Source organism: Callospermophilus lateralis, chromosome 6 (genome assembly GCF_048772815.1).
Source record: "Callospermophilus lateralis isolate mCalLat2 chromosome 6, mCalLat2.hap1, whole genome shotgun sequence".
Classification (NCBI taxonomy): Eukaryota; Metazoa; Chordata; class Mammalia; order Rodentia; family Sciuridae; genus Callospermophilus; species Callospermophilus lateralis.
This window is the reverse complement of record NC_135310.1, coordinates 34,435,758-34,557,653: the sequence shown is the minus strand read 5'-3', so window position 1 is coordinate 34,557,653 and position 121,896 is coordinate 34,435,758. Positions and strand designations below refer to the sequence as shown.

The 121,896-nt window shown below is 36.8% G+C and overlaps 1 protein-coding gene across 1 annotated transcript; it reads left to right on the top strand.

Moving 5' to 3' along the window:
* The first annotated feature begins 21,120 nt into the window (after positions 1-21,120).
* On the top strand, positions 21,121-88,621 carry Enpp1 (ectonucleotide pyrophosphatase/phosphodiesterase 1). Its single transcript, XM_076859729.2, has 25 exons — positions 21,121-21,366; positions 50,170-50,242; positions 52,553-52,669; positions 53,446-53,571; positions 54,760-54,820; positions 56,970-57,067; positions 59,104-59,183; positions 59,312-59,431; positions 60,847-60,956; positions 62,138-62,203; positions 62,723-62,795; positions 65,194-65,302; positions 66,552-66,683; positions 68,867-68,898; positions 69,760-69,887; positions 70,922-70,991; positions 71,758-71,845; positions 72,932-73,101; positions 73,980-74,031; positions 75,642-75,796; positions 77,231-77,360; positions 78,332-78,412; positions 79,604-79,736; positions 82,873-83,035; positions 84,256-88,621. Exons 1-25 carry the CDS (start codon positions 21,121-21,123, stop codon positions 84,424-84,426), a joined length of 2,784 nt encoding a protein of 927 aa, XP_076715844.2. The 3' UTR covers positions 84,427-88,621.
* The last annotated feature ends 33,275 nt before the right edge of the window (positions 88,622-121,896 follow it).

Below are 121,896 nucleotides of genomic sequence, written 5' to 3'. Positions count from 1 at the left end.
TCCCGTGGAAATACCCTCCTCTGTACCCATATTTGCTTAGCATAGCATGTTTGGCAACACAAAATGACAATTCTTATACAATGTAAAATTGTTCTCTTTTTGGTTCCCATTTTTCTTGGACAATGCACTGTGTCAGAGATTGATTATCTAGATGTGTTAGTAACCATTCTTTAACTTGTACTCAACTAGGGTCGTTTTGACCCATTTCCTCATCTGCTTATGATCTCATGATGTTTGTTTATGGTTTTGAATCATAGAAACAGCCACTTATGATTAATATGGTTTTGGACTATAAAAGGTGTACTCAAACCCCAGGGAGGGATTGAAGGGTATAGACTTGCAGGCTTCCCCTTGGCCCACCAGCTGGTAGATCTGAATCACCAGCTGGTGAATAAAGATGGTTCTGTTTCCTACTTTAAGATCAATTCGGTGATTTATTGCAGTCTTGGCATAATTAAATGTTCCTGGGTTCAATACCTGCTACTAAAAAAAAAAAAAAAAGAAAGAAAGAAAGAAAAAAGAAGAAAAGAAAGAAAGAAAGAAATTCACTAGTATAGAGAAAAAGATGTGCCTTATACAAAGAATGTCAATCCTATTTTCTGAGAACTATAAGTGAACACTGCAACAGGGTACCCCTTTTCATCCATCTGTTTGACAAGAAAACCTGAACAGTGAAATGTGATATTTAAAAGCATGAACCCTGGAGTTTGAAACCTGCTGAGCTGACCAGTTACATCACTTGGGCAAATTTGTTGATCTAAGTTTTTCTCAATTTTCTCACTTATAAAATGGTGATGATAATAATAGTACTGTATTTATCAGATTTTTATAAGGAGGAAGTGATTTATTGGGTGTAACTAGGATACAGCAGACACTAACATGAAATTACTATTTCATTGCATCATGAAGTTGGGAGATGGGACAGAGCCCTGTTGCATTATTTGTGAGACAGTAAATTCATTCATCCCATAGAGAGGATCATTTGCGAGGATTTTAGAAATTAAAAAAAAAAAAAACTGATGATGCAGTAAATCCACTTGTAAATATAGATTTGACAAATGTAGCCAAACCTGCTTTTGTGGGAAACAGTGTAGCGAAGGTATTCATTGAACTGTTGTTGTGCCAAGATTAGAAACAACTCACCTAATTCCATGCAAAGGAATTGGCTTAAAATGTGACTCATTGGTACAATGAAATTTATGAAACCATTTTAGTCTCTATATGAGTAAATATAGAGGATGATCCCTGTCATGTGCACAGGGATAAGAGTAGCTCGGATCTCTAGCTATTGCTGATGTAAATTCTAGTGAAGTATTTCCAAGCAGAGTCTAATCACATAGCTCAGTACGTAGTGTATTACAAATGCCCAATGAGTGGTAGCTGGTATCATTTTATTATTTATTTTCTTAATATGGTAGAGATTCTGTGAAGAATCATTGCTTCAAGCCTTTGCCCATAAAAGCAACTCCATGTCACAGCTGCTCACCAGACAGGTCTATCACCAGCAGCTGTTCCCCAGCCAACCTCAGTCATGGCTTACTGCCCAAGAGAGCATGCTTGAGAGAATCCTTACAGTCTTTTTTGTCTCTGCTTGTGATTACTTTACTGTGTTCACAGGACAGCAACTACTGCCATTCATCTCATGTGGCAGCCTTGGCTCTGAGCTAGGGAACAAATTGCTTCCTTGTGATACAGTGATAATGGCCTAATACTGTGAACTACATTCTGTTTTGAACCATGCATAATAGTTTATTAAAATACAATTTTGATGCACTTGACAATTTGTGACCTATAAGATCAACTGTCTCCATTATGAATAAAGTGTAATAATAACTGAAATGATTTTTATGTTGTATTTCCTTTCAGTTTGCCAAGCACTCATTCCCATGAAATTTATTTGCAAGTTTAACTTCATGTGATTGAGAAGAAAAAGCATCATAACCAATGATAGGGCATTGTTAAGGATAGTGTCCCAGAACTCAAATAAACACAAAAAGTATCTTTACTGATTTTATTTTCCTCAACATCATTCTGTGATTACCTTTCTTTTATAATAGTCTTTCAAACGTATAACTTCTTACTGTGACTCTCCTTGTTTTTAATATCCACATTTGAAAGTAGACTCATATACAAAATCCATTTTCTATTAAAATAGATTTAAATTTATCTTCAAATATATGTGTGAAATACACACATGATTTAATTATAGAGACAGTTCCCAGTGTACTGTGGTTCAACTTATGACTTTTTATTTTGTGATGCTCTGAAAGAAATATGTATTCAGTAGAAATTGTACCTAAATAGTTTCTGTCTCTCACTGTCAGTGCTGTGTTCAATGAATTACATGGAATAGTCAACACTTTATTATAATTAGGTTTTGTGTTAAGTATTTTGCCCAATTACAGGCTAATAACCTAAGATTGGGGGCATGGGTAAGGTAGGCAGGGCTAACCTGTTTGGCAGATTAGGTGTACTAAATACATTTTTAAATTATGATTTTTCAACTTACAATGGTTTGAGCAGGAGGCATTCCCAATATAAGTCAAGGAGCATCTGTATTTGAAAGTAGATTACAAGCTATTTTCTGAAGTCTATTTCCAAATGTATATTTTATCTAATTTACCATTTCTCTTTCTATTAATGTGTGTGCTTGAATTACTTTTCAAAGATTTATTATCATTTTCAGCGCTTTGAAGTTTGTTTATGATGACTTCAAACCATCTTTTCGATGCTTCCGGGATTTTGAATTGTTCTCAAGTATAAAAGGAAATGCACAGTTGTGGTGGCTTAAGCACTAAAGTGGGAATAGCCTCCAGTGTATGACTCATGGTTGATCTGTCCTATTTTCCCTATAGGCAGGTCTTACACAACCAACAAAAGCCATAGTTCAAAATCATGGACTGTGGTCTTCTTTCTCCCTGCTCTAGTTAAGCCCTACTTGATCACTCATGTCTTGGTTTAAGCATCATTCCTCTAACCACATCCTACCCTTGCCACAGATTGAACTGGATACTCCAGTAATGTGTTTTCCCAGTCCCATGCACTTTTTCACCACAGTGTTTATTCAATTTAAAGAATTACATTATTCTGCATTTAATTTTAAATCTCTCTCTTCACTGCCCTCTAACTTCCTTGTGGAGGCTGATAGTACCTTACTCTTACTTACATCCCATGCCTATGATAGTTCTTGGCTCATAATAAAGACACAAAAAGTATTTAGAAAATAAATGAATTTAAAAATGAATAAATAAGAAGATAAAAAATAAATGTGTGTCTGAGTCTCCAGCATCATAACCAGTACATAGTGACACTAAATAAAATGACAGTCAATGTTTTTATTAGTTTTCATTCCAGATCAGATCAATTCGTTGGATGTTTAAGTTTGTTGAAGATGTAGTTATGATTTTATAAGTTGAAAGTTGCATATTTCTTCAAATATGTTGTTTCATATAGACAAATATTTCCCTCTTGTTATATGTTACACACATAGAGATAGTATATGTTTATATGCATGTGTGAATATGTGTTAATGAAAACAGGAAAAATATATGGAATGATGTTCATACATTTTCTCGTGCATTTTTAAAATTACACACTTCCTTGATTTTCTTTAATTTTATTAAATGGTTCAATATTAAGTATAAGTTTTTCAGTGCTTTTTGAAATAAGAAATATATTACCAGGAATAAGGAAATTTAATTATTCATACATTTTTCAAACTGTAATTTTCATTTCAATTTGATATTTTGATAAATTTTTTACAGTTTTAAGACTTCCATTTTTTATTTTGAAAAATTATGAAAATCTAAATTATATGGGAGACTTCTGGCTATTTAAAGCTTTTCTGTTTTAATAAAATTAATTTTAATTTTGACCTTTAATTTTTTTTAGCACACTCAAGATTATCTGATTTTAGATTCCCATGAAAAGTTTAAAACTTGGAAATAATGATCATTCCATTCGTCTTGTATTTTATTTATTTTTTAAGTGCATTTATTTATGGCTCATCATTAATGATGATATTTTGAAAACTTTTTTCCTCATTGAGATAATTTTCACAATAGAATATTTACATATGACAACACAGCAAAACTCCAGTAAGTCTTTCCCTTGGAACTAGAGTACCACAACTCATCCTGACTTTTTCATAAGCTTATCAAAGTTTCCAAAAATTGTATTTATCTTATCTTGAGTTGGGTTTTTTTCAAGGGACAGATAGGCTGGGAGTGCACTCAGTCACCTTATTCATTCCGAACCAGGGTACCAGCTGCACAACCTGGCCCCTCCTTCTCCCTGTAATGTGCTTTGGCTGTACCCAGCTGTTCACACGCAGCTGCTGGAAGGAGCCTGCGAGTCTTTGTGTACCTGTCTCCTTGGTCCTGGAGTAGCTTCTTCCCTCTTGTTCTTGGTCTTACTCTGATGGTCTTTTAAGGTTTGCTTAGACATCATGGCCTTCAGGAAATCTTCCACCACTATTATTCTAGTCAAGATTTTTGTTATGTAGGGAAAGAAACCCCTTAAAATTAGATCGTGGCGAAAGGGAGAGACATTATTTTAAGAAAAAGAAGCAGATAAAATCCAAAGACAGCCAGCAAGATAGACCTGAACCACACCAGTCCTGGGCAGTTCTTCAGTGTTCCTTCTATCTCTGCTTCTCAGCAAATGCCTGTCCCATGCCTCCCTTCCCATGCCAGATTCTTCTGCTGACTCAACCCAGCAAGGTCTTCCTCTGGTCTACTTTTCTACATCATGACCTTCCAGCTACTTCTGTACAAACTTCTCAATTGACAGAAAACCTTGCAGCCCCAGCCAGAGAAATCTTAGTCACAACTGAGTCAGTGGATTGGCCAGACCTGTGAGACGGCTCTCTCTGCCCAAGTCAATCATGACCATAGGAAGAGGGCTACCACCCAGTATATGGGGACTGCCCCTGCTAGTGGCTGCCAGGGGAATAGTTTTCTAAAGTGTACTACAGGAGGCATAAGTAGTGATAGTCATGAGGACCATGGCCCTCACTTTGAGTTTGGCACCTTCTGTATGGACACCAAACATGCAACCCCTTTGCGGCTCTTAACACACTAAAGTGAAATTAACTGTCAACATGTACATCTGTCTCCCCAGACTAAAATGTTTCTTGTGAGGATGAGTCATCCCCACCACCCACACACACATTTATCCCCAGTGTTTCTGATACAGGTCCTAGTATATGTAAGTGATAATAAATAAATGTGTATTCAAAGAGCTGGTATACTGATATGGAGGCCTCCATATTATTTTGGTAATTATATGCTAATCAATTAAATATATTAACATGATTATTTCTTGTCTTTCTGTTCTGGAATCCTAGAACCAAAGCCCTTTTTTTTTTCTTCTACAAAATAAAACTTCATCCAGGCACATTAGCGCATACTTGTAATCCCAGCAACTTGGGAGGCTGAGATAGGAGAATTACAAGTTCAAGGCTAGCTTCAACAATTTAATAAGATCCTCAACAACTTAGTGAGACTGTTTCAATAAAAAATGAAAAAGGCCTGGGGATTTAGCTCAGTGGTTAAAGGTCACTGGGATTCAATCCCTAGGGCCAGTACTGTACCAAACAAACCAAACAAAACCAAAACCAACTTCAGTTTTCTATTGATGAAAGCTGTGTGAAATCAGACAGAGGATCTGGCCCTCTAACTGCTTCTTAAACAGACTTTCAAACAATTTTCTTGTTTTTGGAGTCCTGCCTTCACCTCCTCTAATGGAAATACCTAGTACATCTTGGTCTGCATATAAATCTGGTTACATCTTAACTTTCTTCAATTTTGGGTTAGGGTTAATCTTTCTGGGATCTGCTAAAGCAATTACCAAGTATCCATCTGTTTTTCCATCTAATTGATATTCTGGGCCTTTCCTCTCCAACTCCTTTGTCTGTGTGTATTTATGCTTTAAAAAGAAAAATCTGTTGTTTAAGTGTGGTTTTGTAAGAAAAGGAAAGTAAATGTAAATGTTGGACCCATCACCTTTTCCCCAAAGTGGCTGTCGACTTTATATCATTTTTAAATTTTTGAAAATCAACTTTAGTGAGACAAATTTTATACACAATCTTTGTTTAAAATTTTACATCTACTGTTGAGTGAGTATTGATATGTATGCAGTGAACATTCTTGATTCTCACTAGAGCCACTAATTCTCCCAACCCATCTAATTTCCGTTCTGCCTGTCCTTTGACGTCATTGTGGCCTCTTTTCTTTCCTCCCAGTTTATCATGTACATCATGTCTTGACATTATGACTTGTGCAGTAGTTGTGGTTCCAACTGGGTCCTGAAAATGGTATGCTGAAGTGCCAAGGCCAGGTACGCTGGAATATGACCTTAGTTAAAAGTCAGGTCTTTGCCAGCATGAACAACTAATGAGGCCATGCCGCATTTGACTGGGTTCTAATTCAATGACTGCAGTCTTTATTAAAGGAGGGAGATTTGGACACAGATACAGACACAGAGGGGATACACACAGAGGGAAGGTGATACAAAGACACAAAGGGAAGCCATGTGAAGATGGAGGCAGGGATTATGCAACTGCAAAACAAGGAATATCAAGGATTGCTTGAAACTACAGATAAAACATTTCTGTCCTTATGACTCTGCTATCCCACTCCTTGGTGTTTATCCTAAAGAATTAAAGTCATCATACTATAGCAATACATATATATATATATATATATATATATATATCTCCATGTTGACAGGAGCACAATTTACAATAACCAAATTATGGAGCCAACCTAGGTGTCCATCATTGGATAAATGGATAAAGAAAATATTATATACATAATATATATGAGTTTTTTCAATCACAAAGTAAAAGCAAATTATGTGATTTGCAGAAAAATAGAAAAATGGCAGAAACTGGAGAAACTTATGTGAAGCAAAGTGAGTCAAACTCAGAAGGTCAAAGGTAAAAAATATTTTCTCTTGTAGGTGGAAGCTAGAGAGAGAAAAGGAGAAGTATGAGGTCAGGGGGAATCACATGACAATCAAAGGGAGATCAGTAGAGTAGAGGAAAAGGACCAGGGTAAGGGAGGGAAGAAAGGGGAAATACTGGGGAATGAAAATTATATGGTTATGTTGTGAGCATGAATAAATGTGTAACCATAAATCCCACCATTAGCTACAACTATAATGCACTAATAAAAATATGGAAGAAATAAAACATTTCTACTCCCCCGCAAAGTCCCCTTGTGGCCATTTACAGTCTATTCTCTCACTCCTTCCACTGTAGCCCTGCAAACACTGAACTGTTTTCTGTCACTGTAGTTTTGCTTTTGTAGAATTTCATGTCAAATTGCTTACAATATTCCTTTACCCTTTAACTGTTAGTGTCTCTGCCACTTTTTCATGCACAATACTGGGAACTTATAACTTCTTTCTCACCCCCCCCCCCAAGTCTGAGTAAAGATTTATAATTTTTAGTATAATTTTTATTAGGCTTTTCAATAAACATCTTTTGATGTCATTGATTTTCTTCACTTTTTTCTATATTCAGTTTTATTATTATTTTTTCTTTTCCTTATTATTTTTTCTTTCTTCTTATAAAATTTGCTCATCTTCTCATAAACAGCTCATCTGAGACTTTTTTTCTATATGTATTAACATTATGTTTTCCTATAAATATTAGTTTAGCTGCATATTGTAAATTTTGAAAGGCTGTGTTTTCTTTTTAGTATGTTAAAAATATTTTCCATTTGGCCTGTGATATCTTCTTTGACCCAGGAATTATTTATAAATATGCTATTTGATTTCTAAGTATCTGAGATTTTTTTTTTCATTTTTAGCTTAAGTCTGTTGTACTCAGAAAATATAGTTTGAGTTCAATGCTCTTAAGTTTAAATATCGTACCTGTATTTGATTATGTTGCCACGTGCATCTGCAAAGAATGTGTATTTGGTTCATTATTTGTTGTTGGGTGAAATTTTCAATATCTGACAACTCTATCATTATTTGATTCCTCCATAGCTGGATGTTCAGTTCGTCTGGTGCTGGGGATGGAGACTGGGGCCTTCCAGATGCTAGGCAAGCGCTCTACTGAGCTACATCTCCAGCCCTCAATTCTTCTATATCTTTGCTGATTTTCTCTTTCTGCTACTTAAACAGGACTAGGGAAATCTTCAAATTTTGTTGTTAATTTGTTTATTTTCCCTTTCAATTTTATAGTGCTTTGCTTCAGGTCCTCTGTTACTTGTTATATTCACATTTAGGATTATGTTTCCATGATGAACTCTCTCCTTTATTATAATGAAATGTCCTTCAACTTTGATAACTTTCTTTGGTTCTAAAAACTACTTTTTTATTTTATCATAGCACAATCATTTTCTTTTGATTAATATTTACATGATACACCCTTTTTTCATCTTTTCTGTCTTTACATTTAAGGTAGAATCTTGTTCCTAGTGTATAGTCGAGCCTTGACTTTTCATTCAATCAAAAAATCTCTCCTTTTAATTGGGATGGTTCTAATCCATGTGTTAAATTAAATCTATCATTAATTTAAATTAATTAAGCTTAAATCTATGATGCTATTATTTATGTTCTATTTGCTTCATCTGGTTTTTTGTTTAATGTTTTTCCTGTTTTCCTTCTTCATTTTGATTAATTTAGATGTTATGATTCCATTTTATGTCCATTAATGGCCTATATCAGCTCTCCTTTGTTTCACTAGTATTTATTTAATGTGTCACAACCTATTCTCCCGTAATTCCATGTGGCTTCACGTAGTCTATAAACTTGACAACAGCACATTTCCATTTCACGTTCCCATCTGTGTGCTCAGGCCGTGTCTTTTGCTCCTCGGTGTGCTACAAATCTCATGGTAAATTGTCACTAGCTCTGCTTAAATTGATTACATTTTAAAGAGATTGGAAATGAGATGAATGTCTATAAATATCCAACATTTCAATTTTTTTCTGTGAAGACCTAAACTTCAGTCGGGTATGATTTTCCTTCTGTCTGAAAAATATCCTGTAATATATGCTGCAGTGTGACTCTTCTGGGGATAGGTTTTCTCCGTGAGTCTTGATTTTTGCCTCTTTTTGTCAAAGGCATTTTTTCTGGGTAAAGAACTCTAGTTTGACAGGTCTTTTTCTGTGCTTCAGAAACTTCTGCACTGTCATCAGTTAACATGCATTCTGAAGAGATGTCTGCTGTAATTCTTATCCTTTCTCCTCTCTGTAGATTATGTATCATTTTCCCCCTCTGGCTGTTTTAAAGATTTTTTCTTTAATACTAATATTTTTGGCAGTTTGATTATAATATGCATTGATTTTTTTTTCTTTCTTTTGCTGTCTATTCTGCAGGCATTTGTTAAAATTATGGAACCTGGGATGGTACTTTTCTTTAAAAGTAGAAACTTTTGTTTCTTCAATTTTTAAAATCCTCCCCCCCTTCTCTGGAATTCTCCTATGTGTATGCCAATTACATGTGGTCCCTATGTGTATGCCAATTACATCAGGTCCCTGATGCTCTGTTAATTTCTTTTTAAAATTCATTTGTTCCCCTCTATATGCTTATTTTGGATAATTTCTATTGCTCTGTCCTTGATTGGACTGCTTTTTAAATCTTCCATTTCTAATGTATTTTTAAGTCTACCTAGTCTGTTTTTCTTTTTAGATATTTATTTTTCATCTGAGAAATTACATTTAATTACATTTGGGTCTTTGGGACACATTCTACTTTTCTCTTCATCATGTTGATGTTTTCCTCTAGAATTTTGAATATATGAAGAACATGTACTTTCTTTTGAGGCTGGGGAACTCAGGGCTCTACCACTGAGTTATACCCCCAGCTTTTATGGAGAACATTTATAACAACATGTCTGAAATGCTTATCTGCAGTTCTATCATTCCCATATTTTTCCTGGGTCTATTCCTTTGACTCTTAATTCTTTTATTGTTAGGGCATTGCTTTGAATATTGTCTTAGCCATGGTTTTCTCTTTCTGCTAAAGTGATATTTAAAAAAAAAATTGTGCTTATTTTAGAGTTAAAATTTTTTAAAATGTCATGAAATGGTAATAAAGTTCTTTACATATTAAGAAAGATTGTACAAAGCCCAAACCAGAAGATTTTACAGCTGAATTTTATCAAACATTTGAAGAACTAATTCTATTTCTTCAAGTATTTTTAAAAATGGAAGAGAAAGGAATTCTTCCAAATACCTTCTATGAGGCCAGCCAGCAATACCCTGATACCCAAATCATGAGGATGCAAAAAACAAAACAATGACAACAAAAAAACACAGGTCAATATTCTTGATGAACATAGATGCAAAAATATTCAGCAAAATAATAATAAACCAAATCCAGTGACATGTTTAAAAGATTTTTCATTATCATGTGGGATTTATCTCAGGGATGCAAGGATAGTTCAACATACCCAAATCAATAAATGCGATATGTCACATTAACAGAATAAAGGGCAAAACCCATATGGTTGTTTCAATATATGAATACAAGGCATTGAATAAAATTCAATATTGTTTCATTATAAAAATGCTGAATAAATTAGGTGTAGAAGGGATGTACCCCAAATTTTAAAAGCCATTTATAAAAAGTCAACAGCTAATACACTGAATGGAGAGAAGTTAAATGCTTTCTTTCTATAAGATCTGAAACAATACAAGGATGCCCTCTTTCACCACTTTTATTCAACATAGTGGTGGGATTCCTAGGCAGAGCAATCAGACAAGAAAGAAAGGATTGTGTCCAAATTGGAAAAGTGGAAGTCAAATTGTCACTGTTTGCTGCTGATGTGATCTAATGTACAGAAAATTCCTAAAACTGCACTAAAAATCTATTAGGAGTAATAAATTAATTAAAGAAATTTGCAAGATACAAAGTCAACATACAAAAATAAGCAGCATTTCAATATATCAATAACAAATTAATGAAATAGAAACCAAGAAAACAAGTCCATTTATAACAGCTACAAAGAAACCATAGTAAATTCAGCCACAGTGAAAGATGTCTAAAATGAAAACTATGAAACATGGATGAAATTACTGAGACACATAACCATACTACCTACAGTGACCTATAGATTCCATGCAATCCCTATCAAAGTACCAATGATATGCTTCACAGAACTAGAAAAAGAAATCCTAAAGTTTATATGGAAGCACACCAAAAAAAAAAAAAAAAAAGCCAAAGATACTTTTAAAAAAAGAACAAAGCAGGAGGCACTATACCACCTAACCTCAAATTATACTACAATACTATAGTAATCAAAACAGTATGGTATTGGTGTAAAACAAGATAGATAGGCCAAGGGAACACAATAGTGAGCTTAGAAATAAACCTACACATGCAATCAACTAAGTTTTTTTTTGGTTTGCTTGTCTTTGTTGTTGTTGTTTTTGTATTTCTGCCCTTCAAGGGCTCATCTTCAAGCAGAGGGAGGGCCAACTCAGCTTTGACAAGGTGGTAAAATCATGCATTGTAGGCAGGGCAGTCTTCTTTAATAATTTTGAAAAATGTGTTCTTTTTAGATATACATGACAGTAAAGTATATTTTGACAAATTACACACATGGGATATAAATTTCCTTTGTTTTCAATCAATGCTGAGGGGAATATTGGATAATCAAATGCAGAAGAACAAAACCAGATCCTTATTTTTCACAGTGACAGAAATAAAATGTGTTAAATAATAATAAAAAAAGGCCTAAAACTACCAGAAGTAAATAGGGGGCATGTTTGAGGACACTGGAAATGGCAAGGATATTTTGGACAAGACCCCAAAATCACAGGAAATAAAAGCAAACATAGACAAAAAGTGATTATACCAAACTAAAAATCTTCTGTACAGCAAAGGAAACAATGAACAGAATGAAGAGCTGTTCTATCTGACAAGCAGCTGAAATCCACAATATACAAAGAACTCAAAAAACTCAAAGCAAATAAATAAATAAGCAGTAGACCTAAACTGACAGTCAAATGAACAACCGATATATAAAAAGTGTCAACATCAATAATCATCAGGGAAATACAAATCAAAACCACAATAAACTTCACCCCAATGGCTACTATTAAAAAAAAAAAAAAACTAAACATAACAACTGCTTGTGAGGATGAGGAGAAAAGGGACCCCTGGCAGACTGTTGGCGAGAATGTAAATTAACAAAATCATTATAGAAAACAGTAAAGAGGCTCCTCAAAAAAAATTAAAACTAGAACTATGAAGTGATCCAGCAATCTCACCCCTAGGTATACATCCAAGGGAAATGAGGTCAGTGTGTGCAATAGACATTTGCACACCCATGTTTTTTTGCAGCACTATGCGCAACAACCAAGGTAACGGATGAATGGGTGGAGAAAACATGGTATGTATATACAAAGGTACCACTCTTCCATCATAAAACTGAATGAAGTTCTGTCTTTGTGACAACAGGGATGGAAATGGAGATTATTATGTTAAGTGAAATCAGTCACAGAAGAACAAGTACAGCATGATGTCACTCATATAAAATCTAAAGAAGTTGGTCTGTAAATTGAGAGTAGAATAGAGGTTACTTGAGGCTGGGGAGAGCAGGGAAGAGGGACAGGGGGGAGTGAGTAAAGATTGACCAGTGAGTACTAAGTTACAGTTAAATGAGGGCAAGAAGTTCTGGCTGCACATTCTGGTGGATATAGATAACAGTAATAAGTATACATTTTAAAAAGCTAGAAGAAAGGATATAAAAAGTTTTGTCACAAATGTTTGAGTAGATAAATTTTTTTAACCCAATTTAAACATTACAAAATGTGTGTTTGAAACAAAGCATCATGATAACTCTATGAATATGCATAATTTTAATTTTTATGGATCAGTTAAAAATAAATTTTAATTTAAAAAGGAAAGATAATATTTATCTTTCACATTCACTCATTCTGTCAAAAATTATGTATTTGAATGGGTCAAGAGCTGAGGTAATTTTTGATAATCACTCATATTTTCTTAGTATGCATTTATGGCTTTTTGCATATTTTTACCTTTTAGAAGTTTATTTTGGAATGGAATGTGAGAATGCCCATCATTTGGTTTCTCATGGCTTAAAGTATAGAGATGGATAGAGGTTTTAGTTGTTGTTGATTTCTTTTCTTTTGTTTTCCCTATTCTCCATACCTTAAGAAAGAACAAATCTGTTGTTTTCTGGTCAGATCTCAGCATCTAATGCTCTACATTATGTAACCAGGACGGAGGAAGAGTATATTCTTATTCTTTGGGTCTCACAGCTACAATGTTATTCCCTGAATTCTGAGGTTTCAGACTATACTACAACTAAGGAATCTTTGTAGCAAATATTGTCTCAACTCTGTGAGAGGGCAATGTGTGTTAGTTTTCTGTTACTGTGGCAAAATACCTGAGACAGGCAACTTCAAAGACCAAAGATTTACTTCAGCTAGTGGTTTCAATCCACAGTCAGTTTGGTCCATTGCTTTTGGTCCCATGGTGAGGCAGAAGGTAACCGCTGGGAGCTCATGGTGGAGGAAGTTGCTCCCTCATAGTGACATGGAAGCAGAGGGGTTGGGGTATTGCTCCAAATATCTAACTTCCTTACATTAGGTCCCACATCCTAAAGGTTCCACTACCTCCCAACAGTGCCACAGGACGGAGATGGAGCCTTCAGCACAAGGGCCTTTGAAGGACAGTTAAGAGTCTAACTTTACAAAGTCCATCCTGATTGGACTTCAAGGAGGAGCCCACGGCTGAAAAGTCCACGTACTTGCCTGAGGCGTGGCCTTCTCTTTCCCAAGATCATGGCTAACCAGCTTTGATGAATTATGTTAGTAGAAAAAAAAAATGGATATGTCCCATATTGCTAAATTTTTAAAATGTCAAGATCTTTCATTTTTACATATTTTATGTTGTTCTACATCTGCAGGGGCAGAACTGGGTAATATTTTTTTAAAAAACAAGTATAACTTTTGATCTGATCCCTGAACAGTCAGAATTATCCACTTACTCAGAGGATGGGGAAGGAGATAATGTAGACTATTTATGCTAAATATAGAAGGATGAAAAGTTGTTATTGTTAGCTTTTGTCTATAAAAATAGAATTTTTATTACTTAGCAAAGCAATAAATCAGGCCAGATGTTAAGAGAGAAAATGATTGCTAAATTTCTTAAGTTCCCACAAACATAGTAAGGGTGAGGCCATGGGAATGAAGAAGTCAGGAGATGATGTCCTGAAGTCCCTGCTACCCTAGGATGAGAGAAAGTTGACTCTGGTGACTCGGTGGAGCACAGAAAGGAGAAACGTGAATAGAGTTAAGGGAAGCCCTCAGCTCATCACCTTTATGGTGACTTTTCCTGTGGAGAGATGAAATCCCAGATTTGGAGTTCAGGTGAATAGAAAGCCTGAGGGGAGTGTTCACCTCGTTTCCTGATTGGACTTCATGGAGGAGCCCATGGCTGAAATTCCCCCTCCAACGTGAAGGGACTACTTCCAAGTGAAAAGGGGCTGCACTGTGTCACTAGGCTGGATCTAAGGCAGCCAGCACACTGAAGCTTTCATCAACCCATCTGAGAGAAGACAGCAATCCAGAAGTTTTCATGTTTGGGGGGACTTTCGAAGGCACAGAGTGGACAGTTGGTGCAATAGCACTGTGAGCCTCACTTTATCTTTAAGTGGCTCTAACTCAGGGAACCAAATCAATGAGCTTAGAACAGTTGGATAGAGGATGTGGGTTTACTCAGAAACGTCTTCAGCTCTACCATGAACTGCAAAAGAGTTTGGTTAGCTATAAAGGATTCCTGAGCCTTGGTGTAGAGCTAAGAAAACCAGTCAGAAGTTTACCAGAAGCACATCAAAAGATGCTAGTGAAAGTTGCTCAATAACCGTAACTGATCAGATTCTGACCACATAGCTCAGCAAGGACTTAAGGAAGAACTCAAAGAGGATTGAGCTAATAGAAGACACATCTCACACTGCTGGAAGGACCCTCTCCAAACCCTGCTGGTGAGCATCCAGACGTATTGGAGGCGTATTGGAGGCAGGAGAGCAAACAGGAAGAATAAGCATATCTGTTCCTCAACACTGAGTCACCCCAAAGAACTGAAGGGATTGGGATAATGTGATCTAGCACTCCAAACCCCTGTCTCGATCCTTTTTTTCCCTTGTTTCAGGTTGGAGTAAGAGGACAGCCGTATCATTTATATATAAGTGATCCTAAACCTTTGCATACTTCCTAAAATTCTAAGGGACTTTCAAATAATGGGAACAATGCATATAATAAGCAAAAACATTGGTCCTTAAAGGCAATTTGTTGTCTTGGATGAAACTGCCTGTGGAGATTTCATAATGCTTACAAAATTCCAACAATAAATAATAAGACTAAGAAGATGTAGTGTACATTTGTTTTATAAATTGTTATCCAGCAAGAAATCCTCATTTCTCTAGAACAACACACTAATCAGACACTTGGGAACCAATTTCTTCTTAATTGACTCAAACCCTAACTCCACTTAGCATATATTTGGATCTTTATATAGTACCCTAATTACTAAGTTACCCTAATGAGATAAAAAGGATTGAGATAATGTGATTTAGCTGTAATAGAGTAGACACTGGCATAGTCAGGAAATTCCTAGCCTAGAGTTAAAATGAAGACCAAAGGAAAAGTTCATTACTTTGCAGACTTACCTGGTACACTCTCAGAGTTTGCAAACTGAAAACCTAAAGATCAATTGGTTCTGCGGGTGAATTTTATTGGCCTCCAGGTGTTTAAAAAAATATTAATTCAGTAGATAATACTTAAAAATTCAAATAAATATAAAAATTTCCAACATTTATTTAAAACTCTATGCTGGATTTCCAGTTACAGAAACATGAAGAGATTGGCAAATTCTGTCCACAAAATCCAAGTCTAAATTTGGAAAATACTCTTAATAATAATTTCCTCACTTGTTATGGTTTAGATGTTGGGTGTCCTCCAGAAGTGCATGTGTGAGATGATGCAAGAAGTTTAGAGCTGAAATGATTGGGAGTCCTAACTTAATCAGGACATTAATCTACTTGACTGCATTAACTGGGTGGTGACTGTAGGCAGGTAGGGTGTGGCTAGAGGAAGTGGGTCCCTGGAGCATGTCTTTTAGGTATTTATTTTGTTCCTGAAGAGTGGTGCTGTCTTTCTCTGCTTTCTTGTGGCAATGTGCTGAGCCACTTTCCTCTTCCACACTCTTCTGTCATAATGTTCTGCTACAGTCACAGAACAATAATAAATTACAAAAACACCCCTCTAATATATAATGTACATATTAGTGAGAAATTTATAGAGGTCAATATTTGCTTTTAATAAATTCAAAGGAATCTAACAAACCAAACCAAATAAACCTTTTAGAACTAATAAGCAAATTTAGCAAAGTCACAGGATACTAATTATACTGCTGTAGTCTGATAATGAACAAACTGAATATGAAATTAAGAAAATAACTGCATTGTAAAATACTTAGAAATAAACTTGACAAAAGAAACCAAGACCCAGGCAGAAAGAAATATAATACACTGCTGAGAAAAACTAAAAGTAATATAAATAAATAAATGGAGGATTTTTTCATGCCATATTCATCGGTTGGAAAACTGAATATTGTTGACAATTCTCAATTTGATTTATAGATTAAACAAAATCCTTTCTAAATTTGCAGCCTACTTAAAAATAATAATTGATGATGTGTTCTTATGCTTTGCTGATGGCAATGTACAATGATACAGTCATTTTGGTAACATGAAACAAGCTGGAAACAATTCAAATATCCAGCAAATGGTAAAAAGATAAACAAAATGTGATACTTCCATACAATGTAATGCTATTCAGCAATAAAAAGGAACTACTGATACATGCATGAGCATGGATGGACTTCTAAACATTATGCTAAATGAAAGAATAAAATATAGCTTATTGTATGATCATTTGTATAAATAACTCAGAAAAGACAAAGCTATTAAATAGAAAATGGAGCAGTCTATGCTTGGGGTTAAAGTGGGAGTAGTTTTTAACTGCAAATATATGTGATGACACGTTACCAAACTGGATTGTGCTAATAGTTTGCTTAACTGCATAAATTACTAAAAAAAAAAAAATCATTGACCTATATGCTAACAAAGGGCAAATTTCATGATATGCATTTTTTTTCAAATTTTTTTTAGTTGTAAGTGGACTCGATATCTTTATTAATTTATTTTATTTGGTGCTGAGAATCAAACCCAGTGCCTCACCCATGAGAGGGTCGTGCTCTACAACTAAGTTACAGCCCCAGTCCTATGCTATGCAATTTGTACTTTAATAAGTCTGTTAAATTCAGATTATCTGACAATCCTAGATTTTGTTTGAAATGGAGTTATAAGAGAAAATGGGGAAGGGCACAGTGGCCAAGATTGTGTTCAATCCCAAAGTGAAGATTTGAGTAGCAGCCGCCTTTCAATAGTATTAGTTTGCATCCAGAATGACTCCCCAAATCTTAGTCACCTGCTGATGGCCTTATCAGGAGGTGGTGGAAATTTTAGAAGGCAGGGGATAATTGCAGGAAGTAGCTCTCTGACAGGGTGCCCTTGAAGGGTATATTAAAGGGTATATTGAACCCCTTGTCCACCCCTCTGCTTTCTGGTTGCCAAAACATGAGCAGCTTTGCTATACCACATCATTCCCTGCCATGATGTTCTGCCTCACACAAACCTAAGGGCAATGAGCCAACTGGTCACAGACCAAAATCTCTGAAACGATGACCAGAAATAAATCTTTCCTCCTTTAAGTTGATTTTATCAGGTATTTTGTCACAATGATGGAAAGTTAACAAACAGAGTAGTATTTTAGATTTCTCCACATTTCTATTACTTCTATTATATCTTACATGTCTGGGTCCACTTTGCTTATTTTGTTACCTGACTGATTCCTGATAAGCAAGTGTCCTCCATCTCAGAGAAGCAAGGATGCCTTTCTGCCCCTCTGGTAGATTCCTGTCCAATGGCAGCTCTCTCATTAGGAATTATATGTAAAACAGGCATAATTTATATAAAATTAAAGTCTAAATTTTCTCTCCTGGCATAGTGATTGGGTGATTAAAATATGGAAAAATATATTGGAATTTTTATATAAAGTTGGGGAAATGTAAAACATTTTATTGGCATAATTTTGTAATATTATTTATAAGATCATTGTATAAGTGAGGACTAAGGATCAGAGACTTCTTGTAATCTGTTCAAGGTCACATAGTTATACAATCTTCTTGCTAAAAAGGGCACATATATTTGTGCTTACAAAAGAGACAGAAAAATTAGAATGTCATACAAAATCTTAAAAATAAATCAATGCTGTGGAAAAACTTTTTCTTTTTTCTGGATCTCCTGAAGCTTAAAGAGCTATGTGGTTTTCTCTTTTAAGACTTGGCTAGATGTCTTTGGTCTTATACCAGTGAAGTGGAGAAAGCTGCAGAAACTCTGAAGCAGCTGCTAAAGTAATCACGGCATATTTCATTTTTTGAAAGCTAAGAGTTTCTCAACTTTGAGAAGGCAATGTTCAAACATAGATAAATTGGTCTTGTTTGGTATTTGGCTTTATCTACAGCTTTACAGTTTCAGATACCAGAGAAGAAATGTTTACATGTTATGTCAAGGAATATTATAAAAGTTTAATGTATCATCTCTCCTCTTGTACTAGATCAGAGTGCTCAGTCACTAATGCAGAGTGATTTAGGATTAAAGATGAAACATTCATTGTTCACCTTTGCCACTACCAAGAGAAATTGTGTTGCTGTTTTATGTTCCCAGACCTACCTTGTTGTACTTTGGAATATGAAGCTGTCCCTCTGACCATTTAGAATAAACAAGACTGAGGCAAGACTTTATCAAAGGCATTTCAATGTCTATAGCTAAACAATATGAGTGGCCTACTAGGCCTCTCTTATTCCTCTATTTTTAGAATTTTAACTGGGCTTTTATAATTACCCATAAAAATCCCAACTGGTGTAGGTAAGGAAGGAGCTTGAGGCAGAAGCTTAAGGCAGAAGCCACATCCTGGTGGCTTGCCTGCTAGGTCCACCCTACAGATGTGTTAGATTTTGTTTGGCCTTTAAAGTGTTTAAAGAAAAATTTTTTCTGAAACTTGTAGAAAATATTTTGCAATCTGAAGAATTCACAAAAACATCTCAATTTCCTGTTTCTTTTGAAAAATCTGATTGTTTACCCGGGGTGCACAATCCGACCCTGAGTAAAAGCTGCACTTTTTATTACTATAGGGCAACTGATTCACCTTTTGCCAATCTGCAGGGGGCTGCCTCACTCATTTATGGTTCCTGCTGGTGCCTAGATGTTTGAGATATTTGTGACCCTGCAGATGCATTGACTTTTCCAATGGACCGAAGTCTTTAAAGTCATTTGTTGTTTTGAGTTGCAGACAACACACTTATTCCATTTGTTTTGTCAGGTTCAAAGCCACTTTGGAAAGTCTCTGTTGAGTTGCTTTTAGAAGTTCTGACACTCATTTGATCAATCTCAGTGAAGCAAATCTTTGAATCTGACTTCAGGAAACAGTCAAAGCAAGATTTGAAGCCAAGTTTGTGGTAAGAAATAATGTGTGACTATGAAATAGTGAAAACCTGTTTCTGTTGGGTGGTTTGTAAGCTGACTCAAAGGTAACAACAATAAAATAAAAGTTCAAAAATGATTTGAGGGATGGCTTTTACATCTTTCAATGTCAATTACCTTTTCTATTAATTGTTCATAATATCCTATGTGTGGCTCTATAATTCATACATGACTTAGGTTTTGATTTTTTTTTTGGGGGGGTACATGTTGGCCCCACTTTCTCCTCTTCACCAGACTGAAACCATTTAAGGGAAAAATATATTTTTATTCATTTTTAAATATGCTATGCATATTTGGAGGTGGCAGATTGAAGAGTTCATTATTGAAGGAATGAATGAAGTGCATCCCAAGTTGACTATTTTAAAGGGGAAAAAATCCACTTTATACCTGCTAAACATTCATTCTGTTTTTAAAACATTTGCATATATTCCCGTCAGTGAAATGAATAAAAATTTAATTGTTTGGGGGTTGTAGGACTTTCCTCAGTCACTGAAGTCAGTTGAGAGTCACTTTTCCTTTGACAGGAGACTTCCCTGCACACTGTGGTTTTTGCTGACAACCAAGGAAACGTGCAAGTGGTAGAATCAAAGATGAAACAAAACACATCTAGAATTACAGCCGCTGCTTCATGGTCTAGTTAAAACATAAAGCTTTCAGTATTTCAGACTGCTTTAGAATTGTTAATATTGCTAACCAAGTAACAGTGTCACTCTCAGGAGAGCACATCGCTGACATTTTGAAACCTTCCATACAGAAAGCCAAAAGGAACTAGTGAGTGAATATATTAAAACAGAAGCAGCAACAAAGCTCTAGAAACCACATAAAATCATGGAAAACTAAACATCCCGTGTGTATATATATATATAATATATATATGTGTGTGTATGTGTAAACCCGTTTATTTTAAGGTTGAATCTCCTCTCTTGGAGTAGTGTAGCCTAGGAGGTAGGTAGCAGGGCTTTGGGAGAACTCTTGTATTTTTCCCACGTGGGAGAACAAGAAAGTCACCCCACCCCCGCCCCCGCCCCTACCGGTTCATTTGCATTTCTCTCCAGAAACACACAGGTCTGTCCCGAGACTCACTCCCCTGCCTTTGAGAAGCTGGGAGCGCCTGGGCCATGCATCCTTCTCCTCCTCCTCCTTGCTCTATTTTGGGACCCCATGATCTCATGCCCTCTGCAGACCACACTCTGCAATTCCAGTCCAGCCCGCGCTGCGGGGCCACGCAGGGCGATTCCTGCAAGTGTTCGCGGTGGCCGGGGCGCGGGGAGGGGAAGGCTTTGGGGAGAAGTTAAAGACACGCCCACGTGAAGGACTCAAAATAACCTACACGCAGAGTGCCCGAAATCAGACAGGAAGCCAAATAATCCGGGGCGTTGAGTCGCTTTCCCTTCACTTCGGGCGCTGGGCGGAGGGACAGCCGCCAAGGGTCTGACGGTGGGGCGGCGCGGCGGGCTGGGGCGGGGCCGGCGCGGAGTCTATTAAAGGGCACTGGGAACAGCGGGGCCGGAGCGCCCGGGGCCACGATGGAGCGCGACGGCTGCGCTGGGGGCGGGAACCGCGGTGGCGGCGGCGAGGGCGGGCGCGGTCCCCGGGAAGGCCCAGCAGGGAACGGCCGCGACTCGAGCCGCGGCCGCGCCACCGATGCGCCCGGAGACCCGCGGGCGGCCGCGTCCTTGCTGGCCCCTATGGACCTGGGGGAGGAACCGCTGGAAAAGACGGCGCGCGCCCGCACCGCCAAGGACCCCAACACCTATAAAGTGCTCTCGCTGGTAGGTCGGCGACCCGGCCTGGCGCCCAGGAGGGCGGGAGGTGGGGCGCGCAGAGCTCCTTCTCTCGCTGCGCGGTCAGCACCCGGCCCCGGAGAGAGGCAGCCTCTGGGGCGCTTCGCTTCGCCTGCACACCCACCTTTGCAGCTGTGCCAAGTCTCAGCACCGCTTTCCCTTCTTTTGGCGCCAGCGATATGTTTCACTCCGGATGCTCGGGAGGGCCTCTGTATGAATCCAGAGTGTTCAAACCGGTCCTCTTTAGCGATATCACTTTCTTCCCAAGAAGAGCACAGGGTTTTTCGAGGAGGGAAAATGAGCAACCTGAAAGTTGTCGGTCTTAGGAAGGTGCAGCAATGTTAAACCTCTTCTGGTGGCTCTGGCTCGGGATGCAGTACTGTAGTGATGATTTAGAGTAACTGATTCCAGTTGAAAAGAGTCAACAGAGCTCTTTTCTGAGTTTTATCAGGAACTTTAGAAAACACTTTTCGTTCGGCGGTTTTGGTATTTCTTGCAGCTGCTCAGGAATGCCATCAATGTTAACATTAAGTGACTGATTCTTTGCCCACTCTAACCACAGGCTGCGCGATCTGGGTTGCTAATGTATAACTACCTATGGTCCCTTCGCTATTTTGTCTTGACAGTTGCAGGATCCACAGTTAATTTTCTTGAAGTGTGTGGTTGTTTTTCATTCTAAGTCTTTGGTGGCCAGAGCTAATCTTGGGTCAGAAGACCTGGGTTTCATGGCCATTGTTAGTTCCTGGGGCCTTCCATAATTCTTCCCTACCTCACTTTTTTTTTTTTTTTCCTGTGTTAAAATGAGGTCGTGGAATCTCTTGGACATTACATAGATTTTTGTGAGGATCAAATGGAGCAATGTGTGTGATAAATAAGATCAAAACCAAAAGAAGATATATGCGTTTTTATTTTATTAAGTGGAAACCACAGGCTTCTGTGTATAGAGTACTAAAATGTATTGTCACACATGATGATTGAACATAATTTGTTGTAAGACGTCTTTTCTGGTGTTTGAAGTCTCCTTTTTGTAGTCATTTCCAATGATATTTTAGGTCTCATGGTGACATTACAGTACTTTGAGCCAAAATTCCTAGACTTAAGAGATGTTGTCATATCCTTAGTACTTAAAAATAAGCCTAAGGTTCAAAGAATAAGTGTCCCAAACCACATGATATTTGCATCTCAAGATATATTTTTGTATCAGATGTCATTGTTATAACATATGGTATTGAAGAGAACTTGTTTGAGTCTAGTGGATTTTTTTATTTTTTATTTTTAATGAAGACCTTCAGCTTTTACAACATGATCATTTAAATTATTTAGTATTACTACCTTCAGGTGGTTTTAGCATACTATGAGGCAGTCAATAATTATACATCGAATTTTATGCAAGTCAAATGTAAAACCATTTCTACATGCCTGTAAGTCTTGAAAGTTTTCCCAATTGCTAAATCTTTATATCTTCCCTGCTCATTTACCTACTCTCTACCCATTGAGAATCCACAATGGGTATCCACAAAGGTCCACCTTTGGAACAAAGGTTTTAGTCTTTGACACCTGCACTCAGCTGGTCAAACAGCATCCCATGTGTTTTTATGATGCACCTTTGCATGGTTGACATGGAAGTGTCCTGGTACTTATTTCCTCATATAGGACTACTAGGAATATTTTTTGTATCCCACTAGGTGGGGCCTTTTTCTGTAACCTATATTTAATTCTTATTCCAGATCTTTTGCTGGAATCCTGAGAGACATTAAAATACAAGTAATTACTAAACTCATTGAAACTTTTTTAAGCTGAATGTGAATCCTCTTCCCCATTCTTCTTTCCCTACCTAACTTCAGTACCCTCCTACCTCCAAATCTTTCCTCCAAAGGAATTTGACAGCTATTATCAAAAAGCACTGTGACACATCTTCTAGAAAAAAAAAACTACAGTTAGAGAATTTCTCTTTTTTTTTCTTTCTTTTCTCAGATTAAGCATTAGCACACTTTTCATAAAGCTGAAGAAATAGGTTGGACTGTTGCACCCTGGCGTTGGGATTAAGAGAGGTCATCCACTCTACAGCTACTCTGCTTTAATCCAGCAGAATAAGCATGAGAGTTGCTTTGCAAATAGATAATTAATCAGTGGTAATGACTTTTGCACCTTTCTGAAATTTTCTCAGTAAACTGAAAGGATGAGGGTATGTAAGAATATATAAAGAAGGGAATATCTTGTCCTACTCTTGCTTCTCCCTGTGTGGTGTTTGATCCTAGGAAAAGACAAGCAAGCTCTATTCTAGAGGCTTTTGGCCCTGGGTCCTGGAAATGCTTCTGCCTAGGCACTGAGCCAGATTGAGGAAAGCAGAAAGAGGAAAAAACAAGTATTAGTTTCTATATGCCTCAGTAGATATGTGTGTCAGTCAGCTTTCTGTCACTGTAATGAAATACTGAGGTAATTAAGATACACAGAAAAAAAAAGTTTATTCAGTTTACAGTTCTGGAGGTTCCAGTCCAAGATCAAGATGCCATTGCTGTGGGTCTCTGGTGAGGGAACTGATGGTGTTGGCATGAAGCACATGATAGAGCAAACCACTTTCATCATGAGCCAGGAAGCAGAGAAAGCATGAGAACTGTGTTCCACAATCCCTGCATAAGGCACCCCCACCCCCATGATCTAACACCTTCAATAAGGCCCTGCCCCTCAAATGTTCTACTACCTCCCAATAGGGCCACCCTGGGGACCAAGACTTTAAGCTCATGGGCCTTTGGGGGACTTGCAACATTCAAACTATAGCAATATTTTAAATACTAGATGTTTTTCCTTGGTTCCAAATCAAGTTTTGAAGTATAGACTTCTATTCAGTTTGGACTTGGAGATTCATTTGAAATATCCTTGTTCCCTGCATGATTTTAAAGGGACAGGAAACTTTAACTGCATTGCAATGCATTTTTTCCAGTTAGCTCTTCTGAAACATTGTTTTGTTATGTTATGATCTTCTGCTGTACTTATGTAAACATATGTCCGTGTGTGTCAAAGACTTCATGTACAGGTAGTGATCAATGAAGACTACTTTCACCTTTCCTTTGAAGAGTTTCTTTTAAGAGGTGGAGTTGGCCTTGGTTATCTGAGATTCGGGTGTGAAGGTTAATAATTCCCTCAGCTTCCTTCCCTTTGCCTTGTGATCTGTTATCACTAGAATACAATGTTAATAATACTCACGATAACTCTCTGCTCTTAATTAGATTCAAAATTGACATGGCTCTTTGGTTAAGGAAGATTTAATAATAGTATTCATGATAACTCTCGGCTCTTAATTAGATTCAGAATTGACATTGCCCTTTGGTTAATGAAATTTAATATCTGTCAACTACAGTTAAGCATTTTATTTTAAAATGGCCAGAGCACCTTGGAGGTCAGAGCTGTCTGCTCTTTGCCCTTTATGGTATTTATTTCACGCGTTCTAATAAAATGCACCAAAGATTTCTAGGAACTCAGCTAGACTGTTGTTTTTACTTCTGGTTCTAAGATAGTACCTGTGTCATTTGCTGCTAAGTCAAATATCTGGAGAAATGCAACTTAAAGGGGAAAGATTTTTTGGGTTCAGTTTCAGAAGTTTCAGTCCAGGGTTGACTGGCTCCATTGCTTTGAGCCCTTGATAAGGCAGAACATCATGGTGGAAGTGCATGGTGGAGAAAAGCTATTATCTTATGGCAGCCAGGAAAAGGAGAGAGAGAGGGAGAAAGAGAGACAGATAGACAGACAGACAAAAGAAGGGGCCAGGGACAAGCTATAGACCTCAAGGGCATGCCCCTGTGACCTGCTTCTTCTAATCATGTCCCACTTGTCTATGGCTTTTGCTACCTCCCACTAGTCCATTCAAATTAATTTACCAAATGGATTAATCCACTGATAAAAGATAAGATCTGGATCAGAGCCCTCATTATCCAATCATTCTCTGAAAGCCCCACCTCTGAACATTGCTTCACTGGGGACCAAGCCTTTAACATATGAGCTTTTGGAGGACATTTCAAATTCAAACCATAACAATACCTAATGTGGTTCAGTGTCAGTGTTTGGTTGGTTGAATAATCGCTACATTTTTAAATAGAGGGAGTGACACTTCAACTTGTAAAAGGGCAAGATGGGAAGACCAAATATATAACATGGCCTCAAAGATTCCACAAATTCAGAAATCCAAATATACATGATCTGGGTATAGATTCTCAGGTAAGATCAGAGTGGGAGTAACAATTTATTTGGGCAGAGGGAAATGAAACAAGTAATGAATGAACAAGAGTTCCTGACGGAGGCCACATGTCTAAGAAGATACCAGACAGGGCCTCAGTGATCATTTAGATTCAGAATTAGAAGTCTAGCTGGTGGAAATTTTTTTTCAGGTAGAAATAACCCAAATGAGGATGCACTAGATATTCAAGTAAGGCCATTGTATAGGTAAAATAAATCTGCCTTACCTATGCCAAGGCCTCTTTTGTTTTGGTGACTTTGCTGGCATATCCACATTCAGTCTTTATAACTCTTATGGGCCACTGTTGCCTCCAGCATTGCTGTCTATTACTTCTTTTCTTCTGCATTGAGTCATGCTCTGTGATTTCTCTCACACCCGTTTGTTTGTATCTCAGCTCTTTCTGCTCCATGTAGTCTCTTTCTACGGCACGCACAGCCCTGCTTTGAATACCTGCCTCATTTCCCTTCTGTGCTGCTTGTAAGTTAATTCTCAGTTTTGCCATCTCCTATCCCCATCATATACCAATCAGGCCTTTGAAGAGAATCCCTGATGGCCATGTGAGAGACATGCATTATGCATTCAGTATAAGAACAACTGAGGCTATTTACCTTTGTAGAATATTTGCAGAAATTTTTATCAGCTTCTCATGTTTCTCCTTCTAACACTTTTCTCTTAGTTTTCAGCAGCTAAGGTAAATAAAATAGTTTATATTCAATTTTGTTTTGTAATACCATTGTAATTTTTAATATTAATGAATGTATTGCAACTGTAATGGGCATGTATTATGAGCTCTTTGAACAAGGCAGAGAACTTACTCATGATTCACAACTTTTTTGTTGTTGTTAGAGGGAGAGGTATTTCAAGTTCCAGACAACTTGGAAACAAATGAGCTTTTGGAACTTAACTTATAATTAGTGTTATGGTTTGGAAGTGAGTGTCCATGAAAAGCTCACATGTGAGACAGGGCAAGAAGGTTCAGAGAAGAAATGATTGGATTACAAGAGCCTTAACCCAATCACTGAATGAATCGTCTGATGGACTTTAGTGGTAACTGAAAGGGCAGGTGGGGCATTGGGGGTATGGCTTTGGGTCATATGTATACCTGTGGAGTAGAGTGTCTCTCTCTGCTTTCTGATCACCATGTGAGTTGTTTCCCTCTGCCACACTCATCCTCCATGTTGTTCAGCCTCACTTCAAGCCCCAAGGAATGGAGTCAGCTCCCTATGGTCTGAGACCTCAAAAACTGTGAGCCCCCAAATAAACTTTTCCTCCACTGAAGTTGTTTTTGTTGGATTCTTAATCACAGCAGTGAAAAAGCTGACTAAAACAATTAGTGATCTGCCTTTGGTTAAAATAAACTTGCCTCTATCAACCATGAAATATACCCCAAATAACACAAAATACACAAGAAACCTTTTTAGTAAATGAACTCATGGCACAACATGGATTACTGTTTTCAGCATAAATCTTGTGCAACAAGAACAGATATGCAGAATGCTGACCTAACATGAAAATCCTTTGGCATTAAATAAAAATTGGATTATGTGTTAACCAAGGAAGGAAAGTGCAGTAATACATTTAAGAAGGTCTTTTAAAAGAGTAGCCAGAATTTCAGCTAAATATTAACCGGGGCACACTACTTCCTGGATATTTTAGTTACCTGAGGCTTCATTACAACAGTTAAGATATTGTCTATAATATATGTCAGTATTTTCTCTTTTACTTTTAGTTTTTAGAAGAAGAGCTGTTGGAGATATAAGTGGTTAAAAGTTTAGATGATGATAATTAAACTTTGCAAATTTTAACAGGTGTTTTCCCATATATTTTTAATTGATCTACAGCACATCAACAGCTCTGAAATAGGAAAGTACGGTGACATTCAATTCTATTTTTGCAGATCAGGAAACAGGTTTAGAGGAGTTCAATCAGGTTTCTCCAACAGTGTTCATAGAAACCACCTGGGGAATGCCTTAAAGACATGAATTCCGGGATTCTAATACCAGAGATAAGGATTTGGAATGGATTCAAGGAGTCTGCATTGTTTTTCAACATTTTTTCAGATGTAGGTGGTTTATTTACTTCACTTTTAGAAACAGATCAAATGCTGAGGCAAAAGCCATACCATTAAGTAATAGACCATGATAAGTGAAAGGCCTTTTTTTTTTTTTCTTTCTTCTTCTTCTTCTTCTTCTTCTTTTTTTTTATTGAAAGGTCTTTTAAATGACAGATTTTTATTGTGGCCTAATGGCTGATGTCATCCATTCGTTTGCCTTGTCCATGATGATTGTTACATCTTGATGCACCAGGCTTTGTCTGTCATTGGGTGTCATCTCCCCACACTTCAATATAAGCAATATCTGATTAGAACCTCAGTGATTTCTAGTGTGATGCCATAGATTGTTATATAATGAGATATATTTCTTTTGGTAATTCAGCAACTAAATTTCCCTGAAAAAATTCAGTGACAAAATTAGTGTGCTTTTCATTAGCATAAAATCAGGCAATAATAAGGTTTTCATGGTCTTCCAATATTGCAAATTTTTGGTAAATTGCTTTCTTAATTTGAATTTCCTTCTTGATACATTTTTTAATGTACCGGAATAGGAAAATAGAGAGTCATCAAAGAAAACCGTTTTTGCAAGGATGAATTTTCACAAGCATATCTCATTGATAATTTTCTCACCATATCTTATGACTTCACATAGATCTATCTGGCAAACATTCCATTCAGATGTGATTAGGGATCTTTAAAGATCATTCTGTTGTGCTTTTTAGGAGAATATTCATGAGAAAAATAGCTTGTTCCTAAAACTGGGTTCTTTCCCTTCTAAGGCTTCTTGGCACTAGCATGTTTGTAGGGTCTTAATGGGTCATCTGAGGCCTACGATCTCTTCTGGAAAGAGAAAAGAGAAACTCCAGAAGTTTTTATGGAGCTTTTATGTAGCAAAATAAATAACAACTATTGTGAGTTTTTTTTTTTCCCCAAATGGAGTTTAGAAGACTCATATGGCATATTTGCCACATATATTGCTGTTTTCTGGAGGCCAAACCATCTTGTGATGAGGTTAAAAGCCAAGCTGGATGCTTTTTTCCCTGGGAACACCCTTGTTATTTAGAAAGCATTACTGACAAACTATTGTTACTGCTAGTTGGGTATTTGGCAGACATTTTATTCAAAATGAATGTCATTAAGTTTGTCAATTCAAGGAAAACAAATGAAGGGGATATATATTGCCTCAATAAAATTGAGCTTTTGGACAAAATTAGAATTTTGAATAACTTTCATATTTGATTCATATGTGATTCAGACATATATTTCCTGAATATCAACTTAACAGCTTCCCAATCCTTAAAGATCTTTTGAGGTTATGGATGAAGATAGTGAGGGATGCTATTTTTCATATTGTTCAATGATGTATGTCAGCATTTCAAAAAAACGGCAGAACTTAGTAAATCAATATTTTTCAAAGAACCAGTGGATGATGTTCCAAAATTATGCATTGATAAAAGTTCCAAAGTACAAGGTAGACTAATGGATTTTCATGTAACAATATGAAAAGTTGTCAGTGTCTAACCAAGTTTCATGTTATGATTTAAAGAATTGCCACTTGTAGAATTTTGGTGTGGTTTTAAAGAAAAGTGTCCCTAGTCCTCTGAAAAGCCTTCTTAGGGTTGTTAGCTATTTGTAGGAACATAGATCCTGAGACCAGAAGTTTTGAGAATATATCTGCTTTAAGGGAAAGTATATGTTTAATAATATTTTAAGAACTAGAAGAGGGAAATGGGAGATTAAGACATATAAAAATGATCAAACAGGTATAACAGTTGTATCTTTATGTAAATTCCTTTATAGATTTCAAAATCCTTCTGCTTCTCCTGCCTTATTGAGTCCAATTATCCTCTTGTTAGAGATAATTTTGGGGTTTCTGATCACATTAGTAAGAATTCTGTTAATCTTATATCTGTAGTTTATTGGTAAATAACTTTGGAGTTGGAATTGTGATAAAATCCTGATACTCTCTAATTAGCTGTTTGAATGCAGACATATATTTCCTGAATATCAACTTCTACAACAGTAAAATAAAACTACACCAGAGTGTTGTTAGGAGAATATATGTGCAAAGTGGCACATAGTGTGCCCCTCATGGTAGGTTTTCTTGTCATTGATAAGCTTCAGAGTGACCATGAATTTTAAATTTTTCTTTACTCAGAAGGCCCTTGACAACTTTGCTACCTGGTGTGTGCTCTCCTAATCCATCTGCATCATTTTCCTGCAACTTGTAAGAAATGAAGAATTTTGGGCCCCATCCCAGACCTCCTGAGCCAGAATCTGCATTTCCCAGGGATTTGTCTGCACATTAAAGTTTGGGGTGTCACAGCTCTCCATAATTATGAGACCTAATTATTGGAATTTCTGTAGCTATGAGTTATAATAATCAATGCTTGCTCTGCCTTTGACTTTATACAAGATGCTGTGATTGAAAACACAAAGCAAGACAGAAAAATTTAGTTCCTCCCTCCATGACCTCAACTATGATGGCATTGGGTTGAAGTGGCACTACTGCTGATTGCATTTGGTCCCTCTCCTTCCTTGGACCCCATTGCTTCTGTGTGTCCAGAACACTGCACACCATCTCCTACTTCCCTTTGCACATGCAGTTTCCATCTTTCAGGAATCTACCCATGCTCTCATTTGTTGCTTGTTCTTTAATTGCTTTTTCCTTACTCTGTACTGGCTTGTCCTTTAATTGCTCTTTATTGCTCTCAGCTGGGCCAATTTTCTATCTTTGCAATCATATGATAATAGTCTGGTGTTTTTCCAGCTTAGCCATCCATCTACCAGGATCTCATGTAGATTTCTTTTTACAACATACCATCAATAGAACTCTTCACTTCAAAGTTTCCATTGCAGTACCTTCTTGACAATCCATAAAACCAAAACAAAGGAATCTTGTACTGGGGCTTTTCAGGTGATGTCAAATCAGGCTAAATGTCCTTGGCACAAGTTTATTCCATAATACTTCATCATACAATGCACTGGCTTCCTATAAATCACCACCTAACATCATCTAGATCAGAGTCTCGGGAGACTAGGACACAGGTGAATGGAATGTGCATGTGCTCAGGTGGGAAGGATATGGGCCAGAGTATTAAGAACAGATCATATTGGTCCTGTCTATTTTTGGATTACCCAGGGAAATAAATACAAAACAACTCTACTTATCTATGGTTCATTTATATACCACATCCAATCAGCTTAAAGGAAGTTAATGTGCAGAATGTCAACACTTGGAAACTTCTTTGCCATCTCTTGGAAACTTTGAAAAAGGGAGTGTTGATTTTTCAGGAATGATTCAAGCAAAGGTCTTGGGAGACAGGTATCCTGTGGAGGGTAAACTTGGAGTAATAAGAATTGTTTGGTATGTGACCTTTGAACAGTTTCTTTATTTGGCTGACTTTCAGTTTTCTTAATCATAATATAAAGGGTTAGGTGGGCTTCTTCTAGATCTAAAATCTTTGTCTAGAGAGTTAGAGTATTTTCTCCTGTTGTAAAAATGCTTCATATCACAGAAAATGCAAAAAGGTGTAAAGGAGAAAATAAACATTGCTTTCATTCTATGTGCAAGCTATTAATATTTTGTTCCTCCCCCAAGGATTCTATGTGTGATGAGGACCACAGACAAGTCAAGATGACTCCTGGCACTTTGCCAAGAGGAGTGGTTTGAGAAGTAGATTCCTTAATGACTGACTGCTGTGTCTAGATTAAGTCAATTAAGTTAAGCTGTGTGTAATCATTAAGATGATGAGGATTCCTTAATGACCAATTGATGTATCTGGATGTTAATTGAAACAAGCTGTGTATAATCAGTTAAGTATATATACCTCTGCTGTCCTGCAATAAAGCGGCTCCCGCTGTATCAACCTTCACAAGTTCCTTGTCACTCGAGGCCCCCCGCCCCCCGTTATTTTGCCCAGCCAGCCGGGCTGTGGCATATGTGTACATATCATTTTTTTTTTTAACAAAAATGAGATCAAATTGTATGAACTGTTCTCTTTCCTTTTTAAAAATTTATAGTCTATGTGATATTTTAACATTGCTAGACAGTCTTTTTTTTTTTTTTTTTTTTGGTGGCACTGGGGATTGAATTAGGGCCTTATGTGAGTGCTGTACCACTGAGCTACATCTCCAACCCTTTATAAAATTTTATTTTAATGCAGGATCTTACTAAGTCACAGGCTGGCCTCCAACTTCACTATCCTCCTGCCTCAGCCTCCTGAGTGGCTGGGTTTGTAGATGTATACCACTGCACCCAGATATTAGTTGTATTTTTAATGTATCTTTGATAAGTAGGATTTTGGGTCTTTTATTTTACTATCCTTAGCTCAGTGGCAATCTTTGTAACTGTCCCTGCTTGTATTTTACATGCAATTAGTCCTCAGAATTTTATTTTTTCATTTTTTTCTGTTTTAATCATTTTTTTAGCTCTACTTCCATTTCCCATGACTCCTTCTATGGTTATATTATTAATTATCCTAAAATAATGACTGCTTTGCAGTATATTTCTTTTCAGAATTTTCTAGAGACTGCTACATCACATGTGGTAAAATTTGTATTCCTCAGCCCAGCATTTAAATTTTTTAAGACATTTTATTTAGAGACAGCCTCTCTACATTGTCTTAAATTTAAATTTTTAAATTTTAAATTTTATTTAGAGACAGGGTCTCACTGAATTGCTTAGGGCTTCGCTAAGCTGCTGAGGCTGGCTTTCAACTAGCAATCCTCTTGCCTTAGCCTCAGGGGCTGATGGGATTAAAGGCAAGCACCTTGTTAACCCAGCCTCATTTTTAGCATTATTTCTCATTGTTTGAGTAAGAGTGGATCTTGTTTACCAAGGGCTTATTAACAACAGTTATCCATTTGTAGTAGCACTTCTGGATTTTGGCACATACATGCGCAGCCATTTATTTAATATTTGTCAATCATTTAGAGTAGACCCTTGTCTCTAGTAACTGCTAGTAAGTTTGAGAAGTACATACACACCTTCGCCTTTGTTGAGTTTACCATTTATCAGGTCCTGTGCTAGGTACTTTATCTCCTCTAATTGGCACAGTTCTGTGAGTGAAGAGGAACAAAACTGTTGGCTGATGAGGGTGTCTGGTCTGGCACCTGCACCTCAGTGGGACACAGTGTCCTGCACATTAGGTGAGACATGTTTTATACCCACAGCTTGGATTGAGGAGTTTGAAGGGCTCAGGTATTTTTTGGTCTTAAAGTTCCTTATCAATTTAGAGTCAAAATCAAGCTCAAGATACATGTCTCTTTCTCAAATCTTCCAGCTCTGCTGATCTATACCTTCCATTACAGTCAGCTCAGAGTAGGACTGTTCTTCACACACACCTTATACAGGTTATTTCTATTCTCTATCCCAGGTGTGATTTTTTTCACTTCTGTTTTCTCACCCAGCACCAGGCACCCCCAAATTCCACTTCAGTGTATTCTTTTGCATGAAACATTCTTTAGCTGCTCTTCCATCCATCTCCCTTGACCCTGAACCGCTCAGTTGCTGCATAATCCTGTAGAAGTCACAGTCCTTATTTAAGCATAAGAAGTCATAGCCCCTTGTTTAAGAGGCAGACTATGGAGCCAGAGTTCTGGGGTATAAATTCTGTCTCTGCCAATAACTGCTGTGTATCCTTTAATTTGGGGCAAGTCCTTAAACTTTCCCGTGTCTTAGTTTTCTCCCCTGTACAAAGGAGATAATAATAGTAACTACCTCCACATCTGATGGAGTCTAGGCTAGATTATAGATTGTAATTTATTGGACACATATTTAGAATTCCTATTGTGTGAGTGGTCTGGTGCAAGAGGCTGGGCCACATGGTCAATAACAGCCCACCCCTAGGGGACCAGGTACTTATCAAATAATTACATAAAATATCTCAAGTTGCAACCATGGCAAATCCCACCCAGGAGCCATATATTGAGCTGTGAAAGAACAGTGATGGGAAACTGGCCAATCAGGGGGGTCAGAGGAGGGGGCCTCTAGGAAGTGCCTATCTTGCAGAAAAGGATTGGGAGGGGTGGTAGTAACAGGGGCAAAGGTCCTGGAAGAGGAGGGAACATGATATATCCTAGAACTTAGAGAAGGCCACCATGGTTGGCATGCAGAGCTTGTGGTATACTATGGGACAGTAGGCTGGAACTGTCATTAGGGGCCAGGCAGGGCTTTGCAGACCATCTGAGGGTTTTTTATTTTTTTTAGAGCAATTAGAAATCACTGAAGTCCTTTTTCTGTTCGCCTGTTTTGTTTGGTTTGATTTTTGTTCTTAGCAACAAGATGTAATTTACATTTTAGAAAGGTCATTTTAGTTTTCATGGTAGGAACAAATTAAAGGGAGGGCAGAGGGTGGATGTAGAAAGACCGACACTTTTTTTTTTTTTTAAACTCAACTACTCTTTCCTTCCACTAGTCACATATTGTAGCTACTTATATTAAAATTTAAATAAAGTAATCTTAAATAAAATAAAAAAAATTCATTTCCTCAGTCATAGGAGCCACACTCCAAGTGCTCAGCAGTGACATGTGGCTAGTTTCTACCATATGGGTGACCATGGATATGTGGGACATTTTTATCATCTTAAAAACTTCAGTTGGATATCAGGTAAAGAATGAGGTATCATGGTTTTTGTTTTTAAACTTTTATAATTCTTCAGCTCATAGTGGTAAAAAAGCAGGTAGCACTTGCTCAAGAAACATTTATTAAAAGAACAAAATTAAAGGATTAAGTGTGAATGTCCTTAGCATCATAATTTCAAGATTCCTTATCCAAATGAATGAGTATAATTAAATTGGCTTAACTATAAATGAATACATTAAAAGATGCTATATTTCTAAAATTATGTTCCCTCTCAAATTATAAACCCATGTATCCATTATCAATTTTTAAATTATGTCTTTAAGTTGCCGCCATAATTGCAATTAAATAACCATTGGGCCTATCAAGAAAGTGAGTGATGGTTTATTTCCCTGTTAAGCTATTTCCTGTCCTAGGAATAAGTACTAAAATCCTCTATGTAGTTATTTTTTTTTCTTCTTAATTTCTACTGAGACCGTTTTTAAAGGATAAGCACAAGGTACTGTAGTTTGAAATTTTTTTTTTCAGAAAAAAATAACAAACATAAAACACACTTAAATGCACATGATGTTCTTTGCACTTTTTGTTTTTCATCTGTGACTGCAACCTGAATGTGTAGGTATGACACCTGCCTAGGTGAGAGGTCAGTGCTTCAATTGAGACCCATAAAGCTTTCCCTCTTAGTCCATCTATCTTATCCTCTGCCTGAGGTTAGGAAGGGCTCTTCTGTAGGATGAAAAAACAAACTTGTTTTCTTCCTTTTCCTATTTTTACGAACTTTAAAAGTTCTTTTCTAAAATCATTTAATGCTCTTTTTATTTAATGAGTCAGATCTTTCTTGATGGTGTCTTCGAAAGTGACAAGGTATTTTTAGGATGGGGGGACAGTATTTTTTATTGTTTGACATTCAGCTGAGCAAGATCTAACAATCTAAGATCTAAGCAAGATCTATTTCAATAACATTTGCATTTAGAAGATTTGAGAACCACATAAAACAGGTGAATTCCTAAAATGGAGGGTTCTTTGCCCACACTAAGTTTAGCTACAATTGTCTCCTGGGCTGTGTTTATTGATCTGTCTTGGCCTAATTATTTTTAGCTGTGTTCATCAGGTCTAATCAGAGAAACAAAGGCCACGTCTGATAATTTAATCGAAAGAATTTAAAATCGGAAGCAAATTACAGCACAACTAGTAAAGCTGAATGATGGGGCACCAAGACAACCCAGAGGCTGCTGCAGCCTGGGAACAGAGGACAAAGGGCAAAGGTGGTGAAACCAGGCCTTGGGAGCTAGGGCTGTGATGGAGAACTGGGACCCTGAGAGAGGTTGTCACCACGGGGTCACACTTGAGAAAAGGAAAAGAGAATGTCCTTGATTCTCACTTCTTCCTGCCCTCCAGTCTTCTGTCCTTGTTTCCAACTGGATTATTCTGGCCTAAGGACTGGGGTCAGGAGTCTGGGAAATGAATTCAGCCAAGGACCTTTCTCTAAGCTAGAAGATCACGAAAAAGCCAGAGTTCCCCATTTGGGTTTCTTGGAAAACAGACTTGGGGACAGACTCAGAGATGGAGACTAGTGTACCTGGCATTTCCCTAGAGCATCTCTTGAGGTCAGCACCTGTGGGAGGGAAGGCAAGGAAATAAGAAAGTGAAGGGGAGTTGACATGCTCAGTGGAATCCCATGGATGCCACGTCAGTGGAGGACTTGCCCACCTTGTGGCCCATACTTTGTTTTGGTACCAGGGATTGAACTAGGGGTGCCTAACCACTGAGCCAAATCCCCAGCCCTTTTTAAATATTTTTTGTTTTGAGATAGGATCTCACTAAGTTGCTTAGGGACTCACTAAGTTGCAGAGGCTGACTTTAAACTTGCCATCCACCTGCCTCAGCCTCCTGAGGCCCTGGGATTATAGGTGTGTGCCATGGCGCCTGGACCTATGGCCCATTTTTTTTTAATATTTATTTTTTAGTTGTAGTTGGACACAGTATCTTTATTTAGTTATTTTTATGTGGTGCTGAGGATTGAACCCAGGGCCTCCCACATGTGCTAGGTTTGCGCTCCACCCCTAAGCCACAACCCCAGCACCCCCATAGCTCATTCTTAAATTAACCTGAGTTTTTTGTAGTTGTCCAAGAGGGAGAAGCTGCCCCAGGAAGAAGGTGTGGCTTTGGGCAAATGGCTCTTTTCATCTGAGGTGATTCCTCTGTGGTGTAATCCCAAACCCTGGGGAGCAGTTCCCTCATCCTTGAAGGGTTGTCCAGACAGCTAGCCAGAGTATTCAGCACATTCAGGGAATAGATGTGAAAGCAATGTCTATGCCTTTTTGAGTTCTTGAAAAATAAAAAATTCACACATTGCTGCAGGGTATAAAGTGAACATTCAACTTGCCTTTTTCCCTTAGCAATAGCCTGTATTGCTGATGTAGTCCACATCCCAACCTAGAGATCTACCTAAAAAATTTTAAAGTAACTTATTGGCAAATTAAAAAAATGTTTATAAAGTAGCATTACATGCAGAAGGATGAAACACAATTGTATATGGAGTTGTTTCTTGATAATGTACATGTATGGGCTTTAACATTTTTTTTAAATAAATTGGAAAATTTCTGGAAGAATAATGTAAATTCATGCCTATTTCTTTTCTCCCAATAAACACTGTATTTTGAACAATTATAAATTAACAGAAAAGTTGTGAAGCTAGGACAGAGTTCACCTCCACATCATATGTGGTTTCCTCTCCTAATATCTCAAAAATTGGATGGTACATTTACTATACCTAAAGAACCAATATCGATGTATTCGTATTAATAAAGTCCATACTTTATTTGGATAACCTTGTTTTTTTTTTCCCCCACTAGTGTTCTTTTTTGTTTGTTCTTCCAGTATCCCATCCAGGAACACCATATTACATTTAGTTTTTGTGTCTCCTTAGGCTCTTTTTAACTAAATTTCTCAGACTTTCCTTGTTTTTGATGACTTTGACAGTTTTGAAAGAATGAGTCATGTATTTTGTGGGATATCCCTCTATTTGGATTTGTCTGATTTTTTCCTCATGATTAGACTTGGATGCTGTAGTTTGGGGAGGCAGCCCACAGAGGCAGAGGTAAAGTGCCATTCTCAACATATTTTATTAAGAGTCTTTGTTATTAATATGACTTATCCTTGATGATGTTGACCTTAATTTCCTGGCTAAAGTAGTCTTTTTCAAGTGTCTCCACAGCAAAGTTACTTTATTTGTCCCTTTCTATACTGTTCCTTTGGAAGGAAGTCACTATGCCCATCCCTCACTCCAGGGATGGACACTTATGTTCCTTCCACCTTTGTGTTGGTCGAATATTTACATAAGTATTTGGACTTCTCCTATATAGGAGATTTGCCTATTCTTTCCCATGCACTTACTTTTCAGTCATTTAAAATATAAATGTGAATTCATAGATATTTACTTTATATTTTGGGTTATATCCCAATACTCTTGTTATTTATTGTTTTGTTCAAATTGTCCTAAGCCATTGGGAATTGGCTTCTCTGTCACTTTGCCATATGCCTATCATTTGTGTGTGTGTGTGTGTGTGTGTGTGTGTGTCTGCATATTTAGTAGCTCCAAACTTTCTGGCACTGCAAGGTGTTTAAGATTTTTCAGCTCATTTTGTCCTGTTGTTTATTTCTTGCAGGTTGCTCAGCAACATAAAACTAGTGTGTATAGTCCACGTTTCCACTTGCAAATTAAGAGTGGACTTTCATAAACCTCTCTGCTTCCACTCTGCATTTACCAAAGAGGAGGGATGAGAGGTACATGCTATAGCACCTACATCCCATAGTGCTCTGCCTGTGCAGTAGTGGTCAGGTGTTTCCTTCCCCACTGAAGTGATGACAACCCAGGCCATTACCTTTCAATGAAGCACACTTATAGCAGAGCCAACTCAGATTTCTTGATTAATCATTTTACCTTGCAAACGATTTAAGCATAAAATCTGGGAGAAGGAGGCAGGCAGTGTGCCTCAGGTGGCCAGGAAACCATTTTCGTTTGTACTACAAACTTGAAAATTTATCTCTGTTCAGCCTCTGGTCCTCAGTTTGATGGGCTAAAAATCTCTCATGGTTTTTGGTGTGTCAGGAATTTGGAGTAGGTGTGGCAGGGCAGATGCAGTTTATGGTGTTCATGCAGTTCATGCAGCTGCAGTCTGCTGGTGATTGAAATTAGAATGTCAGGGCAGAGCATCTAGGGGCTGGCTGGGTGACTCATTCTGTCTCTTCATGTGGTCTCAGGGCCTCCCCTGTGGTCCCTGTGCCTGGGACAGCTTGATCTTTCTCACTGCATGGTGGAGAATAATTACTCTATTGTTTTGAGTGGGGGCTAAATGCTAAAGGAATTTAGAGCAAGTATTCCAGGAATAGATCTAAGCAAGTATTCCAGGACACATCTACATAATTTTAAACTAGTTGGGTGGTATTTTATATTGTATGGATTTATAATGATGTATTCAGGTGCTGGAGAAAAAAAAATAGAATGTCTGTTTTCCCTCTGCTTTCATGCTACCTTAGTCAACACGGCAGACTTCTGTGACCCCAAAAGGTATGAACCTTTCTCCCCACCCGCCAGCAATGATTCTGCAGCTGTGGTCACCAGCCAAGTCCTCTAATGCATTTATGACACTGTCTACCTAGAGATGGCATGAGATCCCACAGGTTGGGAGTTCAGTCTCCAAGACTGACCCCACCCCAGATACCAGTTGCAAGCCCCACATTGATTTTAACCTGTGCTTCTGACTGTCTTGTTAAAAAATGGGGTTCCCATAACATCCTCTTTGGGTTCAGTCAATGGGCTTGAGCAGCCACAAAACTCATGTTGCTGGGTGCAGTGGCGCATGCCTGTAATCCCAGCAGCTTGGGAGGCTGAGACAGGAGGATGGTGAGTTCAAAGCTAGCCTCAGCGATTTAGTGAGGCTCTAAGCAACTCAGTGAGACCCTGTCTCTAAATTAAATGCAAAAAGGGGTGGGAATGTGGCTCAATGGTTAAGCGCCCCTGGGTTTAATCCCTGGTACCAAACCCCCAAAAAATAAAAACTCAGGTTGACATTTATGACTTATTATACAACATATTGCAAAGGATACAGATAAAGAGATACATAGAGCAAGGTACAGGAGAAGGGTTATGGAGCTTCTATGTCCTTTGGGGACATAGGACTTCATTCCATAGACATGATGGAAGCATGGACAACCATGTTGAACTGTGATCAGACAGAAAAGGAATCATATGATGCCGATAAACTAAATGGGAAATATAATAAGGCCTGTGCACTTCCACATCCTTGGTCTCTGTGCAATATTCCTCCCTCCAGGGTTTGGGGCATTTGGAATGAGGAGCATCTTATGACTATCAGACAAGATGGGTCACAGAATTTGTTTCTGGCCAAGATACTGAAAAGCAGGAAAAGGTTAGAGTTTCCGTGACCCCCTTGGGAGGGAACAGTGAGCCTAGAAACCATGAATGAAAAATCAAAACGTCTATGATATTACATACTCTGTTTACTCTGTTGCTTATTAATAGAAATTTAGAATAGTCACAGGTTTTTGCCATTGTAAACAATGCTACAATAAATATCTTTTTATGCATATCTTTGTGTTATTTATGTGGAACATATTAACAGATACATTAATAGAATTAGGATGACAGGTATAGAAGATATGCAGTTTGAATTTAGATAGATTCATCTAAGTGTCCTTTTTGAAAGCAATATTTAGACGTCTGTGAAGACAGTGTGTAAGGGCCGATTTCTTCCCACTTCCTCACCGACTCTTGTAATTATGAATCTTTTTAACATTTGTCAGTTTCATTGGAGAGGAAAAACACTCATTGGTTTTTGAATTTTAGTGAAAGTGATCTTTAAATACTGTTGTTGGCTATTTTTATCCCTTTACATTGCTGGTTTATTACTTTTGATATTTAAAAAAATTTGGAGTGTGTTTTTCTACTTTTTTATAGCTTTATTATCCACCAGAGAAAGTATCTTTTTGTTGTATGTTGAAAATGTTTCATCATAGGTTCTCCTGCTTTAATTATGTTTGTGCTGGATATTCCATTTTAGTTTACAGAAATTCATAGTTTTTGTGGACTCGAGTATATCAAATTTTCCTTATAATTTCTGGATTTTTGTTGCCATGCCATTAAATGTGTCTAACACCTGAAAATTATAGAAATATTTTCCCATCTTCTTTCTAGTGATTTCATTTTATACCTTTAATTATTTACTCTGTCATCTCTGTCGTTTTATTTTCTTATTCAGGCAAGAGATAGAAATCCTGTTGACTGGACACTTTCCTCAAGATCCCTTTTCTCCATAGATTACTTTTCTGAAGAAGCTGAAGTAAGTTAGATGAATACATGAAGAAAGACCACAAAAATTATTTTGCTCTTCTAACGTTCTATTCAAGACAGAAGACAGTTAAATAAGCCATCAGACCAAGAGCAGAAGTGTTGATAGTTAATAATTCTATGATGACGCAGGTCCATTAGCCATTTGTGGACGTAAATTGAAGTTCCCGTGTGGGGATTAGATTCTGTATCTGAAGAGCTGTCCTCTGGCCTTTTGAAGTGTGGTGCTGCTTTGCACTTGAGGTGTTTTGAGTCACTGGCCTTATTGATGACATGCTTGTTTCTCCATATTCTGTGAGGGTGTACACATCACAGAGTGAAGGTCAGCAGACCAACATCAAAGCTCAGCAGAGCCATTACTGTACACGACCAGATGGATGTTTTCTTCTTTGACCTTTAACTTCAAAGAGAAATGGTCTGTGAAAGTACTTGGTGAGATCCTGGAGAAGCTCACTTGGAGATCTTTGCTCACTGAGGCAGAAGTAATAACTATTGGTCATTCCTTTCTTTGAAATGCTTGGTACTTATTGAAACAAAAATAAATTAGCATGATGAGACAATAACTGCCTGAGATAAACCATTTCCCTTGGAGGTCTCTAGGAAAGATTTCTAGTATGAAGGGCATGGTGCAGGTGAGTTCCCAGCCCCTCTCGACCTTGTCTGGGGAATCGTGGCCCCAGGGCTGGTGTTTCAGCCTTTTCTCAGGACAGGCCTCCTAGTTTATTCCAGTGGCCTCTGTTCAACCAAAAATGACACATGGGTGTATTTTGGGGGTAATGGTCTTTAAGAGAGGAGAGTAGGATATAGGGTCAAGAGTCATCCAAATTAAGGTAGAATTGATTGTTGGAGAGAAATAATAAAATGTGCCAACGTATTTTTTTTGATTATTATATTAGTTTAGAGATGCATGTGATAGCATCATCTGCCCAAGAGAGACTAGTTGAACCTGTTCTATACTGTTTTTAATTCATTGATTGTTTGGGACTATATTTTGGGTTATAACAGATTATTATATTATCTCAAGGGCTTTGTGTTCTGTTTCATGTACATAATGTCATCCTGGAAAGTTAAAATACATATATATATTTTACACACACACACACACACACACACACACACACATATAGATATCTGCTGCCAATGTTCTTTACCACCTAGGAAAAGGTTAGATGCCCAGAGCCTCTAGTAATAGGAGTAACATGTAAGAGTGCCTATGTTTAAAGTAATAATTTAAGGATTTCTATTTGGTGCCTTAATCACAAGACATCTCCATCTCTTTCAGACTTCCTCATCTCTTCTGTTCTTTTAAAAGAAAGGTGTCAAAAATAATATACATTTTCCAAAGAAGAACCTGTGGTTTTTCAATGTGAATATAACAGTGGGTTATAGTTCTCTTTATTCACAACTGCAATCCATTTTGGCAAAGTCTATTAAACTTGGCCTCACACTGATTTTTCCTACTTATTAAACATGAGAAGTATTTGGTCTTTTTAAAAATGTACCAGATTCATGGCACTATTTCTAACATATGTTAGAAGCAAGTACTATTTGAAAAGATGCCATACATCCAGTAATTCCATTAATCATGATTGTAAAAAAAAATGCATTAATTGTGGATTCTTGGGAAGTCAAACAAAATTGTGGTATGTCTTTGAAGTATGTTTTCATGGACTTCTGTCTTACTATCTCTCATTTTAAAGTTGGAATTTTTCCATTTGTGTTTGTAGAAAGCTCTGTATTGTCATCTACAGAGGAGAGGTTCTTTTTCTTTTTAAAGGAGGAATCACTCTTAGGAAGAGTGCTAAAGCTTGTGAGCTTAACTCTTTTGGAACTCACTCAGAGAGTCCTAAAAGCAGCTTAGCAGCTGGCTTGAGCAGGCAGAAACAAACCCCACCTCACATATATGGATCTGTCCACAACCAAGGGAAGCCAGCATGGAGTTCCCTTCTGTTATGTTACCATCAGCACTCTGACTGCCTCTTTGAGTCACTATTACAAGTAGTGGTTTGGTAATAAATGGCCTTGTCCACCAAGAACAAGAGTGAGTTTCCTAGATTATTTGGGTTCTCTTTCTTTCTTTCTTTTCTTTTCTTTTTTTTTTTTTTGTTTGTTTGTGGTTTGGTACCAGGGATCGAACCCAGGGGCACTCAACCACTAGCCACATCCCCAGCCCTATTTTGTATTTTATTTAGAGACAGGGTATCCCTGAGTTTCTTAGTGCCTTGCTGTTGCTGAGGCTGACTTTGAATTCTTGATCCTCCTGCCTCAGCCTCCCAAGCCACTGGGATTACAGGAATGTGCCACCATACCCAGCTAGATTATTTGGGTTTCTGTTGTCATTGTGTATATATAATTTATCAATTGCTTACAACTTTATAAAATGACTTTTCATTACTCTTTTTTTTTTAATTTTAGCACTTCCTTTTCCACCATTATAATCTTCATCCTATACTAGTTATAAGTTGCTAAATCCTTCTATAATAGTTTTTGTGGTTTTTAAAGACCCATTAATGAGATAATTTTAAAAATTACTGTTCTCATAATTGCCAAGACTGACATAATTGTGATAATGAAGGATATTTTGCTCTAAGACAGTTATTATTATTATGTGTTCCCTGGCACAGTACAGACAGGCATTAAATTTCTTCAGTTGAATTTGATGAGGTTGAAGATGGGACGGAGAGGAAGAGATATAAAAGATCTATTTTCGGAGGCTATCATAACTCAGAAATGAAGGTAAAGTTTTTAAATAAAAATTTCAGTCTATAAAAAATTGTTGCACATTTGTATATCTGTAAGGCATGTATTTTATTGTAAGTATATTGTATTGCACATCCATCATATTTTGTAAAGTTAGAACAACCAGTCAAGGACATAGCTATTGTGTAATTTATGATGTGTTCTTTATATATAAAGACAATACAAGTTGATCCCACTTTATTTTCTTCAAGCTGTGAAGATGGTTTCAAGCTTGAAGTTTCCCCAAGGTTCCTCTTTGAAACCAGTATAAATCCTTTCTCTAAGAATACATCTTTGTCTTAGGCTTTAATGAGTTCTCAAATTTAAAATTTTTTTAAATTTATTTTTAGTTGTATATGCACACAATACCTTTATGTTATTTCTTTAGTTTTATGTGGTGCTGAGAATTGAACCCAAGGCCTCATACATGCAAGGCAAGTGCCCCACCATTGAGCCACAACCCCAGCTCTCAAAATTTTTAATGTTAATGAATAGAACATAACTAAAATCACAAAAGAAAATGGCACATGACCAAAAAAAAAAGGTAGAAATTTCACAGTAGAAGCAAAGACTTCCATTATACCCATTATGGCACAAATTACAGAACCATTTGAAGATTTTTGAAGAAACTATGGAAGAAATAAAATGAGTTGGAAGAAATATAATTTCTTTTAACCTTTTTCTGTGGGCTACATGCAGGAACTGTCTTCTGAACTATCCTCCAGCTCACTAATTCTCCCTCCCACTGTGTCTCTTCTGCTGTTGAGCATAATCATTGAATTTTGTTCATTTTACTTTTTATTTCTGGTATTTTATTTGATTTTTCTAAAAACTTTCTAGGTAATTTTTCATAGTTTATTGTTTTCTGTGACTATTATCCATCTTACCTATTTTTACTTTGGACATTATTTGAAGAGATAATAAATTTTTAAAACTGATGAAAGTCACCAATCCTGGGATGTAGCTCCTTGCATGTTAACCAGAGTTAATAAAACAAATATATCAACAAACATCAGAACTCACTGCAGAACATAAAGGTAAAAATTTTTAAAAATTTAAAGATATTAGAGGAAAAATGATTTCTTTCAAAACTATGACAGGAGGAGCTAAATTCTCAATGGTGGTGATTATAGACAGTGTAACAGTGTCATCACTCTGCTGAGAGAAAATAACTGCCAAGCTGGAATTCTGTACCCAGAAAAAAATCTTTCAAGACTAAGAATTTTCTGGGCATGGTGGGACATGACTGTAATCCTCACAGCTCAGGAGGTTGAGGCAGGAGGATCACAAGTCCAAAGACAGCCGCAGCAATCTAGTGAGAACCTGTTTTAAAATAAAAAAGGGCTGGGAGTGGGATTCCATGATTAAGCACCCTTGGGTTCAATCCCCAGTACCAAAAAAAGAAAGAAAGAAAGAAAGAAGAAAAAAAAATGGTGGTGTTTTATTGTCCTCTTGGAAGAATCTCTAGTAGGCCTAGTCCTCTCAGGGAGTTGGATAGTCCCAGGAGGAACTGTCGATTATCAAGCACTTCTGGCCCCATACACCTAACGAGGCATCTTCTACACATGATGGCCAGAGCTGCTGACAATTTTGTGTGGTGGGTATCAGCACCCTTTTATAGATTAAAACAAAACAAACAAACAAACAAAAAACCCCAGAGAGGCTTAATGAGGACATGAAACATTCACAGGTCTCACAGCTGGTGTTTTCTAGAATTTGCTACAGTATAAGCCCCACAAGAGCCCTGAACTTGTTTTTTTTTTTTTTTTTTCCTGCTCTATCCCTAGCACTAGGTGAGTGCTCAGCATGTAGGGTCTCAAGAAATGTTTATTAAACGCTGAATAAATGAATTGGCAGAAGTGGAATTTGAACCTCAGTTGTTTTGCAGTGGAAGAACTTTACACCAGGAAGATGTCTACAGCATCAGAATGTTAGAGTTTCACTGAGTGTCAGGTTTGCCTCTGTGTGATGGGCTTGTTCAGGCTTGACGTCTCTTTTCCCCCATTTCATGTAACTGATTCCATAAATTGCTTCCCATACAATTTCATTGCAGTTTGTGAAGATCTCCTTCAGAAATATCAAACATAACTAAAATGATGCTGAGGGTCTCAGAGACCAAGCAGACTTGAACAGCTGCTTGAGTGGACTTAGGAACTTGCTCTGAGAAAAGATTCTAGCATCTGCTTTGAACTTTGTAATGCTTAGAAGTGGATTTACTTATCAGGGTCTAATTCTCATTTTCCAGGAAGGAATATCTCCTGAAGACTCACAGGGCTGTAATAAACTGAATTCTCAGTTTTTTTTTTTTTTTTTCCAGAAAACATGCAGCTTTGTCAAAAGTCAAAGGTCTGATAGGCAATGAGATTAGCTAATTCATCTTCACAAAGGACTGGATTTTTATTCCATCCATCACATTACCAAATCTGGCAATCTACCATTTCCTATTTTTTTTTTTGCTTGTATATTTATTATAGATATCCTTGGGCATAAAAGCCCTTAATGAACCAATGATCTTTTGTCACATCAGATGAGGAAATGTAGGGGATCATGCTTTTCTTTCAAAATTGTGTTCACTTAAATCACTGCCTGATGGTTTTGAGCTGAATGATTATTTGTGGAAAGTCTACCGTGTGCAAGGCATCCTGCTAGACAGAAAAATACAGAAATGAATAAATAAATACAGAAATGAATAAATAAATTCATGGCTCCTTGGAACTTAGTTAGTCAGAGGCAGATAAATAAACAAATCTCATGGAGAATGGTCCAGGGCTGCTCTAACTGGGGTGAGGCAAGGCGTAGAGGAGCATAGAGCATCTCCTGGGAAAAGAGGGGCAGGCAAGGACAGCCCTCCTTGCCCATGTGGACCTCTGCTTTTCATGGTGTTGCCAGAGGACCTTTCTAGAACTTGTACATTTAGTCGTGTTACTTGTGCAATTAAATGCCCCGACAACTTCCCACTGGCTGCTCCAAGGCCTCAGCCTGCTTTCAGCCTCTTCATAGGCTCCCCCGCTTGCCCCAGGCCCTTTGCAGCCTACCTGCTGAGTTCAAATCTTGCTGCTGTTGTTTTCCACTCCATGGTTCTTGACAAGTTACTAACCTCTCTGTAGCTCAGTTTCCTTATACTGGTAAATCATCATAACCTATCTTGTATGGTAAGTAATTTAATATAATTAGAGAACCACCTGACACTGAGCATGTGCTGTGGAACTGTCAGTCATATAGTTGCAGTTGTTATTATTTTTTTCCACACTGGTTTTGTCTTCTGTCCTTCTGTGGCTTCACCTGGAGCACTGTTGCATATATCTTCACTGTTAGGTTGCTTCTCCCTGTTTCATATCTTTATCATTGACATGGGGTATCCTTCCAGAGTTGTTGCCCTACCTAGGTAATACAATCTAAAATTGGGTGTTTCACCCCCATTTTTTTTTTTTTTTTGATACTTCTCACTGAATCTACTTTTGTGCATATTGGCAGTTACTCAAACATTTGTTCATTGCTAAAGGTGGGGAATCCTTTTTTTTTTTCTTTCTCAATGTCTCTTTGTGAAGCCTTTTGTAACCCTTTTCTCCTTTGCTGTTCTCCTCTCTGCTGTTAGTATTTTTTATATATTTCTACTGTAGCTCTTGACTGGTTCCATTGCAGTCATTCATTTAATGTTCACTGCCCTCACCTTTTGTTTCTTTATAGGGGTCAGAGTTACTTTCATTGTATCTGGTCATTAGCCCAGAGAACGCAGCAATAGGCATTCAAGAAAGAATAATAACACATTAAATTAATGCCTGTGTATTTAAGAGAATCAGTGAGGGGAAAAAACAGGGGTTTTTAAAATTGTCTATTTTTCTTGGCTCACTAAATGTGTAAGAAATACCAATGATTTAGGAACGCTAACAAAACAAGCAGGAAACTCCAAAAAAATATTCTCTTAATATGGGGGCAAAAATTTCAACAACTTTGCTTTGTTTTCCAGCTTCAAGTTTTCTAAGGTAAAATGCTTTTTTTCTCTATAGTTGCAAAGAAAATATTAAAATGCCTGAATTGGTGTAGAGAAAAATGAAGGGATGGTGGATTTTGACAATGCTGAATTAGACAGCTTTGAGAATAAACTTGAAACTGAGTAATGTTTCACAACTCAAAAATTGCTAAAGAGAATTTTCCTACTAAAACATTTTGATTGATTATTTTGTAACAGAGTAGTAGATACTCCAAATTTCATCTTTTATGGGTGTGAGTACACATAAGAAGTAACAGTATGATCATGATTTTGATTCAGATCTGTGATACACAGTATCTTATAAAAATCAAATCTAAGTAACCTTTGTTGAACAATGAAGAGGTGGTTTTTAAAACCTCAGCATGTATCTTCTTCTGCTACTTAAGAGAGTAAAGAGTTACATACACCAGGCATAATTTAAACCAATGGTTGCAGTTTAGATACTTGCTTACCACCAAATCTTTCCAAAGTTTTCCTTTTCTTCCTACATATACTCATGGCCTCCGAGTCCTGTTAGACCAGCCCACCCTCTCCTGATTCCCTGTCCCTCTGTGCTTTCTTGTCTGCCTTCAAATATTTTCCCATTTCAGCTCCTAGAGTTTCAGACCATTCGGGTTCACTGTAGTCCATAATTTCAGGTTAAGCTTGGCTCCCAGCTCTTGAAGTTCTTTTTGCTTTTTCCTGTTGACTTGCTTTTCATTGTCCTCTCTGATTTTTTGCCATCCTTCACACGGGATGTCCCAAGTCCCCTCTGTTTCCTCAGAGCCCCACCTTGACTTTCTCACTGCCGATAGATGCATTTTACTGGGTCAAGGAAATTAAGGAGATTCATCATCATCTGCTTTTAACTTCTTCTTGCTCAGGTTTTTGTGAATGTGTGAGTCTTTTTTTTTTTTTCCCCTGTCTTCTGAGATGCCTATCTCTGAGGCTAATCCCTTGAGAGTGTTCCATTGTGTAGACAAAACATGACTTGGTAAGCCAATTTCAAAACAAGTTAGGCTGTTTCTGTTTTGGGGGGTTTTTTGTTTGTTTGTTTGTTTGTTTTTGTTTTTAATGAATACAAACCATTTTTAAATGTCCTTGCATAACTGTGTTGCCCACTTGTGAGAGTACTGCTAGTGCTAGCTTTCTCATTCTCTGACATGCACGTTTTCAGTTACCACTGTTTGATTGAATATTATCAGCTCCCCACAACATGCTTCAAATTTCAGTTACACAGATATATTTACTGTAAGTAATTACCTAAAGTACAAACTTGGCTGTTAGTTCATCAATCTGTGAATTACTGTGTAAATAACAGGTGCTTATCCTACTTAGTGGCCAATCACTTTTGTTTCAAAGTCTGTCAGTGGCTGACCACTGTGCATCTTTTAGTCTGTTAACACACAGGCAGCAAAGCATGTAGTTGTGTTGCTTCTGTGCCTCCCCATAGTAAGCTTACATGATACTATATAGAAGTGTGTAATTGAAAAGGGAATTGAATGAGGGTTTGAAAGTACAGTAAAGAAAAGTGATGATGCTGGAAGTGAAACTCTAGTTGAATGTAAATGGAGTTATGGATGAAATAGCCAACCATGGGGAAGCTGCTGCAGCCACAGATTAGTACATTAGATACAAGCCAGAGGAATTCAGTGAAGGCAAATTATGGATGTATATGAGGAGTGTGGTTGTGACAAAGAGGAAGAAGGTATCCCAGAGAAAGTGACATGGGACAGAACTTCATTGGAAAGAAATTCCTGCAGATGGTTCATGTATTGAAAGTGCAAAGGTTGAAATGCTGGAAACAGAGCTAAGCTTAGAAAGGAATATGATAATTCTTCAGGGCATACAAAAGGTTCTCACTCATGATGGGTGAGAAGAAAATAAATATTGTTCAAACTACTCTAGCTAAGTTTTAAAAAGAAGTAAAAAATTAAGATCCATTATTTTACTATTTTAAATTATAGTATACTAAATAGAGATTGGTTTTACTATTTTTCATTTCCCTATTTTTTCAAAACTGATAGTAAAATGGGTTTTGTTGTTTTGGTAGGTATTTGACAAATACCCTTCCATTATCATTGTGCCCATTTATACTACTATTGAATGTTTAGGAGAATCCTTGAGTGCCCCCTTCTGATACCTTGTTGTCTCCTTTTATCCTCGTGCAAGCTTCCTCTGATAGTTCCCTTTTGTCATTAGACATATACAATTGAGAATGAGAATGTGGCAAATGTTAGCCCTGGAAAGATTTTAGAGATCCCCGAAGTCCTACCTGCTAATTTTATAGATGAATAAACTGTTGTTTAGAGAGGCTGAATGATCACCTCAAATCATACCACCCATGTGTGGCAATATTTGGGTCCTGGAAGGAGCAAGTAAGTCTCCTCAGTGCTTGGCCCACACACTGCACATAGGAGGTTGTTCTGCTTAGGTTTGTGTCGTTCACTGTTAAGTGAGGCATATAATGCTCCCATTTGCCTTTAATGCATTAATAAATTGGAAATTGAGTCTCTAAATAAATTTTCCTTAAGTATTGCAGTTTTTATGACTACTTCATTATACTATCTGAGGAGTTTCTCATTATATAACCTCTGGATGATCTAGAAATATATGCTGACATGTACGTGAATTTTTTATTGAAGTCAACGTACTCAGGACAGTAGGTGAATCCAAGTATATAATACAGTTTGAAATTTTCAAAAAGTGTGAAGACATCACTGTGGCCAGCAGCCAGATAAGCAAACAAAGCAGCACTAGCAAGTTTAAAAACATTTAGAGAAAGACAGCATTTGGACAAAAATTGTTTTGACACTATCTAATTGTCTTCTTCTCCCCTTACAGGTTTTGTCAGTATGTGTATTAACAACAATCCTTGGTTGTATATTTGGGTTGAAACCAAGTTGCGCCAAAGAAGGTAACTAATATTGCCTGTGTGTGTGGTGTGTGTGTGTACGTGTGTGTGTTCAGCCTCATCCAAATCCTCCCAAAACAATTAAAAATAAAATCACTTGAGAACAATGAAGAATGTAGACAGGGCCAGCACGTTCTGCGCTGTGTTTCTAGAGCAGCCTGCACCCCCCTAGGGACTCTTGAGATTCTTTCTTCCCTAAGGATTTAGTTTCTGAAGCAGATTCAGAGGTTGCTAGGTGACCAGGTAGAATCCCAGGCAACCAGAAACTGATCAGTATCTGATCTTAGGGTTTTTAAAATTGCAGATGTTGTTGGTTTCAAAGTAATCATGAAATTATTAAGCTTCTGATTATGTTTCTCTTACTGTCAAATGCAGAAATATACCCAGCATTGATGAGATTACTATAAATAATCAAACAGTAAATCATAGTTTTCATTATTTTGGCTTTGGTATTTCTTTTTTCCTCTATAAAATCTAGGATGGTTTTCCTTGGGAATTCAACTTTGAAAACTGAGCAATTTTTTCCCCCTCCTATTCAACAATTCTGTAATTTTAACAGTCATTTAAAAAATTTTAGTGATTGTTAAGATGTCATACTGCTGAAAGGAGTGGAACATAGTAATTTTATTTATCTTTTGCATTATTTTTTTATTTTTATTGGTGCATTATAATTATATATAATAGCAGAATTCATTAGGCTGTATTCATAAATGCACATAATTTCATCAGTCTCATTTCCCAGTACCTCCCTTTCCCTTACCTCCTCTCACCCTCTGATCTGCTTGCTCTATTCTACTTATCTCCCTTCTGTTATTATTGTTATTAATATTTTAATTAGTACATTATAATTATATATAATAGGAGGTTCATTGTGGTATATTTATATATGGGCATAGCATAATTTTTTGGTGGGGAATACCAGGGATTGAACTCAGGGGCACTCAACCACTGAGCCACATCTCCAGGCTTATTTTGTATTTTATTTAGAGACAGGGTCTCACTGAGTTGCTTAGTGCCTATCTGTTGCTGAGGCTGGCTTTGAACTTGTGATCCTCCTGCCTCTGCCTCCCAAGTTGCTGGGATTATAGGCATGTGCCACCACTGTCTGGATGTGAAAGTTAGTATTCTTAATCCTAGAAATTATTGTTGTTACTCCTTCTTCCTAAAATTGCCTGATTTCCCAGTTCCAAATGAGAGTTAAATTCCAAGGCAGTGTCATCTTGTTGGATCAGGAGACCATTATTAAAGTTAAGATGTAAGATTATTGCTTTTTTTTGTTGTTGGATGACCATTATTTTACCTTTTTTTTTTCTTTTATTCGTTATCCTAATTTTCTGGTAATACAATAAAACCCCAGATTATTCAAGGGATTTAGTAAGGAATTACATAGTCAAATTATTGTTTTTAATGAAAAATATTTTCCTTCCATAGTCACCATTTATCCGTTTAGCAAAAACTTGTTAGTGCCAACTCCATGTCAGACCTCCTGCATCATGTTAGAGATACAGTGTACTGAAGAAAATCCAGATGTAGCCTTTGTTCTCATGAAGTGTGCTGTCTAGTACAAATCTGGGACATTAACCAAGTAACCTAGTTACAAACAGAATCACGTGATCAAGGGGAAGTATGTGGTTTTATAAAACTTAAAAAGAGAAGATGGGTCTGGGTTGGGGAGATTGGGAAAACCTTGTGGAAGGAGTCAGATCTTTGAAGATGAAGAGTGTCCCAGGTCATGGTAGGGTCAGTGCTGGAAAGCATGTTCTGTACAGCTACTTCATGCCACGATCACAGTGAAGTAAATCAGATATTTCCCTTTCTGAAATATTCCGAGATAGCCACCTTAAATTTTTTTTTCACACAGTTTGAAATTTTAGGGGGACCCATAGCTGCTTATTAGCTAACTTTTCATAGCATAAAAATTTCAGAACCATTCCTTATTTTGATTTTTCTTTATCAGACTATAAGTATTTTAGTTTTTTCAGACCCAGTACGGTCTGTAATGAATTTTTTAAAAATTTTTCTTTTGTTTATGACAGAGATAAAATTCTTAATTTTTTTTCCCATGATGCCAAGGATTGAACCCAGGCAGATGCTCTACCACTGAGCCATACCCCAAGCCTGGTAAACTTATATATATAAATTACCATTTGTTTGTGTCCCTGTGTGTATTTGTGAAAAGAATCTCAGGTGAGATTCTGTGCTTTCTATAGCATCTTTTGAATTTATTCTATACTTACACTAGGTATATAAGTTGATGCTTGCTTTGAAATTAAACCATTTATTGGAATCATCTAATATGCTCACTGTTTTCAGTGAAAAGTTGCAAAGGCCGCTGCTTTGAGAGAACGTTTGGGAACTGTCGGTGTGATGCTGCCTGCGTTGACCTTGGAAACTGCTGTCTAGATTACCAGGAGACATGTATAGAACCAGGTAAAAAGTACAGGGGAAAAGACAGAGTCATGACATTAGGAAAAGATTAATTAAAAAAAGAAAGAAAGAAAAGCAATTTCTGTATTCTTTAGGTATATGATTTATCCTTATTTGAGTTTTTTTCCTTTCAATTTAGTACGTATAAACATTCACAATAGCTTCTGTGTTTTAATAGATCCTTGGAGAAAAAAATTTCCATACATTGCCTTTGTTAAATATTTCATGGATAGCAAAAATGCCTGTGTTTATAGTATCCTGAAAGCCATTGTAATCTAATTTGCACTTAAACTAAGTTCAAAAAGATGCCTGAACTATATAAGTATTTTTTTTTATTATGGGTCTATTAAAGCTGTGTTCATAGATGTTCACTTAAACTTAAAAATGAAACCTTTGGAACAGAAAAATTTTCTATGTACTTTGGACATGCCATGGAATACAAAGAAAGACCGTTGGATTTTGATTAAATTTTGAGAACCCTGAAAATGGTTGCTAGAAGAAGCCAGAGTCCTCATATGAGTTGTATAATAATAATGATGATGTGTCCACATTTTAAAAAGATGAAATTCTGAGTTTTAAGTGAAATATGAACAATTGGGGTGCACATGTTTTATATCTGTTAGGGCAGAGCAACCACAGTGGGGGCAGATTCTGTGAGTCACTTGAGAGTTATGAAACAGTTCGTTGTCTCTCTCTTGGCTCCTATTCTAGGAGACAGTGATTCCGTGTTGACTTTGTGTTGGAACCATAACACATACTTTGTTGACATTTGTTTCTAGGACATATATGGACTTGCAACAAATTCAGGTGTGGGGAGAAAAGGTTGTCCAGAAACCTCTGCTCCTGTTCCGATGACTGCAAGGCCCAGGGTGACTGCTGCATCAACTACAGCTCTGTGTGTCAAGGTCAGGCTGCCGTGTACCCACCATTCCCCTGTAGCCTGGCATCTTCCAGGTCTTCCAGGGCTTTGCATAGGTGCCAGCTTTTATATTAGCAAGAATATTTTTAGCTACCCATATTTTCTGAAAAGGTACTTTAAAAACTTTTTATTAAAACACACATATAAGTAGAGAAAGTGTACAATGTAGTGAACTTTATTTCCATTGCCCAGCCTAATAGCCATTATTGCCTATACATGGCCAATTTTGTTTTACCTAGAGCCACTCATTCCCGTCTCCTTCCTTCCCTTTTATTTTGATGATAGCGACATATGTAACACTGAATTTGTGGAAAGGCCACTTTTCCAGTTCTGCATGGTATTTATGCCCCAAGTACCCTTATAGTAAATGAAGACAATGTTTAACTTAAAAGATTAGTTATTAGTTATTTTGTGAGCTGATGTTATTATAATGCCTCATTCAGGAGTTACAGGGTTCCTTGAAATGCCTTGACAGAAATTCCTGACTGTATGTGAGAGAGAATGAAGACACTGGAATACCAAAGATTTTGTATAGTAGATGGAAGAAAGGTTATAAATCATAGTTGAAAATGTCAAATTTTGAAAATGAGAAAACTACTCAAGTTTTCACAAACATAGTCTAATCATCCCTCTGTGTCCATGTGAGATTTGTTCCTGAACCTCTGCAGGTATCAGACTCCAAGGGTGTTCAAGTTCCTCATGTAAAATAGCATGGAGCACAGTACTTGCATGTAACCTGTGCAAATCCTCCAGAATACTTTAATGATCCCATATTATTTAAAACATCTATACAATGTAAATGCCATACATATAGTTGTTACACTGTATTGTTCAAGGAATAATGAAAAGAAAAACACTGCATGTGTTCAATATAAATGTATTTCTAAGTATTTTTGACCTGCAGTTGGTTGAATCCATGGATGCAAAACAACACATAGATATAGAAGGTTGACTTGAAATTATACATTCATTGTTTTCTTCCTGGCATCCATTAACTCATTTGGAAAACAGAATAACTCCCTTTATTCATTGTATTTCTCTGGTGTCATGCCACATGTTGTCATATTTTAACATATTTTGTTTTTAGAATCTATCTTACTGTGTCTCATAAGTATCACAGTTATTGTCACCATTAAGTATGCTCACCTCATTTTATTTCTTGAAAATATTTCAGGTGAGAAAAGTTGGGTAGAAGAAACATGTGAGAGCATTGATGAGCCACAGTGTCCAGAAGGGTAAGATTAAATTCTCAGACATGTTTTTTTTTCTTTCTTTCTTTCTTAGAAGGACCATGTTTTTCTCTTTTCATATTAAGAAGATAAAAAATAATAATCAATTATTAACTCCTTTAACATTATTTTTAACAAGAGCTTCTGTTTGGCACTAGTGGTATAGAAATGATTATGGTTTGACCCCTACTCTGGAATTTAGTGAAAAAAGAGAGGCCAGGAGTAGTTAGTATTTATTGCTCATGATTGTTAAATGGAAGGACTAGGGTCTTCCTTCTTAGGAGGGAAGGATCTTTCAGAACTGAACTCGTAACAAATTATAGCTTTTTAACTGTGTATGTTTGTATTTCGGTTCACTTATATTTTGGGGGATAAATAACATGACTGTGAGTGGAATTACACAGTTTTAAAAAATTTATATTTATTCCTTTGGGCTTTAATATATTTTGCACAGTATCTTACAAAATTTTGGTGTGCATTATAAAGAGTAGACATTTTATAAAGGTATTGAGGAAGAACTTTCAGTAAATTAATTATTAAAGATTTAAAATTTAGAAAAAAAAGTAAAAGTAAAGATATTAGAGATATTTATATTTTTCCTCTTGAGATCTACTATTTAATACCTGTTTAAAATAATTTTTCCCAAATTTTTCAGAATTCTTGACTTGTATTTAGCTTATTTTGTTTGTGTATATAATTAATTTTTACTATGTAAGGTGCCTTTTCCTCCTTTTGAATGGAGAGTAACTTTTTTGGTATAAAACCATAGTAACAATGGTAAAAGACTAAACCTAAACTAAACAATCTCATCAAGAGAAACTTTTTTTTAAAGGGGACTTCTCATGTACCTAAGCTGTCTTTTAATGGGTGTACTAGCAAGTTTTGACTCTTCTAAGCATTGATCATTTTTATTGAATCATTTAGTGGAGAATATAACTTTTCCTTTCTTTATTAACATGATCATAATTTAGAGAACATTTTATTCTTCTGGAAATTATTATACCAGTATATTTACCTGGGACCACTAAGCTGCTTTTGTGTTTTCTGTTTGTTGAGTAAGAATAGTTTTGTACAAATAAGGACCATTGTCTATATCTGCAACTAACTGCAGTCTCCCAAGGTGCTTAGTATCACAAATATGAGTAAATAGAAATTATATGAGAAAGTTCTCCTTTTAACAGGTTGCTTTTATATTTGGGTGTGAGAGTAGGAGGGGAGGAGCTAGGGTTGACAAAGGTAAGACAAAGTAAATTTGCTCTCAAATTTTAAATTACTGAGTGAACCTTCTGTGGAAGACCTTTTCACAGTTATCCAATGGTCTACAACTCCCCTATAATTTACCAAGAGTCACTAGAAGCAAAGAAGCAAAGTTTCTCAACCATGTCTATTTTCAGATAGTCATGCAGCTATCATTCACAGCTGTTCTCTTGCTGTGTACATTGTCATATGTATGTTTGTGTGGGTTTTTTTTTCCTCTGGATTTCTATACCATGCACATCGACTATGTTTTTATGTGTGTGTGTGTGTGTGTGTGTGTGTGTAACTTCATTGATCATTCCTAGCTTTGAATCTTTGAATCATTTCTTTATTGCTTAAATATTTGAATGTAATAAAGATCTCTCAAACTTCTGTATTAGCTATTTATATTTTTAAATAGATGAAGTTTAAAAACTAAATACATTTATGCTGTATGAGGTACAATCTTTTAGATTCAACAAGAGAACATTGGAAAGTAGTCATTCAGAAAAAAATAATGAAAACAAAAACATAATTTAGGTAATGTTGTTTATTAACACTTTTTCTCCTGAATATCATAGAAATGCTGTTATATTTTAATAGTCTTTGGTCTAGCTTTGGGAATGGCAGGAACCGTGAATAGTGTTCCTTGTATGGCAGATTAAGTAGTATGAGTGCTTAATAAGTACTATGTGATGACGGATACACAGGAGGCAATGGTAAAGCATGAGTGTGAATATAAGTACATGGAAAATGTCCTTTATGAGTGTGCTTGCTAACTTGTTAGTTTATTTATGATTATATACCAACTGCAGTGAAAAATCTTCACTGAACCTGTGCTGGGGAGGGGGAAAATCTTCATTGGATGTGTCTTTTTTTCTGCTCTTTTAACACTGTTTTTCCTTTCTCATAAACCCAGGTTTGATTCACCTCCTACCCTCTTATTTTCTTTGGATGGATTCAGGGCAGAATATTTACACACTTGGGGTGGACTTCTTCCTGTTATTAGCAAACTAAGTAAGTAGTTTCAGGTTTGATGACTGGGTTGTCACGATTTTGGTGAGATAAACTAGAGAAGCAGTCTTTTTTGGAAAAGTACTGGCCACCCTAACTATTCTACCAGACTGCTCCATTGCAGAGAGCCTGAACCTGGTGATAAGGCTCCATCCTTTAATAGTGTGATCACTCTAAAGCTACCTTTTAAATACTTCTAAAATGATTCAGTTATGTTAGGATTGTAACCCATTTTTATACACATTTACTCTTTTTTATTATTATTATTTTGAGGCAGGGTCTCATTAAGTTGCTGAGGCTGGCTTTTCCTCCTACCTCAGTCTGCCCAGCTGCTGGGATTACCAGCATGCACTACCATGCCTGGTCACATTTACATTTTCTTAGAATTTTGCATTATTTTTGTGGAAGCATTCCTTCTTCTTTTATGACTGTTCCATTTTAAAAATAGAATTTTAAAACTACAGTTTTTTAACAGTAGAAAGTAGTTTTTATTATAATTATCATTATTTTTGTTATGACTCTAAAACATTCCTTTCTTTTTTTATTTGTTCTTTTTAGTTATACATGACAGTAGAGTATATTTTGACATATTTATACAAAATGATATGATACTACTAGTATAGACTTGAAGTACTGCTACTTATCCTGTATTATTGTTTGAATTGAATCCTTTCAATTTTTTAAAAAAATCTCCTTTGAGCCCTTAGTTGAATGATTATTCTGCAGGTCACTGATGAAATGGTAGAATGGTCTTTTCCTGATATTGATGCCCCAATTTTAAACTCACATTGGTAACTAGCAATATGGGTACCAAAAATCAGTTGTATTAGCATTATAGAAAAAGGAAGATAATCACATATGAATATTAAAACCGTAGAAGTTTACTGGTTATTGGTTCGAAGTAATTATGTAGCTGTCATGTAAATACAGCAATTTTATGTTCTGCTGGCATTCTAATATATTTTTCCCATAATTGAGTATACAAGGTTGTTTTAAACATTACAGTTACTCTCAGTAAAGGCCAAATTATGTCTTATGACATGCCAAAATGAGTTTTGTAGATTTTTAGAATTTTAGTTTTTAATTTCCACCTGGAGGAAAAGAATTTTTTTTATCTTGAGTAAAAAACATTTGGTATAAAAAGTTTTTAGCTTTATAAGGACAAGGTTGTGTTCTTACCAATAGGTCCATGGATTTTGAAGCTTTTTGTCTCCATCATACCAGCAAGACATCCTGATTTCATATGATACTCATATATGCAATTTTCAAGAAATCAATACACAATTAGCTCAAGCCCTAGTATTGGCCAATTGGAGTATGCAGCCTGCAGTTCTGAACTGTAAGCAAGGCAGTGAGTGATGCAGACACCTGGCAATCTGAGGAACTTTATCAGGCAATGCAGTATTGAAACACTGGAATCATTAGGTAGAAGTTCCTTCCTCAATAATAGAGGCAGCAGAAGAAGAGTGAGACACCAGGGAAAAATGAGTAGGCCATCCATCAGAGCAGTCTGACTTCCTTGCTTTCTCTGACTTGAAGCCAAATGACACCTTTTGTTTTTAAGCAGTCCAGTTCATCCAGGGGTGGTTGGTTCTGAATCTGTAGCACAGTACCCTGACTCCCCAACTACTATTTCACCCTTATTCTAATTTGTAGATTTTGTTGCCAGTGCAGCTTTTGTTGTTCATTCCCTATTATAATTTAGGTGTTTGACTACTAAGTCAAGCAAATATCTTGCAAGCATCATGTTATTCCAACTTGTCTGTCTTGAACTTTATGTTACTGTTAAGTATGACATAACTACTTAATTGACTTAATTATTTTGTTTACCATGTTTCTGATTAAGAGGAAAAAACAAATCTTTAATATTGAATTTATCCCAAGTGTTACTTTATAATTCATCCTGAATTTAAATCTGGTTATAAATCCATTCTAATTATTTTACTTGTTTTAAAGATACCGCTGTGGTATCAAAGCTAAATGAGATAAGTAGATTGTCAGATGTATTTAATAATGATGTTTACTTTTTCCTCTTCTAGAAAACTGTGGAACATATACCAAAAACTTGAGACCAGTGTATCCAACAAAAACTTTTCCCAATCACTACAGCATTGTCACAGTAAGCTCTACATATCAACTTTTTTTTCAACTCTGCATTCCCTTATTTAAAGGGAATAAGTTATATTTTGCATAAAAAAGTAACTTGTTTTGCAATGCATGACAGAATCCATGTTTTATCTTTTGTAGGGACTTTATCCAGAATCCCATGGCGTAATTGACAATAAAATGTATGATCCCAAAATGAATGCTTCCTTTTCACTTAAAAGTAAAGAGAAGTTTAATCCTGAGTGGTACAAAGGAGAGCCAGTGAGTTCTTTATTTTAGTTGCTAAAATAGTTTATTATTCTCGTTTATTTCAATTAGAGTAAAACAACCACATTCCTTGGAGTTTTTAATACCCTATTTCATTTACTGTGTCTGTGGTCATCTTTTCATAGATGGAGAATGAATGCTGCTAATCTTAAATGCAACTTGTATAATTGCACAAACTGAGAGTCTTTTATTTAAAGATGGATTTGGACTGTGCTGAGCCAATTTTCCTTTCTCTTTTCTTTCATATAGTAGTATCATCTAGCAGTGATGTTTTTTAAAATTATTATTTTAGTTGTACTTTCATATGGGGCACAAATGTGCTGATTTGATACATGTATAGAATATGTAGTGATCAAATCAGGGTAGTTAATATTTTCATCTTTTAAACATTAAAAAAACAGTTTTTAATTAACACACAGAAATACTAAAATATGGAAACATTAATTACTCTGACTTGATCAGTACATATTGTAAACATGTATTGAAATACTACACTACACCTCATAAACATATGCAATTATTTCAGGGATATTTAATATATATATTTTATATGGTACAGGGGATCCAACCTAGTGCTTCATGCATGCTAGGCAAGTGCTCTACCACTGAGCCACAACCCCAAAACCCAGGGTAATGTTTTTGATCTGTACAAAGCTATTTTTTTTTTTTTTTTTTTTGGAGACACGCAAGCTCTGGCTTTATTTGCATGTATAAATAACTTAGTAGGTTCTTTCTGATTGTAATTTAGATGCGTTCTCCTTTTTACTTTTTAAAAATTGCCATAATAATGAAAAATGGTCTCTCTGGATAATCTTGATGTTCCTCTTAGAAGGAGAAAGAGCACAGTATTTAATTTTGTAGGTCATGAATTCAAATGTTAGCTCTGATGTTTAAAGCTATGTGACTCTGGGTAAGTCATTCTTCCTGTGCCTTGGTGTTTTCTGTCTATACTGTAGATAACAGGATTAACTACCTCAAGGTTACTGTGAAGATCATGCAAATTAATAATGCAGGAGGCTTATAGGAATCCTATCCATGTATATTATTGGCAGTAATAAGTACTTAATAAATATTGGTTACATAAGGAAAAATGTCAACAAGTTAAAGACAGGTGTATTGATGAATTTTTCTTCTTTCAAGAGAAACCTACTAATTAGGGATATAGCTCTAAATGTTAAAGGAATTGCCAGTTGCCTTATGTCCATCTTTTAAATCTCTATTTAAATTTCCATTTGCTGCTGTTTAAAAGTCATATTATGTGATTACTGTAATCTAATTTCTGGAGCTTATTGACCTTTAAAACAAGATAGCTCTTGAGAAGGATACCGTAGTGTTGCAGGAACATACTCTCCTTCCTGAAAGATGAATGTTCACACGATTTCCTAACTTTCCTTCATTTTCTTCCCCAGATTTGGATCACAGCTAAGTATCAAGGCCTCAAGTCTGGCACATTTTTTTGGCCAGGATCAGATGTGACAATTAAAGGAATTTACCCAGATATCTACAAAGTGTATAATGGGTATGTGTAAATAAACTTTTTCTAGGACCTTGCAAGACAGAACAGCTTATTTTTTCTCTCATCCCCGCCCCCCATCTCTCTCTTTAATGGAATCCTAAGCCCTAGCATTTGAGTGGTGTGAACAGACCTGAAGAATAGAGACACTAAACATTTTAACCCTAGGAAGCAAAAGAACTTGGAAATAGAAAAGGCAGATGCATTAAAGAATACATTGGTAGGAATGACTCCCTGATGTTCAAAATATTATTTAAAAGAAAATATTCATGATATCTCTGAATTTCCCTTTCTAAATTACTTCAATAAATATGCTTTCCAGTGTAAGAATCTGATTAGGATAACTTCCTCATGATATCCAAAATCCACAATATATTCAGAAAAGGCAAAAAAAAAAAAAAAATTAAGGGAAGATTCTTGGCCAATTTTTATTGAAAAATCAATACAGGATATTTGGAGCTGAGATGGAGAATAGGGCAAACAGAAAAGATCATAAATCCCAAACAAAAATGACATAGCAGTTTCTTTCATAATATTGCTATGTATTCTTCAGGGTTCACCTGGGCACAGTGTAGTGTCTTTCCTTGACCTTGTTATTTGCCAATGTTTTCATCCCATAAATGAAATGGAGATGGCGAGTGAGATTGGATGTGCCATGTACTGTACTAGCATGGGGAATTCATAGTCTCTGGCTTCTCAAGCTCTATTCTTGGGGTTGGGCAAGCACCCTGATGGAGCTCTGTCAACAAAGCCCTGTACCCAGAGGAAGGCATAATTAACTCTGCTAAAGAGATGTTGCCTGGAGAATTGTTATTTGCTTATCAGATGCCTTAATCCAAATTGTACTAAGTGTCATCTGTGGCTGAGCTCTGCCTGAGGTGTCCTTTGTAGACTGTATTAATGAATTGATATCTGTGCAGTAAACAATGCCTGCTTCCAGATACATGAATAATACCCTCCAGTAGAGGAGGAGAAGCAAATTTTTAAACCAAATTACCACTTTTATTTATATAAAAGCTCAATTTTAGTCCTTCATTGGAAAAAAATTGAAGTTTTCGATCAAAAGCTTTCTGTAACTTCAAACACAATAAATGCTTTGCCTTGTTTTAGTATTCCTTAATGCTATTTTATTTTAAATCCACACATTTCTCACAGATTTGTTTCGTTGTGTTCTTCCTTAATTTTAGTTCCATCCCATTTGAAGAAAGAATTTTAGCTGTTCTTCAGTGGCTACAGCTTCCTAGAGATGAAAGGTATGTAGAAAGTTAATTTCTATTATAAATACTCCTTTGGCCAGTTGTGGTGGCAACATCTGTAATCCCAGCTGCTCAGGAGGCTTAGAGGATTTGAGAGTTCAAAGCCAGCCTTAGCAAAAGCAAGGCACTAAGTAACTCAGTGAGACCCTATCTCTAAATAAATATAAAATAGGGCTGAGGATGTGGCTTAGTGGTTGAGTATCCCTGAGTTCAACCCTTGGAACCTTAAATAAATAAATAAATACTCCTTTGTATAATAGAAGTTACATACTTATTAAAAATAGACAGTAAAATCGGGCTATTGGCTTTAATGTTTTAGATCCAAATTAACTCTCTAATGAACTATTATAGTCACATTTTGAAGAATTCTAAACCTGTAAATTATTTGGTAGTAAATTTAGAAATGTTACCTCAGTGTTGTAAAATTTTTAATCACTATCAATTGTTGAAATATTCTTTCCATTCTGTTTTTCAATGTGTTCGTAAAATATTACATTTTGATACTGTTTGATTTAGACCACACTTTTACACTCTGTATTTAGAAGAACCAGATTCTTCAGGTCATTCATATGGACCAGTCAGCAGTGAAGTAAGTACATTTTTATCAGTGATTACACCATTAAACCTAGTCTCATTTAACCAAACCTTTGAAGCAGAATTTTAGATCATTCCCTAAGACCCTATGATTTCTGGAAAAAGTAAGTAGTATCATACATAATTTTACTAAACCAAAGAGTACGCTTTCACATAATCATCTTTTATTTAATGGTTGCCAGGAAACTAGAGACCAGCTCATGGACTAATGCTCGTAGTGTGACTCTTTGACCTGACCTCCTTCCAGGAACATAGCCAGCTCCTGTCTATGTTTGTCATCTATACAGTGCTTTAAAACACTTCTACTTTCAGAGTTCATGTGGCCACACCATTTTTTTATATCTTGGAGCACAGAAAGTGTTAGCATAGAAAAATGATTTGAGTTTCTTTGCATCTCTAAATTGACTTTCCTTATGATTTATCTGTGACCTAAGATATAAAAACAAAGGAAAAGTAAGAATCTGTAAGAATTGTTGGTTACAAAAAAAGGGAAAAGAGGTATTGCCAGGATCCCTTATTTCAAAATCCCAGTTTACTTACCTTTGCCTCCTGTGATTCCATGGGATAAGAAACTATAAACATAATAGTTTATAATACCTTGGGTTTCCCCAACAAATTTATATCAGTTCTTTTACCCAGTTGGCACAGGTTGGATAGTTTGCAAATCTTAAGGACTTTCATCACAGGGTCTCAATGAAAGCCTGTCCTGACATGTTCATTATGATTCTGTTTTTGAGGGCACTACTGGGTCTCAATGCTTACTTCTGTAACAGTAGAGGAAGAAAGAGAGAAAAGACAATGCCCACTTTTCTCACTTGACTCTAGAACATCTGCCTAAACTACCTTCCCTTAGTTTTACTGACCCTGTATCTGTCCTAAATTTGCCCCTCTTAATGAGTAGGTTGCGTTTAAATGCTTAGATTGCGTTTCATCTCATACAAAAGAGAATGAAATGGAGGGGAAGATGATCTCATACAGGTCTGTTTCTATCCTTTGTATTCGTTCCATCAAATTTCATCCTGGCAGCCCCACCGTAGTTAATGATCCCACTGTTCCCTCCTTTGTGTCTGTTCCTACAGGTGAGGTAAGGAAGATGAGTGCCCAACTATGTGGCCATGTCATATTTGGCCTAAGGGAAAATTTCTCGTAACTCTTTCTACAATTTGAAAAACTAACTAGGGGGCTGGTGTGCTTTTTTTCAGTCCTTTACTGTGGTCACTGGCGCTTAAGACTATCTCTAGATCTTTGACTATAAAATACTCTGACTCGTTTTGTGATTGTTTGTTTGTCCAGTTAGGTAAGTTTTAGAGTTGGTGCTGCTCTGATTACTAATAATTTTGCACAGTACAAGCTTTCCTGATGCATCTTCCTTCAAGGTTGAGCCTGTTGCTCTTCAAGTCTTATTTATTAATTTGTTGATTCTGTTAAACTCTATTTATTACTGGCATCTCAATATCTACTTTATCTTAATACTTAAAAATTCCAGTTTATGTTGTTTGGAATATACGTATTTGCCTATATATAGATTTTCCATAAGAAAGTTATATATATATATAAAAATATAGGCAAGTGCTTCACCCCACTGAGGCACAACTTCAGTCCCTGGATATCTTTGAAAGGCTTGGAAGAACTTGTCTCATATTAAAGTGAAATATACTGACTATAAATGAAGATTAAACTGATTCGATATATTATAGAAAACACAAAAAACTGCACAAGAACTTTCCTCACATGCTTTTACAAAGAGAGAGGAAAAGAACAATGCCAGAAAGTGATATGCTGAGAACCTTTGCCATTCTGTGTCCTTGAAATATTCATATGTAATATGTATGCAGTTTGTATGGAGATAAGTAATTTTTTAACTTGTAAGTTCCAAGTTAAAAAATTTAAATGCATAAGAAGCATATCATGAATAATTTTAACACTTTTGAAAATTAGAAAAACTTTTACTTAAACAGTGACCATTTAAATGATCAGAAAGTACATGAAGAAACTGTAAAAAAAAAAAAAAAGAAGAAAAAGTAGTAATTAAGAATACAGTGGTTTCTTGCCAAACACTAGATTTGAGCTAGTATTAGTTTGACACTTGGGTTTCTTCTAAGTAGTAGCTCTTGGATCTCCAGGAGGTAAAATTAATCAGAACAGCTAATGTCATTCCCAAACTTGTGACTGAGCAAATGCAGAATTTGGACCTTCTCAGTGTTAACGATTAGCAGGTATTTACTGTTCTCCATTTCTTTGATCTTGACCTGTGCTAGTCTAACATGAACTAGTTTATCATAATTACATCCACTATTCTTTTTCTTTTCTTGGTTTTTTTTAATAGGGATAAATTTCTATAGAAATAATCATTAGTAGGGAATGCTCATATGAGATTTGCTTCCCATCCTTAGGTCATCAAAGCCTTGCAGAGGGTCGACAACATGGTTGGCATGCTGATGGATGGTCTGAAAGGACTGAATTTGCATAGATGCCTGAACCTCATCCTTATTTCAGATCATGGTAATCTGAATTTGTATCATTTACTCCTCAGGTTAAATAGTATAAAAATCAAAGTGAATTTGATTAACTTTTATTTCATATTTCCTATGAATGTTATAGATTGTAATGTACTTTCTTATGGAAAGTCTTTAAGAAAAGATTACACTAATATGATAAACACAGAATTCACAGAAATTTAAAAGCCTATATGCTCCCATCAGCCAAAATGTACTTGGCTTCTGATTTTAGAAAATCCTACACCAGGCTATTTGAAGATTTTTTATTAAATTTTGTTAACTTTACAGTTTTAGATTTAATTGGAGCACATTATCATGTACATATTTAATTTTCTTTAGCATGAAATCTGACTTTAGAGGCAGTATATATTTTGATGACATAATTTCATAATAATGTGATGTTTTTGACATATTTGTGTTTAGCTCTAGGACTAAATAATTTATGGTATAATGGCTCCTGTAATGGTTCATGCTTATAATCCCAGCTACTGGGGAGGTTGAGGCAGAATGATCATAAGTTCCAGGCCAGCCTGGGCAACTTTGGGGGATCTTGTGTTAAATTAAAAAAAAAAAAAAAACATGTAGAGGTATAAAGCTCAGTGCCATTGGGTTCAATCCCTAATACTACAAAAAAGAAAATGGTGAGTATGCAAGAAAGTAAAAAGTGTGTTCTTGGGGCTGGGGATGTGGCTCAAGCAGTAGCGCGCTCACCTGGCATGCACGTGGCACTGAATTGGATCCTTAGCACCACATAAAAATAAAATAAAGATGTTGTGTCCACTGAAAACTAAAAAATAAATATTAAAAAATTCTCTCTCTTTTTAAAAAAAGTGTGCTCTTTTTTGTTTTTGTTGTTTACTTCAGAAATAATTGTAGACAGCTATATTTATAAACAGTCCCAAGAAGTTCCATGCTAAAGAAACTCCAGTCCCACAGTGAGTTTAAATTCTAGATGATTTTGGGCAAATAACTGTCTAAAACTGTGATAAGACAGTGTTCTTTACTCACATAATGATTTGGAAATACAGAGATAAGAAGAAACATTAAACTAGTTTGGTGAAGGAAAGGGAAAATATTTTGAAAAAAGTGAACTGGAGGATTTAGCTGAATTTCTGTATTCTTGTCTATCAGATGTTGAACTGATAGGAGTATCAAACTCAAATGTAATTCAATTCTGGAAGTAAAAGAAAGTTTTCTTTTATATTAAATTCATTATTAAAGTTAGAATATGTTTGGTGGTTTCTTTCTCCTAGGCATGGAACAAGGCAGTTGTAAGAAGTATATATATCTGAATAAATATTTGGGGGATGTTAAAAATATTAAAGTTGTTTATGGACCTGCTCCTCGATTGAGACCCTCTGATGTCCCAGATAAATACTATTCATGTAAGTATGGTTAAGAATATATCACTCTAAATCATTATTTCTGTAAACTGAAGGGAATCAGTTAGTTTAATAATTAAATTTGCAGTACAGGTCTTTTCTACTTACAGAAATTTTATGAGACTAGATTTGAGGACACGAGTTCAACATGTACCTACTTAATATTCATAGGCTAAGCATATTATTTGATTTTCTTAATACATTTCATATTGGGGTGTGTATTTTACTTGTACTAGGTTCAAGATTGTAATTAGAAAAAAGTTTAAAGGAAAAATTCAACTGCAGTTGTTAGAATTTATGTACTTAATGACACTTCATTAAAATAACTTACATCATTTTGGTATAATATGCTATTATGAGGAGGAATGCCGAGGGAGATGATTAATTCTATAAGCAGTTGGTTCCAGTCCTTAGAAATTACATAAACCATTCCAAAAAGCAATGACTCTTTAAAACAGGGAAGTAAAAGAAATTTCATATTCTCACTTGACTACATGTGAAATACAAAATACCAAGAAATTAAGTTATTTATTCATTTGTAAATCAAGCCTATTTTGTAACTAGTTGTGCCTCTTGAATACCATCCTTGATAACTTTTGGATATGTATGGCAAATTTTATCCTTTTGATCTTTGAAATGGGAAGAGAAATGAGCTTTTCAGAGTTATTAGAATTAGGTTAGGTTTGGGCTGTATAAATAGATAGAATTCTGTGGATACTGTTGAATATTAATGAGGAAAAATAGATTTCACTACAGAAAAATGATTATGCAGATAAATTAACTCAGTGACACAGCACAGGTTCTTGTGCACAATGAAAAGTTTTAATTATTTTTTTTTAATTTAGAAAAGTAAAGTACAATCAGCTGAGAATTCCATATCTGTGGATTCGACTAACTATGTATTGAAAAATTTAGAAAAAAATTGTGGTTTTTTTCTGAGCATGTACAGATTTTTTTTGAAATTATTTTCTAAACAATATAGTATAACAACTAGTTAGGTAGCATTTAGTTATTTTAGATATGATAAATAATCAAGAGATGATTTTAAATCTGTAGGGGGTTGTGTGTAGGTTATGTGCGAATATTACTCCATTTTGCTAAAGAGACTTGAGCATCTCACTGAAGATTTAGGTAGCCATGGGAACTCCTGAAACAAATCTCCTCAGATACTGAAGGAGAACTGCACGATTGTTATAAAAACCATACAGGCAATAGCAGTCCCCAGACATTGTTTTGGGAATTAGCTTTAGCCATACCTTATCTCAGGTAGATCCCCAAATTTCCCAAATTAAAGCAAAAGCAATGTATCAATTTATTTCTATACATACAAAAATGTATATTTTATATATATATATATATATATATGTATATATATACATATATATATATACACACACACACATATATGTATGTTTTTTCTGAATAATTTTCTCAAACTTTACATGCAAAGAAGAAATGAAAGAATATTTAGGAAACTAAATGGTTATTGATGTGTAGCACCAAATATACCTAATAAACCTAATGGGCTTATTATGTAAATTTGTTTTTAAAACTAATATACTTGCCTTCTCTTCTAAATTTTCCTGTGCCCCTCTTACTTGGAAAGTCTACAATTATTATTGAATATTGAAAAATACAAAGTAAAGAATACCAGTTTCACACCATAAATCCCCCTAGTTAGCAACTCAGTTTCCATCTCTAGAGACAACTACTGTAAAGTCTGGAATGTGTCTTCCTAAGTATTTGCTGTATGTATATAAAACACATATTTTAATTTTTACACAGTAAAATCATACTAGATCTACATTGGTTGTAAATAAATAGATAGATATTTGGATGAATAGGTAGATAAACAGGCTGATGAATAAATAAAAGGATGAATGGACTGGAATATAGATGAACAACATGGATGGATAGATGTTCTATAACTTGTCTTAGCAATATGACATGATATCATATTGCTATATATCATATCATATCAAGGGTGCCTATAATAGAGCAGTACCTAAGGATCTGTCTTAAATTCCTTGTATGACTAATATACTGTGACTTAAATAAACTGTTTGAAATCTGCTTTGGTATTTAAATATAGGGTTTGAACCTGACATTCTACATTTTTGTATTATTTTTTATTTGTAATTGTAGCATATCATCAATTGTTAATTCTTATGTTTGTTCCCTTTCAGTTAATTATGAAGGCATTGCCAGAAATCTTTCTGTGAGTACAATTATTCCATTTTATAGTTATTGTTAATTTATGTACTGTATATTTAGAAAAAAGTTTCAGTATTTGTAATTGGGATTATGGGATTTGAATTTTGGGGTATATGGGCCACCATGTAGAAGCTTATATTTAAGGAAATGTCTCAATAATCTTATGTTTGAAAGTTTTCAAAAATTGTTTATTGGGATTGTAAACTTTTTATGAAGGTACCAGAAATAATTGAAGGGGGACAAAAAAACAGAAAGCAAAACCTATTGCTGTACCAACATAAAAGCTGTTAGCATTATGGAATATTTCCTTTTAGGTTTTTTTTTGTTGTTGTTGTTGTTGTTGTTGTTGTTGTTGTTGTTGTTGTTGTAGGGTTTGTTTCTGTGGTGCAAGGATTGAACCCAGGGCCTTGTTCCACTGAGATATACCTACAGTCCCCATCTTCTTTTTCAATGCTTATTTTTTAAAATAAGTTTTTGTCCTGGTGCTAACTTATTTATGCTACGTTTTCCACTTGCTCCATTTTATATCTTGAAGAAAATTCTTACAATTAGTTATCAAGGTATTTGAAATTAGGCTCACCAGTTGTAACTCCACTATAATCTAGTGACACAGTCCAAGAGCCCTGAGGCTTTTATGCATTAATAATTATGATAACCTATAAAAGTTTTAACTAGCTTACAATAGTCACACTGTAAATTATACAAATAGTAAGAGCTATTATTTTTCTTTCTGTGACTTTTTAGGCAGATGGGTAAAATGCGTGGGAAAAAAAATTCACATGAAGTTAGGAAGGAATTTCAATAGAAATTTGCACTTTGGATAATATGGAAATAATAGATTTTCCTTTGCTTTTTGCAAATTTAGTGCCGGGAACCAAACCAGCACTTCAAACCCTACCTGAAACAATTCTTACCCAAGCGTTTGCACTTTGCCAAAAGTGACAGGATTGAACCCTTGACATTCTATTTGGATCCTCAGTGGCAACTTGCATTGTAAGTTCTGATCTCTTAGTAATTCAAGGTAACCATTGGGCACTTTCTATGTGAATACAATATGATTCTCTTCAACTCAGGATTTCTCAACCTTGGCCTATAAACATTTTGAGTTGGGTAGTGTTTTATTGTGGGGAGCTGTCCTGTGCATTGTGGAATATTAGACAGGATCCCTGACTTCTACCTGCCAGATGAAAGTAGCACCGTTTCTCCAGTTCTGACAACTAAAAATGTCTCCAGACATTGCCACAAATCCCCGGGGGAGAGGAACTGTTGCTCAGGCCTCCCACATCCCTATTGATAATTATTATTACCTATATTCACATTATAACTTGCTATTTACATCTTTTTTACAGATTGCAGTTATGTCTAATAATACTTCAAAGTCCAACAAGAAGTTGATAAAAGCACTTTATTATTTGGGTGGTTAATATTGTTAATATCTCAAAACTTACAATTTTGATGACTGCAAGAAACCAGTTGTGATACATACCCCTGTCAAATAAAAACCTAAGCAGTGGACCAGAATCCACTCAACCCAATGACAATTTTACTCTTACTAGAGAACTGTGTTTTTATTATTTAGAAGAATATGAAAGAGGAGATGATCCATACCCTTATAGGAAGATTAATATTTAGTATCTTTAAATGCTGTATTCTAAACATTTCTTTATGTCACTGCATTTTTACAAATGACCTAACATAAGAAATTTTAATCAAAAGAAGGTAATTAAATTATCTGAAGTCACAACACAGCTGGCATAGTAGGATTCAAACCACTTCTGTCTTGATGTTAGTGGCTGTTCACCTCTGTCTTTTTTTTTTTTTTTTTTTTTTGTCTATTTCATGGACAAATCAACCCTAAGTAATACAGTATAAATGAGAATAACCAAACATTTCAAGGCCAAGTGGTTTTATTTACTTTATGTTAGTTTAACAAAATAGTTTCTTTTTCTTATGAAAATAATGTCATGACTTTCAGTTATGTTCCATGAATAGGCTTTACACTATTAATTCATATCTGTCAAAATTAGGAATCCCTCAGAAAGGAAATATTGTGGAAGTGGATTTCATGGCTCTGACAATGTATTTTCAAATATGCAAGTGAGTAAATCTTTTATACTTAAAAAAATAGCATTGAATCTGAAGAAAAACTGACAACAGAAAGTTTGAAACTTAAAAACACACTGGGATTATATGTCTTGAATGAGAATTAATGCAACATTTTCATACAGCTATTTTTCTTCAGATCTTCAGAAATTTTGTTAATATTTTATATTCTTGTCTCATGGACATATGACTTATATCTCCTACTAAATTTCTAATAATTATTTCACATATATTTGTGCTTCATGAAATATATTGCCCCACAGTAAAAGAAAGCCAGTGATTTACTAGATGAAAAAGTATCACACTTAGGTTCTGAAAGATGATAGTATCTTATGTTTACCTAGTACTATTATATTTCAAAATACACTTATAATATTTACCTAATTTAACACCTGCAGCACTGTGTGAGGTAGACAGGGTGAGGTTTATATCCTATTTCATAGGATATAAATGTCATAGGGTGCCAGGTGCTCCTGGCATGTGTTATAGAAATATTCAGCAAAATAGATTTCATCATTCATTCTATGTTGACTGTCAAGTCAAGGATAATGGTAAAACTAAGAGAAATAGTCTTGGTATTCTTAGATTATATGTGCAACAAGGACTAAAATAATATCTCACCAAGTCCAGTGGGCATGGTATTTTCCCCATGTCCTAACATAACCAGTTTATACATGTACAATGTGAATAATATGAATTTCTGACCAACTATATACATAACTGAACTGTACTGATAATCTGACTTTTCTGGCCAATCCAGGCACTCTTTGTTGGCTATGGACCTGGATTCAAGCATGGCATTGAGGTTGACGCTTTTGAAAATATCGAAGTCTATAACTTAATGTGTGGTAAGTGTGAATAGGCAGCTTCTTCCCTTCTGGAAACAGAGCTGGAGTAGGATTATCAAAAGTAGGTCACATGGTGAGCTCCTTTCTGGGGAAGGATGAGGCGAGGCAGACACGTCCATTCTGTTTCTTCTTCCTGACCCAGAAATGCTGATCAAATGTGCAGAGCATACATCTTATTACTTATCTGATTTTTTCCACCAGGCTGCACTCTGGGTTGCACGTTCCTAGGTCCTGGGTTTCAGGACATGATTTTGAGTCAGTGTAGTGGTGGAAGCCAGGGAGGAGAGCGTTGGCAAGTGAAAAGTGGGCAAGACAGGTGGAACCTGTGGTAACAGTAATAGTTGAGTGGATGGCAATGTGGAGGGTGTAGCCATAAAGAACAATTCATTAAGTATATTCTTTGTTCAGTCTGTGGCTTCTGAATTAGTGCTTTTATGGTGGAATGTTGGATTTTAAATATTATTTCAAGTTAAATATTATTACATTTACAAAACCTTAAACTGTCTTGAGGATAATTCTTTCAGTTGGGTGCCTGTAAAATTTCGTGAGATAATATATCCTAAACACTTAAGGCAGGTCCTGGCATGTAGTAAGTGCTTTATACGTGTTCACTGTTTTTATTATTAAAATCATGAGTCTTAGACTCAGGAATAGCTGGGTTTTGAATCCTTGATCTACTAAATTAATAGCCTTGAGGCCTTGGGCAAAACACTTTGATTATTTATCTACCAAACGTGGATAGTAATTTTATTTGTTTATTTTGAAGATTAAGTAGAAAAATACATTAGCACAGCTATTGGCATATAATATGCATTCAACAGAGGATGACTATAGTTATTACATACCTTAAAATTCAGAAAATTTTACAGCAAAATAGAGCACAGGTAACAGTATTTCTATTAAAAATAGCAATAATCATAAATAGTCCAAAACTCAAGAGAATTTTATAGTTTTAGTTAAAGAGTAAAGGGCTCATTTATACATATCTAACATACATATATGATTTTTTTAATAAATCATAGCATAAGTCCACTCTTTGATTTTGAAACTTCTAAGTAATTCTTTGCCATTCTTGGCATGTTGCAGATTTACTGAATTTGACCCCAGCTCCTAATAATGGAACTCATGGAAGTCTTAACCATCTTCTGAAGAATCCTGTTTATACTCCAAAGCATCCTAAAGAAGTGCACCCCCTGGTACAGTGTCCCTTCACCAGAACCCCCAGAGATAACCTTGGCTGCTCCTGCCACTCCTCGGTAGGTATTGCTGAAAAGCCCAGCCCACTAGGGAAGGGCTCCTGGCACCCTCTGCACAGCATGTGTTATAGAAATAGTCAGCAATGTAATTAAACTTATGAGTGAGAGGTAAACATTTATTTATTTTTAAGTCTAGGGACACATAAAGACCCATTTATGATTTAATTTTTCTCCTCCTAATTTGCATTTTCAGCTTGGTTTTGATCCATCCCCTAGTGCTGTGATGAGTTGAGGACCAGTAGGGAGAGTTCCAGGGGAGCCCTTGAGCATCCTGAATCCTGGAATCTGGGCGGTTGTCCTTGCTAGGATGTTTTAAGCACAAAGTAAACCCATTCCAATGTTCCTTCTCTAAAAACAGCCCAACCTATTACAAATGTAGGGGGAAAGTAACATTTTGGGTACAAAATAGGTAGATGATACTGCTTCACTTTTACTCCTAACTTCATAGAGCTGTAACTGCTTTAATAATTACTGTTAATCAACTATCTTTGTCATTGTTTTAAGAAGGTAAAAATACATGGTCTTTATAAGCCACATTGATAACATTCATAAAGGTGGCAGTTGGATGAGTAGTTTCTTTTGTGCTGTCCATTTTGTTAGATTTGATTTAGACTTGAAGAAAGACAGTTGAGGAAGAGACCATAATTCTAAAGCAGATTTTATATTATTATTTTCAATCACTAGTGTTGTGCTGACACTTTTGTCTTGCTGCCTCTGTTATTCCTCTTCCTTTGTCCCCCCATTAAAGAAAACTTTTCATGCAGAGGACTATGTTCATTTTATCTTTGTGTTGTGTTAATTAAGCTCCAGAAGTTGTATGTTGATGAAATTAAAATATGTCTCTCAATCCTTAAAAAGAGTTTTATAAACTTTTTTAGATTCTGCCAATTGTGGATTTCGAGATACAGTTTAATATGACCGTGGCAGAAGGTAAGACACATTAATTGCAGGCCTGGAGTGTGAAAGCAGGATTTTTATCAATAGTGTGAACCACAGAAAATTGGTTTGGGGGCATTATTTAAGACTATTCAATACAATAAAGGTAATGATGGAAAACCATTTGATGAAAACAGAGATTTCTCTGCCTGACAGTCTAAGCTATTAGTTATAATGAAAGAAGGGATATTTTATAGTGGAAATGGTATATAACATATTTAGTGGAAGCTGAGTTTCTCTTTAGGGAAATTATGGAAGGGTTTTGAGGATTTTTCTAGGTTTAGAGTAGAGCCCCAGATTTCCATTTAAAATAACTATTAAGTTTCTGCCTTTCATGGATCTTAATTCTAAGAGATTATAAATTGATTGATGGGTTGTTTTTTCACAACTTTTGAATGAAAATTAAGAACATGTAAGCAGCTGATAACATTTTTCAGTTGTGATTTGGATGTTCAGAGGCAGATCTTTAAGTTACTGGGCTCACATTTTTTTTTTCTTTTTGCCCTGCTGGAATAAAGAGGTAAATTCTGCATTAATCCTGACTTGAGCTTGTCTATATAAAATTGCTACTGTAAACATTGGAGTTCACTATTTCAGAGAACTCAGTTCATAGATGGCCAGATCCATTCCTCAGGAACCTGAGGTGAGGCAGAACAGCATGGTGGAAGTGTATGGCAGAGGAAAACAGGTGGGAACATAGCAGAGAGAGAGAGCTCTCTGCTATGAACAAAATATATACCCCAAAGGCACACCCCCAATGACTCACCTCCTCCAGCCACATACTGCCTACGTATAGTTACCACCCAGTTAATCCCTATTAAGGGATTCATGTGCTGATTAGGTTAGGGATCTCAAATCCAATCATTTCACCTCTAAACTTTCTTGCATTGTCTCATACATGAGCTTTTGGGGACAACTCATATCTAAACCATGACAGAATTAGAAACACCTTTTTATCCCCCAGGTGGTAAAGCATTGTGCTGAAGGATGGAACTTTGAGCATTAGGCAGATCTGAGTTTGAATATAAATTTAGGAACTGTCTGAATCGAAAAAGTATTTATTTCCTATAAGTTGTTGTTTCCTCATCTGTAAAATAAGTGTATAATGTTAATTTATAGGGAGATGTGAGACTTAACTAGTTGATGTAAAAGAGTTCTACAGAGCCCTTGACACTCAGAAAAAGGCAATAGAAAGTATATCTATATTGTTATTATTCCATTGGGTTTAGACTCATAATTTCAGTTCTGAACCTTTGTGTTCCAAGTCTCCTTATATGCTTTCTGCAGTATGTCATTAAAATAATGAAGATATTTTGGGTACTATAAGTCCTAATTAGCTGGAATGCCTAGCAATTTCATAGATTATCCTCTAGTGATAATGCTGATAACACATTGATCTTTATAGGCAAAAATTGAAGTGGACCACATTTTTCAAATGTTTGTGTTTCTGCTCTTTGTAATTCATTGTTGTTTTACAGTTAAAAATAATTTTTCAACATGCTTAAATAGAGGAAAGGGTTAGATGGGTGTATCATCACATATCATCATATAATGTGCACTAATTAAATTTAAATGGTGATCTCATTTTCCTTCTATGACCCTAGAGGAGAAAATCAACCTTGGCACTTTACCATATGGAAGACCCAGACTTCTTCAGAAGAAAAACAGCGTCTGTCTTCTTTATCAGCACCAGTTTGTGAGTGGATACAGCCATGATCTCCTCATGCCCCTCTGGACATCCTACACCGTCGACAGAAATGCAAGTATTTGTTCCCTCTTTCACTATGTTTACCTATTTCAAGTTATTAAGCAAAACATTAAAAGCATAGTTTCTCACTGTTACTCTCTATTACCTTTTCCCAAATGAGGGTAATACTGAACAGGAAGTCACATAAATTAAATTTCAGTTCTAGTTCTGACACTAACAAGTTACATGACTTTGACATGTATTTAGAGCAGACATCTGTGAAATAAGGTGTATACAGCACAGGATTCCTCTTTGCCTATCTCCTCCTGGTTTTGGTAGCTTATGATTCTGATTTATAATTTTATAAAATCAGTTTTAAAGTTAGTCGTAATTATTCATTTCTAAATGCAGAGCATATGGGCACAAGTGCTTCCCTCAACTGCCCACATCGTAGGGTGTCCTCAATGATGGGGAAGCCATGGATGCTCAGTCCCATTGCTACGCATGCCATCTGGAGGGGAAGATGCCAGCCACCTCTCCCTGTCCTACCAACACATAAGGAGCTGGATGTAGAAAGGAGTGAGGGCAAATATCCCAGGAAAAGACCACCATTTCCCTTTAATCCAGCCCCCCACTCCAGTGCCATGGTGGAAAGAAATGGTGATGGGGAGTCCTAGAAAGAGAGAGAACAGGGGAGGAGGTCCTACCTGGTATTAATTTTAAGCTAGACCCACCAGACTTTCAGAGACCAAGAGTGATTGGTCAGCTGTAGGATGCTCTTAAGGGATAGAAAAGGGATTTAAGAGTGCTTCATTGAGAAGAGCTGTTGGAGTTAATAAAAGTATCACTAATCCTGAGGTAAGTAAGTACAAAGATAGGGCACTGGAGTACATATGATATATAGTGTACACACATATTTATGTGTTTATATAAAGTATCTTGAACTTTGTTTTTTTTTTAATTTTCAAAGACTGCCTTTAATCACTTTTTTTATATGACTTCATAATATACAGCATGCACCCTGTTTTGTAGGCACCCTATCCTATCTGTTGTTGTTTAGTACTGTAATTATGGAGGTTGTTGGTTCTCTTTGAAGTTTTTAGTTTTGCGATGTCATTGAATCTGTGTGAATTCAGACATCGCTGCTCCTGAGATTTCTCCTTTGCTGGCTCTCCTCCCATCTCCCAACAAGATTTGGCTGCATAGTTGGAAATGGAAGACCAACTCCAATGTCTAAAACTGTTTAGATAAAAACACGATAAACAAAATGAGCAGAGCAGAATAGGAAGATATTTGCACATCTCTGACAGACAGTGTCCTTAACAGTGTAAAGAATCTTTGTGTTTCAGTTAGAAAAAAGATGACTATACCAGGAGGAAAATGGAAAGTAGGGAAGGACGTGAACTGACAGGTAGCCAACTGCAGCTCACCTCTCACTATTTACCCAGGGATTTTCTTCTCTTCCTGTGCCCTGTACCTGATGGTTCTTTTCCTTTGGTTCTTCAGGACAGTTTCTCTACAGAAGACTTTTCCAACTGTCTCTTCAAGGATTTCCGTGTTTCTCTTAGTCCTGTCCACAAATGTTCCTTTTATAAAAACAATGCTAAACTGAGTTATGGGTTCCTTGCCCCACCACGTAAGTATCTTCCTCCTGCCCTTCCCTTTCCTTCCCTTGCTTTCTTTTGTCTTCTTGTTTATTAATTTTTCATACAGGGCTGGGGGTATATGTAGCTCAGTGGTAGAGCACTCATCCAGCATGTGCAAGGCCCTGAGTTTGATCCCCTGCAAATAAATAAACAAAATAAATAAATGGGTGATAAGAAATTTTTCATACATGATAGGGCAATGGACCTTGGAAAGCGGCCTCGGGTTCTTAGGAAGGAGATATACCTGTATTGTTTGAAAATAAAGTGTGATCTGTCAAAGAATTAAGTAAAGGTAGAGTCTTCCAAATGCCTGCTTGTTCACTGATGCAGAGCCCCTCGGGAATGGACTTTTGAAGTGCCAAATTTGGTTGTCTTTTTTTTTTTTTTTAGAGACAACCTTAAAAGGTAAAAATCAGAAGACTCCAGGTGCCCAAATACCCTCAGCATCCAGTCCAGTCCCCAGAATGTCTGTAGTCAGAACTTGGCTGTTGCCTTCTAGAGACCGGAGCCAAGCCTGCTGCTCATACAAGGCGGCCTTGTCCAGCAGGTTGAGGCAGACAGCCCGCAAGACCGCCCATGGTGTTTTTTTCTGGGTAGTCGGTGTTGTTATGAAGTCAGAGTCTTTTTTTTTTCCCTTTGATTATGAAAATGTTTAAGGAAAGAAGATTATAAACACAATTCACTTTAGTAGAAATAGGCATATGTTTACTCTGAGGCTCTTCTAGTAAGTTTTTGCTTTTGGGATAAATTCATCTTGAAAAGGGAAAAAAATATAAAAACTTTTTTTTTAAGGGACTTTACCAGATACATTACATTTCCCCTTCACTTAGTACCTGGGAATGTTTTACAGGTTTAAGATGATACTTGGCTTATGTTTTTAAATGTCACCCCTAGGGGAAACTATAATTTCGAATGTTATTTGTGTAAGATGAAAAAGTTGTCCTTTTTTTTTTCCTTCTAGAATTAAATAAAGAGTCAAGTCAAATATATTCTGAAGCTTTGCTAACTACTAATATAGTGCCAATGTACCAGAGTTTTCAAGGTAAAAAGCTTTATATTTTATAAATTCAGTACATAAAGGTATAGTCTGAATATAATAGGATTTATGGCCTGAATTAAATGAGTAAATATCAAATACATTCTTAAAGATTTATTTGATTTTGAGAATTATAGGACTCAAAAAATTAGAATTATGATATATTTTAATGACTATGCTGTTTTATGTTTATAAAAAGTATGTGAAAAAAAAGATGGGGGATTTCCCCACCTTAGCCTAGAGCAGAGGTTTCTGGGGACCCTACCAAAAGATATGAGATTAGGCTGTGTTGGGTTTCATAAAGAATACTAAACTAAAAAACTCTTTTGGTGTCCTCAGAAATGATCATATCTTCCTTAAAATGGAATCAGAGTCCTTTTTCCTTTTATCTAGTATCATCAACACATGTTATGGTGATATTTCAATTGATTTCAATCTTTTTTATCCCAACATGACACCTACATTACTCACAGAAGAATAGTGTTTACGATATACAGAGAAAGAAAGCAAGAAATTATAAGATAAATATTAATCATATGTACTACAGTTAGGTTTTGCTTTCTTTTGTTTTCTTTCAAATTTTCTGACCTAGAAAATAAAAGTGCTTTAATTCTAACATACACAAAGTATATAAAGTTTTTCATAAAGTTATCTACCTAATACAGTCAACTGATACTTATATTAACTTTCAGTCTGATTCTCTCTTTAACTATTTGAAAGTTCTTGGTAATTATTATTGTTTTTAAATGTACTTCATATCATCATTAGCCATTGTGGCTTGACTCCTGCAGAGTAAATATACATTCGTACTTTAACTGCTCTGTAAAATATCAAAATATAGAGCATATATGGAGATTTTTACTCTAATTTAGATCTATAACACTTGTGAATATTTCCATATTTATAATAAATCTGAATAATTTACTTGGTGTTTGTAATGTTGTTATATTTAACCATGACATATAATCAAAATGGTTCATTATAGTGCACACATGCAGGGATGCCCGAAATAGAATTGAATTCAGCTTTTGACCAAAGGCAAACAATGGATTTTGGAGCTCACATTTAAGACTTAAGTCAAACTTGACTTTATCTCTAATTATAGCAAATCATTAATTTTGAATCATGATGTGAACTGATTTCACATGTGGCATACAATTTTTTTTTTTTTAAACTCTATCGTCTGCCTTGTTTCAGTCATATGGCGCTACTTTCATGACACCCTCCTGCAAAGGTATGCTGAAGAAAGGAATGGCATCAACGTCATCAGCGGTCCTGTGTTCGACTTTGATTTTGATGGACATTATGATCCCACAGAGATTCTGAAGCAGTAAGAACATATTTCATTACCTTAAAAATAGCTGTCAGTGGAGATTACTGTCTTGTGGAGGTGACAGAACCCTTCCTCTCTAGTATAATTCACATCGACTCACAAGGCTCTTCTGGCTACACTGAAAGCTCTTGAAATCTCTGATTGATTTGATGTTTTGCTCTGTGTTCAGCAAAATAGTTCTTAGATAAGAGAACTTATATTTTCCCCCCTCTTGATTCAAATCAGTAATTACTGGGCTCAATTTCAATGCTGAACTCAGTCTTTAAGATCTCTGTGTAGTGAAATGTTAAGATACTATCTTAATAAATAGACTCCCAGGCAGAAGATGAAGAACTGAATGGTGTGGCTGCAGACACCCTGAGGCCAGGGGTGTAAAGCCATGGTGCCTCAAGTCTGGTGGCTTTGGGTTAAGGTCGCAGCTCTTAGGCAACTCTGACTGGAGGGCAATGATAGAGCAGCTCCTTATGGTGCTGTTTGTATAAAATGAGATGGGAAAACATTTTAGTCTTTTTTTTTTTTTTTCCATTTCCAGGGATCAAACCCATGGCTTTGCCAGTGATCCCCAGCTAGTTATCTTTTTTTAAAGAATAATTACAAGATTTTGGGGAGCAATTTTGCTTTCAAGATCACAAGACTGAAGACTCCACTGAGATTTGGCCTCTTGGAAGAATTTTCCTACTCTCCCAGGCTGACTTAGGGGTTGCTATTTACCCATATTTATCTGGGATCATATCAGTCTGCAAAATGGCAATTTTGTTACTATGTAACTTGATACATGAAAGTCCCACATAAGCAGCCTCAAAGCTCATAGCAATGGAGAGGAAGAGACCTTCATAGCTTCCCATTCATAGTTTTCACCAGAGCCCTATGTTCTAATCTGTTTTATATATTATGATTCCATGTGATATCATATTCGAAAATAATCATCCCACTACCTTAAACTTTTAAAGATGCTGGAAAAAAAACCCACAATTTTATTTTTTTTAATTGGTTGTTCAAAACATTACAAAGCTCTTGACATATCATATTTCATACATTTGATTCAAGTAGGTTATGAACTCCCATTTTTACCCCGTATACAGATTGCAGAATCACATCGGTTACACATCCACATTTTTACATATTGCCATACTAGTGACTGTTGTACTCTGCTATCTTTCCTATCCTCTACTATCCCCCCTCCCCTCCCCTCCCCTCCCATCTTCTCTCTCTACCCCATCTACTGTAATTCATTTCTCTCCCTTGATTTTTTTCCCTTTCCCCTCACATCCTCTTATATGTAATTTTGTATAACAATGAGGGTCACCTTCCATTTCCATGCAATTTCCCTTCTCTCTCCCTTTCCCTCCCACCTCTCATCCCTGTTTAATGTTAATCTTTTTCTCATGCTCTTCCTCCCTGCTCTGTTTATAGTTGCTCCCCTTATATCAAATAAGACATTTGGCATTTGGTTTTTAGGGATTGGCTAGCTTCACTTAGCATAATCTGCTCTAATGCCATCCATTTCCCTGCAAATTCCATGATTTTGTCATTTTTTAGTGCTGAGTAATACTCCATTGTGTATAAATGCCACATTTTTTTTTTATCCATTCGTCTATTGAAGGGCATCTAAGTTGGTTCCACAGTCTAGCTATTGTGAATTGTGCTGCTATGAACATCAATGTAGCAGTATCCCTATAGTAGGCTCTTTTAAGGACTTCAGGGAATAGTCCGAGAAGGCCAATAGCTGGGTCAAATGGTGGTTCCATTCCCAGCTTTCCCTTTATCTCCATAATGCTTTCCAAATTGGCCACACCAATTTGCAGTCCCACCAGCAATGTACAAGTGTACCCTTTTCCTCACATCCTCGCCAGCACTTCTTGTTGTTTGACTTCCTAATGGCTGCCAATCTTACTGGAGTGAGATGGTATCTTAGGGTGGTTTTGATTTGCATTTCTCTGACTGCTAGAGATGGTGAGCATTTTTTCATGTACTTGTTGATTGATCCTATATCCTCCTCTGAGAAGTGTCTGTTCAGGTCCTTGGCCCATTTGTTGATTGGGTTATTTGTTTTCTTATGCTTAATTTTTTGAGTTCTTTGTATACTCTGGATATTAGGGCTCTATCTGAAGTGTGAGGAGTAAAGATTTGTTCCCAGGATGTAGGCTCCCTATTTACCTCTCTTATTGTTTCTCTTGCTGAGAAAAAACTTTTTAGTTTGAGTAAGTCCCATTTGTTGATTCTTGTTATTAACTCTTGGGCTATGGGTGTCCTATTAAGGAATTTGGAGCCCGACCCCACAATATGTAGATTGGAGCCAACTTTTTCTTCTATCAGACGCAGAGTCTCTGATTTGATATCAAGCTCCTTGATCCATTTTGAGTTAACGTTTGTGCATGGTGATAGAAAGGGATTCGGTTTCATTTTGTTGCATATGGATTTCCAGTTTTCCCAGCACCATTTGTTGAAGATGCTATCCTTCCTCCATTGCATGCTTTTAGCTCCTTTATCAAATATAAGATAGTTGTAATTTTGTGGATTGAAAACCCCACAATTTTAAAACCAAAGGAAATATCAATCCTCAGTACTGCAAAAAGAAAAAGAAATGGAAATAGGAGAATCATGATAAGTTAAAGATTTTGCTTCAAATATTTTAATAGGTTGCAATTTTTTAAAAAAAAATCAAGTTTCAAGGTAAGAAAGAAAATCCAGTTAAAACAAAAGAGAATGCATGACACCATGTCTTCTCTGAAGGAACTAGAATTAAAAAAAAAAAAAAATTCCTCACCTGTTACCTCTGTGTCTTCTATTTGTTCATAACTTCAAGACCTGTTGAGAACTGCAGTAATCCTAAGAATCTTGTTGCTAGGTGTTCAAAAATATTTTTGTTTCCCTTAGCATCTCAGTTCAAGTGTCTTTAGGTAGAACTGAAAAAAATAATTTGAATTTCAATAGAAAGTAATTATTTGGGTCTTCTAATTATTAGTTTCAATCAATAGAATATATTCAGACCCTGTGATTACCTAACTCCTTATAAATAATTTAATTGAATTTTAGTTTTAAATGTGCTTTGTTAGAACATGTTTTATCAAAGTGCTCATTAAAAGGAAGATCATTATTTCCTTCTGAAAGTGAATATTGGCATATTTTACAGAAACATCAAAGTCATCCGTAATCAAGAAATTCTGATTCCAACTCACTTCTTCATTGTGCTAACCAGTTGTAAAAATAAATACCAGGATCCCTTGCAGTGTGAAAACTTAGATACCTTAGCTTTCATTTTGCCTCACAGGCCTGACAACAGCGAGAGCTGTGCGGTAAGTAGCCTTCATTAATCTCTTTCGCATATTGGATATCTAAACGTGTGTGTATGTTTGTATGCATGTCTTACATCAGACAACTGTGGAGAAAAACACAACTGTTGAAATGTATGTGGACTTTGAAATTGCGTCTTGATCCTCTAAGATGACAGGTCTTCAAAGAAGTTCACCTTCTCTGCTAAAGACACTCAAAATCAAATTGGACTCAAACTTCACATGGTCTCGTCACCAAATTCTAAGTTTTTATGAAGTGTGATTTGTTTTTTTTTACTTAAAAACTGGTTTTATAAAAATTTTCAGCACTATTATAAATTAGTCTTAACGTTGTGATTAGACATTTCAAATAAATGTCTACATATAACTTTATTATGAAAATCTCCTTTCCTGTTGTGTTGTCATTCCAGTGTTTGGAAACCATTGTTTTATATTATTTTATAATTAGAGTTTTAGAATCCTAAATGGTAGATTTAAAAATTAAAATGGCACACAATTTAACAATTGGTGTTTCCAAATGATGAAGAGTACTCCCCACATTTCCTGGGGTGTTTTTGTGTTCTGAGGTTGTTTTCTCTTTTGGGGAGCTTGGGATCAAACTCAGGACACTATGTGTACTGAACACACACTGTGCTACTGAGTTGCCCTCCCAACCCCCTAGTCTTTTTTTTTTTTTTCCTTCACTGAAGTTACACAAAGTAAATCCAGACCTGAGTTGGCAAGAATTTTTGACTTTCATACCAGACCCTGTGGGTGTGGGTGTGGGTGTGGTTGATATCTGGAGTTCCGTGGTCAAAAGGATCTTGAGGCCCACTGTGAGCTCAGCAGGAGAGAGTGTTGCACTCACTCATTTATCCATGGTCTCCTTTAGCCAGCTATTCATCAGGGCTTTAAATTTGATCCTCTGAAACCCCACATGAGTGACATTTCTTGGAGTATCTATGCGATATATAAGCATGTGTTACAGGCCTACTTTATTTTTTCCAAATTTGCTACAACTAGTTGAACAAATATGATATACATATTAGATATCTATATATTTGATAGATATAAATATTAGAAGACAAGCTGCTCAACAGTGGGGATTCTGTCTAATATCATATGGCATCTGCCATTTCGGAGTACTGCAACATCCCAGTTGATTAAGCTGGGGAGATGGGAGAACTTATTGGAAAAGCGAAGTTTTGATGGTGATTCTCCTTCTTTGTTTTCCATCCTTACAGCACGGGAAGCTTGAGCCCTTGTGGATTGAAGAGTTGTTTATGTTGCACAGAGCCCGGATCACAGACGTTGAACTCATCACTGGACTCAGCTTCTATCAAGAAAGAAAAGAGCCAGTTTCAGACATTTTAAAGTTGAAAACACATTTGTCAACCTTTAGTCAAGAAGACTGATTTTTTTTTATTAAAAAAAAAAAAACACACCATAAATCTTTTTGAGACAATCTTATATTTTATACAGCCCTCTATCCATGCTATTCCTTTTTTTTTTTTTGGAAACTGTTGAGCAGAGTTGGAACTGAGAATCCTCTGTGATTCAGACATCTCAGGGAAACTTGTGGACTCAGCACAGCAGCAGGAGAGTGCTTCTGTTGTGTCTTGCAGAAATTTCTGTGCAGAAACTATGTGTGTTATTGAAGTTCAAAGACAGACCACACCTAAACTGCTCTTCTATTTCTCTTAAGGGAGAAATAGCTGTGAACATTGTCTGGACACCAGATAGTAGAATTATATTATTGGTAATAAATAATATGGTGTTGGAAAACACTAGGCTAATTAATGGAATTGGCATAGTCCATGTTACATTAGTATCTTAACAAGAATTTACAAGTGGCTCTAGATTCCTTTTCATTTGGAGTTTCTTTGTTTTTAGTTTTAAACAAAACAAAAAAAAATAGTGGAAATCAAAATATTTCTGAGGTCCTATTTCTTCCGTTTCTTTATGCTCCCTCAAAAACAAAGTAATTAATCTTGTGGCTTTTTAAAGTTGTGATTGTATTTCTTTATATTTAAGGTCTCTCTAACACCTATGAGTTTGGTATATCTACCAATTTTAAAATTTTACTCTATGTTTGTACAAAAAAAATATTTCCATGGTATTCATAATTAACAGAGGCTGAAAGTAGCACTAAATGTGGTTCTTTAAGACTGTTAAAATTGAGTCTTATCTGGGTGAAACCTTAGAGAATTTGTGAGTATATGAAGGTGACATTTTTCACAGAGAAGGTAGGAATGTTTTCCTGTGTACGAAAGAATGACTCTACCAGCTACAGAGCTATTCTGTGCTCAGCTGTTCGTTTTGAAGCTCCATAAATGACAAAATGAACTTGATTTTCCTACTACTTGGCAATAACCTTTCATTCCAACTGTGAAACTTCAAAGACTACATTAGGCTACTTGGGTCCAATTTAGGTACACCAAAGATTTGTATGTGTCCTACATTTGATAATCATTCTTCAACTGCCTAGGAATGAACTGCAAAGACCTTCAAATAATATAAATTGTAACTGAAATTTTAATTTAATAATTTAGTTTCATTGGTTTTTGTCTTGGTCTCACAGTTTCCTAAAGCTCTGAATGTATATTTTTTTTCAGTCTATTTTCTCTCCATTGTTCAGATTTAGTTATTTCCATTTTTCTGTCTTAGAGTTCCCTGATTCATTTTTACCCTAATCCATTCTGCTGTTGAGCTTATGCATTGATTTTTACATTTCAGCTTTTGTATTTTTTTACTTCTAAGATTTCTACTTGATTTTTCTTTATGTCTTCTATTTACTGAGAATTTTTATTTCTTTGCTAAGATTTTCTGTTTTTGTTGTTGTTGTTTTGTTTAATTTGTTTCAAGGGTGTTCTCATTACTTGTTGGAGCATTTTTACGTTGGCTGCTGTACAATTCTCATCAGATCATTCCAACATCTTTGTCATTGCAGTGTTTGAATCTATTTTTTTTTAACTTTGAAAAAAATTCTTGCTTCTTAGTAAGATTAATAGTTTTTAATTGAAACCTATACATTTTAGGTATTCTGTTATAAGACTGTGGATCTTATTTGAACTTTCTGTTTTTGCTAGCTTTTTTTTTTTTTTTCCTGATAGCATCCTAGCGGGAAATTGGGGGCACTGCCTCCATATTACCAGGTATGGCTAGGATTCCAGGTTCTCCACTCAGCCTCCATTGACACTTGGGGTGAGAGGAGATAATTAAGGAGGGAATTTGTCTCTGTATTAGCTCTCTATTGATCCCTTCTTGACTGGGATGTGCATTGCACCTGTTAACTGCTCCCACGTGGTCTCCATACACTTTGGGACTGGGGTGGAGGAAATGACTTCATTATCACCAGGTAAGAATGAAATACCCAATTTGCTATTCTCAGCCTTCCCTGACCCTTACCCTGTCAGGGGATCTGGGACACCTCTTTATATCTTGTCAAGGTTGGAAGTCTGGGCTCCCCACTAAGCCCTTGCTGGTATGGGGGGACCAGGGTTCTTTTTGTGGTGCTTCATTGGAGCAGAATGACTTTTGTTTCATGTCATGCTAGGCTACCCATTTTTTCGCCCATTGGCTGGCAAGAGAGCAGGCCTCTCTTGGGACATTTCCTTTTCCCCTTTGCTCTTGTTGTTTGCAGGTTGTTGACTTCTTCAGCTTCCACTCTGAGATATATGAGCTAAAAGATAACTCAGGGAATACATCCCAGTGTTATTTCTTGGGTCCTGTGGCCCCTATCCTGTCTTCCGCCTTCTCTCCACCATTCAGAGTCTTCTTGCATTTGTTGTATATATAGTATCCAGGCTTTTTGTACACTTAGCAAAAGGATATCTACTTCATCTTTGTAGAAGTCACTCATTGATTTTTATATAGTCTTTAAAACATGTACAGACACATGATAAGCTCTACTTAAAAAATCTTGGCAGAGCTTAATTAAATAGATAGATGTCCAATCCCTGTGCTAGACACCAAGAATACAGGAACAAGTTAAACTCCTTACATTCTTGAGGGAGAGGAAGCAGCCAAGTGTAAATGATCCCTAAGGAGTGGGAACTATTATTTCAAAGCCATGAGCTGGGTGCCAGAGAGCACAAAGGAGATACTGGGTGCTTCTTGGCAGTTTCAATATTGGTTTCTCAACCTTTGGGCTAAGGCTTGAAGGATGAATTGGAGCTCTGCAGGAGAACACAGTAAAGATGGAACATTCTAATATCCCTTGGATGGATACATTTACCACTATTTTTGATATATTATGTAAGCATCACAGTGACCAATTTATAATGTACAACTCTATTTTTTTTTTTTTTTTGCCTTCCTATAATAATCTGTTCTTAAAGGAAATGTTAGGCTAACATTTGTTACCCTGTCAGGGGATCTGGGACTCTTTAAAGGAAAGAGCATCTGTATTCTTTTTAGCTATTTATCTGTTGCTCTTATACAGTATTCTTTCCTTTGTGTGTGTGTGTGTGTGTGTGTGTGTGTGTGTGTGTGTGAAAGACACCTCTCCTTATATTATTTCTTCAGTTTAAAACATGTGACATATTTCTACTCCCCAAATTTGAATTCACATGACCATCCCTCAGTATTTGTGGGGAATTGGGTCTAGGATCTCTTCTGTATTTCAGTATCAAAACTTTTGATACCCAAACCTATGGATATTTGAGCCCATTATATAAAATGGTGTAGTATTTGCATATAATCTACACAATCCTGTACTTTGTCATCTCTAGATTATTTATATTAACTGATGCAATATAAACACAGTATAAATAGTTGTTATACTATGTTGTTTATAGAATGATGGCAAGAAGGAAAATGCCTGTACATGTTCAGTATAAATAATTATTTTTCAAACATTTTTAATCTGCAATTGATGGAATCCATGGTTATAGAACCCACAGCTCTGAATGGCTGACTGCATAGGGAAATATCTTTTTCCTACTTTTCCTAATAAAGGCTATTCTTTACTTTTCTAATACAAAAATGGAATTTTTAAAAAAAAATCCTGAATATTACTGCTATTCCTCCAGTCATACTCCCTATTCCTCCAGTCACTCCAGGTCAGTAACTTTCAAAGAAAATTTTGAAGTAGTTCATTTCATTGCAGAGAAAAAGAAACAGGCACAATTTTAAAATATTTTCTTGAGTCAAGAAAAAAGGACAAACCTTAGGGGCAAGCAGGTACATGCTCAGGCACCAGCAGAGTAAGTAGACACATGGAGTTCAAGGACTCTTAGGCCAGTTGGCCAGTCCTGTGTGAGGAGATAAGGTGGGGGTGGAGCAGAGACCACCCCTCTCCTGGAGAAGTTACTCTCTCCCCTTGGCTTTTTTTTTGTAAGTAGCCACAATAACTGCTGGACCCTGCACCGCAGGTACTAGCTTAGATTTCCGAGAAGCTAAGTTTGACCTTCGAACTGAACGTAGTGATTATACCTCCTGAAGCTTATCAGAGGAATTTGGGGAGGCGGCCAGTGCTTTCATAAGCATTAAGTAAAATCTTACCATGGCTATAATCCAAGGACATTTTCCCTGATATTGGGGCCAGTCTAAACATTGTAAGAGAGAAAAAAATTCTTCTATAGAATATAGGTATCTCTAAGTTAAGAAATGTGGGCTTTCAAATAAAACTTAAATATACTGAATCTTGCCTGCTTTTCTGTGTGGATATGTGTGTCAAGGGTGGGGAGGGGAGGGAGGAGATTCTCCAAGAATATGACACAAAGTCCAAATGTTGTTGACAGTCAACCACAGCTGTATTGTTGCAAGGAGAAAAAAGATCCAAAGTTCATTTCAGGATCATAGAGTAAACATTTCTGATCTGTAACCTATATCCTTGTTTGGGGTATTTTTATTACATGTAGTCATACTTCCAGGTAAAACCAAGTGACAGACATATATAACTATCCTTCCAGTATTTCGAATTGTTTGAAACCAGAGGGAAAAGTAGCCCACTTGTAACTTCTCTAGGAATCTTTTGATGTGAAATGTTTGCATTTACCCTTTCCATTACAGATCTATGGTTGAAGAAAAATAAAGATATTTACTAGCAATTATATTCATACCAGAAATTATAAATGTATAATATATGACTTACAAAAGGAAGCTATATAAAGCAAGCCTTCTTCATCCCTCCCCCCCCCCCAATGCTTATTTATAAATCATGAATTCAGGGAATGATTTTAGGATTTTAAAAGGACTAACTAATACTTTGACTTAAATTCATTTTTTATTTTATTTTATGATATATCAGAAACTCAGGGCTCAGAATTAGAACCTACTTTAGCTTTAACATAGTAAAGATACAAAACAATACAGGAAATAAAATGTTTACAACATCCCAATAGTTCCAATTTTTGAAAAATGTTCACGGATACACTTATGTTGCATCTTACAAAGTGTGACATAAAGGAAAAAAAGCAGGGGTCTCAGAACTGAAAGTTTAAATCTCTGAAAACTTGAAAGTATTTTAAAGGAGACTGAAATTTTCTCAGTCTAATGAATGAATCTCTCATTGCTCAATTTTTCATAGTTTTTAAAATTTTGAGATGGTAAGAAACTGATGTAACTCCATTTTTGAGAAACCAGCCTCTACCTCAGAGCAAAGCCTGTCCAAGGAAGGGGGCGTGGCCCTTGTCCTTGGAAAAACCCACAGAGCACTCCTAGGCACGTACCCACCCTGCTGAGTTGTATGTCTGCAAAAATGCAATTGTTTATTGTTCCATAATTTGTATACAGTGTTGCTAGATGGCATTGTGACCAAATAGGAAGTTGTACGCAGACCCCAGACACTAAATTTAAATATATGATTTGCTATAAACCATCTATGCAACCAAAAGAAAGAAAATAATTTCAGGATGATGTTGTTGTAAAGGATGGTTAGTTCTACTTGAGGGATCAGGGTCCTGACTTGATCTTGACCTCAAGAGAATATCACTATCACCAGTTTCATAAAGAAGTCAAAAAGTCTCAAGAAGCTTCACTATCTAAACATTACCCAGCCTGTGGCCCTCTGCTAAGTTTACTGATACTGTAACCTTTGAGCTTTCCCTTCAAAATTGTAACTGATGAGATTTTTGTGTCACGAGTGTGCTGTTTCACATGGACTATAACTCAATATCATGGAATTTTCCCCCCCATTGTCTATTTTTATTTGGCATTTACCATGCATTTCTTATATTTACAGATAAAGTCATATATTTATTGTCATGTCTCCGAAGTTATCCATTACTGAGAACAGAAATAATCTGTGTGTACATCCACTGTTGCAAGCATAGTGCCTGGAACAGAGTTGTTGTTCATTAAAAATGTGCAGATGAATGAATACCAATGGGACAATCCTACCAAAACATCTATTTAAGATAGCAAATGCATCTCAGCTGACAGAAATGCAACTAGAGGACAACTACACAGAAATCAATTGTTCTTTGCCTCCTTGATTTTTAAGTGCCAGATGGAATTTTCCATGGGATTTTTTTTTTTTTTTTAAGAAGCTCATTCATAGAAATGAGCCAGGGTACAAGGCAGGATTTTTGAAAACAATAAATGAAAGATGAGGATGTTGTTTAAGGGCCATTTACAATTGTTCTAAATAACTTCATGCTGTGGGAAGTCTGCTGCTTTGTGAGCTGAAGAGAAAAGAATGAACTTTCCAGGGTTTTGACATCCCAAAGGAAACTTCTCTATGAAGCATACAGTGTTTCTCCAGCAATGTACGGCTGTCCTAAACACTGGCAATGGTGGAGGTGGATGTGTAGAAGTACCTCCATTCTCTTTCCACCAATCCCAGGTTCATACCTTCTTCTGTAAGGAAGAGTATGTCAGTGTAGGAGAAGTAAATAGTAGCACCCACACCAGGGCATCTGGAACAAATAGACTCCAGATATCTTCCACGTGTGTTACAGAGAGGATTGACATTTCCCATTACTTCCTCCCATCTTTGAGATTCCAGGCAATGGAGTTCACGCTGATTTAAGCAGCGAGCTGAAAAGGATTAAAATCTCCCTATCCTTCAGTGTCTCATGGAAGACTGATAGTGAAAATGAAATACAAAATGTAAATTTTCATATACCAAATGAAACAGTAATATTGAAACAACAAAGACATCCCTTAAAATGGGTCAAATATGAAAAGACTGATCCTTTACCAGGGTTCCGTTCAAATCTCTGTACTTTAAGTTTAGTCTAAAGAAACCATTGCACAATTTTATGAAAATACAGTGATTTTCAATCGAAATATTAACTCATGTGAGAAATAGTAGTAAGAGTTTATGCCTATAATAGAACACTTCCTTAATAACTGAAATTTGTCAAAATTTACTAAAGTGAAATATATTAATTCAACTAAAGTTATTGTGAAATTAATTCATAACACATAAATTGAAAATGACAGCTTCTAAAATAGCATTGGAAATTTATCTACTCTCGTGGCTAGAAGAATCCTTTACTCCCTTTCCCCACCTGTCTCTTATCTTCCTCTTTGGTTCTCTCTCCTCTTCAGTTTCTTTTTCATCTTTCTGGAAGTGAATGCACTCAAATGCTAATGGTTATTGCATCTGAATGGTAGTGTTTGGGGGTAATTCTCACTTTCTTTTTTCCCCATAAATAGCACTATTTCTATAATCTGGAAAAAAAGCATCAGTAATGTTTATTCAAGAAGGAAAAATTTTCTTAATATAAAAGCAAGGAAGAAAAGAAATAAGAAGAGAAGTGAGGAACAGAAGAAAGGCTCAGTCTACCCAGTTCACCTAATAGAAAATACAGGTCAAAGAATGAGAAGAGACGACAAAGAAATGCTTACTATATAGAACAGGTTAATGGATACGTGAATCCAATAAATAGCAGAAGCTGAAAGAAGATATAAAACAAAAAGAGGAGATTCAAAAAGAAAGGGAAAACAAAAAAGAAGGGGAGCACGTCCCAAGAAATGACGGTGTCCCGTTCACCATGTACATACGTGTAAGTTTCCAATAACATCTAGAGCAGCTCCCCATTGAATTTAAACGGTCCTCTGTCATTTTACTGAGATTTGCCGTAGTGATGTGAATACGGTTTAGAAAGGCCCACCCTGGCTTGGCATCTGGTGGGTAGCACCACTGGACACCATTTCTCTTCCACTTCCAAGTGTCCTGTTTCCTGTCTGCCCCCTGCCTTCTAGAAGTCATCCACAGAGAAGTGTGATTCTTTCCTGTGTAGCCCAAGTCCTCCCTTCCTACGGGTTTCCCCTCCTTACTTACTGACTCTTACATTTGCAGAGCTTCCTCCTCTCCACTGGAATGTGGCCCTTCCACTGTCCTGGATCTCACAGGCATGTGGGACTTTTCCTCGCTTCCTCCCGACCTTTCTTTTCTTTCTTTCTTTCTTTTTTTTTTTTTAATTTTTTTTTTATTGGTTATTCAAAACATTACAAAGATTGCAGAATCACATCGGTTACACATCCACATTTTTACATAATACCATAATAGTAACTGTTGTATTTTCTTTTTGAAACTCTCATTCATTCTTTCTGACCGCTTCCCACCCACCCCCCTCACCTTCCATAGCCTCCCTTTTAAAAAAATAAAGGTTATTTCCAAATTGACAGATTTGATTTCTATTCGAGAAATTTCTTTTTAAAAAATATAGTAAAATATAAGGAGGGAAATAACAATCATCCTTGGTCAACCTCCCATCAGTTTTATTAGCTTCTGGATTATTATGCTAATCCTTTTGTCTTTTATATTTCAATCACCACGATTATTTCAAACATCCCTGTATGCCCCTGATTCCACTTTTCATCAAAGTTCTTTTTTTTTTTTTTTTTTTTTTTGCTATTTATTATTTCTTAGGACCTGCTATTCCTTCTTTTTACATCTCTATTTTATCACATCTTCTTTGAGTCTCTTTTTGTTTATTGGATCCACATATTGTGAGAACAGGCTGTGCCTCACTCTGTTTTGTAAAGCAGTCGCTTGGCATGAATTACTCCATTGAGCACAAGTGCCAGGGTAGAATGACTCCACACCTTGTTAAGATGAATAAATAACCACCAGCTGCCCAGCACGAACCTAAGGCACACAATGATAATTATTTGTGCCAACTTACTAAATTGAATCAGGAGTACCTGGACACCAGAGCATGTCAAATCATGTCAGAACAACAGACCCAGGAGCTGAGCAACTTCACCAGATGTAACTTCCCCACCTAAGACCTTGAAAAGAAGGAGCACCCAGACTGGACACAGTGGCACACGGATTCCCTCACCTGTCACTGGTCAGAAGCCTTGCCCAAGAAAATTCACAGGAAAGGACCTCTGCTCTCTGTCCCAGGGCTTCAGCTCAGCCCAGTTCCTCCTGTGCATGAGGACAAGTTGACACTTGGAAGCTGTTGGACCTCGCCTCAACTCTGCGTAGACGGTTTCTTAAATCTCTTATGGGACCACCTCCAGTAACTCTTTGCCTTCATATCTGCTCTTTACCTTTGCTCTTGGTCCAGCATCCTGAAACACCATGGCCACCTCAACAACTCCTCCTCCTCCTCCTCCTCCTCCTCCCCCCCCCTCCTCCTCCTCCTCCTCCTCTTCTTCTTCTTCTTCTTCCTCTTCTTCTTCTTCAGCTTTTCTATAATGTATACATATTATCATGTGAATTATGACGTGTGACTTGAGTATTATACATATTAGACTTTAACACTGTAAAATAAAAGAACTTGTGATTGCTTTGGTCCTGACACTTAGTGACCCATGAGGATTTTTACTTAAATATGGTGAGTGTGATGTAGCTTGTGAATCTGCTAGTATTCAATAAATTTTGACATCGTGGAAAGACGCAAACGTGTCTGGTCTATTAATGGCACAGCTGGCTCAAGACATGTCGGTCAACTTGTTCTACACATGAAGTATTCTCTGGGTGTCTCTTCTCATTCTTTGACCTGTTTTCTTCTAGGTAGAATGAGCCTTTCCTCCCTCCACCCCCATAGTATATTTGATGAATTTTGTGCCTTTTTGTTGTTGTTATTCCATTTGCAACTGAAATTCTATTTGAGCGAAGAGGATGTGTGGCCATCTTCCCATTGTGTCCAAGTTGTTGAATTTCCCTTTAAACCAGTGTCAGGGGAAAGCCTTTTGTGTCCTGTCCATTTTTCTAAAGTCCCAACAAAGGGCAGCAATGGAAGAAAAGACGGATTAAGGTTGTCTTCATACTTTTCATGATATTTGGGCTCTTTTCCTCTTTTGAAGTGTTGCTTCACATGAAGGTTCTCTTCATCTGAGGTGCAAAGCCTACACTCACACACTCGATCATTTCCCCCATATATTACACATTCAGGGAGGTGAGGTCACACCTCTATCAACCCTATTTATTCTTTTTTCTGTTTCACTAACTTTTCTCCCAGAGTAGTTTGCATTCTGATCCCTGGTTCATCGTTGTAGTAGATTGTTGTTTTCTATCCCTCATGCAGCCTTGTTGCTCCCTTAAACAACATGTTAAATCTGTTCTCCATCCCTTGAGCGTTGGCTGTCCTTGAGACTTTCTTTGGCTAATGGAAAATGGCAGAAGGAACATGTTGCAACTTATGAGGTGTCCTTAAGAGAATTGAAGCTTCTGTTTTAGGTTCCAAATGTTCCTACCACTACATAAGGGAGCCCTTATGAAGGATGAGAAAATCTGTAGGAAAGATCCTCAGGCTTACAGCCAACACCAACAGGCCATATGAGAGTTAAGACCATCTTATACCCCTCAGCTACAATAGAGCTGCCAGATAATGAAGCTGCATGAGTGATCCCAGGTGGGACCATCCAAAGAATTTCCCACTTGAGAAAGCCAGGGAATCATGTTAAATAACAAGTCATTCTTTTAAGCTATTCCATCTTACTGTGATTTTTTAATACAATATAGAATTTAAACATACATTGGCATGGAAAGTAGATGGTACCATACGTATGACTTAAATCATGAGACATTGGCTTTGGAATCAGGCAGGAGACAGAGACTAGAAAATGGTAAAGAGATTGTCAAAGGTTGTAGAAAGGAATACCTGCAGTAGGGGTTCTATAGTGTTGGGATTGCTCAAAATCTATCCGGTACTATCTTGGAAGACTGATAACATACCCAAGGAACCTTAGGATCAGGCTAAGGAGTCTTTCAAGCAAAAGTTGAAATTTCCAGTTGGCTTCTGTTATTTGCATATTTCTTCCCTTTGTGGACAGGTAATACGGTATTGAAAGACAGATGAGCCAAAGAGCACTGTTGTGCTTGTGAACAGAATTGAGAAGAAATATAGACACCTTGGTACTTACACATCCAAAGACAGAGGTTGGCATCTGAGACTTAAGGATGAATGGAGCTTTGGGGGCTCAGAGTAAATACTAATAAGATTCATGAGAAATCCAAAGTTTAGAGAAAATTGTATCAAGTTTTTCTTTTCTTTTCTTTTTTTTTTTTTTAAGTAGTGCTAAGGATCAAACCCAGTGCCATGCACATGCCAGGCAAGTACTTCACCACTAAACTATCATTCTAGCCCCTCAAGTTTGACTAACAATTTAAAAGAGACTTTTCGAACCTTAACTTTGTATGAGTGACGATTAAGTTGAGAAAGTTTTTCAGCTACAAATGTGAGCATTTTCATTAAAACAAACAAAACAAAACAAGGAAACATTTTAACATTGCATCTCTCAGAGGGCAGAACCAGAAGGTTTATCATAAAATGCGTAAGGAAACCGACTCCAGGAAGAAGAATTAGATCCTAATCAAGGAACTGTCACTGTCCTGAAGTAGGAGGAACTGGTAACCAGTGCCCCGTCAGATTTCAGAATTGCTATGAATCAGTGACTGTGTTGAGGTGTCCCACTTTCCTTCTGCAAGCAGGAGTGTCTATGGTAATGATCCTGTCCCAAGTTCACCATGCTGTGCTGTGGTGTGTGGGAAGAAGAGTACTTGCTTAGTTAACAGGTCTTTTTGCCTAAGGACCAGCAGCTGAAGGACTTTCTTTGCATCCAAACCTAATGCAGATCAGAAGATCTTGGACCTTGAATTTGATGATGTGACTGGATAAGATTCTGGAGGTCTGGTGACAGGGTGAATGGGTTTTGCTTATGGGAAGGATGTCAAGTGTTGTGACCAGAGAGCAGACTGTGGAAGATTGTTTGCAAAGATTCCCATCTGCCCCTTTGCAATGCACCCTCTCCACTTATCCCCCTGAGAAGTGAAGTCTATTTCTCCACTCTTTGAACTCAACTTTTTTTTTTTCTTTTGCATTTTCTTTTGGGATATTGTTTTATAAATGTTCATGGTCAGCATATCTGTCACCCTATGGTTCTTTTCAAGCTTTTTCAAATTGATAACACAAGATCTGCTCTCTTACGTTTTTGTGGACACATAGAATATTGTTGACCATAGGTATCATGTTGGGAAGCAGATCTTTAGGACTTGGTGCATAACAAACATCATGGAGGGGATGAGCCTGCTCTCCTGGACTCCCCTGCTGTCGTGTAAGTAGACCCAGGCTAGGCTGCTGGATACAGGGATTCTGCATGGAGAGAGGTTGCTCGGACAGTGACTTTGGCACCAAGGTTCCATACAAGACAGTAAGGCCATCTTAGCCTTCTAACCCTGATGGAGCTGACAACAGCTGCAAGAGTGAACCCAGGAAAGACCATCAGCAGAGCCACCTAGTTGAGCACAGACAACCCACAGGACTCTGAAAACAGAAAGATATGATGTGAAGCCAATAAGTTATGGTGCAATTGTTAACTAAATAAGACAAATGGTTTTTAGTCCAATGTGGTCAGAAAAGGAAACAAGGTAAAGGCACACAGTCACTTCACCTGTCTTAATATTTGAGAGAAATGGTGAGCAAAGAAAGGATTCTGAGGGGCAGAGGTGGGAGCCAATTGCGTCCCAGCTTCTCCCATTCAGAATCCTATATATTTCAGAAGCTTCAATTCTGTGAGTCTGGTTAAAAGGAGTATGAACTGTTCTTCTGCTGTGCCTGTTCTTGGAATACAATCTGTTACCTTTATCCCACTTTGGACTCTATTTCTTGGATTGTATGCCTAAATATGATGTGCTCAAGGACATGACTCTCTAATATTAATGTCTTTTTAAAACTCAGCAGACATTCCAAGTGATGGCCCAAGCCTATAAGCCCAGCAGCTCAGGAGGCTGAGGCAGGAGGATGACGAGTTCAAAGCCAGCCTCAGCAAAAGTGAGGAGCTAAGCAGCTCAGTGAGACCCCGTTTCTAAAATAAAATACAAAATAGGGTTGGGGATGTGGCTAAGTGGCCAAGTGCCCCTTAGTTCAATCCCTGTTTAGCCACCACCCCCCACCAAAAAAAAAAAAAAAACAACTCAGCAGACCCACCAGCATGTAGGATCCTGCCCATCACTCCCACACTCTGATTTGGTAGATATTCCTTTTACATACACACTGGGTAATTCTGAGGCTTGTGGTCTATGCTTTGAGAAATTGTTGAAATAGATACAACTTTTCAGTAAATAGCAGGTCTGGTTTTGCTTCTTTCAATCTAGACGTGTGTATCTCAAAGAAAGAAAGCTGAATTAAAAATTGAGACAAGTCACTTGTGAATGTTTTTTTTTATTCCATATTTAAAAGGATGTATGGGTGTATACCCATGTCCATAGCAGTCCTATTTACAGTAGCCAAGAGGAAGAAATAATTTAAGTGTCCACTGAGGCATGAATAAGCAACATAGGTGGATACACACAATAGAATATTATTCAGTCTTAAAAAAGGAGACCCCATCACATGCTACAATCTGGGTGGACCTTGAGGATATTATGTTAAGCCAGACACAACAGGGCAAACATATATGAGATATCTATAGAGGTCAAATTCATAGAAAGAGAAAGTAGATTGGTGGTTACCAAGAGTTGGGGGAAGAGGAAGCAGGAGTTGTTCAATGGGTGCAGTTTCAGTTTTATAAGATGAAAAATTTTAGAGGTCTGCTGCACCATGGGAAAATACTGTTTCCTTAAAAGCAGTTCGATGGTAATTTTTATGTCTTTTTAAAAATATTTTTTTTAATTGTTGATGACCTTTATTATTTATTTATTTACATGTGGTGCTGACGTCGAACCCAGTGCCTCTCACATGCCAGGCAAGTGCTCTACCACTGAGCCACAGTCCCAGTCCCATGTCTTTTTTTTTTTTTTAAACTGTAATTTAAAACATCATGGTGAGGTTTCGGGGGAGGGAGGGAAGGATGTATTGACAGGATAGATGGAAGTTCTGATTATAGATGGGGAATTTGCAAGTTTTTATGCATGTAAGACAACACATACATGATCTGTAAAAACAATTATCACTTTAGAAACATGGTTAGCTCTAGGAAAATAGCCCTTTGATAAAATTGAACATACAAGAGCTGCAGATGGGTTGCAGCTTGAAATCTCTAAACTAAGGAGTTATTCTCCCCCTGCTGGCCAGACTTGGAATTGTTCAGTTTGAGCCAATAAACCAGACAGCAGCAGAGTGTTCTCAGAAAGATGTTCCTATTACAATGAAGGCGTTTTTTCATTCACCAAAATATTTCCCTGACATTTATTTAACCCATAATAAGCATTGTGCTAAACATTATGGTTTCAAAGGTGACCTTGGTGTGGGCCTGGGTTTGGTATCTAGTCGAAGGACACAGATATAAACCATTAAATCAAATGCTGTGGAGTTGAGCGATAGTGAGCCTCTCTGTTCTGGAGCAGGAGAGGAAATAAAGGGGTTGGGCAGGAGTCCATGGGTTCCTGACATTTCCTTCCTTAGAATTCACAAAGAAGTCATTTCATCACACAAAGCACACAATTTCTTTACTCTGGTGCTGGATTTTTTTGAGTCAGGCCTTTCATTTGAAATAATTTCAGATTCAGAGTTGCAGAAAGAGCGCAGAGGGGGCCTGGGTTCCCTTCACACAGTTACCCTGGCGATGACGTCTTCTAACCAGAAACTTGACAATGGGATAAAACGGGTGCACAGTTCTGTCTTTCTATCATATGTTTAGATTTGGTGAGCACCCCTACAATCAAGATAGAAAATTATTCCCTCACCACGAAGGTCTCCTGGTGTGGCGCTCTTATCATCATAGTCTCCTCATCCCTCTGCCATCCCTAAGCCCCTAAAGCTGTCAGTCTGTCAGATGCCTTTGGCAGAGGAGCATGGTGGTGGTGGTGGTGGTGGGGGGTGGAGTGGAAGCTGGGGCCCAAGGATTGAAAGTTCAAAGCCCTTAGCAATTTTAGCGAGGCCCTAAACAACTTAGCAAGGCCCTGTCTAAAAAAATAATGAATGAATGAATAAATAAATAAATAAATAAATAAATAAATAAAAAGATCAGAGATGTGGTTCAGTGGTTAAGCAGCTCTGGGTTCAATTCCCAGCAGCAGCACCACCACCCTGCTAAAATACCATTAGCTCCAGAAATGACATCTCACTAGGAGATATAAAGATTAAATGCAGAAAACACACTAAGGTACCTTGTGGAAAGGATGTTATATAAATGGAATGTTATATAATTGGAATTATTTGCATGTAACCCTTTGAGATCACCCTCCCCCACACACCCACACTCAAGGCACTTTCCTCATGATCAATCCAAGTCATTTTATGTATCAAGTTTGTTGCTGTTTTATTGCTGATCAATATTCTTGGTATGGATATATACAATTTATTTAATCATTTACTTCTTATAGGACATTTTGGGTTATTTCCAGTTTTTATTTATTACATATAGAACTACTATGAAAAATTGTGTGCCAGTTTGGGTGTGGATGTAAAATTTTCCTTTCTGTGGGTTTAATGACCAGGAAGGCAATTGCTGGGTTGTACGATAAGTGTATTTTTAGTTTTTTATTTTTGAGAAACTACCAGACTATTTTCCAGAATGGCTGTAACATTTCACACTGCTATATATTGTTTTCATTTTTTATTTTCACTTTTTGATAGGTTTGCAGAGATACATTGATCTTACTTTGCATTCATTTGTTAATCACATTGAAAGTTTTATGTGCTTATTTGCAATATGTCCATCCTCTTCAGTGAAAAAACTAAATCTCATTATGTCTTTTAACTGTTTTCTAAGGGAATGGCTTATTTTTTTTACTGTAACTTTGAGTTTTTACAAATTCTAAATATGAGCCCTTTATCATGTGTATATCTGGCAAATAAACTTCCAGACACTGTGGTTTATCTTTTCCACCCTCTTAATTGGATCTAAAGCAGAACAAACATTTGTAATTTTAATAAAGTCTAACCTGGGTTTTTTTATTTGTTTGTTTGTTATTGTTTTTTTAATTAATCATGCTATTGGAGTCAGTTCTAAGAATTCTTCACCAAACCTTAGGTCCTAAAGAGTTTCACTTGTTTTTAATATTTTAAAAATTTCTTTATCATATTATACTTTCCCTTTGAATCTGTGATCAGAATTGTGGGTTAATGTTTGCACAATGCTTGTGGCTTAGGTCAAGGTTCACGTTTTTGCCTGTGAGTATCCAATAGTTCCAGCACCATACACTGGAAATGCTTCCCCTCCTCCAGCGCCTACTTTTGGACCTTTGTCAAAAATCAGTTGAGTGTACTTTTGTGGGTATTTCTGGGTTTTCCACTCGGTTCGACTGATCTGTATTTCTATCCCTTCCATACTGTAGTCTGTTTACCTACCTATATGGTAAATCTCCAAAACAGGTAGAGTGAATCCTCCCAATTTATTCTTTTCATATTTGTCTTAACTATTCTAGATTTTTTTTTTTTAGTTTCATTGATTTTATTATTTTTAAATGCACAACAGCGGAATGCATTACAATTCTTATTACACATATGGAGTACAATTTTTCTTATCTTTGTATATAGAGTATGTTCACACCAATTCATGCCTTTAAACATGTACTTTGTTGGGGTTTTTTTGCATTACAATTCTTATTACACATATATACCACAATTTTCATATTTGTTTATATATAAAGTATGTTGACACCCAATTCATGTCTTCATACTTGTACTTTGGATAATGATGTCCATCATCCTTGCTAATCCTCTGCCCTCTCCCTTTCCCTCCCATCCCTCTTCCCTATCTAGAATTTATCTATTCCTCCAATGCTCTCCTCCCTACCAACTATGGGTCAGCCTCCTTATATCAGAAAAAACATTTGGCATTTGATTTTGGGGATTGGCTAACTTCATTTAGCATTATCTTCTCCAGTGCCATCCATTTACCTGCAAATGCCATGATTTTATTCTCTTTTATTGCTGAGTAAAATTTCATTGTGTATATATGCCACATTTTTAATCCATTCATCCACTGAAAGGCATCTAAGTTGGCTCCACAGTTCAGCTATTGTGAATTGTGCTGTTATAAACATTAACTATCCTTATAAATTTTAAAATAATCATGTCCTTATCAAAATATCTTTCTTGGATTTTGAAAGGAATTGCAGTAAACCTACAAATCAACTTTGGAAGAATTGACATCTTTATTATGTTTACTTCCAATCTATGACTAGTCATATCTTTTTATTTAGATCTTTAAATCTTTCATCAGTGTTTTTCAGTTTTTAGTATATTTTCTTAGTTTTTTTTTAATCTAAAGTTATTTTTGCAATTATAAATGATATTGTATTTTTATTTTGGTTTTCAAATGGTCATTTAATATGCTGAAACACAACTAATTTTTATATACTGATCTTATATCTTGAACCTTGCTGAATTATTTTATTAGCTTTAGTTTTGTGTTTTATTTCTTTGTTTTTGTTTTTTGGTACATTCCTTGGGATTTTTGAACATAGAAAATCATGTCGTCTTTTTCAATTACCATGACTTTTTTCTTCTTCTTGCTCTATTGCACTGTCTTGAACTTACAGTACTATGTTAAAAGCAGTAGGGAGTGAATATCTTTGCCTTGCTCCTGATTCTAGCAGGGACACAATGTCTTTCATCCTGAAAATGTAGGTTTTTTTTTTCCTCCCCTGTATTCTCTGTTAGTAGAAGGAAATGTAACATTTTAATTTACCCATCACTGTTAGGCATAAGAAACACTTTTAATTCTCTCTTAATGTTGAGCTTCCATTCTTCATATAATAATAGTAGTTGCTTATTAAAAACACTTAGAACAAATAATAAATAACATAAGAAGTAATAATACAAAGAAAATAGAACAGAAAAGAACTTTTACTCTTGGTAAAATTTTATAATAATCATATGAGCATTGTCATAAATAACTTTAAATTTTTACCTTGTGATTGTATGCAAAGGAGCAATCACATTAATAATTAACTTAATAAAGACTCTAAAATATCTTTTGTGCCTTCTCATTATAAAGTTTTCACCCTTGTAAATTAAAGAGAAGTAAATGTCACCAATTATGATTGGCTCTTGCAATTGTTTTTTGTAGAATTGAAAAGCTATAATTACTTTGCCAAAAAACTTAGCTGTCATCTTATTGACAGGATAAAATGGATACCCTAAAATCTTTTTCAGTATTTTAAATATCAGTAAAATATCAGTCTCAAACATGTTTAGCTTAGGAAATATTAGGGGCATTTGAAATGGAGTGATCATGAGCTAGTCACACAGATGCTGTGGGAATTCCCTGGGAACCAAGGCCTGGGCCTCTCCACTGGAGCATCCACTGAGCGTGCTCAACACAGTCAGGCGCTTCCTATGGGCAGAAGTTCCTTTCTTTGTTTCTCCAGGGTCACTGAATGTAGTATCATCTGCTGGAGTGACTTCCTCAGTACTTCCCATGCCCTCCCCTCCTTCCTCTGGAGTCCCTTCCTTTACTCTGTTGGTCTCCTTTCTATTTTTGTGAAATTCCTCTTTCATCCTTTCTCCTGTCTCTTTAGCTTCCACATATGGGTCAGAACCTCACTTAGATATACAATTATAATGCACTAATTAAAATGATAATGATAATAACAGAAAGGAGATCAGGAAAGTTGAGCAATCAGATGGGAGAGGGAGGAGGAGAAGGGGAAAGTTTCAGGGAATGAGATTGATGAAATTATCTTAAGTGCATACATGAATATGACCTAATGAATCCCAATATTATGTTAATTATAGTGTACTAATAAAAAGTTTCAAAAAATTAAACATAATAATAATAATAATAATAATAATAATAATAATAATAATAAAAGGTCACTGGAGTCTGGGCCAATGAGTGGGACATTCACCAGGTAAATGAAAGCTCTCAGAATGACTGGCAGTAGCAGGATGTTTCTCAGAATTGTCTAGACTGTTCTATTTTTAATAGGCCTCCTTCGTAACAACTACAGAAACAACAGAGGACAAAGAACTGGAAGTTTTTGCTGCTTAAGCTTATTGGTTCTTGATAGATTTCACCCGTAAGTGCTACCTCGCTCTGCCCAGCAGGTGGCAGTAAGCCATTATGAGATATACTGGGACACACACAAAAGTAAGGGACCTTGGAGTTGGTTTACTTAGGGCTGCTTGGAAAAGCAGCTCCAGGAGCATACTGGATAGACTGTGAATCTGAAGCTAGCTTTTAATCCAGAGGGTAAATGAACTACTGTTTTATTTGGTGCTTCTAAACTGACGAAGTTGTACCTACTGTTTGAGAATAAACAAATTTACAGTAAGTTTGCTTTTGTTCAATAGGGCCTTGAGGCCTGTACCGACCTCTCCTCAAAGTGTTGCCTTTTGAGATTTTGAAACAGACCCTGCTTTGGCTCAGATCGTAACTGGGACAACAGACATGTGACTCTTCCTAGTCTCCCCCACTCAGATGTCTGGCAGTCACCTCAAATTCAACATAGTCAAACCAAGTTGTGGTGTTGGAGCCTGCCTCTACCAGCTCCTAAGAGCCTGTTGATAAATTGTCAAAGATGTTATGAGCTGATTGACTTACAATTGCTAGTTTGAAACTGGCCATGGCAGAAGCATTTACCATAAAAATCAAAAGCTGCAAACCAAGAGCTTCCTCCATTTTTAGCTGGTTAGGAAGTATTTACCAATATATTCCACTGACCCAAGCACATGGGCTTTCTCCCTGAAGAATACCCCCTTTACTGCCCACATATCCCATCCACACCCCAAACTCTCACCATCTCACTACGAAATCCAGTCCTAATTAACATCCCCCTGCTGTGGTCCTGGATGTTCCTAGCCCGCATTCCTTCTTCTTCCCTGCCCTCTTGCATCCCAAAGCCCTTTGTTTATGTCACAAGGTAAAATGCTCATCTCATAATGTGTGTTTCTCTAGATAAGACACTCACTATTTGTTCCAAGAGGGAGCTTTGAACCCTGTATCTGAGACTTCATGGTAATCTTACTTGCTGTGGTAGATCTCAGTACACAGTAGATGCTCAATAAATGACTGTGGTTGGGTTCTTATAATAGAGTAACTTTCTAGTTCATTTATGTTCCACCATCTGACTCCAGCCAACCTATTAATGTCATTTTTTATTTATCCTCTTCATTAATCTGGTTATATTTAATGCACTTGATTCCAGCCATGACCCTTGGCATGCCTCACATCTACCCCACATCTTCTCCATCTTTGTGTGTGCTCTTCCTTCCCCATGGAGTACTTTCCCTATTTCCTTCAAGGTCTTGCTCAAAGTGCCATTTTCTCTGTGGAGCTATTTGCTCCTGATCCTTTCAATCCTGCCAGTCTAAAGAATCTGATCTCTCAACAGCGTGAGTCTTTAAATTTACCCACTAACTTCTAAATTTCCATTAAAAGGGGAAACTGAACTAATCCACTGTGGCTGAGGAGACCGCAAGGAGGAATGCCAGAGTTCATGAAGAATATTCTGAGACCCATGCCAAAGTCACTCCCTTGTCCAGACCAAACACAGAGTGTGAATGATGGATAGAGATTTCGGATGTGGGGTATGATGAAGGGTGGGGGGGCTAGGCTGGTGGGCTGGAGTCTCTCTATTTAAAGTGGCTGCCAACATGTTTGGCCTGCTCCCTGGAGGTGAGAGGGCTGTTTGTGTTCTGGTCCATATCAAAGGTGCCATTAACACCCTATAGTCCAGGTCTGTTAGCTCTCCTCGTAAAACAGTGTTTGGAGAGATATCTCCTGGGAGAGAATTTTGGTTTGAAACTGGAAGAAAGAAAGCTTGAAACTTAATTGGGAAGTAAGAGATATATCAAGGAGGAAAAGGTAACAATTTTGAAGTGGAAAATATCTTGTGAAGAGTAAAAATAGTGTCTTTTAGGTGGCATATGAGGTGGTTCAGCTGCTAACCCTTTCATTAGCTGACTTCCTGTGCTCCACTGGGAAGGTCCTCTGAGGGCTGATTGCCACCCCTGGTGCCTCTAACCACCTGGTGTCACCTCTCATGCCTCTGATTCCAGGAAGACAGGTTGCTTAGCAAACAGTAAGCGATGCATTTCGGGAAAGCCGACCTATCGGTCATCAAGAATTTATTGAGCACCTTTCATGTACCAAGATTGGTAACAGGTGCTGAGGTGGGGACGGTGAGGGGGTTAGATATAAAGAGAAACACATGACATCATTTTGTTGTTGTTTTTGTACTTTGGGTAAAGTACAAAATCATGTGATTTTCATTTGTTTGGGGTGACAAACAAGAGAGATTTTTAAAAAAATAAGCAAACTCTTCTAGTTGGAAGGGAATATTATATAGTCATAAGCTTTTCTATTGAGCTATTGAACCTGGATACTCTCAGGACATAGCTCTGGGAGCCACTACTGGTCATTTCCATTAGTGCAAAGCACAGACCTAGTTCTCACCCCATTCTCATTCCTAATTTATGTTCTGCTTCACCTTTCTATTAGCTCTTGGGTTGGTGGTCTACTATTCCTGTGTTTTATGTCTGAACAGTCTCTCATGAAAGATTATTTTTAAATATGTTTTGTAATTTTGAATTGTGAACTTATGCTACACCCTATCTGTGGAAATTCTCCACTACCTGCCTCTCGAAAAATTTCCATTGCTTCAATCAGGCACACTGGAGATACTAGCGTCTCTGGATTAACTTCTGTAATAACCTTCTGGCTTGGGGTTCCCAGACTAGATTGGTGGTGCTGCTTCAAACCGCCAACTGCATTGTGGGAAGGCACAGCTATACATTCCAGTGGAATTTTTCCCCCTTATCTAAGCAGATGAGACTATTTCTCCATGTATTTTTGGGTGGATTTTTTCTAGTCCACCCCTTTAACAAAGGTGTGGGTTGGTGAGTGTCCTAGGTTCATAGGGAGGGTGGGTAAGGAGTGACATTTATAATTGCATTTCTACCAGCTGGGTTTGGAGTTTCATATGTCCTGTTCATGAAGGTGCCAAGATCCTAGACTACTGATTATGGGAAATGGAAACTTCTTCCCTCCCAGGCAGCCTCAGTGTTATTATTTGCCACTTATGGCTGTAATTTTTAAGTTCTTGCTATGTGAAAGTTCTATAGAATCCCCCATTTTCCTTGAAAGCTCAACAACACATTTTAAAGGATGTTGACCCTGTTTTACTGATAACTTTGTTTAACAAGGATTGCTGGTCTCCATCCTCAGAGTTTGTCATTTGAGGCAAAACCTGATCGTTTACTTTTAATGTTGAGCATATTTCTAGGTTTGTGGAAGGAGAATGTTTATCTACAGCCCAAGAACAGAAACGTATACAGCAAATCTTAATGTTGAAAATAATTCAGGCAGTCCTTAGCATCCACAGACACTTTTGCAGAGCACCACCCCATGATAGCTGCTTCTTCTCTGGCTCTTTGGACCTTACATCAATCTCAAGACAGAAGATTGAATCCTGTCTGATTCCCCATGGCAGAAATAAATTATATATTAGAGACATGCCCCATATCACCATTTTTTAGTGAGCAAATATGTTTATCCTTCTTTATTTTTCTGTGTAATATCTTTAAGTCCATCTGCCAGTTTTGAGGCCCCACTTTTTCCTCGTAATTGCTTACTCTGAAGGGAGGCTGTCCTCTTCCAAGCCCCACTGTCTCTCAGTGTAGCTGTACCAGCCACTGCCACAGGGAGGCGCTGCTAAACACAGCAGCCTTCTGGTCCAGGTTGTTTGGTGCTCCAAATTTATCCTCCCTGGTAACCTCATTTGGACAGCAAGCTCGCAACTCTGCAGGGCACTCCAGATTTGCAGCAATCCTACTCTAAAGCTATGATAACGCAGTGGCTGGTCCTGATGGCCTGTTAGCCTCAGCCAACTGCTATTTCAAAGTAATTCTTTCTCACTCTCCTGTCCTGCATTGCAATAGTGTTCAGACTGCATATATTTCCTTCAAGGATACTAGGCTTCCCACATCCTTTTTGCTTCTCACTTAAAATTAATAATGATACTCACTTTCATGGATAAAATGCCTGTGCATCTAAAAATTGTACATCAAAAAAAGGATACTCAAAATTCACGTATGTAGGCTAGGCGTGGTAGCACATGCCTGTAATCCCTGCAAGTCAGGAGGTTTGAGGTAGGAGGATGATATGTTCAAGGCCAGCCTCAGCAATTTAGCAAGACTCTCAGCAACTTATATAAAATCCTATCTCAAAATAAACATACACTAGAGGACTGGGAATATAACTTAGTGGTGACGGGCCCATGGGTAATAAATGCCCACTACAAAAAACAAAAAAAATAAAACACAACATAACCCTCCCCACCACTCTATTTCCCTTGTCAATAGTCTGAGATTCTGAGCTGACTGATCTTGATCTGGATTCTACCAAGTGCTAATGCACAGTAGTTCTCAATGAGTCTGTGGACCAGGAATGTCAGCAATACTAACAGACTTGTAAGAAATGCACATTTTCAGATTCCACCTCAGAGCCATAGAGTCAAACGCTGGAGGTGGGATCAGCAATCTTTGTTTAAACAAACGCTGCAAGGATCACTCAAGCTTGAGAAGCCCTTCCATCCAACACATATACCATTTTATCTGCTAGGTTCTCTGGATTGTGTGCCTGGAGATTTTTGAAGGCCTACAAAAATGAGTGCTATTTGGAAAACAAAGTTTTGTCTCCAAGTCAAAATGTGGAAATACTAAACTGTTTTCCAAAACAAATAAATGTTTTATTATCCACAGTACAAAACAAAATGTCAGTTAATTCAATTAATCTGAATTTTTATAATTATCTCTACAGTATGTTCAAAGTCTCCAAAAGTCAGTGTATATTTGAGTCTTGTTTTGTTACTTGATTATTGAATACAGAGACTCAACTTCTCTTATGGCATCTCTGCAGATGAAGGTTAAAAATGTGGGAATGACAAGGATCAATTTCCAGGGCTATCTTCAGATGACCACAAGATGTCGGCATTATCTAAATGAAAGAGGAAAGGACTATATTGTAGTGGGCTTCCATTAAAAAGCCTTTAATGTATCTCCACGTCATGTACAACTACAAGGATGAAAAATTATACTCTATGTATGTATAATATGTCAAAATACACTCTACTGTCATGTATATCTAAAAAGAACAAATTAAAAAAAAAAAGTTACCTAGGGCCTCACTACGTTGCTGAGGATGACTTTAAACTTGCGACCCTCTTGCCTTGCCTCCTGAGTTGCTGGGATTACAGGTCTGCACCACCATGCCTGCTCAGTACAGCAGTTTTAAGAGTGCAAAATTAGAAACTGTTTAGTAATAGCAAACTATGTTAATAAATTGTAAAAAAAGAAGAAAAAACTGAAAAAATGCCTTTAAAATTAAATCTGTATAGGTAAATAAAATAAGAAAGATATCTTCCAAAAATACATAATCCTATTAGTTTGTTATATCAGGATGTCATGTTTTATTTCTATTTTCTTCCTATCTCTTCTCTTTTACCTGTGTACTCTGTAATGTAATCAGGTAAGATGTTTCAGTAACATAAGGTGGAAAAGAATAATAACTAAAAAGGTTTACTAAGTGTTTATTATATACCAGCTAGTGTGTGTCTAGCTCAAAAATATTTAAAAGAATGCATTGAATTAAATTCTAAACTTTTTATGCACATTGACACAAAAGGCATTTGTTATTGTTTTCTTTTACAGATGGACAAACTGAGACTTAGGAAGGCTAAATTACATTCTAAGGTCATGCAGCTACTAAATGTGAATCTAGGATTCAAGTGCAGGTCTTTGTACACCAAAAACCTAATATCATGCCTTCTCTCTGAGAAGGCATTATTTGGGGATATTGTCTCAGGACAGTTTTGACTATGCAAGGAGTTTCATTAACTATTTCTCAGGGATCTGGAAAGTTGTGAAATAATTTAGCTTTTCTGCCAGTCTATATAGGCCTGTGTACAATAAAAGTATTCCTGGAGGATGAAAATCCCAGATTTGCTATATTTGAACTGAATTTCAAAAGTGGATTTTAAAGGAAAAGTTTTAGTAAGGCAGCCTATTTTTGAAACTTTATTACTCCCGCTTCTCTTATAAGAATTTAAGTGCAGCAGGTCCCATCAATCTGTTTTGTGTTGGTTGCTTAGAGGCCATCTGTGGCTACTGCCTGATTTGTCAACTATACAGTCACCTCCTAAAAATAGTATTTATTGCCTGATCATAAGTCTGTATGAGAGACTAGCCCACGGATACTAATGACAGATGATTGTCTGTTATTGTTACTGCAACTAGGGCAATGTAATATGAAAGGTTTAGCTCACAAACACTCCTTTCATCCAAGTCTTGGAAACATGTCTCATTGAATGGTCCAGGGTACCCCACCTGCTAGTTCTCTGCACTTGGTATTTTAGGAAAAAGTCTAAGAAATGGAACTCTAACACATATAATCTGCTCTGCAGTTAAGCTGATTCCAGGAAATAAGGATCTCTCATTGATTTTAGTCCTTATGAGGCTGTAGATGAATATCAGAAGTAGCAAGATGCTCTTGATACATTAAGAAGTGAAAGAATGGTTACCAAAGATTTGTAGGGTATTTGAGCATTAATATTATAAATTATGTTACTTGTAAATATGATTTATAAGTGTAATCTAACAAATTATATTTGTTAAATGATCTAGAAGAATGTATACACCTACATGTAATAGAGTAGTGCTGTCCAAAAGAAATATATATGTCACATAGATAATTAATTTTTTCTATGAGTCTCATTAAAAGAATAAAGAGAAGCAGGTAAAACTAGTTTTTATGGTATATTAATATATTCTTATGTACATGAAAGTATACGTTTATATATTCTCACGTACATGAATATATACATTTGCATGTCAATATTTAAATATAAAGTCTATGATAATATATTTTAACAACACATTATTGCTAATGCTAAATAATAAAATAAGTTAGTGATATTTTACTTGAACCAATATAATATTATTCTTTCAACATATAATCAACATGAAATTATTGATATATTTTGTACCTTTTTCATTTTACATCTTTGAAATCAGGCATTTATTTTACACGCACAGTGCATCTCAATTTGTACACTAAATTTTCATGCAAAGTATTTGATATGTGTTTAGATCTCATAAAATTTGTGGCAGAAAAAGAAATTCAAATACCTATTATTCTAGTCCTATATAAAACTTTTTCAGGAACTGACATCACTTTTTAAACTAAATGAATTAAAATTAAATATAGTTTAAAAATCCGTTCCTTAGTTATACTGGACACATTTGAGATGCTCAGTAGCAACATGTCACTAGAGGTGATGGCTCTGGACCATTAAGTAGAAAAGTATTTACATGAAATCTCAAATTACGTGACCACGGATAGAACCGGCAATGGCTTTTCCTGCTCCTGCTTGCCTGATCCGTTCCCAATACCCTTGTTTCTGTCATTAGCTCAGATCCCTCTATCAGGCTTCCCATGTACAGTGACACAGGTGGCACACTTTGTAATTCCAGTGGACATCACTCACTGTGTGCTATGGCCTCCAGATACTAGTGCTGGCCTGCTATGTCCAGCATCCAACATCCTCAGCGCCAGGCCTCTTCCTCCATCAGCCTCTGCCATGATGGACTCTGTGTGATCCCCTCAACCTCTTTCCAGATCTGCCCAGACAGAGTGGACATCCATGTGTCCTTTGGTGAAACTTCTCTCCAGAAGAGCTCTTCACCAAGAACTAAAACCTCCCATTAAGTGCTGTGATCAGAGACTACTTGAGAAAGTGTCCTGTCAGTTTTCATGATCAAGAGATGAGAACAGGCCTGAGGGTCAGACTTTAGATTTTGGTCCTTGTCCATTAGGGCATCATTACTAAGAGTGAAAACATATTTTTATTAAGAAACAAAATAGTAACTAAATTCTGAAAGTTCTCTTTTTGGATTGGGTGAAGACATATCTGAGTTTATCATTAGAGAAAGCTATGGAAACAATTTTACTGGCTGTTATTGTTACTGCAACATTATATGTGGAATAACAGTGGCGTCTGCTTCAAAATCAAATGGAGCCAGGAGTGGTGGCACATACCTGTAATCCCAGCAGCTCAGGAGGTTGAGGCAGGAGGATTGTGAATTCAAAGCCAGCCTCAGCAAAAGTAGGTGCTAAGTGACTCAGTGAGACCCTGTCTCTAAATAAAAGACAAGACAGGGCTGGGGATGTGGCTCAGTGGTTGAGTGCCCCTGAGTTCAATACCTGATACCCATCCCCCTCACCCCCCAAAAAATCAAATGGAAACCTAGTGGTCTTTGTGTGGAAACACAAACTGGATGAGAAATGATAAAAGTCAGAGAGCGGAGATGCTCCAGCCCAGCCAAAGAAAGCCTTCAATCATTAAGGTCATCAGACTGTAAGCATCATAGGATCAGAAATGCAAGTGTAAAGAGAATAGAATGAATCTCGGGCAGTGCAGCTTGATTTAAGGAACCTGCCATAACAATTAGACAATTTGCTTTGGACAAATCAGACCAAGAAGAAAGAGACACATTCGGAAGGATGCAGGTCTCTCATGGCATGAGAGTCAGAGCCCCTTCACTAAAAGGTCCGTTTAGAACAGTTTAATGTCTTGGGGCCACTAATGGAAGGGAGAATCTCATGCAAGGAGCTGTCATGGGAGCTGCAGAGGCCTCTGGGAGGACATGGGTCTGAGGAAAATTTTGTAGTCTTGGGGTGGGGATGTGGTAGACTTATTTGGAGTCACAAAGTGAAAGCACATTTCTGGCCCTAGATCACCACAAAAATGTGCTGTATGATAAAATCAGCTCTTCAACAAGTCCCTTGTCCAAGAGGCCTTGAGGGGTAATGATGCGTATACCTTAGTACCCAAGCACCTGTATTCCTTCCTATTCTTCCTCCCTTCCCATATAACTCACTACAGACTCAATTTCCTGGCTTTTGTCCCCCTGTCTCACATTCTTCCCTCTTTGCACAACATGAGTTCTGTTCTTCTTTTGATGGGATCTCACTATGTTGCCCCAGCAGCTCTTGATCACCTGGATTTCAAGGAAGATTCCCATCTCAGCCTCCAGGGTCATCTACAGGTGTACACCTCTGTGCCTGGATAATACTAGACTTGTTTTTTTTTTTTTTTTTGTACTTGTGGATTGAACTCAGAGACATTCAACCACTGAGCCACATCCCCAGCCTTTTTTTTTTTTTTTTTTTGTATTTTATTTAGAGACAGGGTCTCACTCAGTGTTATGGTTTGGATGTGAGGTGTCCCCCAAAAGCTCATGTGTAAGACAATGAAAGAAGGTTCAGAGAAGAAATGATTGGGTTGTAAGAGTCTTAACTCAATCAGTGATTTAATCCCTGAGACAGATCAACTTTAACTGAGTGGTTACTGAAGTGGTAGGATGTGGCTGGAGGAGGTGGGAATTAGGGTGTGGCTTTGAGGTATATATTTGTATCTGGAAAGTGTAGTTTCTCTCTGCTTCCTGATCACTGTGATGTGAACTACTTCCCTCCACCACACTCTTCCGCCATGATGTTTAGCCTCACCTTGAGTCCTGAGGAATGGTGCTGGCCCTCTATGGACCTTTAAGACCTCTGAAACAGCGAGCCCTCAAATCAACTTTTCCTTCTCTGTAGTTGTTCAGGTCAGATCCCTTAGTCACAGCAGAGAAAAAGCTGACTAAAACACTAAGTTGCTTAGTCCCTTGCTAAGTTGCTGAGACTGACTTTGAATTCTTGATCCTCCTGCCTCAGACTCCCAAGCCACTGGGATTACAGTGCACCACCATATCTGGCTAATACTAGACTTTTAATTTCAGTTTCTTCTTAAAGATTTGTTTCTGGGCTCCATATTTTAGGAAGCATTTTTCCTCACCCCAGAACAGCTCTGAGATAAAGCATCTTCAGGCCTATTTTATCCATTGGGCAGTAGATGCACATATTCTGGAACCCATGAATTTTTCAGAGGGCTATGAAAATATTCCAGTTCTGAAAAAACATGTATTGGCTCAAAATAATATGAGAAAACTGGAAAGCTGAATGTAATAAAAGTTCAATTAAAATCTACATATATAACACTGTCAACTATATTAATTGCCAAATTTAAGATTTCTACAAATTTCATCACTTTTGAAAATAACTTTGGAAGCAGAAACTTCTTATTTTGAAAGAATTCCTAAGCATACATGGTAATAGCTAACAGATCATGGCCAATCATAAATCAAAAGCTACTTGTAGCCAAATAATTTGAAAAGCAAAATTATTAACACCCTTTCAAAAAATTGACAGCCAAAAGCTGTATTTAAAGTGGGGTGAGGGTTTGTTTTGATATATTTTATATGATGTAGAGTGGGACTTCATCATAAAAGTACTCAGGGCCCACCAAGGCCTTAAAATAGCTCTGAAAACTCATTTCCACCCATCCCATACCTGGTTTCCTTTCTGGGTAGGGCAATTCCACATAGTAGGCAGTGTGGTGTGTTGGAAGGAGTCAGGAGAGTATCACTGGACATATTAGCTTCTAGCTAGCAGTGAGAATTTTTATTTTTAAATCTTTTCATTTGCTTAAATACACAAATATTCCTGGAAAGATATTGGAAGATGGCAAATGGGTCTGGTAACTAGTAGATTGGTAATGTCTGAGATAGAGAGAAGATGGGTTAAATCCTTGTATCCTGGAGAGAATAGAACTGAACTCGGAATTGAGGACTTAACTCAGGAGTTAAGAACTGTAGGAGGTTTCAGAACCTCATACCTTATAAATGTCAGTACCATCTATCAGAGGAAGGACATACTTAGGATGAACATATTGACTGGGTCTTGTGGTATAGATCATATTGCTGTTCCCAGAGATTGACTCCCTTCTGCAGGGTAATTACACATTCTCTCCCATTGCCATAAGAAATGCAAAGTCCCATTTCTACCAAGTCCACTTCTGCTCTGTACCAGCTTGGCCATGTGACTTGCATCATCCAATGGAAGCACAGTGTTGCACCTCCAAGCCTCCACTTGAAGGACAATTGTGAGATGTCGCTCTGCCTCTTACTCTTTCCTCCCTGCCTCAAGCATGATGTTGTGTCCCCAAGGGGGGCTGTTCTCATAGTGTGGTTCCTGGAACAAGAAGCTACATGGAGCAAAGCCACAGCAAAAAAAGGACAACTGCTAGCATGTAACAGGGTGAGCAATAAACTTACAAGTCACGGAGATTTGAGTGTTGTTTGTTACCATGGAAAAAATGATTCGTATAGGTTCAGGAGGAAACCTCACCTGAGTGAGGGGATTATACTCATAGTCCTTTTATTGATCTAATCTGAAAGAGACTATCTCATGCATTAATCAGCAATAAAGAAAACCAGCATGTTGACTTTCCCAAGAACAGTGTTTTGCATACTTGATGGCAACCAGCATTTAACAGAATTAGAGAGTCAACCTAAAGTTAATCCCTGTGCCACCCTGCCACAAACAAGGTCCCGTGACAGGATTCTGGGAGAAAGTTTCTGGGACATCAGGAGATAGATTCTGAGTGGCCAGTAAAGTTACTTAAGTTATTTGCTCCTAAGGACACCTTCTGGGATTTACTGAAGTAGGCATTTCACCTTTTCCAATTACAAGCGTGACATTTTCTTATTGCCAATTTTGCTGGAGTTAGAAATTCTTTGCAAAGTACTTTCTGTACTTCATAGAAAAATCAGTGTTAAATAAATCAAGTCATTTCCCAGTGGTTTAATTTAGCACACCACTTATTTCTATGTGGTGCAAAGCTGTTGTTTCTTCTCTGAGCACTGGATAAACGAAGTGCTTTGACTTAGACGAACGTCAACCTTTTCCAGCATTTCTGCATTATCCTGCTGTCTGTATCTGTTCTCTTATTTGCCTTAACACATAGGTCTCATTCATTCATTCAGCAAATATTTATTCAAGCCTACTATGTATCCAGTGATGTTCTGTACCCTACAGATAGAGTGAAAAACAAGAGAAACCATATCTTGTGCTCTTAGATTTAACATGCATAGAAATTCTTAGGGAAAAGATGACACTAGGAAAAAGGAGTAGAAAGCGTGAGAACCATGAGGCAGGGCTGAGCTTGGAGTACTCAAAGAACACCTGGAAGGCCATATTGCTGACAAGGATTTCTGAAGTTAGATGAGGTGGGAGGATGGAAGGAGCCTAAATGACAGGGCCTTGTGAGCCTCGCTAAGGAGATTGGATTTTGTTCTAAACCTAATAACAAGCTACAGAGTGATTTATATTTTAGAAAGTTTGTTTCAGCTGCTGAGTGGAGAATGGACACAGAGAAGTAAGGGGAAGGAGGGACTATGGGGAGGCTGTTAAAGAAGTCCAGGAGAGGGACCTGGTGACCCGGACTCTAGCTGTACTCTTGGAGGTGGGGAGAAGTGTCATGTTCATTAGGAAGGTTGCACATGAAACTTGCTAACAGGTTGATTGTGGATGAGCAAAACAAAATCAAGGATGTCATCTCAGCTTTTGGCCTGAATGACTGGAAAATGTGTGGTTTGGTGTGGTGCTATTGGGCCTGGGAAAGACTGGGGAAATAACAGATTATTTTGGGAGTGGGGAGGGAGAATATGAATCTTAACATGTGAAGGTGTTATGACCACAGGCAAATTATCTGATGCCAGGGCTGCCATCACCCACAATTTTGTTCCCACGAAGGCTGACACCTTTCCTCCTGTATTTCAAGCATTTACCACCTGGATACTTTGGAGGCCATTTAAATTTGAGGCCAAGTGAACTCTGGAGAAAAAAAGAGTCCAGTGAAAGTCTTCACTGTGGCTCTTATGATAGAGAGGGAGAAATCTAAAGAGCCACAGAAGCACTCATATTTACATTGTATTGCCCATGAATACTTGCTTCTTTTGGTTTTTATTGCCTGATTGCATTTCTGATAACTCTCCTTAATTTCTCTCTAGTGCAGCAGTTGGCAAACTATGGCCTTTTGGCAAAAACTAACCTTCCTCCTGACTTTTGAAGTTTTATTGTTACACATCTATGCCCATTTGTTGATGGATTGCCCATGGCTACTTTTGAGCTGCAGAGTTGATCAGAGACAGAGACCTGCAAAGGCTGAAGTACATATTATGGGTCCTTCACAGAATAAGGTTGCAGATCCCTGCTCTGGTGGAACTGACACGCCCCAGCTTTCAGCTCCTGTGCTATCAGTAAAGCTGACCCCACCCAGGGGTTTCAGGGGGTCACCTGGGTTAAATCAGTCTGCCCCTTACCTCCCACCGGCAGAGCTGATTGGTTCAGGGGTAAGCATTGATCCCAGCTTGTCTAATCTACAAAAGCTCAAGAATTGTGTTTGGAATTCTGGCTTTTCATATGGGTTCTGCTTTTAGAAAAATGTAGTCCTGGGAGTGCCTGCCATCACCTTGGGACAGACAGATATCCTCACTTAACTTTTGAGACTGAAGTTAACACAAGGCAGAAAGTAGAGCAGCGCAGAGAGACCGAGAGGGCAAAATCCTGGTGAGATATTGTGAATTCCTTTATCTTAGCTAGAATCAGACCACCTTAGGAATTTCAGTTAAATTCCTTTTTTTCCCAATAAATTCCTTCTCCAGGTCAGACTGATTTTTAAAAAAAAAAAAATCATTTTCAATAGAGTCCCAAAGAACAAAAGTGGATATAATGCTGGATGGTAATGTATGATCTACGGGAAATGGAGATGAAATTAGGACATGCATGCCTTTTGGTATTATCTTTCCTACAAATCCCAGCTCAAATGGTTCTTTTTCATAAAGTCTAAGCCGAAAGTGGGTTTTCTTTCTTTTACCCTCCTATGGGATTTTTTTTTTCCTCCATAAAACTCCTAAGACATTTAACGTGGTTTACCTTATTTCATGATGATTCGAGGGAACTATCTCTGTTGTCAGATTTGTGAGAGCACAAATGACGTCTTGCCTGCCTTTACATCTCTCCTTGTACCTCGTACCTTGTACCTTGTACCTTGTACCTTGCACCTTGTACCTCGTACCTCGTACCTCGTACCTCGCACCTCGCACCTCGCACCTCGCACCTCGCACCTCGTACCTCGTATCTTGCACCTTGCACCTTGCACCTTGCACCTTGTACCTTGCACCTTGTACCTTGTACCTCATACCTTGTACCTTGTACCTTGTACCTTGTACCTTGCATTGCCTCACCATCATACGTGCTGAAACTGTGACCAGCAAATGATCCAGAGTGCCTTGGTAACAGCTAAATTTGAAAGCACAAAGGAAAGATGTGTCAAAATGAGGGAGAACAAGGGGAGTGAAAGGAGAGACTAGTCCTCTCCCCAACTTTCCCTCCTCACTTCCCTGAACTGAGGGAGGAGAAATTATTTAAATTAATGCAAGGTTCAATTTTTTTATTTATATTGGACTGTATTTTAAACGTGTCTAAATGTGAAAACATTATAATAGCCAAAAATAATCTAAAAGTCATGGGATGTGCCCCAAATGTTTCCAGAAATGGGATGGGCAGATGTAGCAAAACATGCTTAATGTCTCAGGTTGGGCATGAGTGAGAAATAACATCAGTATCCTTAACTATAGTCTAACAAATATGGTTCTTTCCATAAACTATTTAGCCGTATTCTATGGCTAATTGCTTTGTCTTACACTTGTGGCTTTGGAATTTAAATACAAAACATCAACTTGTTGAAAAAGTTTTTCAATTCTTCAAGTAATCTATGAGGTATGTTAGATCTGGTAGATTAATGATTTAAAGAGACTACCCATCTATTCATGTGATAGCATAATTAAATAAGCTGTTTATTGAGAATCTTCCGCATATAGGTTTCTGAGCTTAAGACTTTGGCCCTGAAAGGGAGAGGAATAACGTAAATTCATAATGAAGTAGAATAATGTTTTCAAGTCTAACTTTCTGTGATGACAAAATGTTCAGGATCTATGCCATGCAACACAGAAGCCACTAGTTGCATCTTGTGACTAAGCTTTTGAAATATTCCTAGTGTGCAGGGAAGCTAAATTTTACATTTTATTTCCATTTTAATGCATTTAAATTTAATGAGCACATTTGTCTGTTGGCTACTCGGGATAAAAAAATTAGATTGTGAATATAACTGATATTAAGTGACAAAATAAAGTTAAAAATAGAAGTTTTGTTAGAGCACTTGAAAAGAAAGAGGGCTGCTATTAGGTTGGGGGATCAGGAGAGAATTCAAGTATTCTTGGAAGTAACTTCTGGGAAGGGCTTTAAAGGGCCTTTGATGAAAGTAGGCACATTCTCATACACATATACACACGTAAGGAAATCAGCAGGGGAAGAATTCTGCAGGCCAAAGTACTAAGTTGAAGGTAAAATGTGGAATATATTTGAGAAAGATGAGAAAGTCCAGTTTGATTTTGGCTTCAGAAGTATGCGCTGGAGTAATTCGAGGCTATTCTAAGTCCTTTGAGGCCATGTTGCAGAAGATCTTGAACACCAGGAATGCTGTATGGATAGTATTTACCTTGACAGTATTTAAGGGAGCCAATATTTAAGGTTGCTTTCTTTTTAAGCAACAAACTTAAGTGATCCGAGTTATGAATCTGGAGGCAGCAATTAAGAAGAAGACTTGAGGTGGAACAGGAAAGCTAATTAGAAGACTCATGGCAATCCTGCAGTCAAAAATAGAAATACCTGCAATAAGAATTATGGAAATGGAAAGTTGGAGGTGGTTTAGAAGAGATTTTCTGAGTTTAGAGTCATGTGAATGTACTTGTTACTTGTCTAGACATTTATGAAGATGGGATGGCTGGCTATAGTAACTTCTACCAGCACAGCAAGAAAAGACTTTGGCACCTGGGAATAAGATGGAAAACTCTGAACCATCTGAGTTTTATGAAGTTTATTGAGAAAAGGAAAGAAGGCCTCAGCACTTCGATTTCTCGTGGAAGCATATAGGAGGTTGGAGGAGCACAGAAGTGGTTGGAACCCTCTCGTGGCCACCTGATACTCTTAGGAAGCCATTCTTAGGAAGCCATACTGCGAAGAGGTGGGCTGTCTTGGTAGTTAGTGGGGTGAAAGAGAGGCATAACCTTTCCATGGAGGGTTTCTCAATGATGGAAGAGACTGAACATCAACTCAAGGAAAGTAGACCCAATGTCTATGCAAAGTCTCATCAGCAGGAGTCATTAACAGCAACATGTGGTCCCAATGGAAACCAGGGATACCTTCTTTCTCTGTGACAGGTGACCAGCTATGTGAGTCAAACTTTCTTGTGCCTCCAGTACCTTCCTTCAACCCTAGCAACGAGATGCAGAAAAAGACCAGGTGAACAGTAACCATCTGCCTGGGGTATAGGGGTTAGTGATGTGTTTTTCACAGACCTTTTGCCTCCTTCCAACTGCTCTGTTGGTACCACTGCCTGTGAACACTTTTTTTTATTTTAATTGAAAAACTTTATTTTTTTTTAGATTATTTTTGCATTATATCATACAGGAAGTGATAAAGTGTTATTTTGAAAATGGACCTGAATTAGTTGTCAATATATATTGCAAATTCTAGGTCAACCACTAAATTAAAAAAAAAAAAAAAAAAAGAAATATAAAGAAAGGAGTGAACTCCCTCAGCCTTTGCCCTGGGGAGTGGCAGGGGTGCTGGGGTGCACTCCAACGTGGCAGTGAGTCTGAATGCAGTGTGGGAGACCATGGAGGTTCTACTTGAGATTTCAAGAATTTTGAGCACTGACTTAGATATGGAAACACTGTCTGTTTATGTATGGTGTTGTGAATAAGGAATTAACCCAGAGGCTTTTTCATCTGTTAAGGAGCTTCTCAAGGCTACTGAAGCACTAAGGGTGCTGAAAATATGAGAAGCTGGCTTTCTGGAGAGATCCTGATGAGATATGTCAAAATCCTCAAAAGGATTTGAAGGTTGCTTTTTAGTCAAGAATGTACAGTGAAATTACTTCATGCAGTAGTTTAAGAAAAATTTTCCTTTTAAAAAGAATTAGAAAACCATTGTTTTATAACTCAGTGGAAAGTGGCTTACAGAGACCTATCAAATGTGTTTTCATTGCATCTTATTCACTTTTTTTTAATGGCCGTAATGTTTTAGCATTGTTATGTTTGTATTTGCCTATTCCTTATTTATAGCTTTGAATTTATTTATTTCTTCTTATTTATAGCTTTAATTTTCTAAGCAGTCTGTCTATCAGATATGCACATCTGCCGTGCATCCTTGAAGTAAAATGGAACCCATCAGTTGAAATCTGTAGTAGTTATGACTTGTTGACATTCCATTATAAACTTTGATTTTGAATTATTTATGCATAATAACTGTTGATCTATGTTGAGTCAGGTTGAAAGTTGACAGGATTTTAGCCAGCAGGTATGAATTTATATTTAAATTCCTTATGTATATCAGAAATGTTTTCTATGCTCTTGTTTTTTTAAACAAGAGTTTTAAAAAGCAGTTTTAGAATCTGCTTTTTAACAAAGAATATTTAGGTTTTCAAACAATTTGGGGCAGTTAATGGTGTGACTAGATCATTTTGTTTTGATTGAGAGATAAAATTTCTAAAAAATTAGATTTTAAACTAATAGTATTAGTATTGTTTGTAGTTTGAGTCATTTACATCTAATGAGAATATTAGTTGAGAATGTTATTCTAAGTTTTATATCCTATAAAGGCCTAAAAATAATGTGTAAAACCACACAGAGCCAACATGCAAAATTCCTGTTTACTTTTATTACATAAAGTAATTGGAATGTTTATCTAATAAATATAATGTGGTATATATAATAAATCATTATTGTGGTGTGTTTCAATGAATATGTGATATTTTCTGAAGAAATAAGGATTTCTAGTCATTAAACAAAAACCAATGAAATGTGTATCAAGAATTATAAATATGTCTTTCTGAAATTAAAAAAAGAGAAAGGAATGAAAATGGAATCATACAAAATGGTCAACTAATGCCATAAAAATGTGGAAGACCAAAAAGGCAACAAAGAAGAAGGTTATTATGTAGAGAATAGTAATACATAAGGTAGATATTAATGCATGATGTCAATAATCACTTGAAATATCTGTAGTCTCAATACAGCAATTATGAGGAGATTGTCAGAATATATTTTTTTTAAAAAAAGGAAAAGAAACAAATAAACAAGAAGTGTAGATCCACTGTCCACAAGAGATCAACTTTCTTGATGGATCAAATAGGTAACATATTGAAAAAAACCCCAATAGGTTAGGCCCTGGTAAAACAGTTGCTCCTGAGGGTGGGAAGAAGAATGCTCTGACGTAGTATTTCAAAGCCATTACTCTTCCCTTCCCCTTGCCTGAAGTTAGAGGGGATTTTTCTCCAACATTCACTGTGAGGACCTGATGGAGCTCCTGGAGGTAGAAATCCCCAAAGTCTGTGTGTAAATTGGGGATGGAGGAGGTATGATTGGGTCTTGCACTACTTGATATAAATTAATTTCTAAAGCACAGTTAAAATATTTGATTCTGGGTAAGAGAAAAACAGAGGAGTCACCAATAATGAAGTATTTCCACTTGCACAACCAGTAGATTAATACTTTTATTCGTAGAAATGCAGGAGCACATGGAGAAGCTGGCAAAAAAGAAAATTATGTTGCTCTCAGTGTAGTGGGTAATAAGACTCAGCCTTT

Excerpts from the sequence above, each read along its gene's own strand:
- Enpp1 (XM_076859729.2), top strand. The coding sequence starts at position 21,121 with ATGGAGCGCGACGGCTGCGCTGGGGGCGGGAACCGCGGTGGCGGCGGC. Across the intron at positions 21,367-50,169 it reads CCTATAAAGTGCTCTCGCTG|GTTTTGTCAGTATGTGTATT; the intron begins GTAGGTCGGCGA and ends CTCCCCTTACAG. Across the intron at positions 75,797-77,230 it reads CCTACACCGTCGACAGAAAT|GACAGTTTCTCTACAGAAGA; the intron begins GCAAGTATTTGT and ends TTGGTTCTTCAG.